Source organism: Rosa chinensis, chromosome 4 (genome assembly GCF_002994745.2).
Source record: "Rosa chinensis cultivar Old Blush chromosome 4, RchiOBHm-V2, whole genome shotgun sequence".
In the NCBI taxonomy this organism is placed as follows: Eukaryota; Viridiplantae; Streptophyta; class Magnoliopsida; order Rosales; family Rosaceae; genus Rosa; species Rosa chinensis.
This window is the reverse complement of record NC_037091.1, coordinates 33323080-33467258: the sequence shown is the minus strand read 5'-3', so window position 1 is coordinate 33467258 and position 144179 is coordinate 33323080. Positions and strand designations below refer to the sequence as shown.

Here is a 144179-nt window from a genome sequence, read left to right as displayed (position 1 = left end):
TGAGTATGTATGAGCTTTAGACTTTTGATTCCATGAGTGAGCTTTAAGCTCATTCATTAATGGACTTGCCTTTGGCAATATGAATCGGTCAAGGATTTGATTAAGCAATATGCTTATAATGACACATAGGATTTGGGGATTTGCTTTTAGCAATTTTCCTTTAAGATCTTCATATTAGCCAAGACAACGTGCCATAAGTCTCTCGTCAATATAACACTGTACTTATAGAAAAGTTGTCGCTTGGAGAAGAATGATAAGCCCATGTCTCTATAAAGAGACTTGTGTCATAGTGATTTTAATTCACTGGAATGAACACCCTCTTGTATTTTAGGGGTTATAAAGTCCAAATATATCACCACGTTTACAATATTCAAATTCATTGGAATTGCCTCTTTCCAATTTGGCCAATAGTATAATTTGTCGACACAATGAAACGTGGTAGTATACAACCCTTGATGATATTTAGTAGCTACAACAGAAGAGATATCATCAATGATCATCGATTAAAGATCTATCACAAATTCAAAATATATGCATGCATTAGCTATAATAAGCTTTGTTGATATCAGGTACACTTGCCTCTTTTAGGGCATTTGTTGTCTCTCAAGGACAAATTAATTAAAGAATGTGGATCTTTGTATAACCTCATGAAGAGTGTTATAGGGCTTGTATAATATTCCCTTAAAGGGAGATTAAAACATTGGACTTGATGGATATATCCCACATAATTCACGCCGTTACATTAGTCTTTTCTCCCCCTAACAGCGGGAAGACTATCAGATTTGACCACACAAAATATGTGTTTATAAATATTGGATTGAAAATCCATTGGTGGGTGGCGGACCCAAACCAATTTTTAGGTCAAGAAGATAATGAATTGAGATTTTTTCTCAAAATTAAAATGAGACATGGTGGATAGATATTACACACCAATGCATGTCGTTTTTCATAAACTATATTGCTCCCCCTAATGGCGGGAGGATTGTCCAATTAAAGTGACAACTTGCAAATATGCGATAAATTATAATTTCCATGTTAGGATGGTTTGCAACTGTTGTTGTATTATACAACAATGTAGAGTATGTATATAGATGAGTCTACATGACATAGTAATGACACATTAGTCACGCCAAAATAAATTAATTTGGCTCAATGAAAATTTTAGTTCATGATACAGTATACAGTAGTATACTTATAGTTGATTAATACAACTTAAATTAGGTGAAAATTTCATCACCAAATATATGCAATGATATTCCACATAGGTAATATAATACGAGCTCAGTTGGAGCCGGCCATCAATCAAGATCTGCAGCTCTTGAGATGATTGTTACCTTAGCTTTTTTTTAAGCATCAATTGTGAAAAACTATTAACAATTGCAATGGATCATGTCTATAGTTGCATTATATGCATGCAAGACAACTATGTTTGTCATTATATTTATCATGAACATTCATGGTTCAAATTGAATTTATTAATGAACACGTGGTTCATATTATTGTTTGACACTGAAAACAAATGTCAAAATTATATACCCAATTTGAGTCTAGGACAGTAGTCCATATGGGTATAAGCATATACTCCAATAATAATAGATTTAGGGACCATAACTCTCATACTCAAAACATTTGGTTCGAGTCTTCACAATTAGAAGCATGTTCTAAAAGTGGAGTGAACAGAGGTTCACATGTACTCATAAAGAGAAGGGACAAAGGTCCTGACATATTTGGAGATCAAGAAACAAGATGTTTCGATCTATTTGATTGTAAAACAATCAGTGGAGGAATTTTAAGTCCTCATGTAATTGGATCAAGAAACATGTAGTTTCGATCTCATTGTAAATTGACAACTTTATGTCAAATTATCAGATAAGACAATAAGAGGAAATCAAAATGAAGTTGTCAAACTCATGAAAATACATACCTCAATTTTGTGTGAAAATATAATTGATATTGTTGATACCAATATGTGAGTACCATATGCCAAAAATAGAGGGGTACTCATTTAGAGTCAATAATTGATACATGCATTAATATAACATTATAACAAAATAATCAAAAATCCGTTGTAGTGTAGTTGGTTAGGATATTTGGTTCTCACCCAAAAAGACTTGGGTTCAAGTCCCAGCGATGGAAAAATAATTTTGTTATTTTTTCACAAACGACATAATCATATGAGGTAGATATGACAAAAATAATCATAAATAATAAATGTTATAAATAACTATGGTAAATATCAAATAATAGTAATAGGATTACCGGAGAATGGTAATAAAATTGATAATAAAATGAGTTATTAATAACAATAACTACAAGATAATGGCAATTAAAAATATTATCATGATATTTGTAACTCTTGCAACAAATTCTCATGACAAATTCGGTTATGAAAGAATTGTAATAAAGGTAATTTAAACGTAATAAATATGATTAAACAGATAACGATAATACAACATAATTGTGCCAAAACATAGGCTTAAAATGACTAAACAAAATAAATAGAGACAAAAAAAAAGGCCTAAACATAGGCTTAAAATTTATCGGTATCAAGAAAACCGCCGCTGATCATGTAATCAATATGTTTTCCATTGTCCACAGAAAAATCAGAGACTTTGAGCTTGTTATCTTCACTGACAAATTCTCCACATAATTTTAGTTGGGAGGTAATCATATGTTTAGCAGAATTGAAAATCAGTGACAGATTTAAAGTTCTGAAGGCGCAAAATGCGTCCATTCATATCGTGCTCCAGATAGAACAATGGTTTTCTGGTAAGCAAATCGATCAGCTAATGATTGCCAAATCTCAAGTGGATCTTTCACCGTAAGGTAATCATCTTTTAGGATTTTATTAAGATGATAACGCAAGAAAATCATAGGCTTGGCGGGATCTTGCACAGATGACTTATTGTCAACTTTGATGGCATTAATTTCCAAGGTTTTTAGCCATAAAGTGAATTTCAGCATCAAATAGTTCTTGCCAGAAATTTTAAGAGGATCAAAGTCCAATTTTGTTAGATGCGTCATCTTTCTGCAAACAGAAAAGATGAGATATATTAAGATCCATAATTATTAGAACAATATGTTCTATGAAAAATTCATATACGAAACAAAGGTTTCGAAGAGTTCATAAATATGAACAATGGATCCCATAGGGAACACACGAGAAAAACATTCGTGTGATGTCTATAGAACCATAGGTTCTAAGACTACTCGGTCAGAGGACTCGAGTTTTGAGCAATGGAACATGGAGTTCTCATTGTCGTATATGAAATATAAATTTTCAACAATTATATTATATAAAAGATACATACAAATATATGTAAATGATCGCATAAAGAAAATTGATATTCATCTAGGAGCGAACGAAGAAAAACTCATAGATCATTAGCCTTGGTCATACGCAATTATGTTGCACCATAAGGTTTGTGGATCATCATAAAGTTAGAAGAAGAAGAAGAAGAAAAATAAGAGCAAATTCGTGCTGATAACGTGTTATAAACTAGAGAAAAATATAGAGATAGAAGAGAGAAACAGAGTATGGAGGAGGTAGAAGTAGACATTTCATTCTCATTAGACCCCTTTATATAGGAGTAATGTTTACATCATAAGGACATAACTAATGAGTATTTACAGTGGACAACCACATTTATATAATATTTATAACACAATTAACGGCATTTTTCTATTGTTGACAGTTGACATAATATGCTCTCTACTTTTGGGATTGAACAAGGAACTCAAACCGATGAATTTGTGAAGCACTTTGAAAAAATGTTAAAAGGAATGTAGTTGGTGCTAATCTGTTAGGATTGCGGCTCAATATCTAATTCCTTGTCTGTTTTGGATTCTTTACTTCTGAAGGCTTTGGGTAAGCAATTCTAGTGTATCTAGGATTTATGGAGTTTTTCCTTAGAAGTAAAGGTTTAGGATTGAAGATCCTATTGGGAGTTGGACTAATCGTGAGCCTATAAATAGTCATTCAGGGTTATTGGTTTGGTGTGTGCTTTCGGAGATTGGAAGACACCATTTAGAGAAGATGTGAGTTGAAAGAGACTCATTCTAGGAGGTGCCGTTGTGGGTTGAAAGAGACTCATTCTGGAGGGTGCCATTGAGACATTGTTTAGAGAGATCCGTGTGTGGATCAATTGAGAGTTCTGATAATTTGAGAGATTTCAGAGAGTTGCAAGCTTTGAGAGATCGGGTGTATTTGGGAATTCTCTATTGAGAATTTGGGTTGTGAGGAGAGAGGTTATTTGAGTGGAAGAACCAAAACGTTCTTCAAAAGTTTGTAATCTTCTTCTCGTTTAGTGGATCCACCATCATCATCACCCGGGGACGTAGGTCAACTGTTTGACCGAACCTCGTCAACAATCTTGTGTTTGCTTGCATAGTTTGTGATTACTGTCTTCATTCGGTTTCGGTCTTGGGCTAGGGAATTTGGAAGGTGACCCAAATTTCCTAACATAGTCAACTTGCCCTTTACACATTACAACAGCAGTCTCAAGGCAAGCAAGAGGGTTCAAAATATGCTCAAAGAACTTATAAGTGAAAAGAGGGTACAACTTCAGCAATGAAGTGATTCTGCACTCTAAAACCTCATCACTAGCTTGCTTAGCATTCGTAATGATGACAATGAAGAAGGATTATCGTAACTGAAGATGGTGCACGGTATCATGGTAATCAAGGTTGCAGGACAAATATAACAAAAACTAAATTTACATTGTACAATGTACTCATTTTCTTCATACCCGCTTATTTTCGGTGCATTAACAGATATAACAAAAACTAAATCTACACTGTTCACTTTAGAATGTTCTGAAATCGATCACTTCTTTTTTATTTGAAAAAAAAAAACGATTAAAATTTCAGCAAGAAAAACTCATATAGTAATATATTTACAGTTCAGAAAATCCTTGTTAGCTTCATAGTTGTCGCATAACTTGCATGGTTGTTATCAGCTTCATAGTTGTTGCTTAACCTTCATGATTTTGCATTGGATTATATTTGAACAGAATATTTTCTCCATTCAATTTTTCCTTATCTGACTACCGAATTTTTCAATGGCAGCCTACCGGAATCAGGAACAAATGAGCTGCTTAATTTCTCATCAACACAGATGAAAGCACTAACAACAGATAAACCAAATGATGATACCTGTGAAGAACTCATGTGAAGTAATTGGTTCAAAGTATAAATGTAGATTATTTTGATGACAACTAACCACATTTGCAATTAGGGTTTAGGAACTTTGGTTGGAATATCCATTTTTTGAACAAATGTTGGTTCGAATACCAGCTTCTGCCCAAAACAGCCATTTTTTGAAATATGTGAATATACAAGTTTGGTCAAAACTCCAGCTTTTGCGTAAGATGATAACATTTTAAGTTAGTGTTTCTTACCTTATGAATGCAACTGTATTACATACAAATTTTGAGAACAAACCCGCAGCATCGCGCTGGAATAGTACCTAATGGTACAGAATATGACACCAAAGTAGATGCATCGAGTGAACCACTATAAATTCTTTTTGTTTATGCTTTCACATTATAATCTTAGTGCACCATCATATCGGTCACACTAGCTAGTTTGGACACTACTACAAAAAGTTAATCACACAACACTAATCACACAATGGAACATAAATCGTCTATTGTGTGTTTAAGTAAATTCTATTGTACAACGGCATTAATGATGTTCTATTGTGTGAATGCCAACAAAGTGATAACATTTTTCTCAGAACTACATTGCACAACGGAATTAAGTATTGTCCGTCGTCTGAGTCTTAAAAAATTTAGCGGCAGATTTCCTTCCACTTTGGATGCTTGGTTGCCTCTTGAAACACTTAAATTTGGGCTACTAGGTACAACAGGTTTCACTATTTCGGTTGTGTGATTGAAAAACTGAGCAGCAAAGTTTGAGGAAGTTTGCTTGAATGTGCAAGCTGTAGAAATTATACAACAGATTTAACCTTTTCTGTTGTGTGAACTAGAAACATAGGCGACAAGATTTTGAGCCAAAATACACTAGGCGGCATGATTCCCTCCATGTTTTGGCATTTTGAATTTATGTAATACACTCGTACAACAGTTTGTTATGTTTCGGTTGTGGGAGTGGCTCGAGAATTTATCGAGGTTTATAGACCTAACAAGACTTGGCCAAAGAAAAAATAAAACAAAACCTCTCGACCCTCCGCGAAACCTCTCTCTCGTGAAACCTCTCATAGTCTAGCACCTCGCTTCTATTCTTTCTTCCCTGATACAGTGACCCAAATCCTCTACTTCGATTTATTCTTGTCCTTGAAATCTTGATTCACAGGTTGTTCTTCATCTTCAGTGAGAAATTAGGGTTCGAATTGGGGCTTGCTCTTCCTTTCTGCAAACCTACCTCCAACTCAGTCCCCAGGTAGAGCACCAAATCCGGGCTGAGCTTGGTTGGCCGGACCGACCCTCCTTGGATCTTATCCCTGTGTTGCGTCTACGCAATGGATTCCAGCCCGATCCACCAAATGGGTCCTGCCCCATCTCCTCCACCCATCATCGTCGATTCCACCACCGCCCAGATGAAATCCGAGAGCTTCGGGGCCCAGACACAGGTGAGTTTAGGGCTTTTGAATGTGGGTGAGTAAACTGTAAGACTCTCATAGTTGTTTTGATTATTGAAATTCTCATCTGATTGAGCTCAAACAGTTTTGTGCCACTTGCAAAGAACTGGTATATTTAGTTTTAAATTTTATGAACTATCTTTTCATTTGGATTATATGTTCTAGATGAATTAATCAAAATGCTGAGGGTCTGTGGCATTTGGGGTAAAGATTACATCTTTTTATGAAGAGGCCTGTGGAGTAAAGGAACTAGAGTGGAGGAGAAAATGAAATCTGATTTGCCTCTTGATTTGCAGTTTTCCAGTTGTCACCCAAGCATTCAAGGTGAGGAAAACAAGTCAGGGATCTTATATTTCAAGTTTCTTGATGATGCCTAAAGAAGTTGAATCCGGGGCTGAATTTGAATATAGCTATTGATGTTTATCTTTTTTCCTTTTGGCAGAAGTGAATTGTATGTTCAGGTTATTTGAGCTGCCGATTGGCTATGACTTTGACTATGATGAATACCACAGGTGACAAAAGGCCTTTCTATTTGATATTTTTTGTTTGAGCCCAATATCGAGATGGAACCAAAATGGTTTGTACAGTTTGTCTCTACTCAATTTATTAGTATTGTTTACAGTTTGCTGGATTTTTAATTGGAAATGTTATTTATAGAAATGAGATAGATCTGCCAAGGTATTGCATCTCATATACTTTGTTAGTTTGTGCCTCATTGTCAGTTTTTCTTATAACTTAATTGCTTTTTCTAACTAATGCTTCATTGAATTGCTTGATTACGCTTTGTTGGGTGAAACCAATTGATTCATATATAGATTCTTGTCAGAAGATTGATCATAAGATTGGCATTTAATATAGGGTGATCATAGGATTGATGTATAGCATATAAGTTTATAGAATGGTTTTGCTGGAAAGTTTAGCTTGATGGATGCCAAAATTTTATCATATTATTGGCCAAAATATTGGGGCTGATGGTGTGTTGTTCAGGTCCATTATCTATTTATTTTATAGGTGCCTCTGAATGATTGTTTGTGTGGGGATTTTTACATTTTCAGTCATGTTACAGGTAAATGAAGGGGATGGTGCATTTTACAGACCAAAGATAGATACCAATGTATTTGATGCATTGAACATGAAGTTTCAGTGTGCAACATTACAAGTGTGTTGTTATCACTTTCTCTGTTCAACGATCTCTTGTTCTTTTGTTTTCTCATTATGTAAATGTAACTGTCTTAGGGAAAAATACTTTTCTTGCAGCTTGATTTTCAGCTACCTGCTCGCTTTGAGCTGTATTACTCAGCAGAGGGTGAAGAAGGCAAGGAGGCACCTGTTATGATACACATAGCCATTTTCGGTTATGTTGAACGTATGTTTGCTATACTGCTGGAGCACTACAAGGGGAAATGTTTGCTTCCATTTGTTATATGAGTGGTGGATTATCATTGATTTGGCTGGAAGTTGGACTTTTTTTTTTTCCTTTAGTTCCAAGATGGAAAGATATGCATTAATATTTGCACTTATGCTTTGTCCTTTGCTGTTTGGTTTAATGTCGGTGGATAATTTTCTCATGAATAGGTTCTCTAGCAATAACAGTGGCAAATCCAAGTGATCTTGTAAAAGTTAGACTTCGAGCTGAGAGAAAATTGCCACCAGGCGCACCAAGGCGCTATTCTGGCACATTGAATGTGTCTTCCACCACCTTGAGACAGGTTGTGCATTGATATTGGATCTTATTTTTCCTAAAGAAATTTTAGGGAGCAGCATTGAATATATTGTTCTTTTTTTATATTTTTTATTGTGGGTACTTTGTGAAAAATTCAGGAAGGAGTTGGGGTTCTTTGGACTGGAATTGGACCTAACATTGCACGTAATGCTATGATTAATGTTGCTGAACTAGCCAGTTGTGATCAAGTGAAGCAGGTTAACTCATCCTGAATATGGTCATCATTCCCTTTTGAAGTAAAACTCTTGTTACTCCATTTTAATGTGCAAAATGTCTATGTAGACACTTCTGAAAATTCTCGGGTTAAAGGAACTGTTGTCACTCATCTTTTTGCTGGTCTGGGGGTAAGTTTCTATGCCAATGATTTTTTTTAATTTTGCTTATTCATTTTCGACTAATGCATATATTTGGTCCTCTATTTTCTTTTTTATCGTAGATTATATGGTTGAAAAGCTTGGCATAGAGTTTGTTTTTGCAGGTCAGTGTGGATTAAAGATGGGCAGATCTGGTACCTCTCCCTTAACAATAATGCAGGTAAAAAGGATTGAAACTTTGAATATCAATAATTTCAAAGATTAGTTTCCAGTTTCATTGCTAAATCAAGTAGCTATTATTGAATAGGGTACAGGTTTCAAACGAAACAGATGTACCGATTTGGTTGGATTAGCATGAAGCTCAAGTTGGTTGGAGGTGACTCTGTTGGCGTTGTGACAGCTTACTATGTAAGTCCCATCTTTTAACTCATTCATTTATATCAGTAAATCATAATCCTATTTGGAAGTGTGTACAATTATGTACTTGCAGATGTGCTACCATTATGTACAATTTGTATGGATGAGTTTTGAACACATTTCTTGAGGTGAAAAAGTTTTTAATTAGTTGATTTGAATGTTAATATCTTTTCTCTGGCAGGAAGAGTGATCCCAGAGAGTTTGGTTTACAGCTTTGGGACTCTATTGCTCGATATGCTTAGTGGCAAACATATTCCCCTAAGCTTCGGAATTGAGCTTTGGGACCCTTGTTCTTCTTCAAAAGGAAACTTCGTTGTAGCAAAAAGTTATTATATCAACTTTTGATTCATATGTAGCTATAGCTAGGAATGCTTTCTTGTTTGGTACATTATTTGGTTACTTGAATGTATGGATTTTTGAAAAATGGTAACTGAAATGATATTGATCAGAGTACTGTTTATGTGGTAATTACTGTCCAATATTGAATCATACAACACAATACAAAACCATGTGTAAATCATGTGTTGTATGACTGAAAGAGTTCAAAATTAAGGCTTCTCCTACAACAGTCATTAGATAATAGCTAATTTAGTTACAATATTCACACCACAGCTAACCAAATGTAGCTATTGTGTGAACTAACAACCAACAACAAAAGAAAACAAAATTCTGTTGTGTGAGATTCATAACATACAATAGAAATAAAATCATCTCTGTTGTCTGAGTGAATCAACAGACAAGGGAGATAATTTCAGTTTGGTTGTGTATTACTTATCTCAAACGACAAAGAAAGAATTATAGCTGTTGAGTGTTATGAATCTCAGACGACAGCAGAAATTATCTTCTGTTATCTGAATGGCTCGACACATCCCCGCGCATGCCATAGCAGGCACATGCTGCGCAGAATTCACACAACAGAAAATAACTATTCTGTTGAGCCAACTATTATCAGACGACAGTGGAATCACCGTTGTGTGATCTTTCAATCACACAACACTCACTTAGACCACGGTGGACTTCTTCATCAGACAACAGAAATCCACCGTTGTGTGATTAAGTTTTTGTAGTAGTGGGAGAATTGCAAATCTCAATCTCGATGATGTCAACTATTTATTAATTAATACTAATTTTAGGCATTAATAGATTGGACGATACCGTATTAAGAGCATCTTCTATCGTAGGTAGGGCTGTCAATTCCGACACGACCTGATAACACGACTCGAAACCCGCACGAAATAAAGCTGGTTGAACCCGCACGATTAAAAAGCGGGTCAACCATGGGTCAACCCGCCATGACCCATTTAATAAATGGGTCGGCCACGGGTCAACCCGCCAACACGAAGTGAACCCGTATAACCCGATTATGCTATACTTTATCCTGAAATTTTAGACGTTGGGAGTATTTGATCATAGGATTAGACAATTTGAAATATTTTTCTTTATAATTATTGGATTTAATTATTTATGAATTATATATAATTATTTATATTCTTCGTCTTGTAGAGTTTTTAGTGAATTTAATCAATTTATGCATTTTTTTAGTTAAATGAGTCACATTGTTAACCCTTAAATGAGTCATTTTGTCAAACACGACACAACCTATTTATTAAATGGGTTAAGCGGGTTGGAAACGGGTAACCCGTTTAATAAATGGGTTGGGTTTGTGTTTAAATTTTTGACACGATTATTAAATGGGTTGGGTTTGGGTTTGTATCTTGCGACACGACAAATACCTTGACCCGACACGAACCCAACCCGACACGACCCATTGACAGCCCTGATCGTAGGCCATTTTCCCATTTTTGACCTACCTCTCTCTCTCCCACCATAAACCATTACACAGACTTCAAAAAAAAAAATTTGGCCTGCTAACATTTTGTAGGCCAAATTCATGGCCAAATGGTGGATCCCATCTGATTTTATATTTTATTTCTTTATGTATTATCTTTTATATACTTAAGAAATAATAGTTTTCTTATATAAATGTGTTATAGTGTTTCTGAATATAAAAATTACGCATCATTTGATTAATTAACTCTTAAGGGTGATGCGATGGAAAACCCTATTCTCTCTCTAACGGCGCTCCTCACTGCGCTTACCCTAACGCTGCAACCTTGTTGCGGCATCGACCACAGTAGCTCCAGCCCTGTTGACATATCAGGACGCGTGCGTCCGGTCGTCCCCATTATCCAACCCTCATCATCAATTTCTTTTCCACTTCAATCCCAACAACCTCGATCTAATACTGTTGGTACTGGACATGGTGGAGTATCTGGTCTACCTCGGGCTGGTGGCCTCCATCAATTTGCCTGGTCGCTGCTGATCTTTGATGGCGTCCTGAGGCAGAACTGGATTATACCCAGGTTGGATATGTTTGCTGCAATTTGGAAGGGAATTATGGTGATTCGGCCGACTCTTAAAGTCTTAATAGCAGTAGTTATGATGGCATGAAGGCAATCCATGGTGACGGTGGCGGTGGCGTTGAACCTGGTGCAGATGGTTGAGATGCAGGTAGTTGTCGATCTGGCAGCCTGGCTACGAGCATGGGTAACTCTTTTCAGGGTGCCCATAGTAAATTGGAATGCTTTGTTGGGCTCCTGGCGTTGCATCCTCACAGGTCATCGATCACTCATTGAGTGGTGGATGGGTCGGGCTTGCCTGCGTAAATGGTTTCTTCGATTTGCGCACCATAAGGGGATCGGTGGCGGAGGTCGGTGGAGACTGCGGCAGGTCAGGCTGGATTCTTTGGCCTTTTTTTTTCTATGCTGGCTTGGAAAACTTGATCCCGCTCGAGAAGTGCAATGGCACAACGCCGGCGAATTTGGCTATGCCGACGAAGCCTCCAAATGGGTTAGGGCCCATCAATCAAGAAACTGGGATTTGGGTTTTGGATTGGGCCTGGTTCGAAAATTGGTGTGTATAATCCTCCTAGCCCTAGTTCTAAGGGCAAGGAAAAGATATAGGTAATTGTGGTAGGGGCCTATTTACTATGTCTTGCTATCCTCCATAGTTTATAGGTTTCGCTTTTAAATAAGTGAGCGGTTAGTTCGAATATAGGTGATTTGTTTCTATGTATCACAATAGTTCTCTTATTACAACTTCTTAATTTGGCTACTCGAAGGTAGTAGAAGGATATGTAATGACCATCTTGACATGAGTTAATAAAATCCACATTTCTTTCAAAAAAAAAAATATATATAAATTACACCATTTTTAAGATATTGTTGAGATCTTCAATATGAGCCTAATATTTGATATGTTCATAATTTTTTTGCTTAAAAATATCATGTAGATAAATATCTATTTTAAATATTTAAATCTAACGGTGTTGATGCATTTACATAATCTAATCTAAAGGTTGTCATTGAAGGCAATCCTATTCACATTATAGCCGTTGGAGATGATGATATTTCATTTTTAGCTCATAGAATTTGACTTTTACATTTTGTTGATAGACCAAATAAACATCTTGGTTGGACTATCTCCTTTTTGGTAGGCTAAATCTATTTAGCCTTTGGCTTATGGTGGAAGATGCCCTAAGGTTCTATTTAGCCTTTGACTTATGGTGGAAGATGCCCTAAGGTTCTTAAAAAAGAACACCTGAGGAAAGTACACACTTTCACCGTGTAAATAAACAATTTGCCTGTAATAAAATAGAAAAAAATTAAAAAATTAAAAAAAAAAAAGGGCAAGGAAATTCTCTGCCCTTTTAAGTTTTAAATAAAAAAAAAGAAAAAAGTAACCGACCTGAGAAGCGGGGCCCCGTAGAAAAGCCGCGCCTAGATTGCGCGACACTCTTCAAGAGAGAGGGCATTCAAAAATCTCGAGAGAGTTTCTCTTTCTCTCACCTTCTCTCTCTTTTTTTCCCTCCTTCCTTCAACTGTTATGGAATTTGACGCCGATGACATTTTCAGAGACGACGAAGACGACCCAGACAATGAACTCTATCAGGTTTTCTTCTTTCCCCTCCTTTTCGCTTTTTTTAGGTCTTTTAATTCTACTCATCCCAATCCCCCTTTCCTTCTAATCAAAATCAGGAAAGGGAATCCACCAAGGACCTCGTCGTCTACCTCGTTGATGCTTCCCCTAAAATGTTCTCCACCACTACTCCAGCCGTGAGTAGTCTCCATCTCCTCTCTCATTTATCATAGTAATTGTGGACTGCGTTTTCAATTAATTGATTTGAGGCTTGTTTGTTTGTTCGTCAATGTTGACAGGGAGACGGGAAGGATGAAACTCACTTTCATGTTGCTATCAGTTGTATCTCCGAGTCTCTCAGGAAGCAAATCATTAATGCCTCCTACGATGAAGTTGCCATATGCTTCTTCAATACCGTAAGATTTTCCATCTCTTGTTTCAACCTCAGCTGTGCTGTGTATCATGTTTTTTTCACTTTCTACTCGATGCCGTCGTTTACTTGTGTTGTTGTCCTAGTATGTTTTCTGTTTCTACCACAAATTGTTAATCATGTTGCTGTTGATGTTTTAAGTTTCTTGGTTTCAAGTACAAGCATATAGGAGAAGTGGCTTTTCAGTGTACATACAACCTGATTCTGCTGCTATCTTTTTGTATCTTTCGTCTCTGTAATCTTTGTTTTTTCTTCCTAGTTTGTTAATCGTATAGTCTTGCAAACACCTCGACCCGTGTATGTACTATTTTCATTTTCTTAATGTCTTTTAAAAATACATGAGAGTGTAGAGAAGACAGAAATCTGAAAGGAAGGAAGAACTTGAGATGTAGCTCTATTGCTGTTGCATTTTTTTTTTCCAGCTGCCTTTTGCTGTCAGACTTAAAGTTGAGATGTAATTTTTTGTCCGCAAAAGATATAGTTTCTATTGCCACAAGGGAACATCTACCAGTTATATTTGTTCTTTGCTATTCTTCTCCATTACCTCTTTGTTACCTATGATTTTGTAAATTGCTGACTGAAGACTACAAGAATTTCGCTTGCTATGCACTTGTCTTTACTATAATCTTAGTCATGACACAAGTCGTTCTTATGGGCAGTTTATGTGTATGTATGCAGAGGGAAAAGAGAAACTTGCAAGATTTAAATGGTGTTTATGTGTTTAATGTTGCTGAGCGAGAGTATCTGGACAGGCCAACAGCAAGGCTGATAAAAGAAGTTAGTAATGTAGAAGGTATGTCCTTAGTGAAATAATCTTGGCGTTCATAACGGTACATTTTGACTCGTTTCTTAGATAGAGTATATTACTCAATACTAAATGGTTTGTTTTAGTTATCACTCAGATGTCCTATATTTAGAATATGACCTTTTCACTGTTTCAAATATTGATAGTTATACTCAAGATATTATAGTTCTAAATTCTAATGGCGTAGTTATGTTGGTTGAATGTAGGTTAAAGAATGCATCAAGAATTTTAGTAGAGACGTATGAAATCAATTAAAAAAAGTGTGACCAGGCCAAATTATGTGTCGGGGGTAGACCTGTGGGACTATTTCATGTAAATCTACCCAAAACTATACTCGGTAAATGTTTGCAGTCCAATAAAATATTTCATCTTTTATTTGCTTTCGTATTCTTTATTGTCTTGTAAGCTATCCTCTCCGTCTTAAAACTCTTTTTTTTCCCAACATAGCTGGCAACCCAATTATCTTAAAGCCTTGGATGTTGTCTTAAGCTCTCAGCTATGCATTCTTTTTCCTTTTTTTTTTTGGTGGAAACTCAGTGATTATAGTACGTGAAACTTAAGAAGAAAGGCCAGGGCTAACTTGATGATCATACCTGGATATAGCTTCTAAACTTCAGAGGGTGGTAAACAGCATTACAGCTTTATTAGCTTTAGGCTCCCAAGTTATGCTTATCATCACCAACAGGATTTGCTTCTCTTTACTAATGAAATTGTCGGTTGTATATGTAATCCGTGTTTTTTTTTTTTTTTTTTTTGCAATTCAGGTTTTTCGTTTTGCCTAAATGCCTCTTTGGACTTTCAAGTTAAACTGTTTCTTCTTTCTTTGTTTGCTGCAGAGTCATTTATGAGCAAAATTGGGAGTCAGTATGGTATTAACTCTGGGTCTCGAGAAAATTCTCTTTACAATGCCCTTTGGGTAGCCCAAGCACTTCTGCGTAAAGGGTAACAGTAATTTTTATTAAATATCACTCTCCTTTTCAAATAATTTCCTAGCCTGCTATGTGATTTTTATTGAGATAACATTATCTGTGGTCCTTAATTAGAAAAATTACTATCTCAGATCTGCGAGGACAGCCGATAAGCGTGTTCTTTTATTTACAAATGAAGATGATCCATTTGGCAGCATTAAAGGAATCATAAAGACAGACATGATTAGAACCACATTGCAGCGGGCTAAAGTATTGATTCTCTTATCTTTGTCCTTCAATGCTATCTGAAATTCATCGTTATAAGAAGTTCAACCTTTTTCTCTTTTCCAGGATGCACAAGATCTTGGCATCTCAATTGAACTTCTTCCATTGTGTCACCCAGATAATGATTTTAATGTTTCTACTTTCTACTCCGTATGACTATGCCTTTTTATTTTAATATTTTCATTTATTTCTCTCGGTTCATTGAACTCATTTTGCTGCTTATTACTTTTATATGTTTCAGGATTTAGTTGGACTCACAGGTGATGAACTTGCTCAATTTATGCCAAAAGCGGGAGAAAAGTAAGTAATTTTTTTTTTCTTTTCCAATCATTATGCTCATGCATCAGAAGGATTATATAAACCAATGGAATTGGGCCGACCAATTATTTTCCTGGTTTCGTTCTATGTTTCTTATGTGCATTCATAAGAAATATGAATCAGGGCAACCACTGTATCCTTGCATATTTAACATTGCTTATATATCTTATCCTTTTAATCTTTCACATCTTTAGAAGCATATTTTCCAGTAAAAGTGGAATGAGTATTGGAAAGGCATGACATCTAAATGCTGTAGAAATGTCCACGATGTTAAGCAAACAATGCATTGTGTTCTAAGGAATTATAAATGAACTCAAAATAAAGATATACATGAAAGAATATTTGAAAAATATGAGCAACTATTCTTGCATCATTGAGCAGAGAAAAGGCAACAGTAGAGGTGGATAATCAATTGTACCAGTATAGCTGCTTATTATACATTCTATCGGTGAAAATGTTGCCGTCTAAACAATGAGAAGGATTACCTTTTCTCTATGTCTTGCACTGATTTTCTCCTTTAGATCTCTTATACCCATTGCTGGAAAAGTGGAATATACCTAAATTCAGGCATTAGCTACCAATAGACCCTCTTACACACAAAGTAAATTCTGTTACCAGTAGGCGCAATTCTCTTTTAGTTGTGCATATGTCAAAATTTGAGTAATTTATGCCAAGAGTAGTATAAAAGTAAGCAATTACTATTACTTTTTTTTCTTAGTGGAAAATAATAATTAACTCTCACTTTCCCTGGTTTACTTATTTCTTGTTGATAATCTCTACTCTAATTTCAGATTGGAAGATATGAAGGATCAGCTAAGAAAGCGAATGTTCAAGAAACGGATTGTTAGAAAAATCACTTTCTCAATTGCCAATGGACTTTCAATTCAACTCAGTTCATATGCTCTAATCCGTCCCACTGTTCCAGGTATTTGTATCACGAATTCACCATGTTTCCAATTAGTTACATATGGCCTCTAAGCCAGCTTCTTTCTATGAGTTTGGGCTCGTAATTGTGCTTCCTTGTTATTGGATAATAGGAGCAATCACCTGGCTTGATTCGGTCACTAACCGTCCTTTGAAGGTGATACCAGATTAACACAGCACCTTTATTGTAATGCCTTTATGTGCCTGTTTGTTGTCTTTGTGATTAATGCAATGGATGGCTTTAAATGTGGGAAATAATACAATTTTTGTGGGACATTGTTACTTCCATATTCCAACTTCCAACAAGGGGGACTTTGTTGTGTAGGCTTTAGATATGCATTGATAGTCAATATTTCTTCCACTCATTTTAAAGATCAGTGGTTCTTAGATGTAAATAGAGATGATTGTTGTTTACTTTGAGTATTATGTTCTTCATATTGGTTGTCTGCATTGATGCATTTGGTAAAAACTACATTTGGAACTGTGTGTTTTCTTTCTAAAACTTTTGCATGAACGATTGGACAGTGCACTTTAGAATGCGATCTTATAAGGGGTTATGTAACAGGATATTTTATGATAAAAGTTCCCTATCTTTTTTGGATGTATCTGAGGGTTGATCGAGAATCTCTTTATGAATATAAGAAACGTTACTAACTTTTTGCTAGTTCATGTTTAGCCTCTGGATATATTTTGGATTTTTTTCTTTCATTTAAGTGCTTAAAATTCAATATAAGCAAATTTTGTCAGTTAAACTCTTAATTTATAAAAGTCAGTTTTCTCAAAGACTGGAGTTATTGCAAGTGTTATGATTGGCTTGCTTTTGGAGTAATATTGATGCACACTCCTATCTTCAAGATAAAATGTTTCATTGGTAGTATAGAAATACATCTGAAGGAGTACTGAATCTGTAGGACATACTCATTAATTCACATGTGGGATTGCACCCGCTCTGATAAAGACATGCATTCTGATGAATATATGTAATGTGTTCCTCTGTACTTTGGTTTACTATATGAAAGCATTTATAATTAGTTAAATTGAATTAGTTACATAATATTTATGTAATGTTATCCTGCTTGTTGAAGTGGTTTTAAATGCATCATTATCCGTGTCTAATTTTTTTTTTTTTTTTTTTTTGTGATTGGATGTTATGTTGTTCACATCAGATAATAATCAGTTTCTGTGTGATTTCTGCAGGCCGAAAGATCTTTTGTTTGTGCTGATACTGGTGCACTGGTACAGGAATCTGTAAAACGGTTTCAACCCTACAAAACGTATGTATGCTGCTTTTCCCCATCACATTCTCTCTTCTTTTTAGTTTTTCCTTAGCTATCTCTCCTATTGACATGTAAAAGGTCCAGCCCAACCCAACCCTCACCAAGTGAAGGAACAATGCAACTATATTTTTAATTTGTCATTGGTAAAGAGTCCTCTTTCCCCAACTGTATCTGAGACTATATTTCATGTCATTGTAAAGCATTGCATCTCCATGGGGCACATAACTCAAACTTGGGCAGTAGGCTTTGTAACAGACACACCAATAAAATGTAAACTGAAGAGAAGAGGTCCTAGTTTAATAACACCAAGGGAACGTTACATAAGTACAGTAGTATGTTTAGGTTCCAGAATTAACGGAACAACAAAATCCAACAAATTGAAAACAGACAAGAAATGGTGGTAGTCTTACATTAACGCATGCCCCTAGCTGTTTGAATCATCATTTCTACTTTAATATCCTTGTTACTATTACCCTAGTATTAGTCGTACAAAGTATAATGCTGTGTGAGATAGAGGACCCATTTTCATCATGAGATACAAAATCTTCAGGTGTAGAAAAGTAGCTAGAGAATCCTTTGGTTGCATTAGTCTCATTGTGACATCATCTTATCAATCAATCTTACAATTCAGTTCCATGTATAGTTATACCTCTACGAGCATTTTTACCATTTTCATACTTGTTCCATCTACTCTAGCGAAGATATCAAGTTCTCAGTGGAGGAACTTTCAGAGATCAAAAGAATTTCTACCGGACAACTTCGACTCCTTGGCTTCAAGCCTTTAAATTGTTTGAAAGACTATCACAACTTGAGGCCCTCAACCTTTGTGTTCCCTAGTGATCAGGTTTCTTTCTTTAATCCTCTTATATTACTGGAACTCTCACATTGCTGTAGTTAATGTTGCATCTTTATATTATGTTTAAAGTTTATTGTACCATTTCTTGTCGACTGCATAAAGGAATGGAAGGGAGGGATAAAATGTTGCGGGTGAAAGTTTTGAGGAAATCTTAACATTGTTATAGGGGTTAAGAATTTAAATGAGATGAGTTTCTTCATTTTTCTACTCAACGACATGCAAAATTAATTGGAATCAGGAAACTCCTTTCTGTGATTTTGAGAAAACTATAGGTGTTTGTGTAAATGTTGCTGCAATGCAAAGTATATGAATCATGAACTTTGTTGTGTGTTGTAGAAGTTCTCCTCATTTGCCTTGTTGGTTCTCCATTGCAGGAACTGATTGGTAGCACACGTGTTTTCATTGCACTACATAAATCCATGCTACGGCTAAAGCGGTTAGTGCATACGGTTTGACTCGGGCTTAGTATTCTAAATATTTAAACAATTTTTACAATGACTGATGCCATTAATTTTTCAGGTCTTCATGGCTCTCTCTAATTTTCTTTTCTTATACTTTTCTGCAGTTTCGCAGTTGCATTTTATGGTAGTTCATCTCGTCCTCAACTGGTTGCTCTTGTTGCTCAAGTAAGATTATATTACATTTATAAATGAGTTTGTTTTGATGCATACTATTTATTACATTCTCAATTATAATTTCTTTGGGCTGAGTTGATGCACGTGATTGAATAAGTTGATAATGAGGGTACGGAATTATTCAGTTATCTACATAGGTCACATTTGTTGAATTAGTGCCATTTCTAACAAATGGTTCTTTATTAATAAATACCAACTGCAGTATACTCTTTTCTTCTTTTTTTTGGAAGGTTGTTGAGATTCCATATCTCTTTTTATAATTTTTGTGATTATATCTACTTGTTTTTTTTTTCCTAAAAATTTGTACCTGATTCAGTTAGTAGTTAGACATATCTTAGAAAGCAATATCATCCATTTGAAAATGTAAAATGCTGATTCATGAATCTTGTTCAACAATATATGATTATTTTCACACCTTTAAGTTCTTTAGAATGCAATACTACATGATGACATTTTTTGCCGTGACTATGCTTTGAGAAAACAAATTAGATGCCACTGTTTTTGGAGTCTATGTTAAAAGCTCATATAAATTGGAATGGAACTTTTTTCAACTTACAGTTGATAACATTTCCTTATTCTTCTGAAGAACATTGAAACACGTGTTTAATTTGATTAGCCTCTCCTATGTAGTAGGATGAGATAACTGATCGTTGTTCGACATTCCGGTTTATACAGAAATAAAATGTCAGAGAGGGATATAACAAAATAGTTTGAGTAATTGAGTGTAAAAACCCTGCCATGCTCCCAGTGAGGTTTCTGAAATTTACATAGGGGTCAAGTGCCTTATGTGTACACAGCCATTTAATTGGGGTTCCCTTTTATTCTAAGTGTTTAAATTTATTTTTGGACACAGCTGCATAGTAGCTGACTCAATACAAACATAACCATTTAATTGGGGTACCCTTTTATGTGTTTAAATTTATTTTTACTGTTCTTATATTAATAAAAAACTCATCACTTTAAAACTAAAAACAAAAACTAACCAATTTTCACAATGGACAGGATGAAATAATGAGTGCTGGTGGTCAGGTTGAGCCTCCGGGGATGCACATGATATATCTTCCATATTCCGATGACATTAGACACACTGAAGAGGCAAGAGATACACTTTGATTTGTCTTGGAATATTTCGTAGTTAAAGTTCTCTGACAAATATTGTTGCAATTTGCAGCTTCTTATGGGTTCAGATGGTGCAGCGTGTCATGCAAGTGATGATCAAATTAGCAAGGCTGCTGCTTTAATCAACCGTCTAGACTTGAAAGATTTCTCAGTTTTCCAATTTTCTAACCCTGGTATGTCAATTTTCATTTGAAAGCGTATTATCAATAACTGAGATTTGATTTTCAAAACTGTGTTGTGCTGGCGGCATATGACGCTATTATTATATATTAGTGTTTACTCGAGTCTAACAGAGCCTGTGAGGGTAGATCCACATGTCATTTTAACAGTTTTATGTGTAGGTGAAATGGACATAGAATTGTGGTTTTATTTGTGTTGTTAGTTACTAGAAGCATTTCAAAGTTGTGCAAAGGGTGCATTTATAAATTTGCCATGAGGATCACCTTAAATGCCTATGTTTGAGTTATTCATTCCAACCTCAAAATCACTTCAACCTTTAACTTAGAGGACCTTACACCGTACTATGAACCACGAAAAGATCACCAAGGATTAACCATATTACCCCTACATCTGCTACAAAACTACCAATGCCTAAACATTCACAGCCAATACCTATTCCCTACCACCTATCCCAGCAATTTCCAAGAATGAAGAGATTCTGGATGAACAAATTGTATCCACACACTGGGGAGACTACCACAACTTCCTGGTCAAATGCAGCAATCGATCAAGTTTAGATTTTACGTTGGACCGTTTTGAAAGAATCAGCTTTTTATTGAAAAAAACAAAGAGCATAATACAAAGGAGTGTACAAGAAGTCCGCAGAAAACACTAAGGAAGAAAGCTAGAGCATTAGACTAAACAGCTCAGCTGTCTGTAAAACTGCGAAGACTAAGAATCCTAGACCACAACAGCTTGCCAAACTAGAATAATAGAGGAAAAATGTATAATCTTTAAATTCCCCAGATGTAGAGGCCCATAAAGATGGCCAGAGCTTTACTCTTTGCCACAGATCTTCCATCTCTGCAACACCATATGCTTCAAAAATCCTTTTAGTTCTTTCCATCGAAACCACCCAAACTATATCCAACACCCCGCAGCCCCAAAGGATTTTGGCGTCTTTTACTCTGCCAAACTCAGAAGGCTTTTCACTTAACAAATCAATCTCCCCTGAAGAACTTGTCCAATCCACTCCTGCCTCCTTAAACAACTCTTTTCATGAAAAAGTAGTCACTTCACAATGCACAAAAACATGATCAACACTCTCCCATTGAGCCCTGCACAGAATACACCAGTGTGGAGAGAAACAGCAGCCTGGTTTCCTTCTCTGAAAGACATCATTATTCACCCTCCCATGAGCCACAAGCCTCCATCCAAAATCTTTACCTTAAGAGGAACCTTAGCTTTCCAGAAAAAAAGTTTGCTGGAGCAAAGACTGGATCTGGCCTATCACTAATACGGAGTTATGAAAGTATGTGCATGGGAATTTACCAGCAGGTTCAAGCCTCCATCTCCTTTCATCTGGTTTGGAATCAATCAATCTTACCGTTTCTAGCTCAATCAGTGACGAGGAAAACTCTAAAGAAGAGATAGTTTGACTTAACTCTTCTCTTTATGAGTGCTTTCATTTGCCAGAGGTGAATTCTGCTAAGTTGGGTAGAATTGATGGAGATCAGATGAAGAAATAATATATATATAGTCTTACCGTGCGAGTCTTTTATTGCTGAAAAGTATTCTTGTGTCTTCTAGAGTTTGCTTGGGTCATGTTTTAGTTTTCCCAAGGTAATTTCTGTTGATCTTAAATAATTAGACTTGTGGGATTCCTGGAGTCATTAATATGATTCTGAATTGGTGCCCCTAACCTAATGATGAGGATATTTTCTGGCCTTCATTTAAATCTTATAATGTGTCGGTATTGATACAATGAGCATTGGTTCTGAGAAGTTGCCATTCTTCTTTATCATTGCTGAGTTGTTTTTCTGATAATCAAGCACATGACTGCTTAGGGAGAATACTTCATAAATTCTATAATGTTGATATCTATATAGTTCATAAGATAGTAAGATACACGTGTGTCCTTGGTTTTCTACTTTCGGAAGTTGACATTGTTTCTTGTATTTCCCTCTCCGCTATTTTGCCGGAGTGTCTAGCTCTACTATTGCTGTTTTTTCATTGTTTCTTTAATGTTTGGTCCTTTTCCATTCTCTTATTCTGGTTATGCATTTCTCATGATACACCAATTTCATTTCTGTTAAATAGTAAGCTGTACTACAGTGATACACCAATTTTGTGACTTTATGTAACTGAGGAATCTCTTGCAGCCCTGCAGAGACACTATGCAGTATTGCAGGCCCTGGCTCTGGATGAGGATGATATACCGGAAATTAAAGATGAAACTTTACCTGATGGGGAAGGCATGTCTAGGTAAGGGGAAGTGTGCACTTGCATGTCTGCCTTGTATACGTCTTGCTTCCCATAATTTTATAGAAACAGTATGCAGTTTGATCATACTTTCTCAATTGACTTGAAAAGCCGGAAGAATGAAATGATTGATTTTCTTATCTTTTATTTTTTAATTTTCAATTTTTCTTGTTTCTGCACAATGCTATTAACATTATGTCTTTGCACATATGATGGCCTTATAGACCAGGAGTTGTTAGAACAATAGAAGAATTCAAGCATTCCGTTTATGGAGAAAATTATGATGAGGAAAGTGAAGTTGGAAATGCCAAAGTAAGTGAGACCACCAAAAAGCGAAAAGCAGCTGCTGAAAATGCAGTTCAAGAGATTGCTAAGCATGACTGGGCTGACCTTGCAGATAACGGAAAGGTGAAACTAAAGTTGCTTTGTTATACTCCATTGCTCGTTGTTTTAGTTGCCAAGGGGTCTTGCTTATTAAACCCTTGGTAGAAGGGGACCAATTATTCTCATATGAATTTGTTTAGATACAATAGCAGGTAAAGGAAGATTAATTTGTGGTTTTGACTGTTGTGATATAATCTGACATGTAAGGATGCTTGCATCTTTCACAATGTCTATAAATTTGGACATGCTAATATTTATGAATTCTATATGTAAGGGGGCTAATTCTATATGTTCTTACCTCCACCTCCCCTCCAGTAAAAACCCTCAAGAGTGAATCGCCCCTTCACACCATAAATAGCACATAGAAAGTTGCATGAATTTAGGCATCATTATCCTGTTAAGTTTTTGTTACGGGTCAGTAATTTTGATGATGCTAATCAGTTGCAATATGATCCATGATTTGCAGTTAAAGAATTTGACTGTCATGGACTTGAAGTGCTATTTGACAGCAAATAATCTTCCAGTAGCTGGGAAGAAGGAAGCATTGATCAGTCGAATATTGACTCACATGGGGAAATGACCAAGGCAGGCCATCTCTTTTTCGCAATACTGAATGCCATGTTTTGACCAAGGCGAGCCATTGCCATGAGTGGTACGTCCTGAGCGTTTATGTACATATCATCGGGGAATTTGGTTTTGGTGAAGGATGCATTACATGGTGATGGCGATCAACTCACTAGATCATACTATCCTAGGATTAGAACGCATCGTAATATAATGCAAATTTGATGTAAGCGTTTTATGTATGACATGAGTGTTTGGTTTCATCTTCTGATTACATATAGGGAAAAACAAGAGAGTAAGTTCATCTCTTTCAAAGAAAGTGTTCAGTTATATCTTCTGATGAATGATGATATGTAGGGAAAAACAGATGACTCCAATATTAAGTAGATGTCAGCTCATCTCATCTCCACATAATTTTGTTGGGTTTTGTTATCCTATTGAAATTCCACAAGTTCTTGAAATGATGTAATCGCTTCATGAAATTGAAAGCTTGTGAAATTGAATACTTGGTCCAAAACAATAGCTTTTTGTGGTTAGGATTATCAATCAGTCTTGCTTGTTATTTACCAAAAAGTCATATAAAATCGAACACAATAATGCAAGCAGATGAAATTGCTTTTCTTCTGGGCCTTGTTTTGTTATATATTGTTAATGTTGTTAGGTGCAATGTTGCCCTCCGAAAGGAGGAGCCATCCCTTAATGAAATATAATATGGACTATTATCTTTCTTTCATAACAAGCCATATACGGAAGGTATATATCTATTTGTTTTTCTTTGACCTTTATTCGTCTGCCTGTGTGCTTTGGACTCTAAAATTGAAAAGGCTTCAACTTTAAATGTAATGCAAGTATTCTAGTTCCAATTCCCCATTCTTTTCGGGCAAAAGTGAGTCATCTCATAACAACAATTGTGCATTCATGTACCACTCAAGAACAGCATTTTTTTTTTTTATATATGGATGTTTCTTTTTGCATATTCCGAGGGATCCCTCAATGCAGAATGAGATGGAATTTGTTTCGACAGTCTTACCCTATTTCCGAACAGATAAATGCCGTGTAGGGTTCATTTTAAAACTTCAAAATTAGGTCTGAACTCTCATTTTTGGGGGGTTAAGCCTGTATGAAATTACCCAACTAAAGAAAATTCTGACCTATTTTAAATCGATTATGCAATTACTACCAAAGAAAGTTTTTAAGAAAAGTGGGTGTCAATTCATTGAGATATATGATATCACTTGGAAAACTAGCTTTCACTTCCAAAAGAGAGAAGATTCTTTATGAAATGAAAAGCATGCATGAAAGACAGAAGTGTAGCTAGCATGCAATACATTACAACCAGTCGAAATCTAAAGAAGATGAAATTTAAAAATAAGAAAAAGAAAAATAGGATTCCCCTAAAGTACATCCTATTAGCAAAAAGCCAACACCTTCTTAAGGATTGGAGCTATGCATGGTTGTTAACTCTTGTAAAGACAACCAAGTGGAGGATATAATTTGGTTAGTGTGTGATTAACTTAATGCTGCTTAAATCATCAATAGTTTAGTTCTGCATGGATCCTAATATCCAGTAACGTAATCTATAGGCAATTGACTATGTCAATTCATTACCAAAATAGTTGGAGGTATACGTACCTCATAAGTCCATTCTACATATGGTTGTTATATAGAAATCAATGCAATCCATATATGGGGCCTTTTCTCTTTGTTTTCTTTGGAGTTGCTATCCACCCATTAGTGGATGGGAGCCCTCCTTAATTGAGGATTCAAGGGAATGTAGATATACCGATCAATCACCAAACACGACTGGAATGCAGATACATCAGTCACCGAACTCGACTGGGTAAGGAGGGAGTGCACATACAGCTAATCGCCTTAATACTCTGCTTATAAGTCACCATACATCAATCACCGAACTCGACTGGGTAAGGAGGGAGTGCACACACAGCTAATCGCCTTAATACTCTGCTTAGTCACCATACATCAATCACCGAACTCGACTGGACAACATACAACTAATCGCTTTAATACTCTGCTTAGTGCTTAGTCAAGAGATGTGTATATGTGCGGCAAGCACAAATAGAAAAATATATGCATTCAATATTAAAGGGATATTTCAAACAAATTATGAAGGTACAATAATACTCGTCTTGCTTGTTAAGCTTCCTTAATTAGTTAGTGTATATATATTCAAGGACCATTTTGTAGGGCACACAGACTCGAAACAATCCCCATATAAGTGGACTTAGCAAGAGTTGGTTTAGCTTTCCTAATCAAAAAATCAATACTAGTCAATTGGAATAATAGACATATGAAGATTTTTTTTTATTTTTTTTTTATTTTTTATTTTTTATTTTAATAAAGATGATCAAAGGGTTTTACTCATGCCCCCATGGTGACTCAAACTCATGACTTCGTACATAGGTAATGGAATAATAGACATATGAAGATTCTTCATTTCCAAATGCATGAGATTAAAACAAACGTTACGGAATGAGTTTTTGTTGTACTTTTCTTCCTGCAATTTATTTCTGAGATGATCTTTTATGGCCGTACATGAAGAGGACACCTAATTGCTAGCTACCTACTGCATTAGTCCACTCTAAATTTGAAAAATAAGTACAAGCATGCACTGTTTCTCAATTTGTAACAAATATTCAAAAGAAAACCTACTACAAAAATAATAATTAACATTGCAAATTAATTTGAGGGTTAATCGATCCACTCTGTAATCTTTATATGTAAATGGACTCCCAACTTCTTTAGGGTCCCATATATAAGATAAGCTTGCTGTTAAACAATGGTAGAGGAACTAGCTCAATCCAATAATGGTACAATTATTAATCACATACTCGATATATTAAGTCACCTTTATTCCCTGGTTAAGTCATAAGCTGACATGCATATGTGGAACTCAAGGTCAAGTCCTTTATATAGAGAACTAATTAAGCTCCAAGTGCGAATTAAGCAGCTCATAAACCTCTCTCTATCTCTAGCTAGCTATGCCTGTCTCTCTCTCTGCCATAAGCATGTTCAAAATTATGTTCTTGGCGGTGGAAATTTTATTCTTCTCAAGCATATTATTAGCAAAAGCTTCTCCTTCACAATCCCATTTCTCCAAATTTTCTAGATCATCCGGAGGACTTTCCCATAAAGAAGCCATTTTATCTCTCTGCGCACATACCCCTCACCGAGCAACTTGTGAATCCACTCTCCTCTCCTGCTCCTCCTCATCATCATCTACAAGAGGCTCTGATCATCTCCCTCATACTCTAGAAGGTGCCTTTGTCCAGTCGGTCCATTCCACCGTTGCGAAAGCTCAGCACGCTCGAGCTCTCGCCTATAATCTCACTATTTCCCACCGCCAAAATGCCGATCATGATGTTCACTTCCCTGGTCGCGGTGTGAATGACTGCCTTGAGCTTCTCGATGATGCTATAGATATGCTCGACAATGTCATGATGACATCGTTGTCAAAACCTAACGATGACGACGTTCACACCTGGCTTAGTGCAGCTCTTACTAACCAAGAAACTTGTCTAGAGAGCCTCGAGAAAGACAAGTTCCAGACAGAGAAAAACATTATGGATGTCACGGCTCAAAATCTGAGCCAATACATAAGCAACTCCCTAGCACTTTTTGTGCTTACCATGGGTAGTAGCAGTGTCTCCTTCGCTAGTAGTTCGGAGCATTTACCTCGAGACACTGAGTCAAAGTCAAAGGAAGCTAAAAATGCAAACCCTAATAGAAGACTATTGGCATCGGACAGCAGTTTTCCGACGTGGGTCCCGGCCTCAGAGAGGAAGCTTCTAGAAGCTTCTGTTGGGGAGATAGAAGCAGATGCTGTGGTGGCTCAGGATGGGAGTGGGACGCACAAGAGCATTGGTGAGGCAGTGAAGGGGTTGCTGCTAATTGGATCCTTGGAGAGTAGTGGTACTAGTACTGGGGGGAGATCTGTGATTTACGTAAAAGCTGGGACATACCACGAGTACATAAACATACCCACGAAGCAAAAGAACGTGATGTTGATTGGTGATGGAGTGGGGAAAACGATCATTGTGGGCAACAGGAACTCAGACGATGGCTGGACAACTTATAAGTCTGCTACTGTGGGTAAGAACTAACAGACCCACTAACGATCCCCCCTCATATATAATTACTATTGTTACTAGTTAAAGATTAACTGTCAAAAATCTATCATTTAGTTTGTTACTGGGTGTAAGTAACAATGAACAAAGATAAAAGCAAAAAATTCTCACCACGTTCATGTGCATATATCATATACGTTATATACATACAACTGTTATATATGTTGATCATTCAATACTCTATTTAGAACAATTCTTAGGTTCACAATTTGGGTGAATAAGCATATTCACCATCTCTTGCGATTAAGGCATAATTTCTTTATAATTTTATAATCCGACCATTCATGTTGTATAATATAATACAAAGATTAGCTCTGTAAAAAAAAAAAAAATTAAATTGAAGACCTTTTAGTTATTCATTTCTATGAAATACATGAACAGTTCATTATAATAGTAGTAAGCGTTGTTAGAACCATCTAATGCAAGAGAGGGTGAACCTAAGAATTGTTTCTGAAAAAGAATCATTCTTAAACGGACAGTTACTAGTTTTTTTTTTTTTTTGAGAATTTTTTAGTTACCAGTTTGCAGTAAAGACATAGAAAATAGGTTCACTTTTAACTTATTGTTCGATCATTTCACTTGTGATTAATAAATCGGAACTATTCATATTTTTAAACGTCATCATCTTAACAAAAAATTAATCAGATAGAAAATCTTGCAGTAGTTAATCATGTATAATAAGTTGATAACTAATACATATATTTTAACATGATGATGCTTTGAGCCTTAAATAGTGCATGCTTTCCTGTACGTACCCCTTCAGGAAAAGTCACCACCATATATATATGACGTAACTAGGTACATTAAAATATTTTATTTTATTTTGGATGATATAGAACATAAGAAGTGTTGTATCCTTTCAACTTCGATTTGTTAGGTATCATAATAATGACATAACACTTCTGATGGACTTGTGACTCGTTTTGCAGCTGCTATGGGTGATGGGTTCATCGCTCGTGATATAACATTTGTGAACGATGCCGGCCCTTCCAAGCACCAAGCAGTCGCACTTCGAGTCGGTGCCGACAAATCAGTCGTCCACCGATGTTCCATCATAGGCTACCAGGACACCCTCTACACTCACTCCAAGCGACAGTTCTACCGAGAAACCGACATCTATGGAACCGTCGACTTCATCTTCGGCAACTCAGCCGTGGTTTTCCAAACTTGCAACATCCACCCCCGAAAACCGCCCTCCAGCGGGCTCAAGAACTTTGTCACAGCTCAAGGCCGAAGCAGCCCTAATCAGAACACAGGTATTTCAATCCACAACTGTAAGATAGCGGCGGCATCAGACCTCTTCCCGGTGAGATCCAGCTACGAGACGTATCTTGGGAGACCGTGGCAGCAGTATTCGAGAACGATCATCATGCAGTCTTTCATGGATGACTCGATAAATCGAGCAGGGTGGTCTCCTTGGTCTGGTGGGTCTGCACTTAACACATTGTACTATGGAGAGTACATGAATTCTGGGTCTGGGGCATCAACCTCAGGAAGGGTTAAATGGGGTGGATATCATGCATCACTTACGTCCACTCAAGCAGAGGCATTCACAGTTGGGGGTTTCATATCTGGGAATCTTTGGCTGCCTTCCACTGGGGTGTCTTTTAGTTCTGGACTAATTGGATAAGTTTGTATATCTATGCTCTACTTTTATTTAAGGTTTGTATTTGATTAGCTAGGGAACAAAAGGGTAACCTAGCTAGCTTGGCTTGTCGGCTCTTGGTGTTTTGGGCTTCGTTCCTGGCCTTGAAACAAAAAACAAAAGAAGGCAACTCTTCATGTTCAAGTACTCATTGCTTGTGATATTTAATCATGTTAATTTCCCTTTTCAGTTAAATTCACTACTTCTCTATGTAAATTTTAGTTCATTGATGTTATAATCCATATTAGTTGATTATTACAGACGTGTCATTTAGTAAAACTCGTAAAAATTTCTTTGGTATTAGCTACATATTATGCTGTTGATGTTGGTTAGAAATCATTAAATGGGATAAGAGAATCAAGGTTTTAATGACTACTGAAAGCATAATGTATAACTAAAACATAAAGCCACAATATCAAACATGAACAAAATGAATACATGATATTAACATGAATTAAGAATAAGAATTAAAAAATGATTAATTTCAGTTTATCCCCCTGAGGTTTGGGGGTGTCATCATTTCACCTCCTGTACTTTCAATTTTAAATTTTTACCCCCTAAACTTTTCAATTTCAATCAGCCTTGTCTAATTTCTACTATTCCGTCCAAATTGGACGTTAAGTTTGACTTTTGAGGGCTAAAATGGTCATTCCAACATAAAAAATTTAAAAAAATAAAAAAATTTATTTTTTTCTGTTTTTTAGTTTTTTTTTTTTTCGGTTTCTTCGCTTTTTTTTTTTTGTTTCTTCGTTTTTTTTTTGTTTTTTTTGTTTTTTCTGTTTCTTCGTTTTATTTATTTATTTATTATTTTTTTATTTTATTTTTTCTTCAACCTATACACCACAAGTTATAATAGGTTTATGAAAACAAAAAAAATACTCTAGGTAGTTGAAAGCCGCTCGAGGGTCTACGATATTTGTGACATATCTCCGATAAAGTGAAGAATTTAGGATATATCCCCAATAAAGTGAAGAAATATTTGTAAAAAATAATTTTACACTTTATCTGTAAATAAATATCTGTAAAAAATGATTTTACACAGATATTTCTTCACTTTATTGGGAATATACAGATATTTATAGATAAAGTGTAAAATCATTTTTTACAGATATTTCTTCACTTTATTGGGTTTAGGGCACTTTATTGCGGATATATCATAAAATTCTTCAATTTATTGGAGATATATCACAAATATCGTAGACCAAAAATGATTTTACACAGATATTTCTTCACTTTATTGGGGATATACAGATATTTATTTGCAGATAAAGTGTAAAATTATTTTTTTACAAATATTTCTTCACTTTATTGGGGATATATCCTAAAATTCTTCACTTTATCAGAGATATATCACAAATATCATAGACTAGCGAGCGGCTTTCAACCACGTAGAGTATTTTTTTGTTTTTATAAACCTATTATAACTTGTGGTGTATAGGTTGAAGAAAAAATAAAAAAAAATAAAAAAAAAGAAGAAACAGAAAAAATTAAATAAATTATTTTTTTAATTTTTAATTTTTTATGTTGAAATGACCATTTCAGCCCTCAAAAGTCAAACTTAACGTCCAATTTGGACGGAATAGTAGAAATTGGACACGGTTGATTGAAATTGAAAAGTTTAGGAGGTAAAAATTCAAAATTGAAAGTACAGAGGGTGAAATGATAACACCCCCAAATCTCAGGAGGGTAAACTGAAATTAATCCATTAAAAAATAACAGATGATCATGAACCCTAACTTGAAAAGGCTATATTCAACCATATATTCAACCATACGTTGACCTCTCTATAAGGCAATGTTCTGAACTATAAGTGAATATAAGAGAGCAGAAGCACAAGCACATAGAGGTTTAATGTACAATCAAAGTACCTTCTACAAAAGGTAAATCGGCTGGTTAATCTAATTGAATCCATAGACTCAAATATTACATTATGATCTTGCTTGATTACAAAACATTAAGTGCATGGCTATTGAAACATGAATTCATTCTGTTTTAATTTGTTTTCAATTTGAAATTCTTAGCAATTGTAGTAAGAAGAGAGGCTTGGATCGGGCAGAATTTTATTTAAGCATTCTTTGTAAGACTAAAACTTGCATATTCATATATTACTAAGGATAAATACTGCAATCAATATTGCCTTGCAAATTATAAACTTGCATGAATTTGTATGTATACTATCAGTTAATACCTGGCGGCTATTAATGTCTAATTAGGCGTGAATTAAGTGTTAAGTCCAATAACTACTATTTCTTCCTATGCATTCTCATATCATTATGGTGCCAATGCCAAACACCCGTACGTAAATGACAACAAATACATATACTTGATAAACTAACCATTCTCTAATTTAATTTAAAGAAATGACATTAATTGCATTATGAATTGAACGGATAGACGGTTTAAGGATGATGTTTGAATTTTGACAAAGCTGCGAGCTCTAAAACAAGCTAAAAGAAAGTCGCCAACGTCGCCAATTCGAAGATGACGCGTGTGCGATTTCCGAAGCGGGTAAAAATGTCTTTTGCATAAGAAGGAAAGGGCAGCCCTCCAACAGTGACTTAAAGCTAACACAAAGCATCACTTGAGAAGAAATTAAGTAATCAAATCATAGATTTAGATTAGATTAGAAAAAGCAGGAGATAGAGAAGGTTCCTTCCTCATCATCAGACAAGAAGGTAACGGAACCATGTGCATTCATGTGGTGGTTGGCCCTTCGCGGGTCCATAAACGCACTTCTCCAACCTCTATTGCTTGAAAATGAAAGCAACATATTATGGCAAAGATAGCACTTGTATCACACGCGACCCATTCCTTTATTAGGGCATTAGGGTTTCTCATTCCATCATTTTATCGATTTTATATCATTTCAAGATAAATGTTCTACTCGTGTGGTACATTATAGTAGCGCAGATTTTGGAAATGCTGTAAAAAAAATAATTTAACGCTTCAAAAATCTGATTTAATATATACATACTCTAAATCCTAACTGAAATGCATTGAGATATATAAGTTACACATTCATTTTGCATATAGGAGACCTTTCTTTAATCATAACTCGCGTGATTCCCACGCTCGTTAGTGGAGATATAGAAACATATGGAACGACGCCTTTATATAAAGTTAGGACCAATTAAAGTTGAATTAGATTATTCAACTAATTATCCATCTAACTTTGATTCTAAAACTCTAAATTCTCCGTAAGCCATCCATTTTCAATCCCCAACTGATAATCTATTCCACCATTCTTCATTATATCCTTCCATTAATGTCCTTACTAATCACATGAACTACTTTAACTTTGAGCCTTTGAGCTCATGCCTTCTGTCCCAGCAAAAATCAAACAAGAGGACCCTCTGTCAGAATGAAAATCTCAACTTCCAATCTCCTAAAAAAGAAGTGATTTCTGTCAGAGCTAACTGTTTGTACTAGGATTTCAACTACATTAAGATCCCCACCACATGCAACTGTAAACCACACAAATACCAAAACCCTAATTTTTTCACCCTCGCCTTCTCAATCCTAACTATGAGGACCAGTACTACTACCACCTCAAGTGGTATCACCCTAAGCACTAAGTCATGTAGAATCAAGTTTGCTCGTAGATTTCTCCGATCCCTTGCGGAAATCAAAAAGCAGAAGCGATCCAGTGCATCATCAAGCGAGGAGGAAATCTGTAAGCGGAGCAAGAGGATAAAGATGGCAGCTTATTCCTCCATGGCTCGTGCGGTTGGGCCACGGATGAATTGGAGCAGAGCTCTTCTTTTCAAGCTGCGGAACCGGGTGAGTTACCCTAGGTTGGTGAAGAAAAAGAAAAGGGTTACTGTGAGAAGTAACAAGGTCCCCAGATCAAAGAGTTCAGTTCATATTGACAGAGGCAACAAGCTTCGAAAGCTAGTTCCTGGCGGTAAATCCATGGATTACATCTGCTTATTGGAAGAAACTGCTCATTACATAACATGCCTTAACACACAGGTGAAGGTCATGCAGGCCATAGCTGATAATCTCTCTAAATGAGCATGCATAGTAGAAAGAAGTGTTCTGGAAGCAAAAAGAGGAAACAAAGAAGAAAGCGATATATCCAGATCGATGATATACAGGTGTGGTAATTGAGTATATTAACCTTGTAAATTACTTTGCTTTAATTACTGCATACAAATACTCGGACATATATTTCTTCCTTAAGGCAGGTTAAAGCCTTAAAGGATGCTGATGGTTAACCTGCCTTAAAGGATGCTGATGGTTGTAACTAATTAAGCCAAAGACCTATGTATGTAGATGAGTTTTTCTGTGTATAAACTCTGGTAGCAAGGACACACACACACACACACAGATATATATATATATATATATATGTATGTATTTATAGAATATACATATTATCGTTATGAGTCTCTGTATGTCTGATCTCTTATGCATATCTGCACGCGCATTATGGTAGTTTTCTATCCGTTAATGATATGATCTTTACTCAATCAAACGGGTTGCGGAAAGGATGAAAATTATATGATCTTTACTCAATTGAAAGTTGGTGGATTGTAAACATAATTTTTTGTCTTTTTGATAGAAATGTACTGTAATAGTTGTAATCCGTTGTGTTTTTCCAATTTTGCAAGTTGTTGAAAAAACTTGCGCATGCACAAATATACCTATATTGTTGTTTAGGTAATTCAATTTTAAGGCATGGTTGTTTCGGAAATTCTTTTCGATAGTTTGGTGAAAGGAAAATATACCATTTAAAGGCTTTTAACTCGACCAAATTGATATAAGTGTCCATCTCATTAAACAATGTCCATGGAAAGGAAAGGAGGAAAATTATATGATCTTTACTCAATTGAAAGTTCGTGGATTGTAAACATAATTTTTTGGTATTTTTTAGGAAGGAAAATATACTGTAATAGTTGTAATCTGTTGTGTTTTTCTAATTTTGCAAGTTGTTGAATTTTTCACATCTTTTACCTAAAAAAAGTAAACCCTAGTATTTGAGTAGAGAGTGGCGGTGGATTCTTCCGATTGCCTAGCAGTGGTGAGGCTATTCGTCATGGGATTGAGGCGATGAGGGCGCTGGTAGTTTCTTTGCCCGTGCTTCTCTTTAGCATTGGCCGGTGTGGAGCAGATCTGAGTTGATGTTCGTCTTCGACCTTAGATTGGTGCTGCATTTGGTCCAACATATGGGATTTGAAGGTTTTTCTGTTTGATCGTCTGCTGTGGCGATGGTGTAGGCCACTAGATGTCGACACGGTGATTTTGCTGATAGTGATGGGGACAGCCATATTGTTTGCCGAGGATCGTGTCACCTGGATGGGTTGTCGGTGATGGCGCGATCTGGGATGGTGACACTGCTGGGCATGTTGATTCAAGACGTTAGGCTGTTGGAGGTGCCTGGTTTGAGCGTTTTTCATTCGCCTATCGTGTAACAATCAACATGATCATCAAATATGGGAAATATTTACATTATAGTTTATTGTACCTTGGGGATTATGATCTAGCTAAGAATCTTATAGTTCTAGGTCACCCAAAATCACTTGCGCAAACAAGTAAAAATAGAAAAATGACTAAACTAGGCACCAAGCCTCATTTAAGCATGACTTTGCATCACACAAAGTCACATAGATGGCCTTGCACCAAGCAAGGCCTAGATAGAACCATGGAACACACAAAAGTGCTTGTAATGCTCACATGCACCCACATGGATTTACAAACGAATGGTAGTGGGAAAGTCACAATGTTTTTGAATTTTCATAATTTGAAAAATAAACTAACTAATTACAACATAAAAATAAGATAGATAGAAGGATGAGATGCATCACATCAAGGATCACCATGGAATTCAAAGTTCTCCACACAAATCCAAAATCATATGGAATGACGATGATTAATTCAATAGATGCTTCAAATGTTTTGTCGGATTTCCATTTAGCATTAAGAGGTCGAAAAGAAAGCTAAATTGATTGTCATAAAATAGTAGTCAAGCCTTAAGCAAAAACAAGAAGAAGAAAGAATACTTAGGTTTTGGCTACCCTTATGCCTTGTTAGGGCCATAAGTGCTCAAAATTAAATGCTTTAGGTTTCGACAATTGATTGTAACACACTCGATCTAGCAACCATTACCACAAATAATAAGGTCGAAAAGAGTACTTGTGATAACAATTACCCTACCCAACAATTTTAAATACTATTTCGACAATCAAGGGTAATAATACTCAAAATTGGGTGATTGGAGAACCACAATATAAAGAAATCCAAATAGAACATATCTCAATAGGCAAATTCCACCATACGCACTCATGCCATAATTTAGATTGAAATATAAATTTCCCAATTCAATATTCCAATTCCAACACAGCAAACATAGATTAAGGAAGGGAAAAACTAAACCATACACCTAGAGTGAAGAAATTAAAGCAAGAGTACACAAATCATATGAATAAACATCAATTTTATGAATTCCTCATCAAAACCATACAAAACTAAATTTGGGTTTCAAAACCCTAAAACCATGAGAGATCACACACAAATCTATATCAATACACATCAAACAACACCATAAGCAAGAAATAAGAGAGAGAAAGAAGAGGGAAAGAGAGGAGAAATTCATGAAAGTCGGGGCAAAGCTCATCACTACTATTGCCATAACTTCATGGCTTCTCTAGCTACCCTTATGAAGCCATGGTGTAGACATGGTAGCCTTGATATTGGAGATGTGTGTGCCTCCTCCTTAAGTAAGCTTACATATGAAGAATGGGAAATGAAGAAGAGGAGAAGAGGTGAGAAGGGAGAGAGCTCCCCAAATTCGGCCAAAAGGTCTAGGGTATAGAAAAATGGGTCTTAAGCTTATGAAATATGTGTGCAAAACTGCTTAAATACTCCCTTGAGTTCTAGGGTCAAGATTGGACTTCTACCCTAGATCCAAAGGCTCAAAAACAAGGAGAAAATGGATAACATGAAAAGACTAAAATAACCTAATAAAAATGTAGAGAATTAGAAGTTTAGAAAACATATTGGAAGATATAAAGAAAACCGGAGGGTAAAAGTATAAGTGAGTTTATGCCTAGTGTGAACACAAATAAATATCTTATTCCACATGTGTGGTCCACTAATTATTATTGTCACTGTATCCATTTTGAATTTGAAATTTGAATATAAAGATATTGACTTTTTATCCTTTAGTCAGAAGTTGACTTTTTGTTCGAAATCGCCATTTCTTTTGTCTTTTCCCACTCTTGACCATAATTTCCTACAAATGAAGAATACAAAGTAATACTACGAAATAATTTTTGAGTATTTGCTAGTTTCAAGGTAATTAGGGCTAGAAACGCACGTAAATTGCGGCACTAGTCTTTCCAACCATATCCTTCGAGAACTAAATTATGTTATTAACTTGGAACTGATTAAGCATATGTCTAGGTCTCACAAATTTATAATGCAATTAATATGTGACATCTAAAATATGTTTATATGCTAGCCACGTGTCAAATCAATTCACGACAATCAAGTACAACACACTAAACTTGGATCAACCGCTAAACTCACAAGGATGCACTAAATATTTCCAGTCAAGTGTTTAGGGCTAAATGTGTTTCACTCAAATACAATTTCACAAATTAGGTCTTCATAGGCTTGCTCTTCAACCACATCTCAACTAATTAATTCACAAGTCATTAGATTAAGAGGTCTTTCTCATGGTTGTAATGGGGCCAATGGGTTAGGGTTAATGAAATGAAAGGAAAGGAAAAATCCAACTTTCTTAGAAATTAGCAACGCAACTTCAAGGACTTTGAAACTTGTTTCCAAAGTGCTCCCTCTCTCGATGATCAAGTGTCAACCTTTTTTTTTTCCTTTATTGTATTTTTTAATTTTTTTTTTCTCTTTTTCTTTTTCTAAACACAACATTTTTCTCCTTTTGTATTTGCTTGCTTCATGTAATACCTTGGAAATTCATTATTAATTTATGATGATTTTCCGGAGATTATTAAATTGATCTTAGGACGATTGTGTGGTTCAAGGGTGGAGTGAAAGTGTTTCGGACAAATAAGTTCTCGAAAAGTTTTATTTTCGAGGGGTCAAATGGTTGACTTTTTATTTGTTGGGTTTCTTTGAAAACTTTCTAGCTCCACAAAAGTTGTAGAGCGCGTCGATACGAGTTGGTGGATATGTGGCACATGTAAATCAGCGATCGTATGAGAAAGTTATGTGCGTTTGAAAATTGAGAAATTTCTATAAATAGAAAAAATTCGGGGATTTTTTCATAAAAACCCAGAATTTCCTTTTTTTCATTTTTCTCCCCTCTGATTCTCTATGTTCTCTCTCCTCCGCACGACCCGACCCGACACAAAACCTGACGTTCCGACCCAGTTGCATCTCCTCAGTCCAAGGTCCACAGGCAATGCCACCACCAAAGTTCATCTTAGAGACGTGTCGCCATCATCCCTGCTGTCTCGATTGTCGCCAAATATCGCTGAAAATAGTAGATCAAAGCCGAGGAATATTTTGCAATCGGACCCGATCAGGTTTTCCGATTCCGGCGATGTCTATGTCGAATCCTTACCTTTTTGGAATCTTCTCCTCCTCTAGATCACATCCATACCAGCCTTGAAGGACAATTTTGAGTGTAGTAGCCGAGATCGTTAATTGAAAGTCAACGGTGGAGGTTTTCCCCGCTTGCAGGCTTGATTTCAACCGATCTAGAACCGGCCAAAACCTCAGGTATTAAATTGATCATCGTGGTATAAACTCCATTTTGGATGGTTTGATTAGGGTGGTTTTGAGTTTGGTTCGATGGAGGTGTGCCACCACCTGTAGCGGCGTTTTCGGCCATTTAAAGGGTAGTTTCTAGTATTATTTATCATCTACTCGTCGATACGAGCATTTTGATATATAATACGTGATTTTTGGAGATTGTATGAATTTGTTAGGATTTTTACCTTTTTCGATCGTCTTGATTTTCGATCTGTGAGGATCCGACAGTCCAATTGACTTGTAGTTTTGTTATATTGATTGTAAGACTGTTTCGAAGATTTTGGGTGGTCTCGGATGAAGTTCTGCCTCGATTAGCATTACTTTCAAGTTTTTGTTGAAACGGGGGTTCGAACTTTAATCGCATTGTGATTCGTGTGTTAAAATGATACCTTGTTGTGACTAGGTATGTGGCGAGGTTGTCTTGGATGAATGGTTCTGCTTGTGTTATCTCATACGACATGTGAAGACATACCGGGATTTGGAGGTGAGTAAATCTCACATTGTTTTGGGGTGATAAATTAGTTGAGTGATAGTTAGTAGAGTAAACTGTTAGCTGTAAAATCAGATTTGTCGCAAAATTAATATTTGTTTTAAATTATATGAACTAGTTCATCAACGGTTCATGGGTAAGTAAAAACAAGGATTGTTACAAATGCTTTTCGGTTTGAGTAGATTGTGAAATATAGTTGGAATTGTTTAGAGAAGTGAAAAACATTGTTTTGCGTAATTTTATTAGTATTGGGTTGAGAAGTGATTTTGAAGAAAATAAATGAATTTGAAAAGGGAAATGACGGTGTCATTAGATTTATGTTTTGAAAGGAATATGTATGATTTGTGAAAATGTTGAAGTGTGCCAAAAAGATTTTGAAAAGGTTTTCGATATTGTTTTGAGAGTGGTGAATTTATATACAATGTACGTGATGATAGCCAAGGTGGTGACCAATGTGGTGATAATCTATACAGTAGTACTAAGGTGGTGATAATTGATGCGGTGATTGTTATGAAAAGGTTATGATTATTGTTGAGTGATTGATGTTTGAGATTGTTGATGTGGTGTTTGGTATTATTAGTAGATGAATGGTATTGATTTTTAGTTATTTCTAGGGTAAAATCTTTATATGGTACCTGATATATCACGAAATGCACTTTTTGGTACCTACAAATTTTTGGGGAGTCTAGTGGTACCTGTATTATCCCTCCGTTAGCCATTTTAGTATTTCCGTCAATTATTCCGTTAAAGTATGGGTAAAATTGTAAAACGCCTATTTTTCATATTTCTTTTACAAATTTTTTATTAAACTAAATTAAAATAAATTAGACTAGGTTAAAAGAAAGACCTAGAATTGAATTTAGTGAATATCTAGATTTACCTACCATCTCTATTGATTAATCCCATTAATTGTTCAAGAAAAAGTTATCTCCAAATTAGTATATATTAACTTTTCATAAAATAAAATAAAAAACTAAACAAAAATAAAAGTACTTAAATTTATTGATCCAAGTATCCCGATAACAGTGAAGAATAAATTGGGTATTATTTATCTATTTTTTATGTGTCAAAATGTTTTTTAATTATAAATATTCAATATATTGAATTCTATAATTCTAATTATGAATGAAAAGACTATTTTACTCTTATTATTTTACTCACATGAGTGTCACATGACCGCCACGTAAGTATTTTTAACGGAATAATGGATGGAGGTACTATAAGGGCTAACGGAGGGATAATACAGGTACCACTGGACTCCCTGAAAATTTGTAGGTACCAAAAAGTGCATTTCATGATAGTTTGGGTACTATATGAGGATTTTACCCTTTATTTCTATTATTGACTTTCTTGTTTTCTTTCGTAATCTTCTGAACTAAATTATATGCAGGGATTACTGTTTTATGAATTGATTGTTTTTAATGTAATCTCCTGAACTAAACGACATGCAGGGATTATTATGATTTGCTTGATGTACTTTTGATGTGATCTCCTGAACTAATTCACATGCATGGATTAATTTTTACTTGATTTTGATTTATTAGTGCTTTACATTTTCGAGAAGTGGTTGTTGAGATTTCAATGTTTTGAATTGTCATTGAGGTGACAATTATTAAGTTGAGATAAATGGAGGATGATATTGGATTATTGGAGTTTTAATGTTTTAAAATGTTACTTGAGTTTGATTGTTTAGTGAGCCTTTGCATGTAAAATTAAATGCACCAGTTGAGAGTCAGAGCATGTGGGTTTTAGATTTGAATTAACGTACGTGAGCATAATATGATATGATATGAACTTGATATTTTTGTTGTGATAATTGTGTAACTATTTTGTTAGGTTAAGATGGTTTAAGCATGTTGATGCCTAAAAGTCCAGCGGTAGCTGGACCCTAGCTAATGTTGATCCGGTTGGCGGATCGATACTTGTGTTGTTCTCGAAGCTACCGTCACCTGTCAAATGAAATACAATGGGCGTCAGAGGGAGACCGCGCCGGGCGGTCTTCTGCTCTCCGATGCCTAAGTTAGTCAATGTATTTGTGTTGACAAAGTAACAGTAGGTAAGTATTGAATGCGTCATTAATGAGGAGAGAGGAGAGAACCTTTTATAGGTGAGGAAGAGGTTGATCTTCTCTTTGTTTTCGATGTGGGACTGACATGCTTCAGTTCCCAGTTTCAGAAGCTTCTGATGCCATCTTGGCGTGGCGCGTGGCGGCGCGTCGGCGGCGATATGGAGGTGGTCCGACGCCGAGGCCGTAGCCTGTCTGGCGGTGTGTCTGCATGTCATTCCTTTAGTTGGAATTAGTACCTTTGGCGGTACAATGAGCGTGGCCCATTATAGCTAATTATGCTTGCAAATGTACATGCATGTACAAGTCCCCCAATTCCCCAGTCAAGGAGGGCAATCTTGGTTGGGGAGTTGCTCGGTGGTTTGAAGCGTTTTCTTCCGCTAGACTTGCAAGAGTATAATTAGCGTCAGTGCGTCGTCAACCGTTGGTTTTACTGAGCAGACACTTTATACCCTTTCGGGCGGGCCCCTGCTGGGCCCCCCAGGAAGTCCCCCACTCCCCGGCGAAGATAGACCTCCGGATGGTCGGCAAATTGTTTGTTGAGGGGGAGCTGCACGGAGCAGAGGGTGTTGGGTAGCGAGCCCAATGTGACACCCAAATGACGGGGGTCAACGTGCCTGATCAGGGCCGTCGTAGACTATTGACTAGTCCCCGTGTCCAGTAGGGACGGTCTGACGGTAACGCCGCGTGGCGGTCGTTGTCAGAGTGAGGCGTGGCCTCGGGATTCGCAGTTTGGTGGATATCCCCCCGCTAAATGTAGCAGGAAGCAGCGTCCGGTAGACGCGGCTGTCGGTATTTTGTTGAACGATATTGCGTTGAACAAAGTACGCAGTTTGCAAGGGGGTTCCGCCGAAGATGTATAGCGGGAGACACCCCGCTTGCAGGATGGCCATGGAGAAATTCCGCTGAGCGGGATTCCGCTCAGCGGAGACTTCCTCACTTGGAAGAGGACAAGGGAGAAGTTCTGCTGGCGGGGTTTCGCTCAGCGCAGACTTCATTACCTGGAGGATGACCAGGGAGAAGTTCCGCTGGCGGGGTTTTCGCTCAGCGGAGACTTCATCACTTGGAATAGGACAAGGGAGAAGTTTCGCTGGCGGGGTTTCGGTCAGCGGAGACTTCATCTCCTGGAAGAGGACAAGGGAGAAGTGTCGCTGGCGGGGTTTCGCTCAGCGGAGACTTCATCACCTGGAAGAGGACAAGGGAGAAGTGTCGCTGGCGGGGTTTCGCTCAGCGGAGACTTCATCTCCTGGAAGAGGACAAGGGAGAAGTGTCGCTGGCGGGGTTTCGCTCAGCGGAGACTTCATCACCTGGAAGAGGACAAGGGAGAAGTGTTGCTGGCGGGGTTTCGCTCAGCGGAGACTTCATCTCCTGGAAGAGGACAAGGGAGAAGTGTCGCTGGCGGGGTTTCGCTCAGCGGAGGCTTCGTCGCTTGGGGGATGACAAGGGAGAAGTTTCTGCTGGCGGGATTTCGCTCAGCGGAGACCCGGACGGTTGGTGAAGTTATCGCGGTGGTTACTTCCACCAGACGCTTCGTCTGGTGGTAGTAGACACGTGTCCAACCCGCAGGGGGTTAGCGTGCGGAGGCCTGTCCCCTAAGCCTGGCCGTCTGCTTGCCATAAATGATAGTAATTACGGGTTTCGCAATCGAAGCGACGCCTCGGTTAATTCGGGTATTAAGTGGAGGGCTGTGACACGTGTACGGCTGTCGTGTGATGTCGTTTTGCAGCGGACGGCGGAGGACGTGCTGATGTTGACATAAAAAGGGGGGGAAAGCTAGCGAGATTTGACACTTTGGTAAAAGCTTCAAAACCACAGTCGTGTTCTTATCGCTCTACTTGTCCGAGACTGAAGAAAGAGGTTGCCGGAGCTTGGAGATATCGTTCCCGGAGAAACGGCGATAGCGGTCCCCTAGGATTACCGTGCATCATCGTATCGTAGGCTTCACCACCGAGATTGGTTTCTGGATTTATTTTTCCTGTTTCATTGGATCTGCTACTTTCTGGGTTTTGTTGTTTGTCTTTCTGGGGTGACTGCTGGTTTTGTTGAGCGTGTTCTGAGGTGTAAAATGAGATTTTGGGGGGGGGGGGGGGGGGGGGTTGAATTGCGGTTGGCCAAGCGTTAGTGGTTAGGGATTTAGATGGTCGAATCTGGGTTGAGTGCGTTTGTTCGTGTTTTGGCATTTTCTGGGTTTTTTTTTTTTTGTTCTTGATGTGCTCGGCTACAACTGATGTGAGAATAGGCTAGATCTGTGTTTGTGCTAACTGATGTGGGTTTTAGGGTTTTGGGATGGCTAACGTCATAGAGATTTCGAGCAGTGAGGATTCCGGGTCTGACGTGTCATTCAGCGCGGCGGATAGGATTTTTATTGACTCGTTGCGTCCGTCTGCCCATGCAGGAACCTCACTGCCAGAACCACTAGAAGTTGAGCCGCTACAGACCATCCCCTGGGAGGTAGCAATGGGTCGTGGTTCGCGTCCAGAGAGCTCTAGGGCGGGTGAGGCCGCTGCTGCCAACGCTAGTCGCGACGAGCGTTTGGCGAGTAATAGCGCTGCTAGCGGCTCCGGTGGAGAAGAAGAAGTAGCGGGTGAGAATGCTGAGTCGGCGTGGTTTCTATCTGATGGCACCGCCGTCGACGAGGCAGAAGGGCGGATGGACGCCGCTGCCGTTAACCGAATGAAGCAGACGTTTCGGTTGTCGGGCTCGGTAAAGCTGCGCCCGCCGATAGCGGATGAGAAGGCCTCGATTCTCCCAGCGGGATTTGCTGCCGTACATGAGGCGATATTCCGCCAAGGAGTGACATTCCCGCTGGTGCCCAATCTCCAAATCCTGGTGTGCGAATTTGGCCTTGCCCTTGGTCAGATTTGCCCCAACATGTGGCGGTTGATGTTGGCCATGAACTCACTCTGGCGGTTGTCCGGGTGCGAGGGGCCTACTGTGGCGGAAGTGCTTCACTTCTACGAGCTGGTGTACATGAAGCGCCGGGGTTGCAAAGGGCAAGTGAACTTGAGCCGCCGGCAGGGAGCCCCCAAGCTGATCGAAAATCTAAGGGACTCAATGTCCTACTGGCGGGGGACCTTCTGCGTCGCCACAGAGGGTTGGGAGTATCACGCCAGGTCGAATGAGGAAGGGCCGACATTTAGGATTAAGTCGGAGTTCCAACCCATTCGAGGTTGGTAACCAGTTTCCGCTGAACGTAGTTGGCGGGTTTACGTATTTGCATTTGTAGTCTCACTAACGATTACCGTTTTTGTGCAGCGGGACTGCGGTATACGCTAACGCGCGAAGAAGAGTGCGGTGTAGCGAGGATCAGAGGTTGCTGGCGGAACCGCAACTTGCTTGATTTCCGACTTCTGACCGGTTGGGAGTTGCTGGTCGACCAGCGGCTAACGCGTTCCATTGGTGAGAAATCTCCGCCACACCGTTTTCTCTCTTTTTTTTTTTTTTTTTTTTGTGCGCGCTCTGGACTGACTGGTACCCATTTTTTTTTTTTTTAGAAACTCCGCCGGGTAATAAATCAAGTCGCGACGCTTTCGAAAAGGCCATGGACCGCGCGGAGATAGACGACTTTCTGGAGGCCATGTACGCCGAGGGGCTGGCGGCTCAGCAGACGCTGGTGAACCCCGAGACACTGGCACTGAGTCAGTCGGAGGTTCCCGTGGTGCTGCCTATGCCGCACCACTCCCACCTTGGTGAGGATGGTCTGCCGGTAGTGCAGACGGGGACCCAAGCGGCTGGCGGGGATAGGGGAGGCGTTGCGGCTGGGCAACAGAAGGAGAGGATGCCTGCTCAGAGGCGTGGCCCTCAAAAGGGGAAAGTGGTGCAACCGGCGGAGCCGCCAGCGAGGGTGACGAGGACCGCTGCCGGGAACCAAAGGGTGCTGGAGAGAAAATGCCGGCAGGTTGATTCTCCTGACGAGGAAGAGGAAGAGGAGGTTGAGGTAATCGGGGCCCGCCGGCAGAAGAAGGCTCGCCAAGCCCCCTCGAAAACTGTTGCGGTGGAGGGAGAGACGGCCGCCGGCAGTGATCTGGACTCGTTTGCCGAGTACGCCGCGTTCATGACAGATGGTGAGCGGGAGTTCCTCTTCCATCTATGCGAACGGCTAGGGTTCGGCGGCCTAGCGGGTATCTCGCGCCCCACGACAATTGACCATTCGCCCTTCAGCTCGGCGTTTGGTCAAATATCGGCGGGACTGCACGACATGTTCGTGGCGGCGTCGAAGCGGCCCCTGATTGAGGGGGAGCTCAGGGATGAAATCCAAGGTCTCCAGAGGGAGTTGGTGGAGGCGAAGGAGAAGCTGGCGGAGGCGGAGCGGGGGTTTGCCAAGGCGGAATGTGACTATGCCGACGTCCGCGGTAAGCTCAACGTAGCCATTGAGCGGGACTTAGAGAGGAATGAATATGTCTCCAAGTTGGAGCAAGACATCGTCCTGCTGCAGGAGCGGATAACCGCCAAGGATAAAAAACTCATTATTGTGCAGCGGGAGTCCGCCGAGAGAATGGCTGAAGTGAAGCGGCTGGGGGGTGAGGTTACCCGGCTGAGGGCTGAAGGGAGTACCGCTGCGGTCGCCGCCGTTGAGGCGTTCAAGCAGTCAGCGGAGTTTAAGAAGGCAATGACCGAGTCGGCGAAGGCTGGGGCCCGAGCAAATATAGACATGCTGAAGCAGAAGGGCGCCATCGACTTCTCCAAAGCGTCACAGCCTGACGTGCCGCCGACTGAGAGTATCCCGCCGGAGACAGACGTGCCTACCCCAGCCGGTGTCTGCTCGGGTAGCGGAGAAAGTGGCGCTCATCCGGCGGAAGGGTCCTAGCAGACTCCCCACCCCACCCCGTCGGAGGTTTCACGTGCCGGATTCCTGGAGGCACACACCCGGGCGGATGGTACCATGGAGACCCCCAGTCCGACGGCGCGAGGGTCCGACCAAGCGAGTCGATCGATCGTGCCGCCGCCCGCCTAAGCAGAAAATGTCGAAGGCAACCCCTGAAGCCGGCCGAGGCCGCTGGAGACCTTCCTAGTTTTTGTTTTGTTTTGTTTTGTGGCCGCTGAGTCACGACAGCTTGTAAAGAATATTGAAAGTGAAATAAATTTCTGACTTGGTTTGCCATGATGTGTTTGCGAGTGCTAGTGTTTTGAGTTATATATATTTCTTCTGTCGATCAATGAAACATTAAAGGAATTAAGATTGGTCCAAGTGCAGCACGTGGCGGACGAAGTCCACCGACGATTGCCGTCGTTGCCAGCTGCCCTCAGTGCTAGACTTGGTAACAATGGTTTGAATAATTCCTCGTTTCATTGATAGCTGACGGATCAGTGTACAACAGTGGGGTAGTACCCGTTGGGTAGCTTCCCTTAGCTAAATATTTGAGCAAAAATTTAGCTAAGTCAAGATGCTCTTGGGTAGCGGTTTGACTATTTGTAGTAATACCGAAGGTGTTCAGTATTCCAAGGGTGGGTCGACGTGACGCCGTCCTTGTCCATTAAGTAGAAGGTGCCTGGGCTAACGACTTCCACGATTTTGTATGGGCCTTCCCATGTTGGGCGGAGTTTTGTTGGTGGCGGGATGACTTCCTTCATTACCCAGTCCCCCAGTTGGAGGTTCCGGGCCTTGACTCTGGCGTTGTAGAAACGCGATACCCGTTGTTTGTTTTGCAAGTTATGCAGATGGGCCTTGTATCTTCTTTCTTCTAGGAGATCCCTGTCCAAGTTGACGCCGTCGTTGTTGGTCTCTGGGCCGTAGCCTTCGACCCTAGCGGTAGGATGAGTTACCTCCATAGGAAGGACCGCCTCTGTGCCGAACATCATACAAAAAGGAGTTTCGCCGGTGGCGGTAGATGGGGTTGTCCGGATGGCCCATAGGACCTCTAGAAGTTTTTCTGCCCACAAACCCTTGGCGTCGTCGAGCTTCTTTTTTAGCAGCTTCTTGATTATCTTGTTTGCTGCTTCGACTTGGCCGTTGGTTTGGGGATGGGCGACAGATGCAAAACTTAACTTGGTGCCCAGGTTGGCGGCAAATGAGATGAGTTCCTTATTGTTGAACTGTGTGCCGTTGTCTGTAATGATTGTATGTGGGACACCATAGCGGCAGTAAATATTCTTCCAAAGGAAGCGAATTACCTTTGCGGTAGTTATTGCCGTCAGTGGCTCCGCCTCTATCCACTTACTGTTGTAATCTATGGCAACAATGATGTATTTGAACTGACCCTTGGCGGTTTGGAACTTTCCCATCAAATCCAGGCCCCACGTGGAATGAATCCATGGGCCGATGATGACTGACAGTGGTTCCGCCGGTGCGTGGGGGAGATCTGCAAACTGTTGGCATTTGTGGCAAGACCTCGAAATCCGCCGGGCGTCATCACCAAGTGTGGGCCAGAAGTAGCCTTGTCGCATTGTGCGGTTGGCCAAGGATCTGGCGCCCGAGTGGTTTCCACATTCTCCGCCGTGGATTTGTGCTAGGACGGCCTTTCCCTCTTCTGGGGTTAGGCAATGGAGGTTGGGGTGGGTGAATCCCTGGCGGTAAAGCTTGCCATCCTGGATGTTGTAGCGGGTTGCCCTGTGTTTGAGCTGTCTTGTGTGGACTTTATCTTCTGGCAATGTGCCGCTGCGCTTGTATGCAATGATTTCGTCCATCCAGCTGGGATTGACGTGAATGTTGAAAATCTCCGCCAGGGTCTTTGTGATACTTGGCTTGTCAAGGTATTCCACCCTTGTGTCCGCTAGACTCTAATGTGGTTGGGCGGTTGCCAGTCTCGCCAGTGAATCAGGCTTAGCGTTCTTTTCCCTGGGGATTTGTGTGATGGAGTGAAATTTGAACTTTTTTAGCAAGGTTTTGACGTATCCCAAATATGCCGCTAACTGCTGGTCCTTGGCCTGGAAGCTGTCGTTGACTTGGTTAACGACTAGTTGCGAGTCGCTGAATATGTTGACGCTGTCAACTCCTGAGTCAATGGCGAGGAGTAGGCCGGCGATAAGTGCCTCGTACTCTGCCATGTTGTTTGAAGCTTTGAAGTTGAACTTCAACGCGTACTCCGCGTTCAGTCCCCCGGGTCCTGTTAAGATGACTCCGGCGCCGCTGGCCTTGGCGCAGGCGGAGCCGTCCACATGCAGGTTCCAATCTGACTGTGGGGGAGTTGCCTCTTCACCGCTTACTATTTCTGTTCCGGGCTCTGTTTGAGTACCGGGTTCCGGTTGACGCTTAGTAAGTTCAGCGATGAAGTCCGCCACCGCCTGGCCCTTCATGGCGGTTCTTGGCTTGTATTCTATGTCGAATTCGCTGAGCTCAATGGCCCACTTACTGAGGCGCCCCGAGTGTTCAGGGTTCTGCATCACTTGCCTCAGCGGTTGATTGGTTAGCACATGGATCGTGTGAGCCTGGAAGTACTGCCGGAGGCGTCTGGCGGCAACGATAAGTGCGAGGGCCAGTTGCTCCAACGGTGAATATCTTGTTTCTGCTCCGTTCATGCCTCTGCCGGCGTAGAACACGGGGAGCTCATCCTGGCCCTCCCGTCGGACAATGGCGCAACTTATCGCCGTTGCCGAGACCGCTAGATAGATGAACAGTGTTTCTCCTTGCACAGGGACAGAAAGGAGAGGGACTGCCGCCAGGTATTCTTTTAGGCCCTGGAACGCCGCCTGACACTCTGGGTTCCAGTCAATGACCTTCTTGTGAGTTGTTTTGAGGAGTTTGAAGAATGGGGCACACTTATCAGTGAGTCGAGAGATGAATCGAGAAAGGGCGGTTAACTTGCCCTGGAGGCACTGGACGTCCACCTTATACTCGGGGTTCGCCAGGTTAAGGATGGCCTGTACCTTATCCGGGTTAGCCTCGATACCTCGCTCGCTGACGATGTAGCCGAGAAATTTGCTAGCGGTGACTGCAAAGAAACATTTTTCTGGGTTGAGGCGCATATTATAGGCCAGGAGGATGGTTACTATGATCCTGAGGTTTGCCACATGTCCACTGGCCTTTATGCTCTTAACTAGCATGTCGTCCACGTAGACCTCGATGATTTTTCCCAGATGCTCAGTGAACATGGCGTTCATCAACCGCTGGTACGTTGCGCCGGCGTTCTTTAGACCGAAAGGCATGACATTGTAGCAGTAGAGGCCTTTATCGGTGGTGAAGGTAGTGCATTCCTGGTCACTAGGGTGCATCTTGATCTGATTGTATCCGGAGAAAGCGTCCATCATGCTGAGGAGTTCGTGTCCGGCAGTTGAATCAACTAGCTGATCGATACGAGGTAGCGGGAAGCTATCCTTTGGGCATGCCTTGTTGAGATTTTTGAAGTCGATGCACATCCGCCACTTGCCGCTGGGCTTTTTGACCATTACCAAATTTGAGATCCACTGGGGATAGATGACTTGGCGGATAAATCCAATGTTCCGTAGTTTGGCGACCTCCTCTCCGATTGCCCGGTATTTTTCCTCATCAAAGGTCCTCCGCTTCTGCTTGATAGGATAAAAGGAGGGCTTGATGGTCAGTTTATGAGTGATAATTTCAGGGGAGATACCTGGCATGTCCGCGTAGGACCATGCAAAGACGGCGGCGTTATCACGTAGGAACTGAGTGAGTTCTGCCTCCACCTCTGGATCTAGTTGGGCGCCTATGCAGACTGTCCACTCAGGGTGCTCGTTTGAGATGCAGACAACTTTCAACGACGTGTCCGGGTTGACCGGCTCCTTCTTTACATATTTCTTCTCCTCATCTCTAGGATCCTCAAAGATGTTTGGTGGTGGTGCCTCGTTACCCATCGTCATAATCTCATGGCGGCGTGTCGACCGCGCTATAGTCCTTGAATAACATTCTCGTGCCAGCTGCTGGCTTCCCCTCACACAGCCCGTGCCGTTGGGCGTGGGGAACTTCATGAGAAGCATGTACCCGGCAATGATGCACTTGAGCTTGTTAAGCGCTGGTCGACCAATAATGGCGTTGTACGAACTGAAACAGTCGACAATAATGAACTCTGTATGCACCTCCGCCATGCACGGACTAGTGCCAATAACCAAGCGCATGTAATCAGACCCTAGCGGTTGTGTGACGTCACCGGAAAAGCTGAGCAGTGGCTCGTGATCCTGGAGTAGTTTTTTGTTCCGCTTGAGATGGTCGTAGCAGCCGCTGAAGATGACGTTGACAGCGGACCCGCTATCCACCAAGATTCTCCCCACCGAGAATTTGCCAAGAATGGCATCAACCAAGAATGGGTCGTCATGGGGTAAATGGACTCCGCGCTCCTCCTCCTCCGAGAAGGTAATAGGTTCCCAACCTGATCTTGGGAGTTTGGCGGATCTTTCGTAGCGGATGTTGCAGACTTCCTTCGGATGATTAGCGCGTGCATAGCGCTTTCTTGCCCTGTGGGACATGTTGGTGATTGGAGCACCGCCATCGATGGTGTTGATGCGGCCCAAGGTCTCGACGTTGGCAATTACTGGTGGTGGTGGGCGCACCCTGAACTGTTCCATCTTGCCGTCGCGGTACAAGGTCTCAACGGCTGTTTTGAGAGCGTTGCAGCTATTGGTATTGTGGCCGCTGTCCTCGTGGTATTTGCACCACTTGCCGGTGTTCCTGGGTTTACCCGTTTTTGGGTACTTTGGAGGAGGTGGCGGTGGAATCAGATCCTTGCACTGATTATAGATATCTTCATACGAGGCCGTTAGGACCGTGAAAACTGCATACCGCTGCGAGGACTCCGCCTGCTTGTTGCGGTTATCCCCATGGGTCGGGCGGTTTCCCCTGTTGTAATGCTGGTCCTTCTGCTTCTTGTTCTGGTGGTGGCCCTGCTACCACTCTCTTTTCTTGTCAGTTGGTGGTGCTGACGGGTTCTTGTTAGCGGTTTCCTGGTGACCGGAGGATGGCAGTGTTGACTTTGTTGGCGTTGCTGGTGGTGGTGGGGTTTCTCCATATGTGATGAATTCCGCCTGAGCGTGAATGACCGCCTCACTCATGACGTGGTCATACGTCGCATTGGGATGATTGTAGTTGAGGTGATAGAGGAACGGTCCCTTGAGAAGTCCCTTCCTGAAGGCCGCTGATGCCATAGTTTTGTCTAGGTCGCGACACTGAGACGCTGCCGCTCGCCACCTTGTGACGAAGGCCTTCAGTGATTCGTCCACCCCCTGCTTAACGCTGAATAGCTGGCTCGTGTTGTGATGACCGGCGGACAATAAGATGAAGCGGGAGAGGAAAGCGTGTGATAGTGCATGGAATGAGCTGACAGACCCCGGTGGACACTCAAAGAACCAGTTCATTGCCTCGCCATCCAACGTTTCGCTGAACAAGTGGCACAAGGTGGCGTCGTCGAACCCCTTGTTGTTGGTGACCTTCTTGAAGGTGTCCATGTGGACGAAGGGGTCGGACATTCCGCCGTAATGCGACATCTTTGGGATTTTTGCATGTGCCGATCTGACAGCCCGCAGAATTGCAGCGGAGAAGGGTCCCGGTCTGGAAGTGAAGAGCGGATTCCGAGTTGGTGCTGGGACGCCCGATTCCGCCCGGATCAACCTCTGCTCCAGTTGGTGCATCATTTCCAATATCTGGGCGGTTGCATCGCTGGCGGAATCGGCCTGAATGTCCCGCTGGGATGGCCTGCGCCCTGGCATAGGCAGATTGCCTTCAGTCCTTGCCCTGGCTCCCGAGCGGTTGGTGTGCGGGAGTGATTCCGCCACTTGCTCCAGCAATAGTTGAGGTATGGGCGGTGGTCCCATTCCCAACAATTCAGATGGGTTCAACGGTACCTGCATCTGTATAGCCGGCCCTGGTACCAATGTGCCGGTGCTGGGTCGACTATGCCTGGTGTTATGTGATTGCCCGCTCAGTGCTGGGCGGGCGGTGGCCGCCAGCGTCCTTTTCAGTTCCTCAAAACGTTCCATAAGCGTAGCCACCTGTCTTTGGGGCTCGGCCTTTTCCTTGCGCTCCTCCTCACGTTCCCTGTTTGCCTTATGGAGATCCGCTAGTGCTAGCTCGTACATAGTGACGAGGTCTTGGCCCGGCGGGCGACTGCCGCTTGGATCTACCTCACCACCGGGGTTGACCGGGGTTGTGAATAGTGCGCGGTTAACGCCCACCGCTGGGTCGGAAGATTGGGGGATGGAGGGATGGTCTGCCTGCTCTTCAGCATTTCCCCCGCTACCGTTAGTCATGGTGAGTGTGGTGGGATGGCCTTTTGTTCAAGGATTCCCACAGACGGCGCCAATGTTGATGCCTAAAAGTCCAGCGGTAGCTGGACCCTAGCTAACGTTGATCCGGTTGGCGGATCGATACTTGTGTTGTTCTCGAAGCTACCGTCACCTGTCAAATGAAATACAATGGGCGTCAGAGGGAGACCGCGCCGGGCGGTCTTCTGCTCTCCGATGCCTAAGTTAGTCAATGTATTTGTGTTGACAAAGTAACAGTAGGTAAGTATTGAATGCGTCATTAATGAGGAGAGAGGAGAGAACCTTTTATAGGTGAGGAAGAGGTTGATCTTCTCTTTGTTTTCGATGTGGGACTGACATGCTTCAGTTCCCAGTTTCAGAAGCTTCTGATGCCATCTTGGCGTGGCGCGTGGCGGCGCGTCGGCGGTGATCTGGAGGTGGTCCGACGCCGAGGCCGTAGCCTGTCTGGCGGTGTGTCTGCATGTCATTCCTTTAGTTGGAATTATTACCTTTGGCGGTACAATGAGCGTGGCCCATTATAGCTAATTATGCTTGCAAATGTACATGCATGTACAAAGCATATGCTTCTTCTTTATTGTTTTGAGTTTACTCACACGAGCTTTCATAAGCTTATCGGGTTTGTTGTTTCAACCTGTTGCACTATTCAATGGTGTAGGGGTCTATCCTGCAGGTTAGGGTGAATATGATGGAACTGTGGTCTCTTGTTGTTACAGTCATGAGTTTAGGAACTTAATTGTCGTACGCACTTGTTAGTCTTCCGCTGTGTAGTGAGTGGGGTGGGGCTGTTTACTTATTGAATTGTTATTCAGTTTTGTTTATAAACTTGGTGTAATGTAATATAAGAATCTAAAAAATGAGTCTGTATTGACATTGTGGGTTCATGACATCTTTACATTGTGGGTTAAAGAAAATTTTTCCTACTGTTTTTGTATTGATGTTTAAACCATCACGCCCGGAGTGTATGTGATTGTTATTTATTTATAATTTGTGCTTGAAAATAGGGGCGTGACACTTCAAGTGTGTTATTCTTATTATTTGAGGTGTGCTGTGCTTACGTGCAGGTAGATTGCTCATAGCTATATTCTATAAAAGATCTCTTTATAATCATGCTGTGAGTACCACAATTGCGTGCCTTCGCAAGCAGTGTTATTTATGCTAGGATGAGTCTAGTTTTGATTGGTCTGCCGATGTCTTGCATGCCCGGATTTCAGATTTTGATAGTTTGATCTTCAAATCTCAAGGTCATGACAATGATTCCATTGTTGGTAATTTTCTTAAGGAGGCTGAGAATTTCCCTTCAGTTTTTGTTGGTTTATCTATAGGTGTTTCAGAGCACTGTTTTATTGTACGTTAACAACTTGTTGGTGTAGTACACATTTTAGTTTGTTCTATTTTAGCTCTAGCTTCAAGCCGTTTGTGGCTTGTGTCTGCTCCTAAGATTGTTCAGGATGCTATTCTCAACGATTGTAATTGTTAAATGTTTCAATGAATTACTTTTTGAAAAAAAACAAAAAAAATTTGCAAGTTGTTGAAAGAACTTTCGCATGCTAAAATATACACATATTGTTGCTTAGGAAATTCAATCAAGGCATGGTTGTTTCGGAAATTATTTTCCTATAGGACGGTTTGGTGGAAGGAAGAATATATCATTTAGAGGCTTTTACCCTACACAAGTGATGTAAGTTTTCATTTTCACTAATCAGTTGCCATGCAACAAAATATTTGCTTGCTAGACGATGTACATTTTGCATAAACATATTGTATTCCTATAACCTGATATACAAATGAAATGAAAGATTATTACTTCGCAAGTGCGTGCGCAACCCTTCCACGTGTATCATAAACAGGTTGTGAATGCCTTATTTATTATCAATTTGGTTGCACAACTAGGCTTCTTGCATGCACAACTTCTGCAAATTTTCAGCCAAATTGATAATAAATAAGGCATTCACAACTGCGATTTACAATTATGAACATGAACGGTTCAGGTTCGACAGATTCGGTTTGTCCATTGATTTAATCTAGTTCGATACCTTAACGATCATCAATTTGGCTGAAAATTTGCAGAAATAATCTATACATTAGGACCTAAAAACTGAATGATCAAGATGCCGAAATACGATCGAGAAGTGGGTCTCACAAGGGATCCCTTAAAATGGCCACAAGATATATATATATATATATATATATATATATACATACCTAAAAACTGAACGATCAAGGTGTGGATATGCGATCGAAAAGTGGTCTATCAAGGAAATCCTTAGCAGAGAATGACTGTGTGTGTGTCTTTATACATTGATAAACCCACTTTTCGATCGTATATCCACATCTCGACCGTTCAGATTTAATGATATAGTTAAATATATTTAAGGATTAAATTATATTTAGTCCCTGTACTATGATCATTTTTTCGTTTCAGTCCCTGATATTCTCAATTAATCTGAATAGTCCCTAACGTCAAAATTTCCGTCTAATTGGTCCCTCCCGCGTCAAATTAGGATTTGACCTTAGGTGAAATGTCCAATATACCCCTTTGTTATTTCTTTTTTCCTTTACAATTTTTTTTTCCTTTTTTTCTTTTTTCTTTTTCCTTTTTAATTTCTTTTTTCCTTTTTTATTTTTCATTTTGCCTTTTTAATTTTTTTTCCTTTTTAATGACCATCGTATCCTGCTGCATCGGTAGCACCACGTCGGCGAACCAATCCAGATCGACCCGAAACCCCAATTCTTGTTCTCCACGCCGGCGGCCCTTGTTTTTTCTTTTTTCTTTTTTCTTTTTCCTTTTTAATTTCTTTTTTCCTTTTCTTTTTCCTTTTTTTAATTTTCTTTTTTCATTTTTAATTTCTTTTTTCCTTTTTCTTTTCTTTTTTCTTTTTTCTTTTTCCTTTTTCCTTTTTCCTTTTTCCTTTTGAATGACCATCGTATCCTGCTGCATTGGTAGCGCCACGTCGGCGAACCAATCTATATCGACCCGAAACACCAATTATTGTTCTCCATGCCGGCGACCATTTTTCTTTTCCATCACTATTCTTCTTCTTCACTTCTGGTTTTGGTCAACTTGGCCATCAAAAACCATCAGTTCACCAGACCCAAAATTCAAATCACCATTTTGAGCAAGACCTAAAAACCTCAGGGTCTGAAAAAAGGGAAAAATTCACCAACGGTGTCTGGACACTTAGGAGACTTTCAGAATCATACCTGAACTTACAAAGTTATCAATGTGATACCTGGACTCATTTTTCCGTATCAACGTCATACCTACGACCAATTTCTGTCACGTAGCCGTTAAATTTTGCACATGCATCGCACGTGAGTCACTTAATGAAGACAAAAAGACCGATTTACCCTCAAAGTTTTTTTTTTTCTCTTTTCTTTCTTTCTTTTTCTTTTCTTTTCTTTCTTTCTTCTTCTTCTTCTTCTTTTTGGGTTTCTTTATTCTCTCCTTATCTCCTTGCCAACACCACTGCAACCAACACCAAACTACATCGGTCGATCAGTTCAACCAGCACCACCGCCACGCCCATTGAGCCCATTTTCTTTCTCGATCTCCGGCGAAACCCTCTTTCTTCCTCATGGTCCTTTTCTTCTTCATCCTCGTCCTCTTCAGCAATGGGCAACCTAACCCTCTACATCCTCAGTTTCTTCTTTTCTTCTTCTCCTCTCCGTCTTTGGCCCTCGATGCGTTGATGGCTTGATGGCTTGATCAGTGAATCCACCGACTACTGCTCTAGATTTCTTCTCTTATTCTCCTCCTCTGGCTCTGTCTTAGCCCCTTGATGGCTTGATCAGTGAGTCCACCGAAATACCTAATCACCGATGGTAAATAGGTATTTTGATAACCAATTTATAAAACCCAAATTGAAATTGATAAAGCTAATTAGCTAAACCCTTTTTGATTTCTGGCCTTCTGGGTATTGGGTTGTTTTTTGGTATCTGAAATTGTGTATACGTGAATTTGTGGGTTTGTTGAATTTTTGTGTGTGTAAACGTGAATTTGATTTCTGGGTTGGGTTTGCTGAATTTGTGTGTAAACTTGAATGGAGTTCATGGATGTTGCTGATGTGCAGAGCCATTTTTTTTTTCATTTGTTAAGAAATTCAAGCCCCACCAAGGTTGAATTCCTGGATCCACCCCTGGGTCGGAGGAGAGAACGAGAGTGGTGGTGGCTAAGTCGTCGTCGGCGGCGACGAGGAAGAGCTTGGAGTGAGCGGCGAAGCCTCAGTGCTCAATTTCAATTTGCTGTAGGATTTGAAGTGGGGGGAACCAGAAACATCTGCGGTGCATGAAGGTGGATTGAGACGTAGCGGCGGTGTTTGATTGGCAATCGGCGGTGGGAATTGGACAAGCAAGATGATTTTGAATCTTGATGATTCAAATCAGGGGAAGAAGAAATCGAAAAAGAAGAAGAAAGAAAGAAAGAAAGAAAGAAAAGAAAAGAAAAGAAAAGAAAATTGAGGGTAAATCAGTCTTTTTGTCTTCATTAAGTGACTCACGTGCGATGCACTTGCAAAATTTAACGGCTCCGTGACTGAAATTGGTCGTAGGTACCACGTTGATACGAAAAAATGAGTCTAGGTATCACATTGATAACTTTGTAAGTTCAGGTATCATTCTGAAAGTCCCTTAAGTGTCCAGACACCGTTGGTGAATTTTTCCCCTGAAAAAATGGTAGTTTTTAGTGAAAAGTTTCCAAATTGTGGCTTGATGTGGAGAGAGATAGTGAGATTTGAGTGGAAGAGAGAGAAGTAGGCTGTGAAAACAAGAGGGGAGTGGTTTAGCGGCGAATTTCCGAGCTGATTAGGATCTGCTTGTGTTTGGGAGATGGCGTCGGTGACGATGGAGGCGAGGGCGAATCCCAAGAGAGGGAGATGGCTTCAGAGAAGGTGAAGCAGTGATCGATCAGCTCCTAGCCTTTTACTTTTGCTCGATGTCCATCTCTGCACCGCCAAGCTAGGTGTTTGCTGGGTTTGGTTTCAATTTGGGGAGAGAAACAGATGGGTTGTGGAGTTTGATCGGAATGGGATTGATGGGTTGAGGAAGGAGAAAGTAGGCAAAACGAAAAAAAAAATAAAAAAATAAAAAGGAACAAGAAAAAAAGAAGAAAAAGCAAAAAGAATTAAAAAGGAAAAAAAGGAAAAAAAATTAAAAAGGAACAAGAAAAAAAGAAGAAAAAGCAAAAAAGAAATTTAAAAAGTAAAAGGAAAAAAAGAAATTAAAAAGGAAAAAAAAAGAAGTTAAAAAGGAAAAACAAAAAAAAATAATAGAGGGGTATATTGGACATTTCACCTAAGACCAACTCCTAATTTGACGATGGAGGGACCAATTAGATGGAAATTTTGACGTTAGAGACTTTTCAGATTAATTGAGAATGTCTGGGACTGAAATGAAAAAAAGGTCATAGTACAGGGACTAAACATAATCTAATCCTATATTTAATGTTGACCTGTGAGTACATATATAAATATATTATGAATTATGGTTTGACTAGTCAACATTAAATATATTTGATCAGAAAAGTTTATTTAAATATTATAAATATATCCACCCTTGCATATATATATATACACAGATCCTATCCAGAGCGAGGCATCGCTTTGAAATTTCAGAGCGAGGTTAGGGTTTAGGGTCAATTTTCGGTCGCATATCTACATCTCAACCGTTTAGTTTCTAGGTACACTAATGTATAGATCATCTCTACAAAATTTCAGCCAAATTGATGGTCGTTAAGGCATTGATAACTGCCTTAAAGCTAGTACGGTTCAGGTTGGACAGATTTAGTTCGTTCATTAGTTTAAGCGAGTTAGATACCTTAAAGACCATCAATTTGGCTGAAATTTTGCAGAGATGATCTATGGATTAGTACCTAGAAACTGAACGGTTGAGATGTGGATATGCGACCGAAAAGTGACCCTAAACCCTAACCTCGCTCTGAAATTTCAAAGCGATGCCTCGCTCTGGATAGGATCTGTATATATATATATATATATATATATATATATATATATATATATATATATATATATATATACAGCAAGGTTCCAAAGAGGACGTCCTTGCTATAGTTAAGTTGCAGATGGGTCAAGCACAGCCGTCCATTGCTTTAAATGAAAAGCAACGGCTCAGATCGATCTCTTCCCAAAAACAATCAGAAATCGAAGTAGAAAGCCTCAAACGCACTGTAGATTCTCCACTTCGATACAACCAAAGTCTCTGGTTCTCCACTCTGATGAGTCTCTTCTCACCCAAAACCATTAACAGCGCCGGAGTGATTCCACCGGCGACGCCGGATATTAGTCCCCGCCGAACCTCGTCATCTCCTTAGTCCTCCTCACTGCTGGCGTTTGGGTTCGACGATGACGCGGTCAACGGAGCTCATCACCGGTGAAGACCTCGATGAAGGTCCCGAAGTCGCAACTAAAGGTAAAGCTTTGAGTTTTCTGAGTTTGAAGATTTGGGATTTTTCAGATTTCCGATTTCCGATTTCAGATTTCAGATTTCAAATTTCAGATTTCAGGTTTCAGATTTTGAGGGTTATGGATTTTGTGGTGTGTGTGATTTTTCTTTAGGTTACTAACAAGTTTCAATTTTTTTCTTGTCTGAAGTAAAATTCGGATAGGAAATGTTCTTAGATATTTGAAGTTATTGTATAAAGGAATTTGATTCTTGTTGAGGAGTGAGGATACTGCTTGGCATTTACTAGTAAATCAATTTGGTACGTCCCTTGCAATAGAATAAAATAGAACTCAATAGTCTGAGAAGTAGAAATTGACAATCGAAAGAGAAATAAGAACTTTTATGGTTCTGGAAGAGTTTATTTCCACTGAGGAAAACCTACACTGGAAGAATTGGATACCATAGTTGCTTCTCCTCCTCCTCAAAACTCTCTATGTAGTCGAAACAAATTGGCCAAGTTGTATCTCATTTGATTTGTGTTAGAAAGGGAAAATTTGCATTTGGGCATATACTCCAAAATTTGAAAATAGATTGAGGAAGTATGGTGAATCTCAGTGACCAGCATAAAACAACTTAATTATTGTTGATGCTTCAGTTTTCATGGAATCTCTCTGTCCTCTTTATTTTATAGCTTTCTGTGCTGCTGCAGGCTGTCTTTCAGCTGATAGGAGTCCTATATACATTTCTTTTTACTTCCAAAGGGGAAGATCCTGATGTGATTGCTATCGCTTCTATAGCTATTGGTTCAATTTCTTTGATACTTGGGGACTTAGGTAGATATACAAATCTTGCATCTCTCTTTTAAGTGACTTCATTATTGTATCTGCTCTTATACCACAATTTTTTGTTGAGCCAAGGTCGAAGGCGTAGTCGAGTAACTTTGTTGAAAGTTTACATGGTTGCATCATCTGTTGGAGTGCTTCTTTCCATTGCTTGTGTTGCCAATGGGAATGTAACATTAGAGGTAAGTTGTTATACATTTCAAATTTTGAGTATTATTGGCAATTGGTCAGAATGTTAAGATATTTCTCAAGTTTTGATCTAAAAGATTCTCATGACAGAGAAAGTTCTTCATCATGACAGGCCTAACACTATAAAACTAATACATTCCCAAATTGTTATTGTGGATGTCCCTGATTGTTGTTTGAATGCCGAATAGGTTTTCCAAACTCCCAATAGATGGGAAACCCACAAGTTTGAACTTCTTGAGGCCGCTCGCACTGCAATTGGTGAGATCTATACTTCTCTTTCTACAATGCTAATAGAACTAATGCTGGATGAAGTCTAATAATATTCATGTTTTAAATTTCTCAGGATTCCTGGTACAAATATTCATGTGTTTATTTGTGGAATGCTTGTAGTAGTAAGGTGACCTCTTAGCTTTACGAAATCAATGTATAGAACATGTGAATGTAATGTGAATTTGATCAATATCACAGAGCTTTGCTCTTGCTATGCTGGAGAAGGTGTCATTTGTTGTACTTTCCAGTATTATAGAAGGAATGAAATGGCTTTAGTCTTTGTATATTGTATCCGATTGAGAAAGGTTGGTTGTATCAGCTTTGCTTTGGAAGCATAGCAAGAGCAAAGCTCTTTGAATGTGCAAGAGATGTGATTTTTTTTTGTTTTTTGTTTTTTTGTGTGTCAAGCAAGATATGCGAATGAATGCACCTAAAGGTAAAGCACTTGAGCTGTGCAATATTACAATAGCATATTCCACTAAACTGGTCTCTCAAAAATGTTCCAAATGAATGACTTCAAAAGAAGTTAACGTCTTGATGACTTGAACGAGCATCTTGATGCACGAAGGGGTTGAGCAATTGGCATTGTTACCGTCACCAAGGATTTTAAAAAGAAAGTGAAGTAGGATTTAGGTAGTATTATTTCCCCAAAGATGATGCTGCATAAAATCATAGATAAGTTGATGAAGAATATTACATTATGATCAACTGTAACAAACATCAAGATGAATCTGGAAACAAATGCAGCAAATAATATGAACTCAGAAATTACTAATCAGTTTGGGGTTCCTCTGTTGTACAATTCCTTAAGATCGCCCAAAAAATAGTGGGGTACAACTCCCAGTTACAAATCAAAAGACAACACTTATGAATCAGCTTTACCATATAGGAAGATATGCAGAACAATTGGGCATCCAAAATACTTGCAACTGTGTATGTGAACCTACTTCTACAACACTGACAATTCCTTTTGGACAGAAGCAGCCAATCTCTTGATAATCTTGATGATCTACACTATTCAATTGTAAAGCAAATTAGGAGTATATGCCATTTGAAATAACCATGGCCCTCATCTACATGTTTTCTTCATCGCTTTCACGAGGAACAGTTTGCGACACGGTTCCACTAGACTTTTTTCTCCTGCAAACCAAGCAAACACTCGAGTTATTACCTTTATAAGCAAACAGAACTTTGAGTTCTGGAGTTCTAGAGCTACATTACAGAAAGTACGCGATATCATGTGAATCAGGGTGTTTCAACTAAACTGAAAATGTAAGACGAGTAACTGTGCATACCTTAAATAAGAACAGTAATTGTCAATTACTTCCTTTGTCTCCACACCATAAACAAACCATTCTTCTTTAGATACAACTGCATCCCAGGCCCCCAAATCTGTACAATACCAAATTTAATGTCCAGACTCATAAACTGGAACAAAACTTATTACAATTGACACCGCTCAAAAATCTAACCTTGAAGCACGATATCTTCTCCATTGTTGTAACCCTTTAATTTCCAAAAGATGCGGCCATCAACATCCACACGATAAGGCTCTGTTCTTAAAACATCACATCTATGTTTCTCTACAAAATATGTACAAGGAACTTTTAACACATGCATGTATGAAAAAGATTCACGAAAGACATGACAGTGGAACAAAAATGACATGAAGAAACAGCACTTGTACCAGATAGACAGTTCATGTTTCTCGTAAAACACAGTGAACTAAAGATAATAGAAATGGGAACATACTTTTAGGCACTATGCCCTCTGCTTCAAGCAACTCAGCGTGAGCTTGAGCTGCTTCACTGTTTATTTGTGAAACAAGAGCTTCATGTTCTGAAATTGACAGAGGAGCACCATTTTTTGCAATAATAAGCTTCGCCACCTTATCTTGCAACTTCCGCTTGAGGAGTTTTTCCTGTACATTAACAATAAAATTAGTTTTAAGCAGAACTAACATTTAGGCTCCAAGGGATTCTTGCCTTATACTATATCTTACCTTATCTTTGGTTGCATTAACTTTTCCTTTTGCTTCCTTTTCGCTTTCAACAATCTTTTCATGCTGTTCTTCTATCCAGCTCCTCAGTTTACTGGAAGAAAGATTGAAAAGTTTTCATCTTACTCTTGAGTCTTGACCCAAAAAACATGAACTTTTGTAAATTATAGTCAAAATACTCTCTTTGTACTTAAGAAGTGCGAATCACTTCATCACAAAGGTACGTTAGGAGTGAAAGCATTCTTAATTGAATTTGTAAATTATAGGCATCTTTGATTTTAACATTCTCAATTGCTTGCAGTCGAGCATGCTTTCACTCTTGTCCTTCCTTATAACAATTTGAACATATCTGGGGGCATTAAGGCTCCATGTTTTGAGAATTTATTTACTGACCACAGTGTCAGTTTAAGAGTTACATTCATCTTATACAAAGAGAATCACCTCATCACAAAGCTATTTCTCAACAAATCAAACACACCACAAATGCAAATTTTGGAGTAGATGCCCAAATGCAAATTTTCCCTTTCTAACACAAATCAAATGAGATACAACTTGGCCAATTTGTTTTGACCGCATAGAGAGTTTTGAGGAGGAGGAGAAACAACTATGGTATCCAATTCTTCCAGTGTAGGTTTTCCTCAGTGGAAATAAACTCTTCCAGAACCATAAAAGTTCTTATTTCTCTTTCGATTGTCAATTTCTACTTCTCAGACTATTGAGTTCTATTTTATTCTATTGCAAGGGACGTACCAAATTGATTTACTAGTAAATGCCAAGCAGTATCCTCACTCCTCAACAAGAATCAAATTCCCTTATACAATAACTTCAAATATCTAAGAACATTTCCTATCCGAATTTTACTTCATACAAGAAAAAAATTGAAACCTGTTAGTAACCTAAAGAAAAATCACACACACCACAAAATCCATAACCCTCAAAATCTGAAACCTGAAATCTGAAATTTGAAATCTAAAATCGGAAATCTGAAAAATCCCAAATCTTCAAACTCAGAAAACTCAAAGCTTTACCTTTAGTTGCGACTTCGGGACCTTCATCGGGGTCTTCACCGGTGATGAGCTCCGTTGACCGCGTCATCGTCGAACCCAAACGCCAGCAGTGAGGAGGACTAAGGAGATGACGAGGTTCGGCGGGGACTGATATCAGGCGTCGCCGGTGGAATCACTCCGGCGCTGTTAATGGTTTTGGGTGAGAAGAGACTCATCAGAGTGGAGAACCAGAGACTTTGGTTATATCGAAGTGGAGAATCTACAGTGCGTTTGAGGCTTTCTACTTCGATCTCTGATTGTTTTTGGGAAGAGATCGATCTGAGCCGTTGCTTTTCATTTAAAGCAATGGACGGCTGTGCTTGACCCATCCGCAACTTAACTATAGCAAGGACGTCCTCTTTGGAACCTTGCTGTATATATATATATATATATATATATATATATATATATATATATATATATATATATATATATATATCTATAGATGTGGATATGCGACCGAAAAGTGACCCTAAACCCTAACCTCGCTCTGAAATTTCAAAGCGATGCCTCGCTCTGGATAGGATATATATATGTATATACAGATCCTATCCAGAGCGAGGCATCGCTTTGAAATTTCAGAGCGAGGTTAGGGTTTAGGGTCACTTTTCGGTCGCATATCAACATCTCAACCGTTCAGTTTCTAGGTACTAATCCATAGATCATCTCTGCAAAATTTCAGCCAAATTGATGGTCGTTAAGGCATTGATAACTGCCTTAAAGCTAGTACGGTTCAGGTCGGACAGATTCAGTTCGTCCATTGGTTTAAGCGAGTTAGATACCTTAAAGACCATCAATTTCGTTGAAATTTTGCAGCGATGATCTATACATTAGTACTTAAAAACTGAACGGTTGAGATGTGGATATGCGACCGAAAAGTGACCCTAAACCCTAACCTCGCTCTGAAATTTCAAAGCGATGCCTCGCTCTGGATAGGATCTATATATATATATGCAAAGGTGGATATATTATGAGTACATGTTTATTTAATGTTGACAGTATAATATATATTTGGTCAGAAAAGTTTACTGGGTCATGTGATGCAATGTGCCTCTCAGTGCCTCCACCCTTGGATATATATAAACATGCTTGCTAAATTTAATTGGCCTGACTTTTTGATCTTGTTTATGAGCATGTAACTTTTGAATTTGTATTAGATATGATTCATGACAAGATCAGCGAAAATGCAAATGATAAAAAATTCATGCAACTTTGTATATGCATAATTAATCAATCAAACATAATCAAATAATCTAGATATCAATACTATCACATGTTAGAACATATCAAAAGTCCCATACAACCCTAGAAGATCAAAGCTCATTTTATCTAATATGCAACAATAACTTTTCTTTCTCATGATGTCATTAAGAAATGCAATATGTACGTTGAGATCAATGGCTTCATCAAACAAATGTAAAATGTAAATGAACATATGCATATTAATTTATATGGCAATAATCTCAACCTAGAAATCTATGGTCATTTTGGTGTTAACCCAAATCAAGCAATATAACCAGATTTATATCATGGGTTCAACTTCCTCATTTATACGCATATATGTGCGACATAGCAATCAAAGCACATTGCAGAATTAACATACATATTTATTAGCAAAACATCAAAAAATATAAACCACTAATAATAATTTTTGTACCTGGAGCCTTTAGAGACTTGACAGTGAACGAAAGAGTCTTACATCATGTTCAGATCGATACTTTCTTTTCTCCTCTCTTGAAATATATAGCCTCTATCGGTTTTCAAACTTGGACATAAACTCTCTCAAATGAAAATATTCATTGGCTAAAATAATGTCTTAAGATTGTTAGAACAAATTTGTGATATGGATTATGAGAGAGTTTATGTTTCTAAGGCACGTTGTAGCAACTCTTTCCTTAAGACATTATTTGCCCCACTATCAAGTGTGTAAAGGGGAATAATCAAATATGCCTTTAGGATACAATGAAGCCCAGCACAATACTGTTGTTGGTCTGCGTTTTACACTCACGAAAACCAACATAAACACTCAAAAGAATGTTTACAAGATTGCTCAAGATTACTAGAAACTAATTGTGCACTATTAGTTTCTAGTAGTTTTATGTGTAATAAAACATGAAAATGGTGAATATTGGAGGTTTAGATCTTCTTGGGACTCTCTTAGGATTCTCTGGAATTGTCTTGGAATTTTCTCATTCTATAGAGAATGAATCCTTTATATAGAAGTATATGTACCTGTTGATATCACTTATACCACATACCGCCAAGCATAAGCAATGACCTTATAGGTGGGACCCACGACATGGCTAGCCCAGCCTATGGCATGCATCCTGTAGACCGACACCCGAGTTACGTTGCCATGGTGGAGGTCGGCTGGTATCTAGTCGGGAGGCCACCCTCCCATGCTCTCCAAGAGGCTTTAAGAGAAGTAAATATATGTATTATGTCCCACGTCAGAAATGTAAACTAGAAGGAGACTTCCTGTAGCTATAAAGGAAAGTCCTCCCCTTCTTAGATGAGGATGGGATCCATGATCCCCACACTTATATACTACAAAGGTTACTTGGCCTCACTCATAGTGGAACTTCTAAGCGGAAGTAGCCTTGCCTCAAGGGCAAGGTGAACCACTATATATGCTTGTGTCACTATCTCTCTCTCCATCATGCTCCATACTTAGTTCCCGTATTCTCACACAGAAACATTGGCGCTAGAAGGAGGGTCCCTAGGTTTGGGTAAGAGCCTCTGACCTTGAGCAAGGGTCATGTACGGGAACCACTAATCATGTACGCGTAAGACACCTCCGACCTTGAGCAAGAGTCATGTATGAATACTACAGGTCATATACGGGTACCACGAGTGAGCGGGTATACGCAAGACACCCCTCACCCTCCTCACCCAAGCCTCCGAGGAGCCGCGCGGGTACATGAGTCAATGGGTACTATGAGCCAACGGGTACTACAAGTCACCGGGTACATGGTACATGCAGGATACCCCTCAACCTCACCCAAGCCTCCAAGGAGCCACCGGGTACTAGAGTCAACGGCCGCCGGAAACTATCTCACATTAGAGGCCAGGATGGGTACCCAGATTGATTTGGTCACCCAAAACTTATCCAAGCACCCATGCTCCATCTAAGCAATTAACCATGTTGCAGCGGTAACTCTGAGCTTCCGGCACCCGTACCAGCAACTCAGATCATCACCTATTCAAGTCCCGATGACGACCTCAGAAATTTCTTTATTTTGGTGACCTCAGTTCCCGTTGATCATCTGGTTCTCTAACAAGGTTCTACGGCACATCCCCACCCTGCACCTGTCTTTATATGCGAGTTTGGGATCGGGTACTTGCACATATCCTTCCGGGATCTCCTTGTCTCCTTCTCCGGGACATAAAAAAAAAAAAAAAGAGATGGTGATTCTCCGGCAACGAGCTCCCCGCTTTACTCTCGTCCGGTTACTAGCTCAAGCTCTCCAAGCACTGAAGAAAAACCTTTTTGACCTCCCGGCACCACCAGTTCCGGATCCCGGGTTCACCTCATCGGCATCATCTTCACATCTCGGTTCAGACCCAAGAAAAATCACAGTTTCGCCGGTACCAATTGCATCTCCTGCTGGCAATTGCGTGCAACCTTGTCATTTGCACTTCATTCCTCCGATACCAGCAGCATCTCGGTGACCCCAGCCGGCACCCTTCTCATGCCGACATCCCGATCTCGGTGATCATCACCACCATCCCGGTGACACATGCCGGCACCTATCCCCGGTGATGGGTCACGAGCTTCAAGTTACCGACACCCGTATATATAGTTGATATCTCTGTTTCTGGGAGCTCAGTGTGCTTCCGGCACTCATGAAGTGATCATCGATCTCAGTCTCCCTAACCCATGTCGGACCCACTGACCGGTCTTGCAAAAAAAAAAAAAAAAAAAACCTTTTCTTGACACTCAGGAATCCCGGAGCATCATCTATTTCATCCCACCGGTATCGGTATCACTATACGAGTCCCGCTGGCATGGCTCATCAACCCACCGGTATCACTCTCAGACCCGTCGGGTCTAGCCATGGCTGAATTACGCATTTTAGCAATTGAAAAAAAAATTACATATATATTTGCTCAAGCACCCGGGCACCTACTTTGGGCAGCAGTGCTGTGTTTCCAAGAACTAGCCACCGAGTCACTAACCACACCTCTCGCCTGGATTCATACCAAGGAGAATCCTCCGGCATCCATTAAGCTAAGTCCTTCATATACAATTATTTTGCTCTATCTTACCAAGCCAGCGTACTTGTTGCACAGAGCAGCGACACAGAATGCAATATTTATTATAATCTTAGCATGTCTCTCTGTTGACTGCATGGGCTAGGCTGGTTAATCTGTTGACACTACACACTTAGAAATTAACTAGCATACCTCTGCGTTACACGTAGAAATTTTTTCTCTCTCAACTCATTTGACTTTAAATTACTGCTATCTGAGCATCCCAGGTGATCACGTATGTCTCATGTATACCTCCCAAAGGCTTTTATATGCATGCTTTGCAATCATATAAAGATTTGCCATTTTTATTACAATAAGCCAATTCAGGTTCCAGGAACCCAAGTCTTTCTAGTGAGTATTGAGCATAATTACAAATGGTAGCCATTTGCTAGCTCGGGTGCCATGTATGTATGTGTTACATTTAATCCTCACCACGTGGGAGCTGCATTGCTCACCACGTACTCTTCAAGTATAGTGTATATATTTCTTTCTTAATTGCTAATATGCAGAGACTTATCATAGAGGTCTATATCTCATTAATTTTAAATTAACCACCGTGTTGCATACAAGTTTAATTGTTTTCACATGTACTTTTGGGCGAGGGAATTGATATATTCATTCTAATGTGCATACCATTCACACCACTCTGAACGAATAATTCAACTATCACTTAATAACTTAATTTGTGCCTATTGCATGCTACTTATGCTCCCCTATTAATCTGCACACATACACTCAGCCTATTATAAACTTATAAATAGCATAGCTACTGCAAAGGCGCCCTTGTCATGATTTAAATCACATTTGTGTCAATGCCATTCTCTAAATTGGTGACACACATGAACAAAAGGCATGCTTGTCTGTTTTTGCATTCCTACAGCTAGCAACTCTGTATTCATGCTCTCACTTCCATTACTATATACTTATCTCACATACAAGCTAGTCTACTGCTTATTCCACTTATTTGTGTGTTTCAAATATTCAATCATATGTTCAATTACATAGGCATGTCTCATGACCACAAAATTAATTAGTTTTCACCAAATTCACACATGCTCGCGTTTGTGAAACTTCAAGCATTTAATTAGTTGTCTATTAATGTCGTGTAGTTATAATTACGCTATGTTTCAACATGATTACATGAAGTCTCAACTACATATATTTAGTCAATCTAATTATATAAACAAACTGCTAATCACCTATTTATTTTTAGTGAGGTACAATCATCCCAACTGGGCACCCTCTTGTACAAATGAGGCCAAATAAACTATTGGTACTCGCTAGCCGATATAGAGTCCTATTTATGAGCAACTTCAATACTTTACAATATTATACCACTTCTTCACGGCTCTAGATAAGTTCTCACTTATGCTCTTTCACTTTGAGCTATTGCAATGCTTTACATGCTTCGATAGTGATTACTATAATCTAAGCGTATCTTTAAATGCGTTAATTTTTGATAGCATATTTGTTTATGCGTACGTGTCATGCTTTCTTTAATTGCAAATCAATTAAATTACTACATGTATACACATGTGTTAGGTTAAAAATTGCACAGAGTGTAAAATGTCACCCAACGTAATTTTACTCGTATTCATTAACAGAATAGAGTTTTAATTATTTCGGGTTCGACCCATTCAAGACAGAATGTGTCTCTTAATTACAATCCCTTGTTACAAGGGAACACCCTTTGATTCCATTTATAAAGAAACCAGTGTGTGGTTGTTTGTTTTTGCGGCTGCACCCGAATTTTGGAATGGGTTGCCTACGTACCCGGGAAGGGATCAAGCCACTCGTAGTTCAAGAGTTCCAATAGGTGAACGACCCATTGGAAGGCTTGGATTTTTGGAATAGGAATAGTGTTTAGGACGCGGTTGCATCTAGATTATTTGATTCCAGATTGCCTACATACCCTTGCGGGATCAAACCACATGTAGTTCCAGCCTTTGGGATTTAAATGGGTAGATGACCCATTTATTTTTTGGATTTGTGTTTGAGATATTTTTGAGGGTTTAGAGCCCTTGAATTTGTATTTGGGTAATTTGGGAATGATTTGATTTTTCTGGTGTTTGGGTGAATTTGACTGGTGGAGTCAGGGATTCGATTTGAATTTGTGGTTGCATCTAGTGGGTCGCTAGATTACCTACATACCCTGTGAAGGGATCAAACCATTGTAGTTCTGAAGATTTGGGAATTTGGGCTTTTTCTTGGTTTTGTACCAAAAAGATATTTTTTAGGTTCCGAAGTATCTTTAACGAAACCAAAGCCTGGGTGTTTGGAAATGGAAACCCATAGCGTCATGTTTTGCCGAACTCTTCCAACGGGCCCAAATTTTGAAATGGGCTTCTTTTGTATCCTTGCGAATCATGTTCCTCGCTCCATGAAGCTTTCTCGGCCCCAAATTTAATACGGGGACACCCAATGTAGCGAGTGAACTCCGAGTCTCAATTTTTCTTGAAAAGAATTCGGGGAAGTATATCGAACTTTTGTTTTGGGCATCAGAGAGACTTTTCGAAGGCCCAGGCACCCATCGAACTGTTCAAAGGCCCAATCTTCCCAGAGTCCCAAATTTGATAAGGACACCCAGCCATAATTTCATTTTGTAAATTTCAATTCTCCTCTTCTTTTCGTTGTTTCTTATTCTTTTTCTCTCCAAGCATATCGCCCCATCTTATCCCAAACCAGGTAGAACACGAGCTCAATACTGATCTACTGCGAGGTTGAATTGGAGTTGGATTTGAAGACAGAAATCAACTTGGAGATGGGATTGAAGATAGAGTCGCAATTATATTCTTGCCCAAGGAGGATTTCAGAGCCTGCAATTGAGATTTCTGCACACAAACCGGGTGAGGATTGCATCCTTCATTTCACTCCTTTGTTTGATTTGTGTACAACAAAACTGAAATTTTCTTCTTGGTTCTTCCCATCAGCGACTCGGGGAATTGAATATTGTTTTCTGGTGTTGTGAGGTCGAACAAGGCAAAGGTACACCTTGGGTTGCGAAAGCAATACTCCTGCCTTTGACTCTTCAGGTGCGTTTGTGAGCATAATTTTGAAGAGGGAATGCTTGCTCCCACCGATAAGTCCCTGCGATTAACCCCTTTTTCTTTGTTACAGGGGAAATTTTACATCTCGTCGTAGTCCGGTAGTCAAAGCCTCTGGACTCCCAATATTGCTTTTGTTTTGGTGCGTCTGGTTTGGAAGTAAAGACTAGCTCCTTTTTTTTTATTATTAACTTTGCTTCTTTTTTGTCTTTTCTTCTTTGTGGTGGTACTGCACACAGCACACTTTGCACAGAGAGAATGCATGATTAATTAAACATTCATACTTGGTTGTAAGATCACAAACCAAGATATTTCTTCCTCTACTTTCTCATGTCGGCACCTCTTGGATATTTCTTGCAATAATGTTGGTTCAGGACCTGTTGCCCTCTCCTTGAATAGATTTAATTTGGCTTTGGAATATGCCCTGAATGATAGTGCACTTTCAACACATTTTTGATGAACAATGAGCCAAATTGCCTCCAATTAAACCTTCAAGTTGGTTCTTGTCAGTCCACCTAGCGACTTTCATTACTTTTTTTTTGTTGACACCGCTTCGAAACTTTTTGGACGACGAATGCTTCCAAACTTGTGCACATAATTGGCTTTGAAGTTTGCAAATTCTTATCTTTCTTTCTTCTCTTGACACACTGCACCCACGAACACATACTTGTCAACCCTTGAGATCAAGTCTTGGTCTGTCTCATTTGGTTGTCTTGATCATTTGCAAATATAAGAACCTGTCCATTAAACTTGTCTTGGAATTGGCTGCCACAAAGAGTGTGATTAGTTTTGACAACTTGTGACCTGCCTTGCAATCCCACTACCCAGCTTTCTTTCTTGTTTGTCATCTTTCAATGTTAAAAGCCTCAGACTGTCTCTTTGGCTATTTTAGCTTTGTTCTTGGAATTAAATGCTTCAAAGCTTGTATTTAACTTTAACAAGTTTGTTTCCTGTGCAGGCTCAAGTCGGACCAGGTGATAGTAGTCACAGCATTCTAAAGGTGAGTTTCTTCTTTAGAGTATCAGCTGTTTCAACTTATTTGCAGACATTAAATTTAAAGTCTGCTGCAGAATTGTATTTATTTTGATAGCCTCTCTCCCTGGCTATACAGGTGGCCGGAGACAAGAACAGCGACTATACCGTAGCCAAGTATCAGAACTCCAGGATTTAAACTCAAGGGTGAGGCCTTCTTGTATTTACCCATTGGCTATTTTGAGAATAGGTGTTTTGGAATGGAGATCGGGACTGGCTCTTTTTGGCTATGGTATTTTGAAAGGATGCAGGGGGTAATTATATGTGGTGTTTAAGTGGAATTGACAGAGTTCCTGTGATTATAAGGGGCCCTCTGACAGTTCGGTGTATTAAACAGCCAAAACTTGAGGATAATATCGGCACCCTAAGGCACGCCGTATCAAAGTTCTGAAACAGTATTGGCACCATAAGGCACCGCCACCGGAGCTTTGAAAGCAGTTTCGGCACCCTAAGGCACGCCGAATGAAGCTCTGAAACAGTATTGGCACCTAAAGGTACCGCCACTGGAGCTTTGAAAGTGGTAAAACCATAAAGAGATGCAGACGGATCCTCCACCTTTGATTCCTATGGAGCACGCTGCGGCTTCTTCTGTCCCCTTTGCTTTCCTTCCCTTTTTTTTGTCTTTATGCAGTGCTTTTTATATTGCCACGATCATGAGTTTGGTTTGTATAAAACATAGAGTTTTAGAGTTCAACTTGGAGTGAACTACCTGGGGAACTTGTATTCCGTGAAGACTACAACTCTTGTATTTTGTAGTTGCTTTGTAATTTATATCTTGACAAAACAAGAACTCTGACGTCTTGTAAAAATCCAATAGACCAGCTTAATGACTCTTGTGCTTTTTCTTTTTGCTTAGAGTTTTAAAAGCTATCAACTTTGTCCATCCTTGTTTTCATGAGAGGCTTTTAATTTTATTTAAATAAAGCACTCATATTTTCCTGACATAGACGGGCCTCGTTGTAATTGGATGTGCGAATTTTTTTGTTTCAACAACATGACACTACGTAAGTGTAAAATATGGCACTTCAAATCCTCGCCCTTAGCGAGGAACCCCAATGGGGTTAGAAGGCCCTGCCCTCATTCTACCCGGGGCCACGCCTCTGGGTACAGGAGGCCCAAGCCCTCACTTTACCCGGGGCCACGCCACCGGGTACAGGAGGCTTATCAGCCCTCATTCAACCCCATTGGGTTAAAGAGGCTCAAGCCCTCATGTGATCCCACCGGGTCACGATGCTAAAGCCCTCACTCTACCCCATCGGGTACCAGAGGCACTAAGCCCTCTAACTACCCAGCCTGGTACCAGAGACCGGGCCCTCCAACGGGTACTGGAGGCCGATGCCTATACAATACCCCAACGGGTACCAAAGTCGTTGTACACAAGGCCTACAGGCCCTCTTAAATCCTCTACTCGAGCCAGGTATCCCAACGGGATAACTAAAGGGTAGCTCCCTTACATAAGCCAAGGTTCAGTCCCTTGCATTATAGTCCTTACCCCATGCGAGGTACCCCCAACGGGTAAGCCAAGGTCAAGTCCCTTACTTTTGAGTCATCTCACCTCCCGAGCGTTCTCTACACTTGAGGGACTTATTCATACCACTTATCACAAGTGGAGGTAGTACCTGACCGGGACTATCATTGAGCTTCACACTCATACTTTTCGTGCTATGGTCTATTAATGGAAATATTGAAATTTTTCACCTATTGTTGATCACAACAATTAAATTTCTTTTACATCCCATTAATAAGACCATAGGACATAACTCACACAACCTATCACTCGCTCAATATGAGCGAGCGCAATTCTTACACACTCATATTTGGGGGACTATCATGGTCTTGCCATAGTCTCGCTAGTATGACAAGTAGTTACTTCGATACCGGAGCTTCATTCTTAGCCTCACCGGTATCATTGAACATAATCTAAGTCCGAATTCCAGTTTTACTAACTACGTGACTTGGGGGACTCGGCGAATAACAACACTCCCGATCTTATCACATGTGCATCATATGCATACAACATATACATATTGTTATGTACGCGTCATCACGTTCATCACACATCTATGCATTACATGCACTTCGTTATACTATCACAACCACATACATTTTTGAATTGTACGCCTTATGTCAACACTACATAATACGTGCACACACAATGTGTAACATGTATCTCATATAAACATTCATGCACCTCGATGCATTTGACTCAATTGTCACTTAGATTGCCCTAGCGCAATCAATATGCTCTTTGTACACTCTTATCTTATTTGCAGGTACTAGATCGATGATGAGCCCCCCGTGGCACCAACCTACCATGGAAACTTCACAAGACCCAAACAGTCCCTTCTTGCTTACGGAGTGGGGGACTACTATGGGTATGGCGTTCAACGAGGTCATCACTCATACTTGGCGGCATCATATTTAAACTCTCCAACCAAGAAGCACCTCTTACTCGGGGACTTGGGGGACTTGTTGATATCACTTATACCACATACCGCCAAGCATAAGCAATGACATCATAGGTAAGCCCCACGACATGGCTAGCCCCGCCTATGGCATGCATCCAGTAGACCGACACCCGAGCTACGTTGCCATGGTGGAGGTCGGCCGGTATCTAGTCAGGAGGTCACCCTCCCATGCTCTCCAAGAGGCTTCAAGAGAAGTAAATATGTGTATTATGTCCCACATCAGAAATGTAAACTAGAAGGAGACTTCCTTTAGCTATAAAGGGAAGTCCTCCCCTTCTTAGATGAGGATGGGATCCATGATCCCCACACTTGTATACTACAAAGGCTACTTGGCCTCACTCATAGTGGAACTTCTAAGTGGAAGTAGCCTTGCGTCAAGGGCAAGATGAACCACTATACATGCTTGTGTCACTATCTCTCTCTCTATCATACTCCATACTTAGTTCTCGTATTCTCACATAGGTACAGTACCCCTTCAAATAGTAAGGTACGTTTTCACTTGTATCAATTGACTTTGGTCATATTACTTCATTCAGACAAACTCAAAAGGTGCAAACACAAATGACACATTTTTATTTTTTAATAAATATTATATTTTGAAAATTTCTTCAACACTTGCAAATAACTTCTAGAGTTAGCCTTGCGTCTCTCATAGTTCTCTCCAAAAATTTTGGCCAACTCACATGCCTCATATAGAGTTTTTGGATTTTCACTTTAACATCCATTCTAATCTAAGCCTTGAGTCCCAATAAAATATGACAATAGCACATAAAAAGAAAAGCCAAAATCTCTCCTTAACAACTCTGTAAAGTGTAAACTGAGTTTTATAATTTTTTACAATGCCCACCTACTACATTTTAGATTTTTAGCCAAAGCTGTCTAATAATCAATATTATTTTATGGATCAAATTCCCTCATGAGTAAGTACCAAAACCTTGCCAAGTATTTGGAAATTCATGTTTAAACATATACCAAATATCTGCAGCCTTATAGGGCTATACATAGAAGCTATTGTCACTTTTCTTTCTTTTGAAATTTGGTAGAAATCAAAATATTGGTCCACCCACTGCTAGCAAAATAACAATTCACACACATTTATCTCACACAGATTATTTAAAAGCCACAGATATACTAACAGATGTTTATACTACTCGGTCAACCACTACTCAAAAAGTTTATACTAATAGATAACCGTGAGAAATAAGCATAATTGAGCCCAAAATAATTTATACAATAACAATATCAACGAAAATCCGTGTGAATAAACCACAGTAATAGATGTCTATGTAAAAACTAAAATATTTTCACACAGATATCTGTGTGAGTTGATGTTCACACAGATTTCTGTACGCATTATAAATTAGTTTATTTTTTATGCTATGTGAATTATGGAGGGACGGATTTCCATGACAATAAGTTTTCAGTACAGATTTATGTGTGAAATGAGTAACACACGAATATTTGTGTGGAATTAGACACGGATATCCGTGTAAAAATAAAAAATAACTAATAAATTCTGTGGGAAAAAAGGAGACTGGAGACAGAATTCCGTGTAAACAATCGAATGACAATTAATATGACAATTAGTGGTTACCGAGATAAATACACACGGATATCAGTTGCAAATGTGTATGTATTTCACACGGATTTTTGTGGCAATTCTGCTTATAATGAGTAGATTGATCAAAGTTTACCATTGTTCTTCAGTTCTAGCTTATGATCCTGGTTTAAGCTGTAGTCTGCTGATGTTTTACTCCTTATTGCTGTTGATTCTCTTTTTAGGTTTGTATTCCCACTTCTCTTAATCTTATCATCTATATTGCAAGTAGGTTTGATGGTTTATTAATTTTTATGATATTCATGATAATAATAAAATTCTATAAAATTTATTGTTTGGATTCTTATTTTAGATTTGTGTATGTAAATTAAAATGATCATAAGTAGGTGATTGTGAAATAGGTTCATTGATTTGCTAATTTATGATATACATGATTAGAATTTACTACTTCAATACTTAGAATAGTATGATATAAATTTTCCAAACAAAATATATTGGTATAATTTCATGAGAAATTATATACACACATCGTATTTTACTTAATACATATATCTGATTTTTGTAAAATTTTAAATCACTATTTTACCCTTTTTTCTAATATCTGAGTTATGCTCAATGGCAAACAAACAACCCCTGGAGTGATTACTCGTTTTCTAATATCTGAGTTATGCTCACGTATTTAGTTTTCTAATATTATTTTGATAAAAAAATTATCTGAAATGCATACAACTATATACGCAAGTCTTTGTAAATTATTGTAGTATTATTTATTTGAACAAATGAACATGTTTATCAAAACACTAGAACTGATAGAAGAAAAATTGAATAAATTTCTTCACTATCTATTTTAGTATTTTCTTGGGATTACTAGGATTATCAAAAGAAAACATGAAATCATCATAGTTTAATAGAATGATAGTATGAAGTTAACGTGTTCATGTTATTGGAAAATTCGGTGGCCCGACCCTATGAACATGTTTATCAAAACACTAGAACTGATAGCAGAAAAATTGAATAAATTTCTTCACTATCTATTTGAGTATTTTCTTGGGATTACTAGGATTATCAAAAGAAAACATGAAATCATCATAGTTTAATAGTATGATAGTATGAAGTTAACGTGTTCATGTTATTGGAAAATTCGGTGGCCCGACCCTATGATATATATATATATATATATATATATATATATCCAGAGAGGAGCTCCGCTTTGAAATTAACGTGTGAAGTTCGAGTTTTTGGTCACTTTATGGTCTCATATCCACATCTCGACCGTTCAGTTTTTAGGTACTAGTGTATAGATCATTTCTACAAATTTTCAGCCAAATTAATGATCGTTAAGGCATTGATAACTACTTTAAAGCTAGTACAGTTTAGGTAGATAGTTCAGTCAGTCCATTGGTTTAAGCGAGTTAGATACCTTAACGATCATCAATTTGGTTGAAAATTTGCAGAGATGATCTATACAGTAGTATCTAAAAACTAAACAGTCAACATGTGAATATGCGACCAAAAAGTGACCAAAAACTCGAACTTCACACGTTAATTTCAAAGTGGAGCTCTGCTCTGGTTAAAATCTGTATATTATACCCTAGACACACACACACACACTATTATTAACTTAACTCACTTTGGTTGGTCCTGGGACCATATATTATCTTTATGTAACTTGTAATATTTTAGGGTTATCATGGTAAATAACAAAATAACATAAAATAAAAACCAATTTCTTTTAAACAAAAATTCATATAATAATTACCCACCATCTACAGATAACCACTCATCATATGCTTATATAGAAAATTCAAAGTTATCATTCTTCTCTCCCCTAATAATATATAGATGACAAATTTTATAGTAGAAGTGTGTAAAAGATCATAACAAGATAATAAATTACTCGAAAAATCCCACAAATTTCACAGCAAAATTTTGGTTGGCATTGAAAGAAAATAGATTGTAGAAGTCGTACTCATACATAGGAACCAAATATAGAAAGGAACGAGTGCATAGCGAACCCTAGAGTTCGAGAATAGCGATGACGGCAGAATTGGGACCGGGAATCTCTCTCCATGTCGAGTCGAGTAGGCTTCTAGCCTTTGTTAAATCATGGTTTCAGAGGGAGAAGGAGATGGTTTTCGTGGCTGGGTCTATACAACGAGTTTGATCAGATCTCAGGATGGTGGGATTGCCAGATCGGGAAGTGGAACAGGTACAGGTGTCTAGGTATCGACGCTGCACAGATTTTGTTTTAGCAAGGGGCGGGAGGAGTCTTTGAGGTCAGGGCGGCGGGGGTTCTCTTTTCCAGCCGGTCCTCTGTGCGCTTAAGGACTGTTGACCCCCTGTAACAGGTCGACGATGTTGATGAACAGGTGGAAAAGTCGGCCGCCGGAGCTGTGGTCGAACGGTATTGCCGTAGGGGGACATGATGGCAGTGGAGGCAAAGAAGTAGCTTGATTCTCCTCCTCTGTTGGCTTGGGTTTGGTCTTGGGTCTCTGGGCCTGGGCTCAAATTTGGGCTGATAGGGCAGGGGAATCTTCCTACTATGTAAGGGTAGATTTGGTCTTGGGCCTACGGCCTTGGGCTCAGGTTAAGGCAATCTGGGGCCTAATGTATTAGGGTATTGAGGCTGTGTGAGGTTGGATTAACTTCTATGAGTCTTCTATGACGTTTCTAGTGTCTTACTTGTACCACAATTGCATGATTGGTAAGTGGGGGTTAGTTGAATGATTTCTTTTCTGCAGGAGGTGAGGTTTTTTCATTCTTGTATAGGCTCGCTTAAATGTGAGAGTCCTAGAGATTTTAATGATCTGCTCTAGCTTAGATAGTTTAGTTTGGATTTTCTTGCTAAGTTTTATTTATGTAAGTTATGGTAGACTCTAGTCTTTTGGCTATTGATCTAATGTTCAACTTCTATTTCCAAAAAAAAAAAAAAACATAGGAACCAAAAGTGAAATCACCATATGATTCATAAATATTGGTATGTCTATATATATATATATATATATATATATATATATATATAAAAATTACAGTTCAAAGATTTGAAAACCACACCTCACTAAGTTATACAATCTTCTTTTTATAAAGCTCTATTGTTCAGGATAAGGTTCTTGATATCTGATTACAAATTGTATAAACTCGTGTTTAACTTGATTACATGACAGTGTTTCAATTTGATTTTAACTTATATTCCTACAGGATTAAATTCATGGGTAATGATTAACAATTCAGACCCATGTCTCCAAACTCTATTCTAGGGCTTGGTTCGGTTCGGTATCGGACCTTGAAGCCCAATACCACCTACCGAACCGAACATTGTTGGTACACAAAATGGGCTACCAATTACCGGCCAAAAAGTCGGTATACTAACTTGTCGGTATACCGAGATAGCCAGTTGGTATCGGTTGGTTGGGCTTCCAACCGACTTAAGATTTGGCTAGCTTTCAGTCCTGGCCCAACTACAATTGTAAAAGCCCAAACGGCCAAACCTGTCCAGCAAATGAAAAACTGCAATAATCATATGAATTTAAAGGCCCAACCATAAGCAAATCTGCAAATGAAAAATAAGCAAAGTTCAACACTTCAGTTCAACCATAAGCAAATAAAGCAATACAAACTTCAGTTCATCTTCATCTCATCATCACTTCAGTACAACCATGAACAAATAAAGCAATACATCAACTTCAATTCATCTCATCATCACTTCATAGTTCATACAATTTCTAATTCAAACACTCATAGTTCACACTTCACACAAATGAATGAAATGATACGTTGCTCCAGGTCTAAGCCGACCTTGATTAGATGATTACTTGAATTTCTGAGATTGGAACAACACCTGAAAAGCCCAGTAAGAAAAACAAACTTAAAATTTACGAAGAACATAACAATTCACAGGTACATGACTATATTTTCTTCAGTCTTAATTCTACCTACAGCCATCACATATAGATAGTGAGCACTGACATTACTCAAAATTACTAATTCATAATTCATTTGACATTATTTCGAAGAGGTATCAATCCAGGCTGTTACTAATTCTACCTTATTCTCAAGATGAGATGTATCTATTACTCATAAATCAAACCTACCACAATTGCTGCAAATCAAATCTACAAAGAATTATCAATTATGCATAAAACGAATTAATGAATTATACCTTCAATTGTGCAGTGACTTTGCCTTCGTCTCCCTCAAAGTCTCAAACACTCAAACTCAGTCCTTGGTCCTCTTGTTCCTGCAAGCATAGAAGGGAAACCATGAAAACCTAGAACATATTGGTAAACAAAGAGTAACAAATCACAGGTTAAGAACTCATAGATTCCACTTGAGATTAATGGCAACAGAGACCCATTCCACTTGAGATCCACGACAGCAAGATGCAAAGCAGCAAAAGCATTAGAGTCTCAGAGATTACTCAATTTAGAACATGAGTCAAATGAATCCATGCACTTCTAGCTAAAATTGAAACAAAAATTTAATGAGTCTTAGGGAAAATTCACCGGCCGTAGGACATGAATCTCTTATCTCTGGATTCGATTCTTAATTGGATAGTTTGAACATCATCACTTCAAAGGGCTGAAGGAGAGGTCGAGAGGCGCCGAGGCGGAGAGGGTTCGGGTCTGAGAGAGAGTGAGAGACTGAGAGAGGGCTCGATCTAACCCCCCCTTAGGGTTTGGAAAATTTAAAATCGAACGGTTATAATTTAATATGAAATAAAACTAATAATAATCAACGATTCAGATCGATATATATAAAATATATTTAAATAAATAAATAATATATACAATATACGGTTAGGTACGGTATACCGTATATGTCTAAAATTCAGTACCAATACCGTACCAATATATCTCTCTCGGTTCGGTACTACCATACCAAACTTTCGGTTACCGACATGGTCGGCTACCAACTTTTCCAGTTCGACTCGGACTCGGTTGGTTGGTTTGTCTTGGCTGAAAATGCCAGCCCTACTCTATTCAGTAGCAAATTCATAAAATTAAATAAAGTTTTAATAAAATAATAATTATCACAGTAAAAATCAATATAAACAAAAGAGCATCAGACAGATGTATCGTAAGTCATAAAATCATTAACTATCACCAGAATGTCTAATTATTTTATGTAATCGCATAATCAAACAATTATAATTTTTGGACAACATGTATAAACTAATAAAGACAATCCAAACTAGAGTGGACCCAACAGACAAAATAGGGTAATTCTCATAAGATCGAGATTTTCTTTTTATCTTACCTAGCTGCAAGTTCGCAATGTAGCTAGGTGGTGAAAAAAATCCTAGGATTTCTACCCATTTTCTTCTAAAAGTTCTCTTCTACTCATGGCGAAGGAGATGGCGGTTGTGATGCCCCGGAAATTCGTATATATTTTCTGAGGATTTTCCGGAATCTAATTTATGGTTATTGGACGGTTTCGTGGCTCGTGGACGGAGCGGAAGTGTTCCGGACAAATAGTGCGGATATTGGGGGGGTTCAAGGTTGACTTTTGATACGTTAAGATTCTCTGAAAACTTCATTCACAAAAGTTGTAGAACGCGTCGAAACGAGTTCGTGGACATGTGGAACGCGAGAATCGGAGTTCGTATGTGGAAGTTTTGGATATTCTTGGAAACCACTATAAATAGAAGTTTCCCTTTCGGAAAATTTACTATTTCCATTTGAGTTTCTTTTTCCGGAAATCAAACTCTCCGTTCTCTCTCTTCCTTGCGTCAGACCCGACCCAAACCCGGAAACTCGACCCGGCTTTTCCGGTGAGCTCCGGCAGTCTCTGGCGGTGAAACCTTCCAAATCGACTCGCCTTCTAACTCCGGTCGTCTCTGTGACATCCTCTAGAGGCGATATTCATAGTGTGCGGCGCAGCAAAGCGACGAAGTTTGGTGTTTTCTGACCCGGTCAGAAAACGCAGCTCCAGCGACGCCACGGCTTCATCCTTCCTGTGTTGAGCTCGAAGCAGCCTCCTTCTTCAATCCTTGGGGTTGGTTTAGATCGATTCAAGTGGAAAACTGTTCAGCTCGGATTGAACAGTGATTCACGATTTATGAGGTAGTTTTCGACCCTTTTCACTTCGATTCTGATTTCATGCTAGTTATGAAAGTTGATAAGCATGCTCAGAAGAAGATCATTGATGTTGGGAGTTTTGTGAAATGTTGAGTTTTGGCCAGTGGTGGTGGGCCACCTCCTATCGTGGCGTTCGGGCGATATTCCGGCCATATAAGGGACTGTTTCTGGTTTTAAATATTCTCTACTCGTCGATACAAGTGTTTCGATATGTACTACGCAATTTTTAGAGTTCGTATGAAATTGTTATGATTTTTACGGTTTTGGACCGTTCAATTTATTCGATCCGTGAGGATTCGAGCGTCCAATTGACTTGTGGTTTAGTCATATCGATCGTGGAAGTATTCCGGAGACTTTGGGAGGTCTCGGATGTGGTTTCGCCTCAATTGGCATTACTTTGGGATTGTGGTTCGATTTGGGGATTCGAACTTTAATTATTTGTGATTCGTTGACTGTATCAAGGCTGCGTTTTCCTTAGGTGCTTGACAGAGTGCGTTGTGTAAGTAGTCTAATGGTGTGAAGACGCAGCGGGAGTTTCAAGATGAGTAATCTCACAATGTTCATTTACGAACGGATTAGTTGGTATTAGTGGCATTCCTGAGTGAATGACCACACACACACACACACACACACATATATATTTATGTGAAATATATATGTGTGGGTGAGTTCATTCTCGTTTTGTAATGTGACTTTTTGGGAAAAAATTATGGTGGGAAATGGTATTTTCTATTGTTTTGAAAAGTGTTTGAGGATTTGGGGAGTTACAGGTTGTGCTTCTCCTTTTGGATTGGGTAACATTTTCAGGTCCGGTATGACCATTATAAATGTTTTAATCTGACGACTAGTGGTCCGAGGATTTGGGGAGTCACAAGTTGTGATTTCTCCGTTTGATTTGATTTAACATTTTGGGTCTAGTGTGTGACTAGTTTAATGTTTTGATCTGAGGGTCAGGTTGGCCTACGGATCCGGGGCTGCAGGTTGCATCCTCAGGCAATGTTATATCGTAAGGTTGAACCTTGGCCAGGTGACAGGTTACGATTCAGTTAGAGCTCTAGTCTGTCTGCCATCATACCTCATGGATCTAAGTATGTTACTTACGACTCCTGGGTACATATTTTGTCCAGGTTGGACCGAAGTTTCATATTTGATTTGTTAGGTTAGCAATTGATATGATTTATGTGTGTTGATGTTTTGTCCAGATTGGACCAAAGTTTCATATTCTATTTGTTAGGTTAACAATACATATGATTGAGGTGTGTTGATGTTTTGTCCAGGTTGGACCGAAGTTTCATATTCTATTTGTTAGGTTAACAAATGATATGTTTTGTTGTGAGTTGACTTTTATTATCCAGGTTGGATCGATTTATCATATTTGAATTGTTAGGTTAACGATTTATATGATTTTGTCATGGTGTAACTTTCGTTGTTTTCTTTTGGGAAAAGAGTATTGTTTTGGGAAGCATGGTATGTTTTCCTTATTCTCAAGTTAAAAGGTTTTCCTCGTTTTTGGCGTGAGTTGTGTGGTGTTTGTTTTGAGTTACTCATACAGGCTTGCAAAAGCTTACCGGGCTTGTTGTGTGGCAACCCAGTGCATCATTCAAACGGTGTAGGGGTTAATCCTGCAGGTCAGGATAATTGTGCCTGAAGCTGAGATCGCGTGCTTATAGCTATAAGGTAGGAAGCCAATTTTGTGACTTTACCATTATTAAGACTTCCGCTTTTAGGAGAATTGCAATTGGATCTTGCACTATGAGCAAATCAAAGGACTCTGCCGAGCTTGTGGTCCATTCAGGCACGAGGTAGATTGATGTGATCCATTTTTGGTTTCATCAGATGGCAAGACAGGTGGCATAGGAGGCAGGGGCGACGTCGGTGAAATGAGCTGGAATGGTTGTCAATGTTATGGTTGTGAGAGGCGTGCAGAAATCTGGAGCTGGGGTGAGTTCGGGCCAGGCTGGACCGGTGACAGAGATTAGGACTTTGAACCCTAGTGTGGCGGATAGAGGTGGCAAACATTGCGCTAGGCTTGAGCACTGCACGAATCTGGCACATGCAAAATCGGCATAGCACGGCCCGAGCACGATTAAGGGTGGGCTAGGCAGGGTGGGGCCAAGGTATATTAGCCCATGGCCGGTCAGGACCAAGCCCATTATTGGCTTGACACAACCTGAGCATGACATATTGAGGGCCGGCTCATTATAAACATAAAATTTCCTTTTATTTTGAAAATATAAAAATTTACAGTGAAGAGATCTGAACATCCTTTCTATTCAAAATTTCTTGACAATTTCACCCATTAATGTTGACGAAGTAGTGAAATAGAACATTATCTCTTTATTTTAACATTTTTTTCTTCTAAATATTAAATACATGTTTATTAAAGAAGACTAATCTCACAATAATACAATCAAAGGATTTATAAATAAAAAAAAATATGATAATAAATCTTTTATGGTTTGCATTTTTTTTTCTTTTTTTGAATCAATCCATCAATGATTGTCATTAATTCTCAAGCCAGGATGGCCATTATATATCCTTTCGCTGCCATTGACTAGATAGGCAAGAGGCTGTGGGGGTACAACAGTGGTACATAAGGATAGACCACTAATTAAATATCTAGCGCTCACTTAAAAAAGCAAGCCTATAAGCGATGGAAAAAAAAAAATAGCAGATAGACAAGCAACTACACTTATTAGCGCTCATTAAGGAACTAACAAGCATATGTCCCTCAAAATAGGGTTATTGAAAGTAAAAGCTAATAACATTCTATATGGCCGAGGTCTAAACACACGGTCCAAATGACAAAGTAAAGGTCCAGGGCAATAACCAGCAGCCCTAAATCCCATTAGGAAAAAATTCAGCCCAAGACCCAACAGACTGGCCTAAACACCCACTTCGCGGCTAAGTCAATCACAGCCATCGCCATGATCGCCACCACCAAAACCAAAAACATCTTCTGTGCCTTCCTTCGATGCTACCACCCACAAGAGCAAATGAACTCGAGCATAACCGAAACATATTCGAACCCCAAAGGATTCAAACATCTCAATCCCCAAGCCGCCATAACTCCCATCGATGTCGCCGTTTGAGTTTGGAAGATTAGGCTCCGAAAACCTGCTCCTTGAATCAGTGCCTGCAACCTCCATAGCCGTGAAGCCTCAAATCTGGAAACTCACGCTAACTTCTTTACTGCAATCTCCAAGCCCGAGACTCCTAGAAAGCCTGCAATAGAGAGCAAACACCCGTCCGGCAGCACGAACCGCACACCATCAGCATGGCCAAGGCCACCTCTGACAATGGGGTGTCGCTGCCGGACGAGCATAATCTTCACGAGGTTCTAGAACCAAGTAGAGGCGGCCAAGGCTTGGTAAAGTTGTCACATTAGATATAGTTTCAATCCTAAATTAACATTACTAACATTTCATTGCGTTTTTCTTTCTTTCTTTCTTATAGTAGAATATAAAAACCATCCTTTCAAATATATGAAAAAAAAAATATAAAAACCATTAGGAAACTAATCTTAGAAAACTATTACGATTAGAAAAAGTGTTATGAGTTTTATTTATTTTATTTTTCAAAGTAGTTAAATATAATCAATTTTCAATTACAAATAAAACATAAAATACTAAAATTAAATTTGTTTAAATCGTGCCTAATTTTGGGATGGTCTGAGCACAACACGATATTTGCTCGGGCCATGGACCGGGCCGGGTTTAATGTTCAAGTAAATGGGCCGGCATGAGCCTGAGCATGATAATAAATAGGTCGGCCTGAGCTCGGCTCTAAGCAAAAAAAGAGATCGGGCCGGTCCGTTAGCCACCTCTAGCGGCGGAGAATCTCACTGTTGAGGCTAGGGTTCTGCCTCTGTCGAGAATGGGCAGGCTATTCTCGACGGTCGACTTGCAAGCTATACGAGGCTGGGAGGCCGTGATTGTGAGTGTGCTATACCTGTGGCGGTAGCGCCTTAGGTGGTGGCAGAGCAGTTGACTCATGTGGTGCGGCTTTCTGGGAACCGAAAGGAGGCCAAACTCTCCTAACTAGGGCAGGACAAAAGCCCAAGTTGACTGGGGTGGAGGACTTTGCACCGTTGGATGTTGAGGAAGGCTTTCCTAATACTAATACACCACATGTCACCCAAGAGAAACGAGGCCGTCCGAGGTGGTAAATATTTTTGAGGGCTATGTTGGGTGTTCTTAAGCCCAAAAAGAAGTGATTCCCGCATGGCCACACACAGATGTTGAGGAGGAGGCTATAGAGCCTGATTGGTTGAGGGATCTAAGGAAGCTGTGGAAGCTCCCTTGAAGGAGGAAGTTGCTGCTGGTGCTACTCTCTTGCTTGAGATGGCACCAAGTTCAGTTCAGGATTGAGGGATGTTGCCAGGAATACCTAGCTTAAAAAGGTTGAATTGCTTAGATAACGGCACTATTTAACAATCATTTGTGCTGGTTATTATGTGTAATTTCGCTGTACTACAAAATAGTTTGGCTAAATCATTTGACCATATCACAATCACTCTCAATCTGTAGGACACAATGTTCTTAGACTGATAATAGTTTGGGAATACAGTTGAACAAGGATGTCTATTATAATTTATAAATTGGCCAAAATATGCACCAACGGTTCAATTCTTGAAAGCCAAAATTGTATGATCTACACATCACATTACATCCATATTTTTGGTCCCCAAAATTTGGGATAAGGGCTAGTTGGCTATTGCATGATATGGCTGCGATGTGCGATGCAAAATCAGAAGAGTCCCCTCAAAGCTTGGCAGTTAATCCTCTTAGACAAGCAGAACTGCATTTACACATCCATCGTTCTCTGGATTATTTGTCACCTGAGCATATTTCCCTGTATTTACCAGCAAAGATGAGTACAACCACACAATATAAAAATCTAAAAGTACCCTCATTTAAAACAGGGGGAGTATGATGGCAAAGTTAATTGAAAATTAAGCAAAATGCCAAGCACATGGAGGTTTTGAACTCACCCCATACAACTTTCCCGTTAGGTGTGACAAGACCAAGTTCACTTACATTCACCTGAAATTCAGGGATAAAAAAACAACAAACAGCCTGAGAAATCATGTTATTAAAGTTATAAGTCATGAATCATCACAGAAGACTCAGATAGGTACCTCAATGATGGTTCCCTTGGTCAAGACACCAAGAGAGGTGTACATTTGACCATTGGGGTTTTTCTTCACACCGATAATCTCAAGGTTAAAAGTACATTTGAGTTCAGGGTGTGTCACATGAGCTTTAGTGAATCGCAATCCACTGGGCCGGATAAATCGCTCATATTTGGGAGGTTTCCTGGTAAAACCAGGTCCCACAAATGTGGCTTTTGTGATCATCCGCTTCCATTGCTTAGCTGCACAGAAGAACCAAAATATAAGCTACCAAGAATAGGAGCAACAAAATTACATTGTATATACCTGCGCAAAAGTTTTACAACCGTAGCATGAAAATATATGAATGAAAAACAATTTTATCTGGTTGTCTGGAAAATAGTAATTATAAGCCTAAATAATGAATATATAAACTACCAATTGACTTCAAACTTTATCAATGGGAAGCTAACTTAAATCTTGGATGCATAGGGATAGAGAGAAGGCAATTCTTACTCTTGCGTTTGCCCGTTCGAAGCACTTTAAACATCTCATCTTCAGCCACAGGCCTTACCTGGAAAAGATACAACTCAGTCAGAAAATTGTTTATTCACACATTAAAAAGTACAGGGTCCAAAAGTTGCACTTGAGTTACCTTAGGCAGAGGGACTTCCCATTTCCCAGCTTTCTCTTTCCGTTTTTGCTTGATGGAATTGCTAAGAGTCTATTTACAGCATAAAGTCAGATACCGACATGAAAATCTATCTTAATCATTGTATTTAATGGCCATTCAACCATACCTTTGCTCGTGTTGTATTGTCACGATCCAACAAATATGTTGGAACAGCTCCTTCATGAACATCATCATCAACCTTGTGCCTAGTCGATGACTCCTCATGCATAGCCAATCTGTCAACATTCACAAACAATATTTAATTGTGAAATACAGGTCATTATAATCACTAGTTCAATAAACAGTAAATAGTAAACACACTCTTCAGTGTGTGCTACCAACACAACGGCAAACTACCTGATAAGCGTATAAGCGTATAAACTTGTACATATGATAGTAACTTTGTATTGTGCTTTATCACACAACAAACTAATAATTCTCAAGCAATTATTGCTACATGAATATAAATATATAATACTTTCAAGTCAAGAAGAACATATTAACAGTCTAGGGTGGAAAAAAGAACCATATCAATAACCACGAAAGAAGAATCTCAAAATCATTTACTACATGCTAAACATATTTACTGGTAATAGAAAACTTCTGAGTTATGAGCAAAGTTGTAAGAGAACAATCCTCAGAGTAGAACTAAGAAGAAATAAACAAAAAGGTTCAATTAAATTACTCTAAAACACAGGAAAGAGAACTCACGTTTTCTTCATTAGAGCCTTTTCTGCATAGCGTTTCTTGGCAAACATCTTGCCTTTAATACCCAGAGCCTGTTCCATTACAAAATTAGTAAGAAACATAATAAGAATGGAATTTTATTTTATTTTAATTTCTCAGGACAGTAAGGGGAAAATAATAGATTTGACCTTTTGCGCGATTTCAGAGCGCTTGTGGACCTCACGAGCCTCCTTCTTGCGCTTGCGCTCAAAGTGGTCAGGTCTGTACCCATATCGCTTCCTGTGAAGATCTATATAATCTCCCTGCGGCTGAATTCCACAAATAACAAACAATATGAAATTTCATCCTAAATAAATAAGATAGATATAAACAGAGAGAAAGAGATAAAAATAAAAAAATAAAAAAAACAAACCATGGTTATAGGGATTTGTTGCTCTCAGTTCGTTGTTATAAATCACAAGCAAGCCTCAACAAGAATCTACAAAAGACTGACAGATATAACATAAAAAAACATTAGAAAATCATCCATCAAAAACAAGTGCATAACATAATTATTCAACAGCAAAACAAAACAAAACAAAATATATAGAAACATCAAATCAAATTTTCTTTATCTGATTCGCTTTTATATCTCTCATTCAGCAAACTTCCCCAACCAAAATTTCACTCATACCGACTCCCACAATTTGAAAATCGAAGGTGATAAACCCTAAAACATCCTAGGCAAACAATCATATAACTTTACCATGACATCACGATTCGTGCAATACCCAATAGTTTCAAACCCAAACTCCCAACCAAATACTTATACAACTGTTTCACTAGTGCTAAGTTCCCTAGTACTAGGGAAACTACAGCCATTTCACTTTCCAATTTTCTGGGGCATCTTTTTCAGTGAACGATACCCCAAACATGGTTAGGGTAATTGGGTTCCTATTTCCTCAACGAGGCCTTTGATCCCCACCAGCAGTGTTTAGCATAGTAGTGGAGGACTATTAAAAATTATAATGCTAATCACATGGAAGCCTAGAGCAAGCAATAATTTCATTCTAGTTCACAGATAGGCAAACAAAATCACTCTCTACGTAATGTAAAACCAGACCTAATGAACGGCCCATTCTAAACCTTCATCAGATAATAGAACAAGGGCTTATTGAACTACACATATATCCTTGAAGGCTTCGACACTAAGACCCAAATTTCCCAGGAAACCAAATAACAAGGGGGGTGTGTGAAGAAACGGACCTGAGACTCTGAGAGACACAGAGAGAGAAGCTTGCCCAGCTTCGATGAACTGATGAAGAGACAAAAAGATGAAGGCCGGGGTGTGTTTTTAGGTTTAGACACCCAGTATCAGCCGCCACAACCAATGGAAAGTGGACACCTAATACTGAAATTAAAAAAAAAAAAAACCGGTTCGGTTCGGTTCGGTTGAACCGATTTTTCGAATACATACTGGCACTGCTCTTACCGGTTTAGTACGGTTTTTGGCACCGATTGGCCGATTCGGTTTTGAACAAGAATCTCCCATTATTTTCTCTTTCGGCTATTACTTTGTATTCATTTAATTCTAGTTGTATAACAAGTTTTTATTTTTTGTTTTGATTAAATAATATCCGCTCAGTACAATTTAATCTAGTAACATAAGTCTATTCTCTTTGTAAATAAGAGTCGTAAGTTCATTCATGAAAGATTGTTTATGTAATAAAAAACAAAACAAAAAAAGGCCAAGTCCAATGAGGGTGATAGAAGGGTTGAGGGAAGCAGATCGACAAGGGACTCTTGAAAAATCTCGCGGGTGGCTGAGAAGGGGAACCCGAATCAAGAAGCTGGAAAAAAGAACTACAAGGGGGCCTGTCATGAGACAATCTCCACCCCATACGGCCATACCATGCTTTGTCCGACTCAGAAATTCAAAGTGCCAAGAGCTTGACCCCTGATACTCATGAAATGAGTTTCCAATTGATTGTCCAATAAATCTAAACGGGGCTTGATCTTCATCGTCGATGTAAATTGAACGAAAAGAAACATCTGAAACTGTTAGGAAATCATTTTCTAGTAAACAGAGCTGAACACATTCCGTTTTGCAGAAATAACAAGACAAGACATCTGTGTATGCATGCGCTTTGTAAACCCACAAGCAAACAGGTATCCCATGATGGAACAGACTTCACTTACGGAAACTTGACATCAGACGGTTACTTGGGGAAACTTGACAGGGGAAGACTTGTTGCCATCAAATGGATAGAGGAATTCTGAAGACATTTTGGATTTCAAAACCACCACTTCCAGGATTCCATCTGGCCGAAAGACAGGAGAAAATAGTCGAGTATCAACAGATCCAGGAAGATTAAAAGAGATGGTAAATGGTCCAGCTGCACATAGTTGCTGGACTTTCATCTGGTACACAGTTGATGAGTTTATGACAAGTCCAGTCTCTGTCATGACTCCTTCAATATGAACCTTCCCGTCACTTTCAATCATACATTTCACTGTACCTGTTAGACCAAGGTTACCTACTTGGTTATTACAATCTCTAATCATTATGGTAGGCATTTAAAAGAGTGTCACAGTGCAATAAAGAGTGCTTGTGCACCACGTATGAGATGATGTACATATATGATGAAATTAAAGATAAATAATCCTACTTTGTTTCCTCCGAAGACCTGGAAGTGCAACTCGAAATAAGTAGGCAGCATCACTCACGCCAATGTCAACATGACCAATAGCTGGTCCAGCAGTACCTTCATTTGCTGTTCCAGTTATAACAACAGCTGGCTTCAGACATGGATGGTAACCAACATTTTGGCTGTCCATGCTATCAAATTTGCTTCTTTATGGTCTAGATCTCTCAGATGCACCTATTAATTTTATTTAAATAAGTAACCGGGCAAGCACAAGATAAGAAAGATATTTATTGATGAGCAAAAGTTAATTTCACATGTAATCCGAGATTTAGCATGATGTAAATTTCAAAAATAGGAAAAATAAAAGCTTGCATACAAGTAATATCAAAACTTACTAAAAAGAAATTATATTGTTTATTTGGAAATATAAGATTACAAGAATCTGCAGATGATCGATTTCATCGTCGATGTCATGTACAATGGGTGAATGATACGGATCATTTTTGTATCAGTTTTTCTTCCTTATTAACTTGTAAAGAACTAGAGAACAATGACAATGACAGTAGCTAAAGTCTTCTTAAGAACAATAGATGTATACATATATATTTGGCTGTGCCTCCAGAGGTTCAGAACCAATTAATAGTGTGTTTATAAAACTGCAAGGGGACCAAATCCAGTAAACAACCAAGTGCAGGGCATATCTATGGGTGTCTACATACACTAAATTGGGTCACAGACAATGTTCTAAAAATCCCTCTGGGAGGTCTAGGCACTAGAAGGTGATCAGCCGCCTCGACTAGTCTAGGCGGCTACTAGGCATGCTGGGTTTGAGAAACATGTTCAATTTTTTTTTTTTTTGGATCAAATATTAAAAAACCTTCTTTTGAGAAAATCTGTCAAAGGAAGTTTCTCCACTTCTAAAAAGCATAAAGCAGAAAACAAGATTAATAGATCACTCTAATAAGTTAATGGAATAAACCAAAGAAGGCTGAAGCCCCCAACTATTAAAACCACAAAGCAGTGCTTAGTAGCTTTACATGCTTAATCATAGTAATGGACTATTAAAGGTTATATGCTAATCACATGGAAGCCTACAGCAAGCTAACAAGTAACTCAATAATTTCATTGTAGTACTACTTCTAGCTAGGCACCCCTACCCAGATGGCACACAAATTAAGTACTGGAATACAACAGAGAAGCATGATAATAGGTCGTACAGAAGATCAGCTAAGGATTGTCTATATTCATACATCCAACTAAGATAACCATCATTGTCTTGGCTACAAGCCTACAACAAAACTTAAATCACTCTCTACGTAATGTTGGACTACTCCACATGCATATATAATAAACGGCAACAGACTAGTGCTCCGACTGTTGTGAGGCTTTTCACCCCAGAGACTTTTCTTGTTCCCTGCTTGCCTGCCATGGGATCAAACACACCCATACCACAAGGGACTTGAGGTATTCTAACCATTACCCATCTGACTCTACAATGAGGCATCACCATTTTATCTATAAGAATTAATATTACCGAAGGATAAGCAAGTTACAACGAATTCATGCACATGCACGTAGATCATTAATTGCTATAAGATTCCGTAATGATAATATAGCATTCGCAAAATCAAACCTTCTATTTCCACATGTACCAGACACGATCAAAAGAGCAAGAATAAGTAATTAATGTAGAATAAATTAAATGGAATTTTTCAAGTCGGCTCATAAAATTGAAATCAAACACATTTCACCATGTTGGAGTTATCACAAGGATTGCAAGGGTTCAAACGCCGTAAAAGAAAATGGGGTTGCGAGCACTAGAACAAGCCAAAACAAAATAGCCCCTAGACAATGTGCTATGTGGCAGTAGTTGCCACCTCACCATCGTCTTCAACCTCTCATCAGAACCCATATTATTCAGATTTCCGCACCAGAAAATCTGATCCAGCCCCGCCCACATTTCAAAATTCTCTACAAGGACTCAATTCTTATCCGTTTTAGGTGATTCTTGATCCTAAGGAAAGGGGATGAAACCTTCTATAACGTTTTATCCTCAGTTGAAGAATTCAATAAAACAGGTGAGCTTTGAAACTCAGCTGGGTCGTTACTGTAAGCACCGAAAAAGTTACAGCTTCTCTCTACGATAACTCCCTTGTTTCTCAACCAAATTAAGCAGATAATACATCAACCTTATGCTACCCGAAAATCCCAAAAATTGTGTGTAATCAATTCATGGATTCGAGGACTATCAAGAAAAATAATTTTACCAGCACCAAAACTGTAAAGGAGAAATATGAAAAACCAACCAAAGCTTTCCATATAATTGAAATTCTTAGCAAAAGAATGAAGCAGATCATTTAAGGGAGCAAACCAATTAGGTAATAGATGACGCGGACGAGAAAACCAGAAACCATAATCTGTTGAACCATGAAACTAGAGCTCACCTCTCAGATAACTTCGCACCAAAACAAGACTTTGAGTCTTCCTGCCCTTTCTTCGAGACTGCTAGGACTCTAGGAGCGAAACCCTTCTCTATTTTCCTCTATTGGCGTTTTTTTTTCCCCTTAAATAAACAATAAAAAAAAACTGAAACAGCAATTTCTTAAACATATCGTAGGCCCCACATGTCTTAAATCGAGTGGGTTTAGAACTTTAGAATCAACTTATATATTAGGGCTAAATACTGATTATTATTTTGTAGTTTGGATCCAAAATTAATTCAGTCTCTGAATTTTTAATTTCATCAAAAACACGCCTGTACTTTCAATTTTGATCTAATAGATCTAATTTATTAGTCTTCCGACAATTGTTGACATGGCTCATATATGGCATATGTTTTATGATGTAGTGCTGAGGTGGCCTGCATAGTCAATTTAGAAGTGAGATCCACTATTAAAAATCTATCAAATAAATAGTTTTTCAACAAATAATCCAACTATAACTTGAACCCATAACAGAATATTAACGAATTAGACCTATTAGATCAAAATTGAAAATGCTGGTGTGTTTTTGATGAAATTAGAAGTTTAGGGACTGAATTGATTTTAGACCTAAACCATAGGGTTGTAACTAGTATTTAGCCCTATATATTACAATGGGATCAAGATCCTCTCCTAACCTCACAGTCTACCTAAGCTACCTAAGCTTTAAAGGAGCCAAGGAGGTAATGCCACATGGCTATTATGAGATCCAACGGTACGCAACAAACTCACATGATTTTTCTCTATTAGTTTTGAGTTTTATTTTGTCTTTTGCTAAACTTGTTTCTTCTCTTTGTAATTCATTTCATCACTTCTGTTCTTCTTTCTTCTTTCTGTTCTTCTTTTCCTGATCACTAGACCCAAAATCTCATGTCTTGCTTCTATAGCCCCTATGCACTCTTCTTAAATAGACAACTTGGGTTTATGTTTGAGTCTGAAATTACATGTCATATCGACGAAATCAATTACCACAACTGCAAAATGAATCTCAAAATGAGCACAATCACTACTGCTTCCATCAAATTTTCAGAAAAATCAAGAGCTCCCATCAAATTCGTCGAAACTCACTTGAGAGTATTTGTTAAGGGTGTTGAGTGAACTGTTATACCATCAATGTGTTTCTTCTGGAGTTCTGGGTTTGATAGCATGGATCAGATCTATCCTTAGATTCTTCTCATCAAAATCCAATAATTACAAGGCCTACTGTGTTTACAAGTCTTGATCCCTCTTTCCATCAATTGCATTTACAAGCTAGCCTTGATCCCTCTTTCCTACCTCCACTGCTACTACTATAGGGCCATCGGGATTCGGGAATACAGCTCTTTCATCAAAACCTATCATCAAGGCATGAGCAACTCCAATGCTCTCAGAAGATTAACCACATGGTCACAGAAGGAAGTTTGAGCAAGATGTTCTATGATATTGATGATCAGTCTGGGTTTCTGCCATGGTTGAAACAACACCAATTCAATTGGTGACTAGCATTCCCGATTCCGTCCCATCAATTGAATCCCAGCCAATCCCATAAGAAAATTTACCAACCACCAAAACCCATAAGGACGAGTCAAGAACTCAACAAAGACCAAGAAAATTTGAACAGAAGTGGAACTAAGTGGTAGTAAAATCAAGTCAAATTTGGTCAAGAAGAGAGTTTTGGAGGATGAAGATTAGAAGAGTGTATCGGTAGGGAAAAATATCATTGGTTTTTGTCTTTTTGATGTCAATCACTACGTGGTACTATTATGGTCATTGGATGTTTCTGTTACATGTGTCATCACATGGTTGAAAGCTTAGGAAGGTTAGGCAACTTTCTTGCTTAGGAGAAGATCATCTCCCATTACAATAAGGGAAAATTGTCCGTACAACACCTAACCTTTATTTCATTCTAAACTTTAGTATATCACGTTCAGATAATATCGGAATGGCATTGACCCCGACCGAAGAATGATACCTAGAGTCGTTAGCTCCGTTACATAAGCTGACAACTGTCATATTTTGATCATTAAATGACCAATTTTCCCTTTATTTTTTATTTTCCTTAGTTTTCTTCATATAATAAAAAAAGAGAATTTTTTTTTTTTGGGGAATGCCAAACTTGCTCCACCTTTGGCGGCCCCCAGTCAGTGCCGTACCTTTGTAGACTACTTCCTCTTCTTCTTATACTTCAAGATCGGGAACGCAAAAGTAGAATTTTGATCATCACCTCCTACTTGCCTCTCGTTTCTTCTTTCTTTCTTCTTCATTTCAATCATTTGTACCTTCGTACATTCTTGATTTCTGTTTACAGTTGAAGGCTTTTGGGTTTGTTTGTGCAAATATGGATGTTCAAGATTTATGGGTGGTCATCTTTGTTGTTGGGTTTTGCTTCTAAGCTCAGGTTTTGAGCTCTCATTTTGTGACCTGCAATCTGAATTTAAAAAAATAAAATTTAAATAAAATTTTAATCTAATCCATTTGATTAATTAAACCCATTCATGACAAAACTTTAGTTTGTGGTCAAATGATGCCAGCCTAACCCACTTGATGAATTCATTACATGCTTCCTCTTTCCTATCTCGTCTCTATCTAGAAAGCCATCGACTGACAAACCAACAATTACAGCAGCAACTTACACCAACAGAATCATTCAACTGAATTTGCCAATTTCCATCTTCTTTGAATGATTAGAATGCATTGGAGGAGTTCATGGGTGGTCTGCAAAGTGACGTTGGTGGTTGGGGCAAGAATTTCTCTAATGATTGCTATAAATGGGCAAGTATTACTTGCAACTCTTTGTTCTCTCTTGGATTGGATGATTTTGTTGATACTTGGGAGTGGTTGAGTTGGATCTTTCGAGTAAAAAAACTAATTGGGAATCTCTCTAAATCTTTGGGAATATTCTTGGAACAACTTAGAGCTCTCAATCTTTCTCAAATTTTTTTTTTTAAAAAACTCACTTCCTACCTCATTGTTCCAATTCAAACCCAGAAACATGTTGATGACAATTATCTCAACATCGCGTAGAAACATGTTGATGACAATTATCTCAACATCGCGTAGATTGATCTTCAGAGTAGCCAATTCTTTCTCCCTCTTTCTCATAGCTTCCAAATTGGCTTCTAAGGTAGCAGCGATGGAAGCCATGGCCTCTTGGAATCGGGTGGAATCAAACTGGTGATCTTCCACTCAGTCAGTGAGTTTGTCGAAGGCTTTGCTCTATTGCTGCAAGTCCTTGGAGTCCTTGATCTTATCAATTCATTCTTTAGGTTCGTTAAGGCTGGGTCCGATCTTAGAGACGGCAATGATATCAGTGGTTCCATTGAGACCAAATTGAGATTGAGAGAGAGAGAGAGAGAGAGATCGAAGTCTTCATCGGACTTCGGGTCGGTGAAGGTTGAGTCCAAACTGAGAGACAGCGACGAAGCCGGTGGCTCCGTTGAGACCGAGGAGATTTGAATGAGAGAGAGACAGAGACAGAGGAACAGTAGGGTGAAAGAAAAAGAAATACAGTAGGGTGAAAGAAAAAGAAATAGAAAAATGTTTTAGGGAATCGATATTTGAGAGAGAATTGCTGTGTATTCTTATTGATAATAGGGGCTTCTTTATATAGAGAATTACAATGCATAGAATCTGAATCGCACAAGGAAAGGTAATCATACAATGAATGGATATCTCTAAGATATTCACCGAGATTCTCTCTAATTAAAACCCTATTACCACTAGGTTAAGTAACCTAGAATTTGGGCTAGGCACAATTTGGATTTACTTAAACACTTCCCCTTGTGTCGTCCAAAAGCGGTGCTTCTCTCGTTGCCTCGTTAAAAACCTTGTTGAGTAACAAAAACTCTGTGGGACAAAAATAACCTCTGTCGAAGGGAAAAAAAAGCACAACACACCCTTCACGTTTCGAGACCATCCATGTAGACACCTCCCCCTGATGTCTGCATCTCCCCCTGATGACAACGGTCATGGGAGTTCAGATAACATCCGTAAACGATGCTGCCAACAAGTTTCTCGAAAGTGGAATTTAGGCAATGACTTAGTGAGCAAGCTTGCCACACTGTCCTCAGATTGAACCCAGTTCACTTTGATCTTGAGGAGAGTTTGTTGTTGCTGATTATCCTTGTCGCTTTTGATGTAGCCTTGCTTTATTTGTTCAAAACAAGCAGTATTATCCTATACGCTCGTAGGCTCATCTGTGGTAGACCTTAAACCACAATTGTTCGAACATGCGTAATTATGGATCCAATCCTTATACATTCATGAACCACTTCGTGAAGAGCAATGATCTTTGAATTGTCCGAAGATATAGTGACTAGGGTCTATTATGTAGACCTCTAAGATATCACGGTCTTTACCCATGGTGACCACTTAACCAATTTGGGAAGACTTTTGTGCAGGTCAGAAAGATACCCAATATCAACAAAACCTTCCAAAATGCTTATCGTTTTGGGATGGAGATAGTGGACTAAGGCCAATGTTGGCGGCTCCTAGTGTGTGATAGGTCCGAAACTCCAAATCTATCATCTCTCTATAGGGATAAAGCATGCCCCCATCAGTCGTACATCTCTAGTATCGAAAGATATCTTTTTCCACCAATCCAATGGTGTCGCGTTGGCGCACAGCTATACCTAGCTAACAAGTTAATAACATATGAGATGTCTGAAACTCCGAATCCATCATCTCTCTATAGGGATAAAGCATGCCCCTATCAGTCGTATATCTCTAGTATCGAAAGATATCTTTTTCCACCAATCCAATGGTGTCGCGTTGGCACACAGCTATACCTAGCTAACAAGTTCATAACATATGAGATGTCGGTCTTGTGCATTGAGCTAAGTACAATAATATGACTATTGTACTTAAGTAGGGCACTTCTGCCTCTAGCACATCCTCGTCATCATCCTTCAGACGAAGAGGATCCTTTTCAGGATCAAGACTACAGATGATCATGGGGGTGCTTTAAGTTTTGACCTTGTCAAAATGCTTAAGCACCTATCAACACGATGCTCAAGTTCCAAACCAAGACATAATCGTGTTCTCCCAAATCTTTCATCTCAAAATCGGATTTTAAGTGTTCAACGGTTTCCCTTAACTCCTTAATGGCTTCTAATGAAGATCATGTCCAACATGAATAGTTATAGAATCAGAAACTTGTTATGAAAATGCGCGAGCATATCCCTTCCTAATCAAGTAGTCACTTTAGTGAGCGTTTCAATCTTATTGCAAAAGTGCTCCGTGGTCTAGAGCCACTTGACTTAGATAAATGAAGTCCACCATGAACCTTCATGTATATTTTATATCTAGATCCCTATAGAGATACGTGGTGACCACATTCGTAAGCCGCATGATCAGTTATTTGGAAACTACCAAACTGACAGGGTAGTGGAGTGCAATGACATCCATTACGAGAGAATATGTCTCATCGTAGTTGATTCCAGGGCGTTTTGTGAGAAGCCTTGAGCCATAAGGCGAGATTACCATCTCTTTTTCTCAACACGCTTTCTAACGAAGACCCATTAGTCAACAGGTTTTATGTTAGGAGATGTTGGCATCACTGGCTCAAAAACCTTCCTCTTCGTTAGAGAATCCAACTTAACCTGGATCGCATTTTTTCATTTTGGCCAAATTTCTCTACATTGGCATTCATTTATCAACAGAGCGTGGTTCGATATCATCGGACTCAACAAACTCACGTGCAACTACATCATCAATTATGATGGAGTTTCTATCCCACGTCTCATGTACACTAGTGTAATTTTCAAAGAGCTCTATATTCTCAGGAATAGGTTCTAACGTTGAGGCGTCCCCCAATGGTAACCTTAATTCGGAAGATTCTCATGAGACGGATTTTGAGTCTAGATGATCAAAGGATTGGAATGTGCCAAAGTATCATTCGAACCCACGGGCCTCCCACGCATCCTAGATGGGGCTATGGCCTATAACGCCAGAGTGTCACTCTCTTTGGCATTGGTGGCATGCCTACCTCCATATAGGGTGGCGCTACGTCCTCTCGTAGGAACGTCCATCCTTGCAGGCATGTTTGCAGCATATTTGTGTGATTTTGTCACTTTAACGGGGATCAGATGAGACATAGTGGGGACAGACCATGACAATTCCTGTCGTTCATGTTGAACATTCGTGTTCTTATCTCCCCCTAACGACGGGAAGACTGTCTCATCAAAGTGACAACCCACAAATCTAGCGGTAAGGAGATCGCCTTGCAAGGGCATTAAGTGGCGGACGATTGTCAGAGTCTCAAATCCAACGTAGTTGGCCATTCGTCTGTAAAGACCTGTCATAGTGCGCTGTGGCAGCACAATTGGCACATAAATGGCTTACTCAGAGTTGCGTAAGTGCGATACTTGTACCCTGTCACTAGCTGTAACGCAGAGATAGATTGAGTGGTGGTGGGTCGTAGACGAATTAGCATCGCTGCATGTGATATTGCATCACCCCAAGCAGATATAAGGAGATTGGTGCGCATTACCAATGTCCTGACTACCATCGTAATCATTTCCGTGAGACCATTTGAGTGTGTTCATGAGAATATGATTTCCAACATCAGTCCCATTGCAATAACCATCGAAAGTCTTCCATGTAAACTCTCTAGCATTGTCAAGTCCAATTGACTGAATATGATGATTCGGGGAGTGAGCCCATTGTTATATGATATGGGCTAGGAGTGTAGCATGAGCAGTATTACAAGTGGACAATGGCACAATATGTGACCAACGTGTTTGCGTGTCAACCAACATCATGAGATATTTAAACGTCCACAGGTTGGTTGAATCAGTCCACAGAATCCTCATGAAGTCTATGTAAAAACATAATGAGTATTTTCATATCCTTTGCATAGGACGGTCTCAGTCCTAATTTCCCTAATGAACAGGCTTTGTAAACGAGAGAGAGACTTTAGAAGCAATCAATGAGGATTTTGGTTGGGCCTGAGCGTCTAAAACGCTATTTGAAGCAAAGTTGGTGATTGCAGCATCACCTGGGGCGTAATCACCATAATGTACGCCATCTATGGCGTCATGGATAAGGACTATGCCAGCCCTAGGCTGGTGGTTGACGGCTGCGGCGGTCACACTTAGTCCAGGAATCAACTTTTGATTCATGCTTCGTTTCGCTCAAAGGAAAAGATGTCCATGTGAAGTCTTTGGTAGACGGATCATCATATCATGACCAGGATGACCTATCCTATCGTGACAAAGCCAATATGAGTCTAAATCCAAGAGATCTTCTCTAATGACTTTATTGGATTTAATAGCTCGAATAGTGACATAGAGTCCACTAGAGACCCTATATTAATTCCAATTATCATCTTCATCTATGAACTAGCATAGCTGCACACCACCAAAACAAGGGCTGCTCTCATCCCATCTCCTCCCCTCCATTTTCTACATTTTTTTTAATTTTATTTTGGAAGTTTAAAGAAGGACTCACTCAAGCTTCAAGGAATCATCATCAAGAGCCCTACACTCCATTTTGGGTAGTTGAGTGAAGAAATTGCTTGGTTTATACTAGCCTATAGCTAGGAGTGACCAAATCAACTCTCCCCTCTCTTCCTTATCATCTCTTTCATATTTTTCTATACTTTTGATGATGTATCTATATATGGGTAGTGAGTAGTTTATTTAGGAAACTAGGGTTTGAGCCTAGCATGGATTTAATGTAATAAATATGTTTTGATTTAATGATTTTCAATTCCATGTATGACATATGTTCTATTCTATAATACTTGGCTTAGATGCATGATTCGGAGCTTGATTAACTCTTGAATGTGTAGGTGAGCATGTCTAAAATAAATTAGGGTGCCTAATCACCTTTCTAATTTATGGCTAGGACACTTGTTTAGAACATGGTTAGTTACAATATCAATTTCGATTGTCGTATTGGCTAGCTAGGGAACCTTGATTCTAGGACTCTTCGCCTTTTGGTGCAATTAGAGGCCCTAACAAGGCTCTAGATTGTCCCAATTGAGTTTCTATGGCCCTTAATCCGAAGTAGAAATACAATTTACAGAATCTAATGACCCATGAGTCTTGAAAAGCCTTGGGTACGGTTCTCGATGTCATTATAAATTGTTTAACCATTGTCAGAATATATTTGTGCATTGAATTTGGATAAGAGGATACCCTAGTGACCTAATTTCCATTCCTTACTTTTCTTTTCTTTGTTTAATTTAGTTGTTAGCTAAAATCTTTCATTTAAATTCTTGCAATTTAGTTATTAGAAATTCAATTTACAATTTTCGGTGACAAATTCGACTCATTATAAATATCCATCACTAAGCTCGTAGCTTTGATTAGGTTTCGGTGAAAACCAAAGCCGAGCATTGCTAAGGCTTGGTGCCTTAGAGTAGAATTTTTATTTAATTTTCTTTTCTTTTTCTTTTATTTGCTTAGTGACTCTAATTCCAACTACCCAAGGTTTGTGGGTTAGCCACTAATCCCCGTGGTACGATAACTTTGGGTATAATATTTTCCTATCTTGACAATGATACGTACGCTTGCGTAAATGTGAATCAAGTCAATGCTGATAATAGAGATCAACAGAATCTACACCAAGTCGTTTCCAGATTCCTTCACAAGTAGCTCACACATAAGCCCGCTCCCCTCGAATAATCTCTCTCTTGTTTTCCTCAAAGTTGATACCAAATTTGGTGGCCAATTCAACCTTATTTCTCACCCCCCCCCCCCCCCCCCACTCAAAGTCTGAACAATTTACTCAAGTGAACGATCCAAATAAGCTAGCCCATAGTAGCTACATGCAAAGAACAACAGTGCTTGATTACCTTGCCCAGAAGAAGTTCGTTGGTGAAGGGACAGTAAACATCAGCGGTATCAAGGAAGGTAACGCCAGTGTCAATGGCGTGGTGAAGGAATGTGATCAAGTTTGGCTCGGGCTTCGGGGGGCCATAAAAGACTGACATGCCCACGCAACCCAGTACTTGAGTCGAGACCTCCAGACCTTGTGACCCCAGCTTCATCCTCCTCATACTGGCCTTGCGTTTGTGTTAATTTGCGAAGCAGATAGTGGCAGAGTAAGTGAGGAAGTGTTGTGTATTGTGGAACATTTTTTAGTTCATGGGTGGTTTATTTAAGTGTGGGTCTTGTACCGGGAGTAATTGATAGGGATCAATTACGGGAAATCTTTTATTCTAGATTCGTGTAACATTTTGGGTCCAGTGCGACTCTTTTAATGTTTTGGTATTTATACCAAAGACTTACGAGTTGAAGATCGTGGATCACGAAATGTGATCGTGGGTAGAAAAATCGGGACTTCACGCCTTTGGCCGGGTTTGTGGATACGATCAGTTAGAGCTCTAATCTGTCCATCATTCTTTGTTTCTTGATTAAAACATGATTTGTGTGAGTTTATCTCGTGCTTTGTTTCTTGATTGAAACGTGATTTTGTGTGGTTTTATCCCGTGATTTGTTTCTTGATCGAAATGTGTGGGTTTATCCCGTGATTTGTGTGAGTTGTTTCTTTGATCGAAACGTGTGGGTTTATCCTGTGATTTGTATGATTTGTTTCTTGATCGAAACGTGTGGGTTTATCCTGTGATTTGCATGAGTTGTTTCTTTGATTGAAACGTGCGAGTTTTATCCCATGATTTTGTGTGAGTTGGTTACTCATACGATCTTGCAAAGGCTTATCGGGTTTGTTATGTGTCAACCCGGTGCACTATTCAATGGTGTAGGGGTTGATCCTGCAGGTCAGGGTAATTGTGGTTGAAACTGAAGTAGCGTGCTAGTAGCTTTAACGTAGGAAGTAAATTTTGTGACTTTACTGTTATTAAGAGTTCCGCTTATAGTAAGCTCTGAGGAGCATTTACAATCATTATCTTGTTGTGGCAATTTAATTTGTAAACTCGTGTAATATATAACTCTGTGGAGCGAGTATATATTGACTTTGTGGGTTCAGGGCATCAGTTAGTACTTGGTTTAAAAGGAAAAGGTTTTCCAGGTATTTGTATTATTGATTGCTGAATCATCACGCATGTATAATTATAGGATTATATATCGATTTTTATTTGTATTAAAAATCAGGGGCATGACAATCATCATCTCCCGCTGCAGTTATCAACTGCTTCCTTGCATCCTATAATTAGGGTTAGGTTTGGGACGCATATCAGAAGAAGCAGAACACAATCCACCTTTCTCCTAATGGAAGAAAGGACTAGTGCAACCAGAAGATGGGCTCTCCAAAAGGCCAAAAATCCGGGAAAAATTTACAAACTTCTTGTATTTACAACAGAGCACCACTGAGACTCCTGGAAAGAATTGAAACTCAAAAGGGGGATATTCCTGTCTCATTGGCGCCTTGATTTCATGACTAAACCAGATACTTACAAGTACCCTGCTAGATCTCGGGCTTGTCAAGCTATAGCACAAACCCTAAAGTGGAGCCAACCATTAAAGCCGCCTCTATAACCAATGCTAGCACAAGACCAACAACTTCCATGCACTCACACTGAAATAGAAGTGATCGAGGCCAACTTCATGTTGAAGAGGCCATTGTAAAGGGCCAAAGCAAGCATAGACTTTTTATAAAACTAGCGACGTGTACTAACAATGCGATCCCTCTCCTTCTGAGAGGCAATTCTTCAAATCTCAAATGGATGACATCGTTCCCATTAGAGACGTTACATCAATTTTCTTCTTCGCCGAAATCAGACGCCCAATTTCTTAGTGATGCTAGGAAATCGCAGCGTTGCAACCGCCTCCAAAAGATGATTTTTCCATTCTCAGAAATGGCAAGTAACGCTGTGAATCACGTAGAGACCTTGTCCACCATTATGGAAAATGATGACGTTGGTGAGAAGTTGCTTCTATTGTTGGTGAGAGTAGTTTTCTAGTGTTCATGAGAGTAGTCGTTTTTGGGGTTAGTGAAAGTAGTTTTTGGTGTTGGTTAGAGTAGTTTTTTAAGGTAGTGAGAGTAGCTTTTGTGAGCTCGCCAGAAGTAGTCAAAGCCTCGCTAGAGAGGGAAAAAAAGAGAATGATTGATGACTTTTTACTGTTGTGACATTTTCATAAAAAGATTGATTTTTGATATCCAAAATTTAAGACAATTTTTAATCTAGTGGCTTTATAAAGGGAAAAAAAAAGGTTGGTGTTTTGTTCGGTAACGTTAAGGCTGGGCATATAAAACCGAAGTACCAAACCTAACCCAAGCCCGTACCAAAAATAGCTAAAACAGGTCGGTATTAAAAATATAAAAATAACTGTTAGGCCTGGCCCGTACCGAACGGAACAAATGGGACTGGACACGGTTGTCATTTTTTAATTACCACTTGGACCCATCCTGTCCCGATTTATATAAAATATAATATGAAACTTCGATCGCCTCCTACTTTCTTTTCTTTCTTTCTCCTTCCCCCTCCATCTTCACCCCTCTTTGGCTCTCTCTCCCTCACCTTTTATTCCTCCCATTTTCTTTTCTGTCGTATCTCTCTCTCTCTCTCTCTCTCTCTCTCTCTCTCTCTCTCTCTCTCTCTCTCTCTCTCTCTCTCTCTCTCTCTCTCTCTCTCTCTCTCTCCCTCCTCCCTCCCTCCCTCCCTCCCTCCCTCCCTCTGTCTTCATCCCTCTTTGGCTCTTTCTCCTTCACCCTTTATTCAGCCTCTCTTTTTCAAAGAGTCTCAGCACTCTAGCCATCACCACCACACTGCTGCACCTCCGACGTCCTCGGCCCCTCCACCATCTTCAGTCGACTTCGGTGGCATCACAATCATCACACCACCCACAAGGAACGCTTCCTAGATCTATTCCCATCGATTTTAATTATCTTTTCTAAGATCTGGGTTTTGTCAATTTGTGCATGTTATATGGAAGAAATGGTATCTGCAGGGTAATGTTATTTTCTTAGGGTTTGTAAAAATTGATATTTGAGTTGTATTTGGATTTCAATAGTCTACCTTTCTATATCGGTCATGCTGGTTTTGCAGTTTTGCTTGCTTTGTTTTTGTTTAGTTGGCTGTAATTCATGACTAGAGCCAAGAAGGCGGTCTAGGCAGATGCTCACTCGAGAGCACGATCATTTTTTTAATTTAAAAAAAAAAACTTAAATCTCATAATGGGCCCGAGCCGGAACCGAACCCGTTCGGTTTCTGTATTGTTGGTACCAACTTTGAAAAATCAAAATCTCATCTTGGCCCGTACTGAAATATATTTTCCGTATCAGGCTCAGTATCAACACAAAACCGGCTCGTCCCCAGCCCTAGATAACATAACATTCAAAAATAGCCCTATGGACGCATTTGGCAAAGTTGACTAGATTGGATTGGTTTGGGATTGGGATTTACTGTTCTTATCTAGTGTTTGAAACAACAGATAATGACATGACTGGATAAGGAAACTCCCAGGTCTTTGGCTATGGATCCTTAAGGGAGCCATTACCATTTCCAGCACCCTTATTCTTCTACTTCAACCATCGCTTTCAGAGAACCCACCATCGAATATGCAAGAAGAAAAATGGGAGAGAGATATAACAACCTCTACTGTACCATCATCACACAACGATGTCGTCCTCCGCTGCTTCTTGATTAGGTTTGGGGATAAGGACTGCTTCTTCCTCCACTGCCAGCGAGATTGTGGAGATCAAGGCCATCACTACTAGAAATTTGTTCATTTACATCACATCATTTAAATCGGTCAGACTTGCACATGATGTAAAAAAGTAAGTTAACATCGTTTTAGAAAAATACCGATTTAAATGTATATCATTAACATCGGTTCTTAAAATGACCGGTGTTAAAAGTTTTGTTTGAAAATTTGCGGGAACCTCATTTCGTGGACGCGCTAAGTGTTTTAATGAATTGGAGGACGCGGGGACTAAAACTTTAAATTTTCACACTTAGAAAAAAAAAGCACCCGGCCCGACCCCAAAACCAAAACACAAACCCTAAGCGGCTAAGCTCAGTCTTGACTCTCGACCTCCATTCTGAACCCAGCCCGAGCTCTTCCTCCTCCTCCTCCTCCCAAGATCGAGCTCCTCCTCCTCCTCTTCTTCCTCACTCGAAATCATTGCCTCCTTGGCTTCTTCCGCATCGATTTCGTCCAGTCCTTCATCTCGCGTGCCTCACCAAATTCATCGACTCAGACCCCGCATTTTGCTCCGAGGAGGACGAGGGCATCATCCAGGCCGTTCTATCTTACTCTCTCAAATCAAAGCTTGGAGTTTGAGAGGAAAGATTCAATTACGACGCCGGTCGGAGACGAAGTCCAGCGTCGGAACGCCATTCTCTGTACGCCAGATCTGTACGTATGACTGTTTTTGTGGGCTATTGTTGAAGTATGATTGTTTTTCTTTAGAGTTTAAGAAGCGAGAGTTTGTGGGTGGCTTCAATATTAACTAATTTGTCAAGTCCAGCTTGGTTATGTTCTCTCTTGCTTCCTTCCAATCTTTGTTCCAATTGAAATTATGAGCTATGAAATTGTATGGTTACCTTAAGTTTGAACTATTGATTTTGTTATGCTTTTGAGATTGGACGGTCTCGGTAAAAAGAAGTTTGATGGGTCTAGGCCATCTACAACGTTCAGTAAGTTTCTGCTTCCGTTTTTGGTATGTAACTTTTTGTATGCAGTAATAACATAGAACCTATTTTTGTTGTTGTTTGGTTATAGGGTATAGGCGATCGAGTACCCATAAGCTATGTTGTTCGTTTCCGACCCTGTATTGATATATACAAGGTATTGGAGATTCAAAGTTCAAATCTTTTAGGGCTTAAAACTCTGTTTGTGTATTGTTGGATTTGTGTGATTGTTTTGTGGGTTTTTGTTTGTAAGGGAAAGTGAAACAGATTGTTTGGTCGATGCTTTCTGATTCGAAGGAAGATGGGCCAGCTATGGTTACCAATTTCGAGTCAGTTCGAGTCAGATAAGTCGGCGGGGGAGTATGCAAAGATGTATAAGGAAGATGGGCTTACAGGGGGCCATGTTATAATGCTGGGGGCAGATCCTTTGAGTAGAGCTGCGGCCATTGAAGCTCTGCATGCCTATTCTGGTGGGTCAATAGCTAGATGCCTTCTTGTTGTTGTGATTCTTTTGCTCTTTTATACTTTTCAAATTGATTTTTGGATTCCATTAATGTAATAGTTTTTGTAGTAAGTATTCCTTTAGTAAGCAGAGATAGTGGTTCTTGTATACGAAAATACACTTTTGTCTTCGGTTGGTAGTAATATGGCTGGATACAATAGTTGCATTAGATTAAAGATTCTAACTTGCATCAATTAGGATTGCGAGGTTTAAGGAAACTGATATCAAAGAGGTGCCAACTTTTGTAAAAGGATCAGATTTCTCATTATTCATTGCACATGCTGAGATTAGTTTAACCTTGTGAGTGTGCTATTTCACTTTGTTCTCTATGGTTGATGATATGTTTAAAACTTACAGATTTTCCTCTGCTGAACTTGCTGTGAGGACTGGTGTAATCTAGGTGGTTTGCAAGTAGGAGGTGGGATCAATTCAGATAATTCTTTGCAATACATAGAAGAAGGGGCTAGCCATGTCATTGTCACTTCTGTGAGTTCTGTTTTTCTCCTCTTCTAAAATTGAAAAACCATGTATATTTGTTAGAACAATTGATATCAGGAAAACATTTTCTAAAACTTGTCTTGGTTTTCTTGCAGTATGTATTTAATAATGGGCAAATGGACCTTGAAAGGCTTAAAGATCTTGTTCATGTTGTTGGAAAAGAAAGGCTTGTTTTAGACCTTGGCTGTAGAAAGAGGGTATGAAGTTATCCAGAATTTTACCTCGTATGTCCTTCATTTGTTCACTTTCTTTACGAGGCTAAGCAGTCTCATTAGATTACATATTGTTGAGCAGTTTTTATTATTGCCTTTGAAATATCAGTTTATTAAAACTCAGATCATATTATCAATGCTAGAACACAGTGGACGAGTTTTGCAGCGAGCTACTGGAACTATTGTAGTTTTTTTTTCTTTGAGCATTTTCAAATACCATGTTTAATAATAGGCTTTTGTGCTTTAGCCTAATAAGCAACGGTCACACATTCGCCGATGCATGATGTTTTTTCATTAGTATATACAAGGTTCTATTGCTTTACAATACAGTTCAGTTGAAGTTGTACGTAGTAGACAACCCAATAATTTATAGTTGTATTGTTCATATCAAGGTCAGTTCTCTTTTCGGATAAATTTTAATCCTCTTTTGGTTGTATAGCTAATAAAGCTGTGGAGGTGAATGAAATGTGGTGAATCCGGCAGAAAGAGCTCGAATCAGATGAAAGACTTAAAGGCAAGATGAAGGATGAGAGCAGAAATGACAGGAAACCTGGAAATGGTAACACTCCTCTAGGTAACTACTACCACAACCATCTTTTTGTCTAATGATTTGGGTTTTGAAACTTAACTTTTTGTATTTACTTGTATATACTTATAAGCTTATATGATAATTGTATCACTACTACGGAAAACAATTGCTTGCATTTACTGATTTTAAGCTTGGTGCTTGTCCATGTTAATAAATTGTTTGCATTTACTAATGTTTGTGCTTGTATCCAACTTTGTTTGGTTTCTCTTAAACTTGATAGTTCATTCCTATGTACTTGAGAATTCAAATAAGTGGATTTTGATTCTTTCTCTTAGAGCTTTAATGTCTCAAAGCTGTGCTAGTACTTCGATATATCAATGCTATTAGGCTAATGCTGTTAGAATTATCTTGGAGTACAAAGCTGTGGGTTAAATGTGAGCAGAATTATGTGTATAACTTACTTAATCTGATTCATTATGTGTATGTATTATATCTCATTATGTAGGTTTTATCACTGTCAACTTGTTCTTCAATAAGCTAAGCGTTAAACTTAATGACTTACAATGCATGTTTTCTTTTTCATATTTTTTTTTTCCCAAGTAATTGACTACAACTTAAGGAGCTTATTGCAGTGAATTATTTTTGCAGTTTCAGTTTAGGTGAACATGAGGTTGAAAAAGTTACAGGAGTCCACATCAAGAAAAAGTAGGAGAAAAGGTATGTCCATGTTATTATTAGTTTTTTAACAAAAACAAATGGTTTCTTTGTTACTAGTTTTTAAAACCAAAGATTAATTGGTTCTTTTACATGAGAAATAGGAACTTAACTCAACTTCCTACCCTCATTTTCGTTGTTGCAGCTTGGTTCTCCATGCAAAGTCCCAGTCTTCTATTGTTCTCTCTCTTCACAAGTTTCTTTCAGAGAATAGGGTATGAATCTTTTCGTCTCTTAACTGAAATAAACCTATGAAAGCTAGCTTCTTTCTCGATTGGGGATTAATTTGTCAGGTCATGAAATTGGGGGTTAGGGTTCTGTTTTTCAATTTGACATTTTTCTTGTATGTTTAATCGTAGTTTACATGTATGAGTGAAACCATTATAGCAGGATGGAGGCTCAGTACATCACCGCGAAAACGTCAGAGTGGTGGAGTAGAAAAGAATACTTTGATTTTAGAGTTTTCAATAATAATACTATTCATCCCACAAAGGGGTATATATACAAGGACAAGGGGAGTAGTCTAACCCTAATAGGAAACAATCATTCCTATAATTACATGATAACCTAAATAAATAAGAATCATAATTACATAAGATTTACAGCTATTCTACACTCCCCCTCAATTTGGTGCATAGATATCTATCATGCCCAACTTGTCAACTGAGCTCTCACATATCTTCCTGGACACTCCTTTAGTAAGAACATCAGCTAACTGCTCTTCTGAGTTTACAAATGGAAAACGAATAACCTTTCTGTCAAGATTTTCTTTAATAAAATGACGGTCAACCTCCACATGCTTTGTCCTATCATGCTGAACTGGATTATGTGCAATCTCAATTGCAGCTTTATTATCACAATACAAATCCATAGGTTGTCTAAGCTTGTAACCTAGATCTTTCAGGACATTACGAATCCATAACATTTCATAGACTCCATGTGCCATACCTCGAAATTCAGCTTCTGCACTTGATCTGGCCACAACTTTCTCTTTCTTGCTACGCCAAGTGACAAGGTTCCCTCCTACAAAAGTGAAGTACCCAGATGTAGAACGCCTGTCAGTTTTATCACCAGCCCAATCTGCATCTGTGTATCCCCCAACTTCCAATTCATCCTTTTTCTCAAACAGTAATCCTTTACCTGGCGCCATCTTCAAATACCTCAAAATCTGAAAAACTGCATCCATATGTTCTTCACTAGGACAATGCATAAACTGACTGACAACACTCACAGCATAAGCAATATCAGGTCTAGTATGTGAAAGATAAATCAACCTTCCTACAAGACGTTGATACCTTCCTTTATCAGTTGGAATTTGATCAGGATAAATGGCAAGTCTGTGATTCATCTTAATGGGTGTCTCAATTGGACTGCAGTCCAGCATCCCCCTTTCAGTAAGTAAGTCAAGAACATACTTCCTCTGTGACAGTAAAATTCCCTTCTTAGACCTCGCAACTTCAATACCCAGAAAATACTTCAGTTGCCCCAGATCCTTCATTTCAAACTCCTTTGACAGATACTTTTGTAACTCATTCATCTCTTTCTGATCATCCCCTGTAACAATCATGTCATCAACATACACAATAAGAGCTGTAATCTTACCATTCTTGCGCTTGATAAACAAGGTATGGTCAGAATTGCTCTGTTTGTACCCAAAGGCTCTCATGGACTTTGAAAATCTCCCAAACCAGGCTCTTGGAGATTGCTTCAGGCCATACAAAGACTTCTTCAATTTACACACCTTGCCAACTTCACTTGGGTAATTCTTAACACCTGGGGGCACATCCATGTACACTTCTTCTTCCAAATTCCCATTAAGAAACGCATTCTTCACATCAAACTGGTGTAAGGGCCAATCTTTGTTTGCTGCAAGTGAGATTAGAATCCGAACAGTATTGATCTTTGCCACAGGTGCAAAAATCTCCTCATAATCAATCCCATAACGTTGTGTGTATCCTTTGGCAACCAACCTCGCCTTGTATCTATTAATAGTTCCATCTGCATTAAGCTTCACAGTAAATACCCAACGACACCCTACAGTCTTCTTTCCAACCGGCATAGGTACTAGTTCCCATGTTGCATTCTTTTGAAGAGCTTCCAATTCTTCATTCATCGCCTTTGTCCATTTTGGATCCGTCAATGCATCCTGCACATTACTAGGAATAGATACAGCAGATAATTGATCAATAACAAGTGCATGTGACCCAAAAATCCTATGGTTAGACATAAAATTAGCTATAGGGTATTTAGCTTTGGCTTTGATATCTGGTTCATATTGTTTCTTAGGAATTCCCTTGGTAACCCTTTGTGATTTCCTACGTTCGACACTTTCTAACCCAGAAGATTCATTAAAGTTTAGGGGTACCTGAGGAGGATCATTCTGACCGGGATCTTCAGTTGGTGATGTAGAAGGGGGAATATCTTGTGTGTGAGCTTCAGATACGTCTTGATTTTGATTCAAACTATCCAGAAAAGTCGTCTCTTCTGTCTCGGAATTCACAACACTCTGTTCGGCAGTTACATTTTCTGTTTCGGAATTCGTAACACTTCGTTCGACAGTCGCATTGTCTATTTTGGAATTCACAATGCTCTGTTCGGCAACTGCATTTTCTGTTTCCAAATTTTTTCTACCCTCAAATGTATCCTCCAAATTTTCCAAGTCTTCAAAGACATCAAAATCAATAATAGAACGAGGATTCCCTTCACAACCTCTCTCCCCCTGAAGGGAAGACTGAGAAGCTCCCCCTGAGTAATAAGGCTTGGATTCATGAAAAGCAACATCAAGAGAGACATGTAAAGTGCCAGTAAGGGGATCATAACATCGATAACCCTTCTGGAAGTCAGCATAACCAACAAAGATACACTTACGGGCACGGGGATCGAGCTTGTTGCGTTGAGGCTTGGGAATATGAACATAGGCTGTGCACCCAAACACCCGGGGCTCCAAATTAGACATAGAAGGGATGGTCAAAAATGTATGAAGCTTCTGATGAGGATTCTGAAACTCAATCACCCGTGAAGGAGTATGGTTGATAAGATATGGTGCAGATTTTACTGCTTCTCCCCAATAGGACCGAGGTACATTCATGCCAAATAAGGAAGCACAAACAACTTCCATCAACTGCCTGTTCTTCCGTTCTGCTAACCCATTCTGTTGAGGAGTATAAGAATTAGAGGTTTGATGACGAATTCCATGTGACCGGTAAAACTCATTCATAGGGCCATTCACAAACTCTCCACCATTGTCAGACTGAAACACTCGGATGGATTGTTGATACTGAGTTGCCACCATTTTGTGAAATTCGATAAACATTCCAAATACATCACTCTTATTCTTCAGTAATGACACCCATGTCATATGAGTGCAATCATCAATAAACGTTACAAAATACCGAGCTCCAGAAAGAGAAGGAATCTTTGCAGGACCCCAGACATCAGAGTGAATTTTCATAAAATGAACAGGACTTTTATGAAGACTTGGTGAATATGAAATACGGTGGCTCTTGGCCAGTTCACAAATGTCACAATGGAAATCCAAATCACTGACAACCGAAAACAAATGAGGTTGCATCTTCTTAAGATAACTAAAAGATAGATGACCTAAACGGCGATGCCATAACCATACTGCTTCCTTTGCATTCTCTACCCCATTAATCTGATTAGCTTGCCCCAAAAGATGCTTCTGGTTTTCTCCAGTCTCTGTCAGATCCAGGTAGTATAATTTTCCCCTTCTAACACCATAACCAAGAATCCGCCGAGTCAGAATGTCCTGAAACACACAGAAAGATGGATAGAAGGTCACAATACATGCAAGTGCTAAAATAATCTGACCAACAGATAGGAGATTATAAGCTAGTGAGGGAACAACTAGGACAGATTCAAGGGTTAAGGTATCAGATACAACAATAGAACCTTCTCCGGTGACCGGAGTTGGAGTACCATCAGCAGTAGAGACACTATTTTGAGAGGAACGTCTAAGGTTTTTCACAAGACTAGGGTCATTGGTCATATAATCAGATGCACCTGTATCAATTATCCATGTATTATTCAAAGTAGCCTTACCCTTCATACCTGACTGCGCTACATTAGCGGAGGCATTGTCGAGATGCTCTTCCTTTGTAGTAGCAATAGCCGCCTTGCCCGAATTCTTTCGCGATTTCCTGGTGAAGTCCCACCAATCAGGGTAGCCAATCACTTCATAGCACCGCTCCTTGGTATGACCTACTTCCCCACAGACAACACATTTTTTGTTTGCATATGGGTTTGGTTTGTCATGAGGACGGCGTGGAGAAGGACCTGAGAAGCCTGGAGGAGGACCTGGTCGGCGTTGAATGGCCATTGAGGGATTTGGGGTTTGTTTGTTTTTTTTTTTTTTTTTTTTTTTTTTTTTTCAGGTTTGGTTTTTCTAGGGTTTCAAAAATTTAGGGATGGCTTGATTTTAATGGTGGTGGTACGCAGCGGTTTGTGGTGTGCTTTGGGATTTAGGATTCAGGATTCAGGATTTAGGATTCAAAGGATGCAGGCAAGTTCAAAGGATTGAACCTGCTCTGATACCAAGTAGAAAAGAATACTTTGATTTTAGGGTTTTCAATAATAATACTATTCATCCCACAAAGGGGTATATATACAAGGACAAGGGGAGTAGTTTAACCCTAATAGGAAACAATCATTCCTATAATTACATGATAACCTAAATAAATAAGAATCATAATTACATAAGATTTACAGCTATTCTACAGGTGGGACATAGGGAACTTCCTGATCCCTTTGGCGACAGCCACGCCATTGCCCAGAACATGAAGCCAATCATCGTCAAATTGAACTATAATGACCCATTCTCAACCTCCCGCTAGGGCGACACCTCAATCGCATCGCCCTCAATCACATTCTAGCAGGCACTTCTCTTTTTTTAGTAAGATTTAATTTGGCACTTATGAAACTTAACTTTTGATTTACATCTCAATCGAAACCCAAAATTGAAAACCTAGTTAACTATGATTGGTTTAATTTATATAGTAGTGATTCATATGTTTGGTTCTTATCATATTGTGCCACTTTGGATTTCATGTAATGCTTTCAGTCCTACACTTCAAAGAGCACCAGATTAGAATAAAAAAATGAGAAGAATTTATTATGGAAGTTAGTTGCATTATAATTGGTATCAGACAGTATCACCAAGTTGTTGGAAGGTTCAAGGATAACTACATTTTGCCCTATGAAGTTAATTGCACTATTCTTCTTTGCCAGCTGGTTATCATTATTTAGATGTCCCTATTTGGACTTGTTCCTTGCATTGGGTTTGAGAGGCCAATCATCTATGATGTCCGCGCACAATCCCATTTCTTGGACAGCACTGCTGGAAGCCATGACCTCTAGATGGTATGAATAAACCATTTCCATCTTTGTACATTGTCTGAAGGATAAGTTGAAGATTGGACAACGTCTGTGATTGTCGATTCGTTTATTCTTTCAATTTCAGACTGTTAGTAGGGAAATTCAGAAGATTTTTACAGAGAGGGCAGCCAAGTTCAATATTGCAATGGATAATGTAGTTGGTTGCTATTATGTTTATAGGCTAGCCTTTGTAGGTTTTGATTTTGTGAATTATGTAGAATCATGAATGAAGATGAGAAAATTAATGGAAATCCCCAATTTTTGGATGATGAGAAATGTATTTCTAGAATATCTTTTCCCACCAGCAGCAGCTAGATGATTATTTGCATATCATTCTTATATATATGAACTTATGTATATAAATGGGAAACAAAACACTAATGTCAAAGAAAATGATGTCAATTTAGAGATTACAAATCAGTACTTAAAACTGGACTGATGTCTCATGATTATGAACATTATTGTGTTTTAAATGATTACTCGCAAGTGCACGAATCGATTGTAGTATAGTTAGTTCAAGCACGAGGTCGTTCCAACAAGGATTGAAACTCAAATTGATTCTAACTCAAATAACCAATTGAACACAAAAATAAACAAACATTTGGGAAGATTGTGATGATTGAAATTATAACTAAACAACTAAGAATAGAAACAAAAGAATTAAGAGATGAATATGAGAGTTGAATGCTAAGACTTTGAATCCACCACCTAGTACTTCTACCCTATTGCTAGCTGACAACCATTGAATTCCCTAGATTTTATGCTAATGATTCCCGTACATAAGCCTCATTGATCCCGGACATATGCCAAAGTTCTTCTAACTTATGAATTCTAACTTATTGATCCCATATAGAACTCAAATAGCCAAACTATAATTTACTTCACTTAATGATCAGGTTCAAGCAAACATGTTCAACTCCATTAGGCACAAAAGAACTAGGAAATCATGCAAACAAGAATATCGACTATGATCAAGCACTTGTATTCTCAATTCACAACTCTTTAATCACAAGATTGAATTATCTTTAGGCACCCTAGAAAACATCTACTCTTTGATCAAGCATCATGTTCTCCAACCAAATAACTCATAAACAAAACCTAGGTCTTATTGATCCTGAGCAAAGATTTTGAATAAAAGTTCTATTGAAACGGTGATTAAGAGTTTAACATAGAAATCCAGAAATTCAATAGCAAACCAACTAAACAAATAGAATAGTCATACTAGGGGCTTCATCTCAGCCCTAGCTTAGAAGTTTAGCAAAAAGAAACGATAACAATCACTAAGAAAAATATAGTGAAGGAGGAATAAAGATGGAGGTGACTCCTCTTGCTCTTGTTGCCTCTCAATCTGCTCTCCAGGCCACACCTTGTGTCTCCAAAAACGTCCTAGGTTTCTCCTTGTATATCTCTTTTTAATTCCTATTTGACTTGGGCTTCTTGGGTCTTCTAGTCCAACTTGGAATTGCTTTCTTCTCTCCAAAGAAAACGCAAGTTTACTATAGTCAATGCAAGTAATTACTCCAAGTATGTCAAACACGTTCAGTCTTATTCTATTCGGGTGCTAAGATCAACGGACTTGGGCCTCACAAGTCAGATTCCGAAAATATATGCAAAATCCGTCAGAATCTGCCTTCCCGAACTAGGTTCACTTAAATCATCATAACTTCCTCCACAAGAATGCGAATCCACTTCCGTAAAATTCCTTTGAAAGCTAACATCCGTATCTTTCCAATGGTATAAGGCTTGCCTGCTAATTCCTTCTGAGAAGGTACAGTTTAATCTTTGAAGTTGACAAAAAACAGAGACAATTCTGGAAGATCAGAATGGCCAGCATCCTTTCAATCCTGCGTTTGACTTAAGCTCCAAATCCTTCTTTTCTCCAATTTAACCTACAAAACACAAAAACAAAGTAAATGACTCAAAGATGACAAGTTCTAAGCCTAGAATCCTACATTTAAGGATATAAAAATATATGAAATTATGAACCTATCAAACATATCGAAATGTCACTCAAAAATTGATGTACACAAAACCAATGTACATCGATATCTAAACACTAAACCGTTATCTACTGTCAACGTACAAATCAGCTATTATAAAGTAAACCGATTTACCATGAAATACACGACATCGGTTTTGAAAAATAGAAATGATGTCTACAAAACAACTAGACATCGTTTCAACTAACGAAAAGTGATATTCCTAGTAACATAAAACATCATTCTTAATAGATTAACTGATGTTGCCTAAAGGCACATACATCGTTCTCAAGAGAATAAGGCAGCAAGATGCATGTAAAAATAGACACGAACAAACAAAATTTTGTGGAGACTGATGTCTACGAGAGTAGTAGACATCATTTCTGAAATTGTAATCGATTTAAATGTTCACTTAGGTATTGTTCGAGATATACTTTATTAAGCATAAAATGTGAATATATGAAGAATTAAATATAGTTAACATATAAGATTATGATGATTATAATGATTATACATTGATTTGTGTTTTAGAATCGATGTTGGTTGTTGTCTGGGACATCGGTTAAAAACGCGCTTATACTGATGTCTGCATCTTTTACATCAGCCACAAAGACATTGGTCAGAATTTAGTTTTACATCGGTTCTGGACTAATGTAAATGAACAGAATTCTAGTAGTGCATATTCTAAGGCCAGAAAGACCGCCATAGCAAGGTCTACACCGCCAAAGGGCCCAGGGAACGCTACATCCGGCTCACTGCGCACATCGTCATTCAATATATTCTACAACGTGCAGGACCAGCAAGACCATCGATTGGCTTAATTGGATAACTAATACTAGACCTTTTCAACTAGATTTGATATCAAGGTTTGACTGGATATAAGTTTTATGCCTGAAAATTGTCCTTATATCCAAACACAATTCCTAATCTGATTGGAGATCATTAATCAATCCACCCTCTATATCCTGGTAAACAAAGGCAACCTATATGTAATTGGTCATTAAATATATTGGTGTATATCCATATCTTATAAAATCTTTCACACTTTTGTTAAATTTTTATTGGTTTCTTTTATTTTTTTTAAACAAAAGTAATATCATTTAATTGAGGCCAAAAACGACATATAAAATATTTCACACTTTTGTTAAATTTTTTTTATCAATTTTTTTTTTTGAAAAAAGAAGAAGAGATAATATCATCTAATTAAGGCCAGAAACACCATTTAAATTATGTCTCAGAGAGACAAGCAAACAAAAGACTTGATATATAAGCCAAGTAACGAGCGATGACTTTAGGACAGTCTCAACCTCCATGGTAGAACATGTAATCATCTTCTGAGGCCCATCCTTAATGGGGCTCGAACACATGACCTCCTTCCACTTTAAAGTAAAAAGTCATTGTCTTACTACCCTACCAAACACACGAACCCGGATACTCTGACAAGTTATAAAATTCAACTTTTAATACATTTTTATTTTTTATTTTTCAAAGACAGACATTAAACATATTACTGTAGTGACTCCGTAAACTACCAAGTCTTTGAACAAAAATACAAATTTGCCAAATTCTCAAGGCACAAAGAGGCATTATTGTGACATAACTCGGAGAATCTAAGAACATACTTATGTGGCTTTCCATGAAGACAATGGTGGAGTTTCAGAGTTCATCCAAGTACTGATACCATTTTGATATCGGTCGCCCTTCACAGAATCCGCAGAAGCAAAGGATTCAAGCTCAGCCATTTCTTCTGATGTGAGGTTCACAGACAGAGCTCCAATATTCTGGTTTAAATTCTCAATCTTGGTGGTTCCGGGTATGGGACACACATCATTTCCCTGGTGATGAACCCAAGCCAGTGCTAGTTGAGATGGGGTGCAACCCTTCCTTGCTGCAAGATCACTTACTCGCACAAATATTGTTTTATTAAGCTCTAGGTTTCCAGCTTGGAACCTGGGCATATTCTGCAACCAACGCAGTTCATATTTGAGCATCAAGAAATATAGCCTTATTAAACCAAATGATATCAAAAGGCACTAATAAGCAGATTGAGCATAACTCGTACATAATACGAAACATAATTTGGGCTTCTTCCACATCAACTGCTGTATTTTCTTAGCACTGAAAGATATTTGAGAACTGTAGTAAGAATTATAATAAGCTTCTTGTGATTACGATCATAGCGTGGCAATCGTTTTGTTGGGTAAGCATGACAGTGCACTGGTCAAATAATCAATTAGCCGAGGTGACCCCAAAAGGCCAAAACTATAGTTACGCTGTGCAGTGAGAGGTACTGGGCTACCTAACTATTCAATTCTTTGATTTTCCGATCCAAAATGAGGAAGAAGAAAGGAAAAAAAAAACACAGGTAACTCGAAATTGAATTATGAAAGAAAGATTCTGTTGCAATAAATCAATATAGTAGTAATAATAACAATATATTAGTAAAAAATTCTTGCGATATAGTTGACCTAGCCGTCTTTGCTAGGGTTTCTCGGTGTAATTCTACAAGGATAAAAACTTCAAAAACTCATCTTTCTCCATCTGATCTAAGTCTCTATTCAATGGCAGATATTGGGAATGAAACTGAGGCGGCACTGATCCATGCAAATTCAACCCTGGTGGCGTTAGGGGCTGCAGGGGCTGATGCGTTTCAAGATGGCCATTGGTATATGGTTGATCGATTGTTAGCACAGAAAGCAAAGATGTCGGGGTTCAAAGGTACCATCCCCACTATCTAGCATCTCAGATCTGGTCTTATCATTCAGGATGCAGAGGATCGGTTTGTGTTTCAGTTTGAGAATGAGGCTGTTCGTAATAGAATTTTGCATGGGGGCCCTTGGTTCTATCATAATACTATGTTGGTGGTGGGAGAATACGACGAATTCAGTCCGGTGGAGGAAGTGCCGTTGAATATGATGGAGACCTGGGTAGCCGTGAAGGGTCTTCCTTTTGATATGAGAAATAGGATGGCTCTGGCTATGGTGGGTGCGTCACTAGGAAGGGTGATCGAGTGGATCATAATGCTTTGAAAAGGAAAGAAGAAGAATAGAGACTCAAAATAGTGTTTGATGTTCGCCGCCGGATTCGTGTCTAGAAGGTTGTTGAGTTTTCTCCAATTGTGAGACCGGAGTTAACTTTCATCTATGAGAAAGTTAAGGGATTTTGTCGTGACTGTGGACTGTTCTCTCATGATGCCCTAGGTTGTGACAAGTAATTGATCAAAGAGAAGGAGGACGTTCAGGCGAAGCCACCGGCAATGGCCATGGCAGGATTATCTTTGACCTTGGGGACAACGGTTGGTCCTTATGTGACAGACAAAGTTTTGGGGATGGGTAGCACCGATTTGGTTCGCATGGAACTTGAGTCGGGTTCCTCTGGGAATGGAGCAGAGGCTTTGTTCGTTGACAAGGGAGACCATGCAACGTTGACAACTAATGGTTTCATGAACTCTAAGATGATGGGAAACCCTTTTTTTTTATCTGGTTCTGAATGATAACCAACATGTGGGAAGTTTGCAAACGAGTTTTCCACTTCCAGTCATTCAGAAGGAGGTAGGCTAAGAGTCACTGGTTTTGATCCCAATGTCGACTGCGATAGGTAAAGAGGCTGCTAGGGTGGAGTTTTCCTCCATGTAAGTAGTGCCAGTTGGGAGGAAAAGAAAGGTTATGACCAATTTGGATTGTTTTGGGAAAAAGTATTTGGCTTTTCTTGATTCGACGCTGGAGGTTGGAGAGAGTGTTTCTTTGATTCTGCAACACAGGAATGGTAAGCTATTGGTTTCACCAATGAAGAAGAAGGTTGGGCACCCTAAGGGAAGCAAAAATAAGGTTAAGATTACAAATGAACAAGAAGTGAAGAAGATACGCAAGTATAAGCGTCGATGAGTTTTGATTCTATTCTTGCTGAGGCTATGGAGGAGCATGGTGTTATGCAGATGGGGGAGGGTGAGACTACTCAGCTAGTGGAGCCTCATGCTGCAGAGGGAGTGGTGGAAGGTGATGTGTCACCTTCTACGGCTAATTTAATTTAATTTTGTTTGGGGTAGCAAAAACTAGTGCCTTAGTTGAATCCTTTTATGTATGCTTCGAGGTTTTCTTGGTTTTTGTTAGAATAAATGTGCGTGGATTTCCTAAAAGGTGGGTGTACTCAAGGCTTCTTGGGATGCTATTCTTCTAGAATAGGGTTTTTCTGAGGTTCTAATGAACGATTCTTTCTGTCGACCTTATAGGGGTATTTCGTTTCTGTACTGCTTGCTGAATTTAATAAAAGGATTGACCTATTTTCCGATAAAAGAAAAAAAAATATTAATAAGAATAATATAAATGAAGAATACTCTTTTTTTTTTCTTTTTTTTTTTAAAAAGGATGAAGAATACTCTTTCAATCAAACAAATATTTCAATTATTTCCATGTTTGTATTTCGAAAGTAAAAAGAATACAAAGTAAAAGAAATACAAAGAGTAATAAATTTATTCATAATATATCGGTATATATTTCAAAATAAAAATTATAAAAAATTTCGGATTAGAGAACCCCAGTTAGATTCAAGCATGATACACTTTTTATCAATAATATTTCTACTTTCTCAGCAGTGTCGCAGTTGAAATCGAAAGGTCAAAAAATAGTTTGTCCTATATGAAATTTGCAATACCTCCTCTCAGAAACCGCAGCTCAGAACATATTATGAACACTTACGAAATTTAATCACGTAGTGAATAGTGATACATTAGGGCTTGGATACTAGAATTTACAAAAGACTACTGAATAAAGTCAACCAGGATGCACCAACACAGATTACTAAAGGTCAACTACAAACATAAGATTTAAGAACTTTCAAGGAGATAGAAGGACAAGACATGGGATCAGCTACATAAGTTTATAATCTAATGCATATGAACATCACAATTAATATTTGTGTAACCAACCTTTCGATAATCATCATTGGGAAGACTTTCGATAAAATTTGCCCCCGATGATAAGAATCCTCTTCCTAGAGGACTGTATGCAACAATGCCAATGCCAAGTTCCCTGAGAAATTTGGGACGTATAGTAATATCAATGAAATGCTAACTCTATAATAATCTAGGGTAGCTCCGTCAAGCCTTACCGACAAGAAGGGATTATTTCTTCCTCTATATCTCTTGACCACAAGGACCACTCCAGCTGCACAGCAGTTATTGGATGAACAGCATGGGCTCTTCTTATTGTGGAAGCCGACGCCTCAGACAGACCAATGTACTTTATTTTACCCTCTTCAATTAGCTTCTTGAGCTCCCCCACCTTATAAAATACACAATAAAGGAATTCAAAAAAATGAGAGCTTGCTCAAAATAACTGACTTACGCAGCGCAGTAACAAAAGTTTAATAGTCTAGTAGGAAAAGATGCATAAGCTACAAGATAATACAGAACATTATGTGATTTAACAAATTTAGACATGATATTCACTGACGAGGATAACAGAATGTAGTGGCTTTTGTGCTTAACAAATGGTAGTTCACCAAATCTTTTCCATATAGATTAAAGATTATAAATCTCTGGACTCCTGTAGTATAATCCCAACTAAAGGATGCAACTCTAATCAACATGTATTTCTATTCATAGGTGTTGCATGTGTCATAATGTAAATTTCAATTACACATAGGTCATACCATAAGTCATAAGGCATATAAGATAACAGAAGCAACTAGACATATAAGCGAAAATAATCACCTGGTCAGTTATTGACCAAGAAAATAATGCTCAACCACCCTTGGATGTAAATCCAATGGCAGAGAGAATTATTATTAAGTTGAAGTGTTTTGTTTTCCATCCTTGGATGTAAATCTAAGGGTTATTGAGCATAAATTCTTTGGTCAGCAACTGACCAGGTGAACACTACTGGACATATAAGATAACAGAAGCAACTAGATATATGCCCAAGATAGCACCAACATAGCAAATGGAAGCTCAAAAACAGTGTACATTTGAATTAAAATTCAGAATTGAAAATGATCTGCAGTTTAGTCATAATCTCAACTAAAAGAGGCAATCACATTAATCACCAATCTCCTACCTGACGCCATAATGCAATTTTTCCCCCTGTAAATAGTGCATAAATCATACATGAGGAAGAAGGTATCATAAGCAAATAAACATATGAGAAAGCTAGTAAGCACACGGATATAGGTCCCCCAAGAGAACACAATCACGTACCCCCTTACTTGGGGATCTCAATTTCCCTTTCTCTATCCTTCCCTCCTTATACTACACAAAGGGGGCAGCAATTCTGACTTTTCAGTGGGGGAAGAACCGAAGAACTGGTGGGGTATGGATCAATCAAAGATGAAACGGTTTGTTGGGTTGCTCACTGAGAAGATTTACTCGCAGACATGGATCCTTTCATTTTCTTATGATCCTAATTAGTTTCTAAAGTAATATAATCTTAATAGGGTTAAATACTGTTTAGTCCTTGAACTTGTACTAAAAAAACACTTTAATTCCTGTCCTTTTAATTTCACATGTTTAATCTTTGTACTCTCAATTTTGGACCAATAGGTCCATTCCATCAGTGTCCATCTAAAAATTCCGTTAAGTTGCTGACATGACATTCTATCTGCGTCAAAATGTCTATTATACCTCACTTCCTTTTCTTTTTTTTAATTTATTATTATTATTATTTTTTCTGATTATCTCTTCTCCCCTCCCCATCGCCGCAGCACTTCAACCCCATTTTTTTTTTTTTTTTGGAGATCGGGGAAATTGCTATCTCTTCTTCCCAGTCTTTGTCGAACCCTAAGCTTTCCCCCTCTTCTTCTTCTATTTCGCCACTCCCAAAAGCCACGTCTGCTCCACTCCTCGCTTAACCAAGGTCCTCTCTCTCTCTCTCTCTCTCTCTCTCTCTCTCTCTCTCTCTCCCCCTCACTGTTCTTTACAATTCACCAGTCTTCGGTTTAATCCAAAGCGTCAATCATTATCCTCTGAGATTGAGAAAGATTGAGAATTTAATCTTGGGTTTCGAAGCTTAAGCATGGCGGGTGAATTGTGAAGGCGGTGTTGGTTGTCGTTTTTGAGCTATGAATTGGTCTCAGTGAATTGACTAGTCGGAGAAGAGAGAGAGAGAGAGAGAGAGAGAGAGAGAGAGAGAGAGAGAGAGGAAGATGAAGGTTGCTCTTTATTTTTTTTCTTTTTGTAGAACTTGATATGAGCTTGCGGCTAATTTTGTTTGCGTGATGATGGGTTGCTTAGTAGTGAATTGCAGAAACAGAAGAGTACGTATAGAATTCGATGGGGAAATGAATAGGAAGAGAGTGAGGGAAGTGATGAAATCGAAATTGAAAATTAGGAGTTCCAAAATCTGAAATTGATGAAATCGATTTGATGGCAGCGGTGTTGGCTGAAATGGAGTCGAGGGGTTGGATGAGGGTGGTGGGATGGATAGGGTCAGGTTGGGATAGGATCCTGAGCCGAACGCGGGATGTCAGAGATGGAAATTGGAGAGAGCTGTGGGAATGGGTTACTGGAGTTATATATGAGTTTTGGTAGAAAGAGAGAAAGGTAAGAAAGGGGGGTACATGAAGTGTTGGTAGTAGTGGTAGCAAGGGGAGTGTCGCGGCAGCCTTTGGCTGCAACGTGGGTAGTGATGGTGGTGGAGGTGGCGGTGGTAGTGGTAGTGGTGAGGATGGGGTTGAAGTGCTATGCCAATGGGGAGGGGAGAAGAGATAAACAGGGGGAACAAAACAAAACGAATGAAAAGAGTAAAAATAAATTAAAAAAAGGAAGCTAGGTATAATTGACATTTTGAAGTAGAAAGAGTGCCACGTCAGCAACTTAACAAAATTTTTGGATGAAAACTAACGGAATTGACCTATTGTTCAAAATTGAGAGTACAAAGATTAAACATGTGAAATTAAAAGGACAGGGATTGAAGTGTTTTTTCAATAAAAGTTTAAGGACTAAACAGTATTTAACTCATCTTAATATTACTTGTAACACTCAAAGAACATGACAGAAAATGTTGGGACCAAATATGGCTCAAAATGAGGATCATCAAACAAAATTTATTGAATGATAATTTTATCAATACTGCTATAAAATATTCACTGCACAATCAAGTTCATCAATTAGTTATCCATTGTACAATTTTTCTCTTCATAATGTTCATACAAAAACCCTCCCTTTCATATGATCAAAACTTATATTGCCAGCAAGAACACTCACAGAAAATAGAATTAAATTTATAGAATCAATGCCTTGGATACTAAAAGCAACTAAAAAAATTTGGCAGCCTAGAGATGATTTGTAAATCACTGATTATCCAGATAACAGAGAATGACACATCCTTACACAAACCGAGTGTAAAGATTTGAAAGATAGGACTATTTCCTCATCACTTGATGCAATGCAACTGAAGCAAGATTTGTAAAGGCCCATTTACACACATCACTGACAACCTCTTCAAACTTGATCAATTCAATACAAGGCAATTGGGGCTAAAAAAACAGTATCTAGTAGTGGTCAAGCCCTCAGTTCCACTGGGAAAATCACAAACTAGAGGAAATTGAGTAACTAGTAACATCTATGAACTAAAATGACTACATGCAGCGAGATTGAAGAGAAAACAGAAGAAATCAAACCGTGACTTCAATGGGAACACGGGTGTCAATCCTATGCTGATAATAAAGATCAATAGAATCTACACAGAGCCGCTTCAAGCTTCCTTCACAAGCAGCTCTCACATATGCTGCGTCGCCTCGAATCTCCATTTTGTTGTCCGCAAACCTGATACCGAATTTGGTGGCCAATTCAACCTTGTCTCTCACCCCACCACTCAAAACCTGCTCCACAGTGGCGGAGGTAGAAATTAATCTTAAGTGGGGCACCCGAAAATTTTAGAAAAAAATTTAAAACTTAAATATATTAAACTTTAATAAAAATTAAAAAATTAGAATAAAAATGCGGAAATATCAGTTATGTTTCAAAAAAATTATATATTTTTTAATCAAATTTATAGTTTTCTTTATGATGGTAACATATTTTATCTTTGATTTTTAAAATTATGAGAAATAATAATGTTAGTGTTAAAAAAGCAAGAAATTAAAAACAAAAATTAGTTATGCTGCAAGAGGCCTCGAACCTGGGACCTGCAGCTACATAAGTAGTTGATAAAAAAGAATTGCCACAACACCAACTTGGAATTCTGTCAATGTGAAAAACTCTATTCTACTTATCTAGTAAAATCCCAGTGGGGCACGGGACCCACCGGGTCCCAACGTGGCTCCGCCCCTGCTGCTCCATCAATTCAATGAATTCCAAACAATCTCATATAAATATTAATCGATTACAAGATTGAAGGACATACCTTGCCGAGGAGAATTTCATTGGTGTGCGGACCGTAGTTGTCGGAGGTGTCGAGGAAGGTGACGCCGGAGTCAATGGCGTGGTGGATGAGCTTGATCATGTCGGCTTCAGGCTTCGGGGGGCCATAGAAGGCAGACATGCCCATGCAACCCAGTCCTTGAGCTGACACCTCCATGCCTTGTGACCCGAGCTTCATCCTCCTCACACCCCTCATGTCTATGTGTTAAATGTGTCTGTGAGTGAGCTGAAGCAGAAAGTAGCAGAGTTAGCTAGTGAAGGAAGGTGTTTGGGTGAGTTATATATAAGTTTGTTTGGTGAAAAGGAAACGGTTGGTGGTGGTGGTGTTTGATGGGTCAGCACCTGCTTAAGTGGAGGTGAGAAACCATGTGGTGAATTGCACATGATGAAAGCATGAGAAACTATTGCTTTGGAGACCCGTTAATTGAAGAAGGCTATAGCTACATGGTAGACCTAGAGGAAGGAGCAGTTTTTGTTGAAGATGAGAAACAAATAGTACAAGAGGTTGGTTGGAGTCTTTGTCATGAATTGATGAAGGAAACATGCAATTAATGTAGCCTGCAAACATAGAACGTAAGAAATGGAAAAGCATGACTTTGCTTTTCATTTCTTCACACCTACAACCTACCGTGAAGAGCAATGCTTAGATAAAGGCATCAGATACAAGAATAAAATCATCTGAGTTTGTCTAAGCTCAAGATAAAGGGATCTGAGCTTTCTAAGTTCAAGATCAAGGGATCCGAGCTTGTCTAAGTTCTAGATCAAGGTATCTAAACTCATTCAAGCATTTGAGAGTTTGATGAAGTCCAGGAGTCTAGGGAGTCCATCATTTGTGAGTAGAGACAATTGCTACATTTGGTGAGAGTTTTTCTCACTTAAGAGATTGAGAGAAAAAGTGTCCCAATTAGTGAGAAGAAAATTCCTCTTGAGAGATTGAGTGTGTGTTACCACTTTAGTGAAGTTTAGTCACTACAGTGAGTTTGTTTCTTGGAATCCCGTTATTTTACATAGTGGAAGAAAGAAGTACTGCTGCCCCTGAGGATGTAGGCACATTTGCCGAACCACATTAAATATTGTCTCTTCTTTGGTTTATTTGTTGCTATTTCCGCAAATCACACAAGGGGTGGAAAAAGTTAGATCCTGGGATAACCAATTATCCATCAACCTTGTATTAAGGCACTCCTCATTTCCCAATAGTGGTGGCGTCAGCAATGAGGTGGTAGGTGAAGAAGAAGAGTAGAATGGAGCGAGAAGATGGCATAAGAGCGTACATCAGAGTGACCAACATAGATGGACCCCTAACCAAACGGAAGCTAAACATAGCGGTCTCAGCATGGAAAAAAAAAAAAACAATCAAAGGTTGCCAGTTCTGCTTACATAAATGGGCAGTTGCTGCTTAACTAGGCTGTGTATAGGATATTCAGATGTAAAACGACATGTCAGTTTCAGACTTTCAAAGACAATAAATCAACCAGATTCTGTGCATTGCGAATTGGCGTACTTGATCGGAACAAGTGATCAGATTATTTTTTAAGACGAAGTACAGGCCTATCCAATCTCAGAGAAATGGAGGCAGCAAGCTCCGCAGATCGAGTACAAAGCAGGTACAACTCTACCATTTCTTCTTAATCGCTCTCGAAAAAGTTGACACTGGCAACTAGTTCTTCATCTTCTTCTCAATCACTCTCGAGGATCAAATAGGCGGAAGAGTTTACTGGTTTGCTTGGCGCTAAATGACTGCGGAATGTGATTTTTTTATTAGCTTATTAATTATTATTATTATTCCCCTCAGAATTGGCTTTATTCCACTTCAGAATTCGCATACAATTTTTTTTTAGTCAGGATGCAGTTATAAACTAATAAAAAAATAATGAAAGATTACAATATCTTCCGCAAAATATGGAGAAGTTCCCTCAAACATAGAGCGAGAAACACTATATAATCATTTTTTTCAATTATTATTATTTTTTTAATTTTATAAATGCAAAAGTCTATGGACAGATGTTGGTATGCATATACCTTCCAGGCACAAGTATTGGAAGCACAAGACTCATGTCGCCAATGTAGAGGTAAAGAAAACTCCTAGCTGAGGGTCGCGATACCCCTCGGGGCGATATCGGGAACCCCGATCGTCCCACACCTAAAGAAACAGAACCAAGCTCCCACAGACCTGCTACATTAAGGTCACCTCCAACAACCCGAAGAGGTAACTGTTTACTATTGCTTTCCATTATCATTATCTTATAACGATACTGACTTAGGTATCGGAGCGTTGAAGGCCGGTACACCCGGTCTTCCCTCTGACCTTTGTGTGTTTACGGATAAGCGAGACCGATAGCAATAGTAGCAGACTAGAACATCTCATGATTTAGCTGGATCGAACCCCTCGCAAGACAGCTGAAACATTTGGCGCTAGAAGGACTCCTCTCATTCCTTGCTGGCAGGACAACACACTGTCCATGTCTACCAGCACTCTCTATACCAATGGCGATGATCCGCCCCACGAGGTAGGGACCCATGAGGTCTAGTGCACGCTCGAGTTCTTGAGCCCAAACACTGAGGCACGCTCGGCCATGACCACAGACGCCACCACCGCACTTGAGATAGCAATGCGTGACCTAATGGAGACACGTGCACAAGCTAAGGCCGAGCGCGTGGCAGCTCGTCGAGAGGTCAAAAATATGACGAACCAGAATTGCATCCTCCGAGAGACACTCTAGCAGCAAGTTGCAAGCAATGAAGCATTAGATAAGGCCCGTCAACAGGAGACCCCAATACCAACCATTGGTGGGGTTCTGACACCCGGAGCAATCCTTACTACAGACCCAAGCACGGGTCTCGCCAGCACTTTCGTGCCACCAGGTGCAACCTTTGGAAGCCCCACGGGCCCCACTCCAAGCAGCACCAGCACAAGCCCACAAGTGATTTACCTGAACTCCCCTCTCTTCCCGAATCAACTCGACTCAGTATAACCACCCCAGCCGGTACCTGATACAGTAGGAGTGTCGGGAACAAGTACAGCTGCAACCACCAATATACCTCCACCCGACCCCAATACTCGGTTGTTGCTCCAAATGAGCGAAGCCATCGCCTCCTTGCAAGCTCGGATTAAGAGCGCCGAAAGCAGGACCGACTGGCAACCTATCACGGCCAGCTTCCAGGGAAAGATGGGACCATTCACTCCTCGGATACAAGCCAAAAAGTGCCCACTGGAGGCCAAGCCCTTCAAGATTGAGAAGTACAATGGCACCAGAGACCCATACCACCACTTGGAAGTCTTTCAGTCCCTCCTACATGGAACCCGATACACAGACGCGATGACATGCTACACGTTCGAGGATACCCTAGCAGACGGGGCCTTGCGATGGTTTGTTAACCTTCCCCCAATTCCATCGATAGCTTCCAGGAGCTCGGGGACAAATTTCTCCGCAGGTTCGTTCTATACGGCAGTGGCTATCGCACGACGCCTGACCTATTTAGGCTCAAGCAATGGCTAAATGAGTGATTGTGAGACTTCGTGCGCCGATGGCAAAAGCAAGCTACACAGTGTTGTTCCCTCTATCCAGCCTTAGAGGCATCGGCATTCAAGCAGGCACTTCAACCGGGATACTTCTTATTGCAAATCAACACCAATCCCTCTGCGACATATGGCGACTTCCTCGATGCAGCTACCGCTTTCGCGCAGGCTGAGTACGACACCTTTGGTCGCGACACCAACACCAATACACACCCAGTTAATGCACCCTAACTCGCCAACCTCATTGGGACCACTGATAGCAGGAACAAGGACACCACTAGGGACAAACCTGTCCAATATGACAGAACCTCACAAGAGCGACAAGGTTACAATGATAAGAGGGACAAACAATACGGGAAGACCTCGAGAAGCCAAAGTATAACTCCTCAAGTAGTCGGTATCGCGATGCGCCATATGGCGATACTCGACACAAGGAAAACCATAGATTTGAGGCACCCAGATACGAGATTTACACCACACTCACCACTTCATATGAAGAAATTTGGAATAACCACAAAGATATCATCCCACGCCCACTGCGGCGCAAACCTGGTCAGGCCAAACCACGAGACAACAGTAAATATTGTACATACCATGAGGAAGCCGACCACACCACTAATATTTGCTGGGCACTGAAAAATGCTATTGAGCACCTCATTCAAAGCGGCCAGCTCTCACAGTATCGTACTCCCACAACGGGAGCCAACGCCATTAAAGTCTACAAACAGATTCTAACGATACAAGGCGGCACCCCAAGAGCACTCGAGACTCTCCACGCACAGAAGTGACAATGCCCTCAGGGCCAGGAGGTGATGGGACTCAGTCATGGTTGCCACACCCCTCAGGTGGAGTGGGGCTCGATTGCTTTTAGTCGCAACGAGGACACCATAAGGAAGCATCATAACGACCCCTTCTTGATCACCATGGTCATCAACCACTATTGAAGCCATAGGGTCTTGGTCGATAGCGGCGTGGCAGTCAGTGTCATGTTTGGCAGTTGCTATGAAGGCCTAAACCGAGACAACAAGAAACTCACCTAAGATCATAAGCCCCTGATCAGCTTTGAAGAAGAAATCACACAGACTTTGGGATCTGACAATTTGCATATCACCCTCGGTGGAGGCAGCACTATCGCCACCATGACAACACATTTTATCATCGTTGACTACCCTTCTTCCTACAACGTCATCTTAGGGCGAGACGCCATTTGGGGACTCCAATGCTTTGTCGCAAGGCACATGTTAATGATGAAGATCCCTACCCCATGTGGCACCCTCACCATTAGAGGTAATCAGGAGCTAGTGAGACAATGTAACTCCCTAACTGTAGTGAGGGGATATGGTAGGCGAGACGTACTCCTAGCCACGAACTTGCTCTCTCCCTCTGATAAGCCCGAAGATCCAAGGGAAGACCCCGAGACCCCGGATGCTTGCGAGACACGTAGCAAAAAGAAGGAAGATAAGCGCAAACTCAAGCACCTGAGACCAGATGCTTTGGAAAATCTGATATCGGTCTCCATATCCGATACAAACCCAGAAAGAAAGGTCAAAATTGGTTCCAAGATGGACCCACACTTCCAGATAGAATTAATCGCCTTCTTCAAGACCAGATAGGAGGTGTTTGCATGGTCCTACGCCGACATGCCAGGGATATTGCCAAAACTGCTGACCCACAAGCTCACCATCTCACCAGACGTCCCCTCGATCACATAGAAAAGATGGGCCTTCACGGAAGAAAAATACAAGGCCATCTAGGCCAAGGTCAAGAAGCTCCAGGATATCGGATTCGTCAGGGAAGTATCTTACCCAACATGGCTATCCAATGTCGTGATGGTAAAGAAACCCAACGGCAAGTGGCACATGTGTGTCGATTACACCAACCTGAACAAGGCTTCCCCAAAGGATAGTTTTCCCCTCTGAGCAGGAGGTGCAAAGCAATAGAGTGGCATGCTTCGACGCACTCACTAACTCAGAAGGGTTGAACCTCGACTCTGACCTCTTGAAAAAGCACTGCAAGCGAGCCCAACTCCATAATATCAATAATAAACAGCGTATCGCCCGATACTACAACGCAAGGGTCATGACTCGCCTCCTCTCTGTCGGGGATTGGGTGATGAAAGAAAAGATGCCACCTCCAACAAGGCTGAAAGCCACATGGGAAGGGCCGTACGAGATCACTAAGGCCGAAAAACAGAGACAACGACGCCCACAACCCAGAATTCCGACCACCAAACGAAAGATTCAAGCTTTCAGAACACTAAAGGCTCTAACTTTACTCACCTCTTATCTCAATCTCCAACAAAAACAGAGGAACAGTAACCGCCCCCATCTCCCTCCTCTGTCCATATATAGGGAGCTCGAGAGTACAGGGACTGTTGGACATGCAAGGACGACGACAATAGATCTCACCACGTGTCTGACATCTCTGAGCATTACAAAGGTCATGCGCCTTTGCCTCGACTCCTTACCACTATTCCATTATTACATGTTACGGACTCCAGAACACCGGACTTCCCACACACGAAAAATAAATGACAACAGCACACGTGTCACTAGGGCATAACGTATGCGCCAAAAGACGCATGAAACCCTACCACAGATTCTCGATAGTGACACAATGACAACTACGAGAATGTGTTCACTCAAAAAATGTTCCGGCCGCGTGTCACTGGGCCGAGGGCTTCTTTGGCTTACACGTGTCCTTTTGGAGTGGTGACGTGTGCGCGGGCGTGCCAACTCGCGGCTGGTAGGCCAAGCAAGGTTTTGTTCTAGATTGTAGATATTGCGCCGATCTGACTTCTGATCATTTGATTGTGGGCCGAGGAAGGATCGATCTCGGCCGCGGGGTTCTCTCTGCCTTGAATGCAAGGACTTTAGCACAAATCGGCCTTATCTGGCCGCAGTGCTGTGTAACTCGGTGATTGAGGTGAAAGTGAAGTAATGATGATTCTTTTTGTGATTTTGTATTTTGTATAAAGTAAATTTGCGATTTTGTATTTTGTATAAAGTAAATAACGTAAAGTAAACAACAGAAAATAAAAGTGCAAGTAAAGACAAAGTAAAGTGCAGGAATGTAAAGATGCAGCAAATAAAGTGCAGGAAGATAAACTGTTTGAATGTAAAGAGCAAAAATGTAAAGTGCAGGAAAGATAAATACCTGTAAAGAAAACGATAAGATAAACACGTAAAGATTGATAAGTGTTGCTGAAATGTTGAAATGTATTGAGATAAAATTTGTGTAATCACGCAGAGCGTTTGGTCGAGGACCTCTAACAAAGATGTCTACGGCCCCTTTTATAGTACAAAATAAATAAAACAAGGGAAAAATGCACGAACAGTGTCTGGAGACTCTGAGGACTGTTAAAATGATACCTGAACTTTCAAACGTTTCAATGTGATACCTGGACTTATATTTTCTTGTCAACGTAGTACCTACATCAACTTTCCGTCACGGCACTATTAAATTTACCACGTGTGAGGCACGTGACATACAAAATGAAGGTGAAAAGACTGATTTGCCCTATAACTGACATTTAAAATGCACAAACAGTGTCTGGAGACTCTTAGGACTGTCAAAATGATACTTGAACTTTCAAACGTATCAATGTGATACCTGGACTTATATTTTCTTGTCAACATAGTACCTACATCAACTTTCCGTCACGGCACCGTTAAATTTACCACGTGTGACTGTGTGAGGCACGTAAGGTACAAAATGAAGGTAAAAAGACTGATTTTCCCTATAACAGAAATTTTAAATATTTTTTTTGGTAAAAACATTTTAAATATTTTTTTTTTTGGTAAAAAGACTGATTTACCTTTAATTTTTTTCACCCCTCCACCTCTCGTCTTCTTCCTCTCCCCTCGATCAACCACTCTCTAAAAAGACTGGTTGTCCTCGCCAATTCCTCCCACAACAACACCTCAGTACTCCTCGATTTCAGGCACACAGCGCTGACCCTGTTGACCTCGACGAAAGGATCGGCAGCGCACTTCATCGCCGATTTCAGATCTTTGACAAGCGAGGCTTTGAGAAGACTATGTCCTTCATTTTGGAGGACGAAATTGAAATTGAAATTGAAATTGGGATTGAGATTGGGATTGGGATTGGGATTGGGATTTGGATTTGGATTGGGTTCTCTGGAAACTTCGATGGTACTCAAAGCGGGACTTGAGATCGAGGAAGGAGGAGGGCGGAGAGATCATCTATATCATTACTTGCTGGTGTTTTTGTTGTAGTTAATAACTTGATATTAATGGATTTTGAGTTTGAGTTTGAGTTCGAGTTTTGGTGGAGGTGTGGGTGGTGACGAAAAATGAAATTCAGGGGCAACGTCTTCTTGGTTCTTCTTCTTCATTGCCCATTTCACAACAGGTCTGCATTGATGTTGTTGAGGCGATTTCAAAGGAGGAATGAAATTTTGTGTTAATTCGATCTGATACATCTGTGACTGTTTTGGTTGTTTTGCAATCCAAGTCTTCGTGCTTTCTCTGTTGGACTTGGAGGTGTTGAAGAGGCCATCGACCTTGCGACGGAATCTGATAAGGCAGCGAGTCTTCTCCTAGATCCAATGCTCGGCCCGCTTCTTCTGGGTGCGGACCTCGTGGTCCTCGCCGCAGCTGCTGGTGTTGCCACCAATTAAGGCAGACTTGGGAGTTGAATAGGGTTGAATGATTTTGCATAAACAAGTTGGACTTGGTTTTGTGTTTTAGAAGTGAATCGAACAAGGGAGAAGCTTTGCTAAGAAAAATTATTTCTCATTCTTTTTTGTTCTTGGAGTTCCCAGATCTTTCATTTCTCTTTCAAAATGGGTTTGTCGAGTTTAAGAAGATGAACAAGAATGGGTTCAAGAACATGAACAATTGAGATTTCTTTTGTTTTTTTTTTTGCCTTTTTGCTGGGTTTGAGAAGATGAACATGAAGAAATGTTAGGTTCATACTTATCGGATTGGGATTTTTTTTTTTTTTAGAATATATTGGATTGATCTTGGTTAATAGAAAAAGCAAAAAAAAAATTTATCATCTTTTATTTTCAATAGGGAAAAAAATACAAACAGTACCCAAACTATGGGCCACTAATAACTTTCGTACCTCAACTTCAAAAACTATCATTTTGGTACCTGGACTTTTCACCTCGACCCAAGATTCATACATGCCGTCCACTTTGCCGTTAACGGTGTTAAATTAACAAGGGTAAATCTGTCATTTCACTGTTCATCTCTCTTACCATGGTACTGTTCTCTATTTTTTTTTCCTCCTTCTTCCTGAGGAGAGGAAAAAAATTTTAAAAAATGAACAGTATCATGGTAAGAGAGATGAACAGTGAAATGACAGATTTACCCTTGTAAATTTAATACCGTTAACGGCAAAGTGGACGGCATGTATGAATGTTAGGTCGTGTTAGATAATCTGGGTACCATTATGATAGTTTTTGAAGTTGAGGTACGAAAGTTATTAGTGTCCTGTAATTCAGGTACTGTTTGTAAGTTTTTCCCTTTTCAATATATAAATTATTATGTTTTTATTTTCAATTTTAAATTTATTCATTTAGGATTTGATGGAGTAAAAAAGTCTTTTTTGCCCTCATTTTCGGCCTCACATGCGTCAAACGTGACTCGAACTGACGGAGCCGTGACAGAAAGTTGATGTAGGTACTACGTTGACAAGAAAATATAAGTCTAGGTATCACATTGATACGTTTGAAAGTTCAGGTATCATTTTGACAGTCCTCAGAGTCTCCAGACACTGTTCGTGCATTTTTCCCTTTAGGATTTAATGGAGTGGAAAAGTCTTTTTTGCCCTCATTTTCGGCCTCACATGCGTCACACGTGACTTGAACTGACGGAGCCGTAACGGAAAGTTGATGTAGGTACTACGTTGACAAGAAAATATAAGTCCAGGTATCACATTGATACGTTTGAAAGTTCAGGTATCATTTTGACAGTCCTCAGAGTCTCCAGACACTGTTCGTGCAATTTTCCCATAAAACAAATACAATCTCAGCTTTAATTGTTGAGACTGGATTGATTACAAATTGAATTCTAAGAATAAAATTCCTTTGATGTGCATAATTGGCAATCAACCATCATGACTCTTCAATGATTATTTTTGTAACTGTCACACTTAGTGTTGTAATGTTTCTGAACGTAGAATTTGGCATTTAGTAGCTTTATCCGCTCATAATGTCCTGCTATCAGTGTCCCTAACCAATTGAAACAAGCATCGGATAGGACTTTCTCAGCCACAAGTAAACCAGAAATCGACTCATGTGAGATGGATCTCGGCTGAGGTTAAGCGAGCCGGACCTCGGCTGAGGTGAAGTGAGCCGGACCTCAGCTGAAGTAAAGCGAGCCAGACCTCGGCTGAAGTGAGGTGAGCCGAACCTCGGCTGAAGTGAAGTGAGCCGAACCTCAGCTGAAGTGAGGTGAAGTGAGCCGGGCCTCGGCTAAATATTTATTATATCACGGCTCACTATGACCCAAGCCTGCTTCATGTGGGACCCGGCTTAACGTCACGTAGGTCTTGCCAAATTTAGGTTCAAACAGAATGATCTCCTCACCCCAGCCAAGACTCCTCTTACGTGGGGACTTGGGGGTAATAGTCGTACGGAAGCCACGTGGCAGGAACTTGCCTTACACTTCTGATACTTCTACCAAAGGCAAACTCCCCACCGAAGAGAACTCATGACTAGGGACTTGGGGGACTTGTTGGTATGCATATACCTCCCAGGCACAAGTATCGGAAGCACAAGACTTGTGTCGCCAATGCAGAGGTAAAGAAAGCTCCCAATTGAGGGTCCCGATACCCCTCGGGGTGATATCGGGAACCCCGATCGACCCACACCAAAAGAAACAAAACCAAGCTCCCACAGACCTGCTACATTAAGGTCACCTCCAACAACCCAAAGAGGTAACCGTCTATTATCGCTTTCCATTATCGTTATCTTATAACGATACTGACTTAGGCAACGGAGCGTTGAAGGTCGGCACACCCGGTCTTCCCTTTAACCTTTGTGTGTTTTACAGATTAGCGAGACCGATAGCGATAGTAGCAAACTAGAACATCTCGTGATTTAGCTGGATCGAACCCCTCCCGAGAAGCTAAAACAACATATACTCAGGTGCTAGTATATCAAAATTTCAAAAATTTTGTGCCATATTTTAAAATTTTGTTAATAGAAAAATAATTGCAACATTTTCTTGACCTTTAAGGATCAAGAACTGGGATTTGAAAAAAAAGAAAAAAAAAGAAGAAGAAGGGATCCAGAACTAGACGAACCGATGGTACTAAAATCCATTTTCTTTTTCCTTTGATTGTATTGTGTGTTTTTTGTTGGCCAATTGATATATATATTAGGCACATGCTCTGGGATCAAATGCCCTAATCAGTTTCATTGCCCCTACTGCCTTCACACCTCTTTTCTTAAGGCTTTTCCTTCATTTGTGTTAATTAGAGGCCAATGGTTGCCTAAGTTGCAAACTTGCAATCATCTAATGGAACAGTTTGGTTGAATTCAATTTAAGCACATTCACAAAGAATCCAATATGGTGGCTGATATCGTTGTCTTCAACTCCCGTTAGAAAAGTTATAAATGATCCCTGTGTTTTGGGTAATGCCTAATATTAATTGAGTGCGGCTATTGCCACCCTACCATTTTCTTTGTTCACCCTACCTACTCATTATACCCTACATTTTAATTTCAGTTATTAAATCTGCTTATCTAACCCATTTCTCTTTTCAAAAATATCCTTATATGACATATCCAATTAAAAAAGAAATTTTTTACCAAAAATATCTCATTTAATTTATACCAATAAAAAATTATAACATAATAAAGTCTCCAAATTAAATCACAATCTGATTTACTTCTATTTTTTTAATTTTGTTTCTTTCAGTTTCAAGTTCGTTTATTTTAATCTATATCAAAAGTTGTTAACAACTATGAGCAATGAAGAAGAAATTGTTCTTTTTTTTTCTTGTTTTAAATTTTTACTTTCAGTGTTCACAGGGATAGCAAAGATTTTGATGAAACACTAATAATTTTGTGAATTAGATAACAAATTAATGATGAGAAGGCAACAAAAAGACAAAAAAAAATATTAAATTCAAATTTGGGTGAGCGAAGATGAAGATTAATGTTATCCAATGAGAAATTAAAAAATATTTGTATTTAATTAATTGATATTGTATTTAATTTTCCTTACATATTAGGATTAGATAATTAGTGTACTTATTAGTCATTTTGCATTTGGGTAATATAGTCTTTCAATAATTCAAATGTTTGCAGGATGAACTAAAAAAATGGTAAGGTGGCAATAGCCGCTCTATTAATTCCATTACCTTTGAGATTTGCCAAGTTGATCAAAGTTGGTCTAAAAGTTAATTTTGACAAAAAAAATTTCATGTGCAAGGAAAAGTTTGTCAACGCAATAAAAAAAATTAAAAGATAATTAAGTTTAAAAAAAATTTGGAAAATGAAGTTAAAAAAAAAAAAAAATAACACAAACCACAAGAAATTAAAGAAATGACTTGATGCAGAGAGATTGAAGAACAAAACAGACCGTGACTTCAATGGGGATATGGGTGTCACTCCGATGCTCATAATAGAGATCAATAGAATTTACACCAAGGCGATTCAAGCTTTCTTCAAAAGCAGCTCTCACATATGCCGGCTCCCCTCGAATAATCTCTCCCTTGTTGTCCTCAAAGCTGATACCGAATTTGGTGGCCAAATCAACCTTGTCTCTCACGCCTCCACTCAAAGCCTGATTTATTCAAGTCAATGATCCAAATGAGCTAGCCCACTATGGCTACATGCAAAGAACAATAGTGCTTCATTACTTTGCCCAGAAGAAGTTCGTTGGTGAAGGGACCGTAAACGTCAGAGTTATCAAGGAAGGTGACGCTGGCGTCGATGGCGTGGTGGATGAGTTTGAACTTGTCTGGTTCGGGCTTGGGGGGGGGGCATAGAAGATGGACATGCCCATGCAACCCAGTCCTTGAGCCAAGACCTCGCTCAGCGTCTTGTGACCCCAGCTTCATCCTCCTCTTGCTGGTCATGCATTTGTGTTAATTTGTGAAGCAAACAGTGAGATAATAGCAAAGTGAGTGAGGGAAGAAGAAAAGCCAGAGTGAGGGACGGTGGCCATCATTGGTGCCAATTTTTAGACTCATGCTCTAGTTGGAAGCACAACTTTCTACCTCCCAAGATTTACTATTAACACTGGTTTCTAAGTTTTTATTTTATTTTATTCATTTTTTTACCACAAGTCTGAAATCTCTCACACAAGTCATAGTCAAAATGAGTCGTGTGAGTAGAATAGTCAAATCTTGAATTTAATTAATCTTGTCAATCATCAGTTTTTCAATTAGGGTTAAATACTGTTTACTCCCTAAACTTTCAGGGAAAAAACAGTTCAATCTCTGCCTTTTCAATTTCACATGTTTACTCCCTCATCTCTCAATTTTGGACCAATAGGTCCAATTTGTTATTCTCTGACCAAAAATGTCTATTCTACCCTCAAATTTTTTAATTAATTAATTAATTCTTTTTGAAAAGATTTTTTTCTCTTTTGTTTTGTTTTTCTTTTTCTTTTTTTTGATTGAGCAGATGAAGAGAGGTTTTGTGTTTCGGATTGATTTGGTCGCTTGAGAAATTTTGATGTTGAAGGAGAAGAGGGATGGAAGAAGAAGAGATAAACAGAAAAGGCAAAAAAAAAATAAAAAAATAAATTAAGAAAAAGAAAAAAGATGAACTGAGGGTATAATAGACATTTTAATAGAGTTTTTTGACGGAATGGACCTATTGGTTCAAAATTGAGAGATGAGGGAGTAAATGTGTAAAATTAAAAAGGCAGGGACTGAACTGTTTTTTCCCTGAAAGTTCAGGGAGTAAATAGTATTTAACCCTTTCAATTAATTATTTTGTAAATTGAAATTGTAGCTTTAATGGGCTTCCTTATATGATGATGATTCATTGATATGGGATGCAAAGTTATATCATATTTGACCAGAATTTTAAAATATATGACACAATAGTTGAAAAAAAAAAATAAGGGTCGGACAAATGGATTGAAATTGGAAGTATAAGGGTAATCGTGATGAAATTAGAAGTATAAGAGCACATGTGATTTATGGATATAACAGTTATGGAAATGATATTTTTTTTTTCAGCGGTGATCTAGCTAGTCTTTCAGAAGTGGCCTACTCGAGGTCGTCGGCGATTTTTTTTTCCTATTGCTAGCTGCAAAGGAGTGTAGCGGTGAGGGTTCAATTGGGTCATTCATGGATCCAATTTGGGCCGTTTTGCTTCTGTTTGTGGTGGTGATGAGTGATGCGATTTTCACCAAATTGATGCTGGTAATGATGGAGAATGTGCGATCTGGTGGGGCCAGTCGGACCTCTTGGTTCAGGCTGTGGGTACATGTCTCATATTAGGGGTACTAATAACAAACTGTCTATAGCTGAGACGGATAGCCATGATACAGTGCCTCGACGCTAAGGATTGGAGGTTAACGACCATTGTGCTCATGTCGGTGGTCCAGCAAAGATGATAAGGTGTGGCCTTTGGGTGCCCATAGTGATTGAGAGGCCCAAAGTGGACTTCTGGGTGTAGTCATAGGCCCATTCTTTTTTCTCAAGTTATTGGGTTTGCGACCCAGGTGGAAATGGTTAGGCCGTTAGGGTGTTGGCTTCCTAGATTTCTGGAGACCTTACCTATTGGCCAGTATTTTAAATAAGGAGAATGATGTTGTCCTGCAGTTGACTATCTTGGGAATTGGTGCTGCAAATCAGATGAGTCCATTAGTTTTTAGTTTATTAATCTTTCTTGCAAATTGGTGAAGAGAATTTTTAGGGACTTCGATGAGTCTCATTTGGCTATTATACCTTAATTGTGAGCACTGGCAAGTAGCATAACCAATTTTTCATGGACTTGGATAGCCTATGTTAGTTTTATTTGTAGTCATATTGTTTTTCTATTTTCAACTATTGAGCTACAATTTTGTAATCAAACAACCATTTTGACAAAATATGGTTTGTTCTACCTTAGTTTTTTAGTTCAACGTTCTTAGATTAAGTGAATAAGTTATGCTCCTATGGATGTTCAGGATGCCTCGATTGTAACAATCGTTTATGTTTAATTCTAAGTTATGTTTTAACTATTAAAAAAAAAAGAAAAAAAAAAGAGAGGATAATTTTTGTATGAGGTGTTGATTCTTCTAGTTGTAGAAGTCATAATATACTCCTCCACCAGAATGAATATGACGAGTTAATCCAAAAAAAAGAGCTCTGATAATTTTTGTATGAGGTGTTGATTCTTCTAGTTGTAGAAGACAAAAGTCATAATATACTCCTCCACCAGAATGAATGTGACGAGTTAATCCATATTTTCTCGTGGGTCCGTGTAATTTTGAATCACATTGGTCTTAGTAACCCATGATTGACCTTATTAGTAAAAAAACGTTAAATAAATTAAATATTGTTTTAGGGAAACGAGAATTGAGAGGAATTTGCTGTGTATTCTCATTGATAATAGGGGCCTCTTTATATAGAGGATTACAATGCATAGAATCTCAATCATATAAGGAAAGTAATTCTACATTGATTAGGATTCTAGATCCTTCTAATTAAATCCTATTACCACTAGGTCAAGTAACCTAGAGTTTGGACCAAATACAAATAGAGATATCCTTAAACACTCCCCCTTGTGTTGTCCAAACGCGGTGCCTCTCTCGTTGCCTCATTAAAAACCTGGCCGAGTAACAAAAACCCAGTGGGACAAAAATAACCTCGGTCGAAGGGGAAAAAGAGCACAACACACCCTTCACGATTCGAGACGAACATGTAGACATCTCCCCCTGATGTCTGCGCCTCCCCCTGATGACTACGATCATGGGAGTTCAGATAATTTCCGCAAGCCAATTCTTGCCACATGTTTCTCGAACGTGGATTTGGGCAATGACTTAGTAAACAAGTCTGCCTCACTGTCCTCAGATCGAACCTAATTCACTTTGATCTCGAGGAAAGCCTGTTGTTGCTGATTATGCTTGGTTTTGTCGCTTTTGATGTAGCCTTGCCTCATTTGTTCAAAACAAGCAGCATTATCCTAAATGCTCGTAGGCTTATCTGTGGTAGACTTCAAACCACAATTGCTTCGAACATGCGTAATTATGGATCCAATCCATATACATTCACGAACCACTCCGTGAAGAGCAATGATCTCTGCATTGTTCGAAGATATAGCGACTAGGGTCTATTCTGTAGACCTCCAAGATGTCACAGTTTTTTCCCATAGTGAACACTTAACCGGATTGGGAATGACCTTTGTGTGGGTCAGAGAGATACCCAACATCAGCAAAACCTTCCAAAACACATGTCCTTTTGGGATGGGGATAGTGGACGTAGGCCAGTGTTGGCGGCATACCTGGTGTGTGATGGGTCCGAATCCATCATCTCATTGTGGGGATAGAACAAACCCATATCACTCATACATCTCAAGTATCGAAAGATATCTTTTACACCAATCCAATGGCGTCGCGTTGGCGCAGAGCTATATCTAGCTAACAAGTTCACAACATATGAGATGTCCGATCTTGTGCATTGGGATAAGTACAATAATGCGCCTATTGTACTAAGTAAGGCACTTCTGCCTCTAGCACATCTTCGTCATCATCCTTTCGACGAAGAGGATCCTTCTCAGGATCAAGACTATGAACGATCATGGGGGTGGTTGAAAGCTTGACCTTGTCAAAATGCCTAAGCATCTATCGACACGATGCTCAAGTTCTAAACCGAGACATAATCGTGTTCTCCCAAAATCCTTCATCTCAAAATCGGATTTCAAGTGTTCAGCGATTTCCCTTAACTCTTTAAGGGCTTCTAATGAAGATCATGTCTAACATGAACCGCGATGGAATCCGAAACTTGTTATGGAAACCCGTGGGCATATCCCTTCCCAATCAAGTAGTCATTTTAGCGAGCGTTTCAACCTCTTTATAAACGCGCTCCGTGATCTAGAGCCAATTGACTTGGGTAAATGAAGTTCACCATGAACCTTCATGTATATTCCGTATCTAGATCCCTATAGAGATACGTAGTGACCACATTTGTAAGCTGCATGTTCAGTTATTCGGAAACTACAAAAACTGACAAGGTAGTGGAGTGCAATGACATCCATTACGAGAGAATATGTCTCATCGTAGTCGATTCCAGGGCGTTTTGTGAGAAGCCTTGAGCCATAAGGTGAGATTACCATATCTTTTTCTCACTATGCTTTCTAACGAAGGCCCATTAGTCAACAGGTTTAATGTTAGGAGGTGTTGGCATCACTAACTCGAAAACCTTCCTCTTCATTAGAGAATTCATCTTAACCTGGATCGCATCTTTCCATTTAGGTCAAATTTCTCTACGTTGGCATTCATTCATCAACGGAGCGTGGTTCGATATCATCTGACTCAACAAACTCATGTGCAATGAAGTGTGTGACTACATCATCAATTATGATGGAGTATCTATCCCACGTCTCATGTACACTAGTGTAAGTTTCATAGAGCTCTATATTCTCAGGAATATGTTCTAACGTTGAGGCGTCCCCCAACGATAACCATAACCCAGAAGATACTCATGAGACGGATTTTGAGTCTTGATGATCAAAGGATTGGAATGTGCCAAAGTATCCTTCGAACCCACGGGCCTCCCACGCATCCTAGCTGGGGCCATGGCCTGTAACGCCAGCGTGCCACTCTCTTTGGTGTTGGCACCATGCCTACCTCCGTGTAGGGTGGCGCTACGTCCTCTCGTAGGGATGTCCTTCCTTACAGGCATGTTTGCAGCATATTTGTGTGATCTCGTCACTGTAATAGGGATTGAGATGAGACATAGTGGGGACAGGCCACGACAATTTCTGTTGTTCCTGCTGAACATCCGTGTTCTTATCTCCCCCTAACGACAGGAAGACTGTCTCATCAAAGTGACAACCCGCAAATCTAGCGGTATTGAGATCGCCTTGCACGGGCATTAAGTGGAGGACGATTGTTGGAGTCTCAAATGCAACTGAGTGGCCCATTCGTCTGTAAGGACCTATCATAGTGCGCTGTGGCGGCGCAATGGGCACATAAATGGCTCACTCAAATGTGCGTAAGTACAAAATACGTGTACCCAGTCACTAGCTGTAACGCAGAGGTACATTGAGTGGCAGTAGGTCGTAGACGAATTAGCATAGCTGCATGCGATATTGCATCACCCCAAGCGGATGTAAGAAGATTGGTGCGCATTACCAATGTTCGGACTACCATCGTAGAAGTTTCCGCGAGACCAATTGGGTGTGTTCATGAGACTATAATGTCCAACATTAGTCCTAATGCAATAACCATCGAAAGTCTTCGATGTAAACACTCTAGCACAGTCAAATTCAATTAACTGAATAGGATGATTTGGGGAGTGAGCCCGTTGTCATATGATATGTGCTAGGAGTGTAGCATAAGCAGCATTTCAAGTGGACAATGGCACAACACGTGACCAGCGTGTTTGCGTGTCAACCAACATCATGAGATATTTAAACGTCCGCAAGTTGGTTGAACTAGTCCACAGAATCCCTAAGGATTCTATGTAAGAACATAATGAGTATTTTCATAACTTTTGCAGAGGACAGTCTCAGTCCTAAGTTCCCTAAGGAACGGGCTTTGTAAAAACTAGCGAGAGGCTTTAGAAGTAACCAATGAGGATTTTGGTTGGGCCTGAGCATCTAAAACACTATTTGAAGCAAGTTGGTGATTGCAGCATCACCTGCGGTGCCATCACCATGATGGACGCCATGGAACGCCATCCATGGCATCATGGATAGGGACTACGCCAGCCCTAGGCTGGTGGTCGACGGAGGCGATGCCCCAGGCAGCAGCGTTGGTCACATTTAGTCCAGGAATCAACTTTTGATTCATGCTTCATTTCGCTCGAGAGAAAAGATGTCCATGTGAAGTCTTTAGTAGATGGATCATCATATCATGACCAGGATGACCTATCCTATCGTGACAAAGCCAATATGTGTCTAAATCCAAGAGATCTTCTCTCATAACTTTTATTGG

General features: G+C 39.5%; 8 protein-coding genes, 1 long non-coding RNA gene and 2 pseudogenes across 13 annotated transcripts; 6 read left to right on the top strand and 5 right to left on the bottom strand.

The window, feature by feature from the left end:
* Positions 1-6481: 6481 nt before the first annotated feature.
* Positions 6482-8698, top strand: LOC112199146 (annotated as a pseudogene).
* A 4147-nt stretch (positions 8699-12845) lies between these two features.
* Positions 12846-24302, top strand: LOC112199887 (ATP-dependent DNA helicase 2 subunit KU70). 2 transcript variants are annotated; one of them, XM_024340864.2, is made up of 19 exons: positions 12846-13006; positions 13093-13170; positions 13273-13389; positions 14082-14196; positions 15045-15150; positions 15269-15386; positions 15468-15551; positions 15643-15701; positions 16511-16644; positions 16757-16800; positions 17841-17917; positions 18617-18764; positions 19151-19212; positions 19342-19402; positions 20414-20506; positions 20583-20703; positions 22852-22954; positions 23176-23359; positions 23802-24302. In XM_024340864.2, the coding sequence occupies exons 1-19, from the start codon at positions 12941-12943 to the stop codon at positions 23913-23915; spliced, it is 1884 nt and encodes a 627-aa protein (XP_024196632.1). In that variant the 5' UTR covers positions 12846-12940; the 3' UTR covers positions 23916-24302. The 2 variants fall into 2 exon arrangements, with proteins under 2 accessions (XP_024196632.1, XP_040374975.1); XM_040519041.1 differs by having other exon boundaries at positions 23176-23487.
* A 2508-nt stretch (positions 24303-26810) lies between these two features.
* Positions 26811-29944, top strand: LOC112201124 (pectinesterase). The gene is made up of 2 exons (XM_024342140.2): positions 26811-28009; positions 28974-29944. The coding sequence occupies exons 1-2, from the start codon at positions 26899-26901 to the stop codon at positions 29672-29674; spliced, it is 1812 nt and encodes a 603-aa protein (XP_024197908.1). The 5' UTR covers positions 26811-26898; the 3' UTR covers positions 29675-29944.
* Positions 29945-32891: 2947 nt separating this feature from the next.
* On the top strand, positions 32892-33985 carry LOC112198070 (transcription factor IBH1). The gene has a single exon (XM_024339088.2). It carries the CDS (start codon positions 33215-33217, stop codon positions 33701-33703), a length of 489 nt encoding a protein of 162 aa, XP_024194856.1. The 5' UTR covers positions 32892-33214; the 3' UTR covers positions 33704-33985.
* A 24263-nt stretch (positions 33986-58248) lies between these two features.
* LOC112196458 lies at positions 58249-60106 on the top strand. 3 transcript variants are annotated; one of them, XM_024336809.2, is made up of 5 exons: positions 58271-58548; positions 59231-59354; positions 59439-59545; positions 59741-59810; positions 59896-60106. In XM_024336809.2, the coding sequence occupies exons 1-5, from the start codon at positions 58522-58524 to the stop codon at positions 59940-59942; spliced, it is 375 nt and encodes a 124-aa protein (XP_024192577.1). In that variant the 5' UTR covers positions 58271-58521; the 3' UTR covers positions 59943-60106. The 3 variants fall into 3 exon arrangements, with proteins under 3 accessions (XP_040374784.1, XP_040374783.1, XP_024192577.1); XM_040518849.1 differs by lacking the exon at positions 59896-60106 and having other exon boundaries at positions 58265-58548; positions 59741-59889; XM_040518850.1 differs by lacking the exons at positions 59231-59354; positions 59896-60106 and having other exon boundaries at positions 58249-58548; positions 59741-59889.
* A 388-nt stretch (positions 60107-60494) lies between these two features.
* LOC112199145 lies at positions 60495-62916 on the bottom strand. The gene is made up of 7 exons (XM_024340195.1): positions 62850-62916; positions 62263-62347; positions 61825-61915; positions 61575-61743; positions 61295-61405; positions 61118-61214; positions 60495-60962 (listed from the first exon to the last, which is right to left on the bottom strand). Exons 1-7 carry the CDS (start codon positions 62914-62916, stop codon positions 60896-60898), a joined length of 687 nt encoding a protein of 228 aa, XP_024195963.1. The 3' UTR covers positions 60495-60895.
* Positions 62917-69748: 6832 nt separating this feature from the next.
* Positions 69749-72069, top strand: LOC112199898. 2 transcript variants are annotated; one of them, XR_005810126.1, is made up of 6 exons: positions 69749-69967; positions 70052-70153; positions 70239-70324; positions 71124-71165; positions 71277-71344; positions 71535-72069. It is a non-coding gene; the product is annotated as an uncharacterized LOC112199898 (long non-coding RNA). The 2 variants fall into 2 exon arrangements; XR_002936095.2 differs by having other exon boundaries at positions 69749-70153.
* Positions 72070-85812: 13743 nt separating this feature from the next.
* LOC112197836 (ribosome biogenesis protein NSA2 homolog) lies at positions 85813-89155 on the bottom strand. The gene is made up of 10 exons (XM_024338728.2): positions 89019-89155; positions 88186-88261; positions 87962-88081; positions 87798-87865; positions 87214-87322; positions 87069-87137; positions 86930-86987; positions 86441-86676; positions 86294-86345; positions 85813-86154 (listed from the first exon to the last, which is right to left on the bottom strand). Exons 2-10 carry the CDS (start codon positions 88186-88188, stop codon positions 86087-86089), a joined length of 783 nt encoding a protein of 260 aa, XP_024194496.1. The 5' UTR covers positions 88189-88261; positions 89019-89155; the 3' UTR covers positions 85813-86086.
* A 560-nt stretch (positions 89156-89715) lies between these two features.
* On the bottom strand, positions 89716-92974 carry LOC112195916 (increased DNA methylation 3). Its single transcript, XM_024336148.2, has 3 exons — positions 92845-92974; positions 90422-90634; positions 89716-90271 (listed from the first exon to the last, which is right to left on the bottom strand). Exons 2-3 carry the CDS (start codon positions 90588-90590, stop codon positions 89964-89966), a joined length of 477 nt encoding a protein of 158 aa, XP_024191916.1. The 5' UTR covers positions 90591-90634; positions 92845-92974; the 3' UTR covers positions 89716-89963.
* A 24691-nt stretch (positions 92975-117665) lies between these two features.
* Positions 117666-125814, bottom strand: LOC112200429 (probable aldo-keto reductase 2). The gene is made up of 5 exons (XM_024341460.2): positions 125566-125814; positions 124841-125041; positions 121334-121506; positions 121152-121254; positions 117666-118188 (listed from the first exon to the last, which is right to left on the bottom strand). The coding sequence occupies exons 1-5, from the start codon at positions 125776-125778 to the stop codon at positions 117850-117852; spliced, it is 1029 nt and encodes a 342-aa protein (XP_024197228.1). The 5' UTR covers positions 125779-125814; the 3' UTR covers positions 117666-117849.
* Positions 125815-129830: 4016 nt separating this feature from the next.
* On the bottom strand, positions 129831-138159 carry LOC112199144 (annotated as a pseudogene).
* Between the last annotated feature and the right edge of the window lie 6020 nt (positions 138160-144179).

Excerpts from the sequence above, each read along its gene's own strand:
- LOC112201124 (XM_024342140.2), top strand. The coding sequence starts at position 26,899 with ATGCCTGTCTCTCTCTCTGCCATAAGCATGTTCAAAATTATGTTCTTG. Across the intron at positions 28,010-28,973 it reads TTATAAGTCTGCTACTGTGG|CTGCTATGGGTGATGGGTTC; the intron begins GTAAGAACTAAC and ends CTCGTTTTGCAG.
- LOC112200429 (XM_024341460.2), bottom strand. The coding sequence starts at position 125,778 with ATGAGGGGTGTGAGGAGGATGAAGCTCGGGTCACAAGGCATGGAGGTG. Across the intron at positions 125,042-125,565 it reads ATGAAATTCTCCTCGGCAAG|GTTTTGAGTGGTGGGGTGAG; the intron begins GTATGTCCTTCA and ends ACTGTGGAGCAG. Across the intron at positions 121,507-124,840 it reads GTGTTCCCATTGAAGTCACG|GTGGGGGAGCTCAAGAAGCT; the intron begins GTTTGATTTCTT and ends GTATTTTATAAG.
- LOC112195916 (XM_024336148.2), bottom strand. The coding sequence starts at position 90,590 with ATGGACAGCCAAAATGTTGGTTACCATCCATGTCTGAAGCCAGCTGTT. Across the intron at positions 90,272-90,421 it reads AGGTCTTCGGAGGAAACAAA|GTACAGTGAAATGTATGATT; the intron begins GTAGGATTATTT and ends TTGGTCTAACAG.
- LOC112198070 (XM_024339088.2), top strand. The coding sequence starts at position 33,215 with ATGAGGACCAGTACTACTACCACCTCAAGTGGTATCACCCTAAGCACT.
- LOC112199887 (XM_024340864.2), top strand. The coding sequence starts at position 12,941 with ATGGAATTTGACGCCGATGACATTTTCAGAGACGACGAAGACGACCCA. Across the intron at positions 16,645-16,756 it reads AATCCGTCCCACTGTTCCAG|GAGCAATCACCTGGCTTGAT; the intron begins GTATTTGTATCA and ends ATTGGATAATAG. Across the intron at positions 20,507-20,582 it reads ACATTAGACACACTGAAGAG|CTTCTTATGGGTTCAGATGG; the intron begins GCAAGAGATACA and ends TGCAATTTGCAG.
- LOC112197836 (XM_024338728.2), bottom strand. Across the intron at positions 87,323-87,797 it reads AAGGCTCTAATGAAGAAAAC|ATTGGCTATGCATGAGGAGT; the intron begins GTGAGTTCTCTT and ends GAATGTTGACAG. Across the intron at positions 86,988-87,068 it reads GGGAAGTCCCTCTGCCTAAG|GTAAGGCCTGTGGCTGAAGA; the intron begins GTAACTCAAGTG and ends TATCTTTTCCAG.
- LOC112196458 (XM_040518849.1), top strand. The coding sequence starts at position 58,522 with ATGAAGGTCCCGAAGTCGCAACTAAAG. Across the intron at positions 58,549-59,230 it reads TCCCGAAGTCGCAACTAAAG|GCTGTCTTTCAGCTGATAGG; the intron begins GTAAAGCTTTGA and ends GTGCTGCTGCAG. Across the intron at positions 59,355-59,438 it reads TTTGATACTTGGGGACTTAG|GTCGAAGGCGTAGTCGAGTA; the intron begins GTAGATATACAA and ends TGTTGAGCCAAG.
- LOC112199145 (XM_024340195.1), bottom strand. The coding sequence starts at position 62,916 with ATGACGCGGTCAACGGAGCTCATCACCGGTGAAGACCCCGATGAAGGT. Across the intron at positions 61,406-61,574 it reads AGAGGGCATAGTGCCTAAAA|AGAAACATAGATGTGATGTT; the intron begins GTATGTTCCCAT and ends CATATTTTGTAG. Across the intron at positions 61,215-61,294 it reads AGAAGATATCGTGCTTCAAG|ATTTGGGGGCCTGGGATGCA; the intron begins GTTAGATTTTTG and ends GGTATTGTACAG.